A 144,179-nucleotide genomic window follows, 5' to 3' on the forward strand; every position below is an offset into this window, starting at 1 on the left:
CCTGGACACACATTTGTTTATGGATAAGTAACTTTGGCAAGGAGGAAGAGTAGGAGGAGTTTGAGAAACAGTTCATGATAATGATGATAACAATGACCATGTTTTAGGTGTAGATGTGGTCTGCCTACAAGGAAGATCACGGCGGAGAAGCAGTAAAAACAGTCTTACTTAATTCCCTGGCCAGTGTCACTGCCAAGTCTATATTACCAAATAAGATATTGATGCCTTTTCATGTGAATACATAGAGACGTCGTTCCTACATTTGTTCCTGCACGGCCATGACTAAGTTTGTGACTGAAAATCTTGCACATGGCCATGGCTTTATCATTTGATGTTTTGCAAAAATATTTCCATATTGGAGATGACCATGTGCAGTTGCTGCTGCCAACAGCAGCGGTAGCATGTCTGAAACTACCACCAGTACCACCATGCCCATTCTGTGAGATCTCCCTAGGACTGCCCTAGGAAGGGTTTTTGCATGTTTGGGCAGCGTAGTGGCTGAATTTGTTACTATCACCACTGCCACCTCCTTCTTCGTCTGACCATCTTATCAACAAAACAATAATCATCTGCAATTTCATCATCTTCCTTGCCTTTCTCTGGCTGTAAACACCCTGGCTGTAAACACCCTCAGAATTTTCACCTTCAGATTTACCCCTAGCTCCCCTACCAAATAGACTACAAGTAATAGTATCAAACCCCCTGTCACTTCTACCTCCACCACCAAAAGTCATGACTTCTTCCTCTGCTTGCACACAATCCTGACTGTTCTCATCTAGCTCATCAAAAAGAAAAGAAAGACTGCTCTGATTAGGAGAAATAGTTTGCACAGAAGGTGCCAAGGATCACTATCAAGAATCCAGTCAGTGAATAATGTGAAGGAGACACGCTTAACAGACCAGAATGGCCCTACAGTAAATTACATGTTATGGATGAGGAACACGCAGAAGCTTCACTAAAGATCACATCACTCTTGGATGCAATAGCCTACTGTGATTGAGATGAGCCAAGTAGATAATCAAAAAGTTAATTATCCTACTCAGGAATTACAACAATCATGTGGCTACTGGAGGTGCCGCCAAAAACAAGTAGTGTTGTTGTTGCCACCCACATTCTTATTGTTAGTACTTGCACGGGTATTTCTTCCTCTTCCTTTTACCTGTACCCTGTCCTGTGTCCTGCACACAGTCCTAAATTATAGTGATTGATTTGGCAACAATTCTGGAAATGTGTGGACAGTGGCTTGCAAAAGTATGCATACCTCTTGAACTTTTCACATTTTGTCATCTTATAACCACAAACTTAAATATATTTTTTTGAGATTTTAAGTGATAGACCAACACAAAGTAGCACATAATTGTGAAGTGGTGCGAATATGATACATGGTTTTTAAAATTTTAATGAACTATAAATCTGAAAACTCAATTAATTTGTTAAAGGGGCTCTATCAGCAAAATCATGCTGATAGAGCCCCACATATGTGTGAATAGCTTTTAAAAAGGCTATTCAGGCACTGTAAATGTTATATTAAACTACCCCCCCCTCCCGTTTTAAAATAATACCCTAAAAAAGAATGTTATCTACTTACGGATCGTGCACGCTGGGCGGGCATTCAGGGTGCGCTGTCTTCTTCATCCACGCTTCTTCTTCTTGCGATGTCCTCCGGTCCCGTCCTCCCCCGGCGCTCGCGAGCGGACATTGATATAAAAAAATGGCCTGAGCACTTGCGCAGTAGCAGGCGGCTTCTACTATAGCTACTGCGCAGGCGCCCAGGCCATTTTTTTTATATCAGTGTCCACTCGCGAGCGCCGGAGGAGGACGGGACCGGAGGACGTGGGAGGAAGAAGAAGCGGGGATGAAGAAGAAGGTGCACCCTGAATGCCCGCCCACAGTGCACGATGCGTAAGTAGAGCACATTCTTTTTTAGGGTTTTATTTTAAAACGGGGGGGGGGGGGGGGGGGTAGTTTAATATAACTTTTACGGTGCCTGAATAGCCTTTTTAAAGCCTTTTTAAAGGCTATTCACGCATATGTGGGGCTCTATCAGCATGATTTTGCTGATAGAGCCCCTTTAATCGAGTCCAGCTGGGTGTAATTTAGTCTCAGTATAAATACACCTGTTCTGTGAAGACTAGCGATGAGTGAACACCGTTCGATCGAATAGGTAGTCGATCGAATATCAGGCCATTCGAGGTATTTGTTCCCAATCGCATACGCAGTAAAAATTCATATCCCATCCCACCTTCCCTGGCGCGTTTTTTGCACCAATAACTGTGCATGGGAAGTGGGACAGGAACTACGACAACGGAGGCATTGAAAAAAATTGGCTGCTGAAAACATGTGACCTCCCATTTATAAGAACGGCCGCCGCCGTATTCGCCAGATTTGCGGTCAGAGATAGGGAGAGAAACATATCTGCTGAGGGCTAGATAGGCATTAGCTTCAGATAGGCAGGAAAAAACTGAAGAACAACAGCTCTTCTCAGAGCTATATACTGCAGGGACAGGAGTCCAGCTTTCCCCGGACGGTGGAAAACAGGGATACAGAACAGTTATTTGTTGCTATATACGTGCAAACCAGCTTTTGTTAAGGGTGTCACCACACAAAATTGGAATCCACAGCAGTTACTTCTTGCTATACATTCCAATCAGCTTTTATTAGGGGTTTCCCCCCAAAAAATAGCAGGAATCCACAGCAGTTACTTCTTGCTATATACGTGAAAACCAGCTTTTATTAGGGGTGTCCCCCCAAAAAATAGCAGGAATCCACAGCAGTTACTTCTTGCTATATACGTTCCAACCAGCTTTTATTAGGGGTGTATAGACCATAAAAAGGGCATTATACATCAAAAAATGCGTAAGGCTAGCGCAAGGGGACGAGGACGGGGGCGTGGAAATGCAGATGTGGAGCAAGGTTGCGCTCAACCGACAGCGTCTACCGTGCCTACTGCTCTGCGACAGCAAGCATTGCGCTTCCCCACAGTCCCTGGCTTGATGGCCACATTAATTAAGGTGCAGGGTACAATCCTAACCAGGTCCGAGCACCAGGAAGAGGTGTTACAATGGCTGGCAGACAATGCTTCCAGCACATTCTCCACCAGCCAGTCAGCCTCTACCTCAACTCCTCCTACCCAACAGTCTGGTCCTCCTTCCTCACAACATGCCCAATCTTCCCTGCAAACTAATCCCACCTTTCCCACTTCCCAGGAGCTGTTTTCGGGTCCATTTACTGTCCCTCTCTCTGTCCCACCACGTCCTGAATCACCAGAGGTAACAGATGAGTTGCTGTGTCCTGACGCACAAACACTGGAGCATCCGTTATCTCCTGTTGTTGTTGTTGACAAACAATCATGCCTCAGTGACGACGATGACAAGACACAGTTGCCATCAGGACAGCCTGTTGCCATCGTCGGTGTGCAAGAGGAGGAGGAACTGTCAGTGGAATTGGAAGAGGAGGTGGTGGATGACAAAGACACTGACCCGACCTGGACAGGACAGATGTCAAGCAGGGAGAGCAGTGTAGATGTGGAGGGAAGTGCAGCACCAAAGAGAGTGGCTAGAGGCAGAGGCATGTCCAGAGGCAGAGGACAGCTGATTCACCGAAGCCAGGCCACAGCCAGCAGGGCCCAAAATGTTCCCTCTTGTAGCCAGCCTAGAAAAACTCCCACATCGAGGCCACAGTCTTCAGTGGTGTGGAATTTTTTTTAATGTTTGTGCGGCGGACAAATATACTGTGGTTTGCACGCTCTGCAACTCCAAACTGAGTAGGGGCTCTGAAAAGAGCAACCTTACGACCACTGCCATGTGCTGTCATTTGGAAGGCAAGCACTGGGCTCAGTGGCAGAGAGCAAACGCAGGACAATCGTCATCCGGTGTTGCCAGTGCTGGCGCTGCAATCCAGGCCAGCAGCCAAGAAACCTCCACATCTGCCTCCGCCACTTTGGAGACTTCTCCCTCATCCTCCCCTTTTCCTGCCTCAGCTCCTTCTCCTGCCTTAGCTCCTTCTCCTGTACCATCATGTGCCTCTTCACAGCAACCCACCATCTCCAAGACTTTTGAGCGCAGGCAAAAATACAGCGCTACCCACCCCCATGCACAAGCCTTAAACGCGCACATCTCCAAACTCCTGGCCCAGGAGATGTTGCCGTTTCCGGCTTGTGGAAACTCAGGCCTTCTGTGACCTGATGGCAAGTGCGGCACCTCGCTATGCCATCCCTAGCCATCACTACTTCTCCCGCTGTGCCATCCCTGCCTTGCACCAGCATGTGTCACGCAACATCAGGCAGGCCCTAAGTTCTGCGATTTGCACAAAGGTCCACTTGACCACCGACGCGTGGACAAGTGCATGCGGACAGGGACACTACATTTCACTGATGGCACACTGGGTGAATGTAGTTGAGGCTGGGAGCGGGTCACAAACTGGGGCGGTCTACCTCATTTCCCCACCCAACATTCCTTGCAGGGACTCTGAACCACCACCCTCCTCCTCTGCCATCAAATCGACCCCAGCTACCTGCTGGAAACGCTGCAGCACTGGCGTGGGGAGACGTCAGCAGGGATAGTGGGAAATAATACCACTATCACCACCATCAGGTAGTGCTGGAGGACCCCCCATTGACTGTATCTGGCCCTGGAGTGGGATTGGAGTGTGTGAGGAGTGTCCCTGGCCTAGCAGGTGGCACAGCCAGTGTCACTACTACTCCCATCCTCTGGTCTCCTCCACTAGGTTGCGGCATACAGTATATACTATTTGTACTGCAAACATCAACTACAACAAGAGCTTGGACTCTCAAAAACACGAATACAGAAGACAAGCAGGATTTAGCTGTTATTCACTAATATGTTAAAAAGCTATACTGCACATAGTAAACTGTGACTGTGACACCAAAATCTAACTTTTTTGAGATTGCACAGCATACCGTATATAAAAACACAACTTAATATTTCATATACACAACCACCTTCATACAACTTTGCAGCAAACAGAGATTACAAGCAGAAATTGCACAAAAATTCAAATTTGCCCTAAAGTACATGCTCAAGGAAGCCCTTTCTGCAAACATAATGTACTTTGGATTCATTTTAAAGATGAGAATCTTCATGATAGTCTTTACAGATTCGGAGCAAATTGCTGTTAAAAACGCTGTTGGGAATTGAGATCTGCAATGGGATCTCAATGCTGAATAGCGTTTTCAACAGTGAATCGCTCCGGACCTGTGTATCTGTGCATCATCACATGACCGTGGTCAGAATATCATTCACTAGAGGTAAGCAGAATGAACGACAGATGTAGAAAACAGTAAGATTAATACAGAAAGTATATTGGAAAATTGTATAACTTTTCAATGTATAAATAACCTTTGTCTCTCAATATTGAACTGAAAGTGGCCAACCCCCTTGATGTCTCCCTCTAGTTGCCCCCTTTTTAAACTGGAGCTCCAGGAGAGGGACTTTATACTGTGGGGGCAATAAGAGGGGGACATTATACTGTGGGGGCAATAAGAGGGGGACATTATACTGTGGGGGCAATAAGAGAGGGACATTATAATGTGGTGGCATATAATGTTAGGGTGACTCTAGGAGGATTATACTGTGTGTGAGCACAAAGAAATAGATGGGAATTGGTGGAGTCAATATAGAAGAGGGTGGAACAGAATTTGCAGTGTTGGACTACAAGCGCCACACACTCTGCCCATCTTTCTGTCCTTTGAGAGTTGGAAGGTATGTGCTTGTGACCAAAATCACATTTATCAGAACTGATCCTTTTAGGAAGGAAAATACAGTATAATAATAAATATAATGATATGAAAACTTTCATCTGGATATCAATGGAAAACACTTGGTACATCTCTGCAGCTGTAATGTAGCTATGAAACCTGGGACCTGTAGTTCCACAGACAAGTAGCGCATCATCAGGCACAGTACAATCTATGAGTACACAAGCTGTGTACTGCCAGCACCACCAGCAGATGTCGCCATTGCTCCACGTTCCCTATTCGTCCAGCAGGAGGCAGTGCTAACACTCTGTGCTTGCAGGCCATGACGTCAGCCCTGATACACTGAGCTGGACTGACACTCTGCTCCACTCTGCAACTTTCCCGTGCTGGAGCAGGCAGGAATGAAGAGGGGGGAGAGGAGTATGTTGTGAGAGAGGGGGGAGCCCACAGGTTGGACCGCAGGGGGGAGAAGACAAGACTTCTTCAGGAAGATGGAGAAATACAAAATGTACCCCCAGCTGGCACTGTTGCTCCTCATCGCCCCCCTGTGCTTCCCCCTGGAGACTGAGACTCCCACAGGTCAGTCACTGGTTGCTGCTGTTGTTCCTCCCCCTCCTCCTGCTCCTCCACTCCCTCCTTCCTCTCTCACTTGCTCTTCTCCTCCTCCTCTTCACCCCCCTTTTCCCCGGTCACTTTTTAGCTACTTGCACCTCTCCTCTGCACCTTACCCCTTCCCTCTTTCCTTCCCCACCGTCTTTGCTGGAACTTCTCGTTGCTTTCCCTGCAGTCACTTCACTTTAGTTCCTTGTTTACCCCTGTCATTGTCTGCAGCCCTGCAGTTACTTCTGCCATCTGTTGTGCCCCTTCATTGCCCCCTCTGCTGCCTTCTTGTCCCCTGCCCCTCCTTCCTCTCTGTGTATATCTTGTGTTCCCTGAGGGTCTAGTTTCCTCACCTGAGTGCCCCCTAGCTATCACATGCCAGGCTTTGGATGGGCTTCTGTCACTATGGGATTACTTGACAACTAGTTAAGATGGCAATAGATAAGACTTAACTGGCTGCTGCTCTTTGTGCTTGTATTGTCCATGGCTTTCTACAGTAGAAGTTTATTGTAAATTTGTGAATGTCGCCTGCACCAGATAGCCAGTTCTGGCCAGTGTATTTATGTATATATATATAATATATATATATATATATACTGTTGTCTGTAACCTATGTGCCATAGACTGAAATAACTCCTATCATCTCTGCTTATATGGCTTCATCTGATCAATCTTATGACATGGAATGATAAATATCCATGTCATCCGCACACCTCGGAAAGACTGTACAAAGACTTTTCTGTAGATGGAAGCTGCGTTGCCTGCACCATTTCTGCTTGTTCATGTCTTAGCCTTATGCCACTTACCAGCTTAGCCCTCTCAGTGGTTTTAGTCAGTAACTCCTGTGGGTGCCAGTCACTACAAGCTGATATATGTGCGGCATCCCTGCTACATTTTATTACTAATTCTATAGGAATTTCTATAGAAATATATTACCACCACCTATATATTATTTTGCTTATTGTTTACTCCTGTCGTGAACCTAAGTCCACCTTGTTGCCCTCATCCTTTCACCCTATGGATTGTATACATCCAGCACTGTATTGTCTGAGGTGCTCCAGTATATGTCATCCTCCCCACTACATCTAGTTCATCTTTTACCATGGCTGTTGCATCCCAGAACTTCCCATCACCCATTTCCTCTTCATTTTCTTTTTTTTCACGGTTTCTTTTTTTCCCAAACACCTTCCCCTCCTCCACACCTTTATTTCCATAATCCCTTTCCTCCTTGCTATTTACGGTTTAACATACCTCCCTTTGATGTGTTTCTTTTTTTTTGTGAAGTAGATAGAGGAGGGGTATGTGCTGCGCTTGTATACTGGAAATCTGCTTGAGATGACCTGTAAAGTTAGGGCTTAATGATGGAAGGCCGTCAGAATGTTCGTTAATTAGCTGATAACCTCTTAATAATTTATTCAACTTGCTTTTGCTGACACAAGGAAAAATTCCAGTGCTAGCATCTATAGGGATGGATAAAGGAGAATTTTGTAAGATTTCAATATATTCCAAGATGATGAGGATGTCTTAAGAGGCCGTTACCTTTCAAGAAAGGATGGAGTGCAGAGAGCAGTTGTGTAGGATGATCTAAAGTGTGGATGGTTTCCGAGAAAACATCATGTGATACACAGAGGAGGATAAGCTAGAAAAGATATATATAACGGGAAAAGGGATATCAGGTGACAGACAGCATTTGTTTATGCAGGGGTGTTTCTATAGAATATGGCAACCTGTTGCCAAGTGTTAAATTCTGGCACTAGAGGCCTCTGAAGTGCCACTTAGCGGACCAGCAAACATGGGCATACACTTCTGGCACTGGTGGCCCTCTGAAGTACAATTCAGGGGACCAGCAAACATGGGCGTACATGAGTCAGAAATGAGACATGTGACCGTCCTAGTATCTAGTCAGTAAGTTTGCGCCCTCTAATTTTGGATATACCTATTCATAAGAGATGAGGCCTATAAAGAGTTATTATGGGGCAGTCTCCAAATCCAGCCAACCTTTGTGAAGGCAGATCAGTAAGACTTGTGGCTGGTTACTAGGCAATTAGTAAGGTTTACAACCCAGAATCTATAGTGAACTTTTACAGATGTAACATCCATATTGCCACCGAACAAACTACTGGTATATAAGGGAATTGTCGCTATCTATAATACTAGAGATTCTGTACAGACTGAGCGGGAACAATGCACATTTGATAAGATGCGGAGATGAGCTGAAGACCTCTGAATGGCTTGTCCCAGTACTTGTGTAGTCTCTTGTGATTCTGGCCCTTCATGTCTAGACTCATCCTTTTTCTGGCGGTTAACCTTACTTCTTAGAGAGATCAAAGTCTTTTTTTCTCTCTCTAGAGCTGCTTTATGACTGCCCGGTCCCCTCAAATCAGTGTCCTCATTATGATGGACCAGAGGTCACTTATCCGGCCATTGTGACTGTTCTTAGGGGTGTAGGCACCACTACAGCAGCAGTGACAATGCAGGTGGCCGTATTGATCATTGATCCATGAATGCTCCGAGCCTTCCCCACTGTGAATATACAATAACGCTAAAATGTGGCAATTCTCTTTAGCTAAATCATTAATAGAATGGAATTTCTGTTTGCTTATATTGAATTGTGTTTTTACTATGGTCTTGTGCAGCTGCTGTGGTCTATTGTATGAGGACATTTATTGGCCTGTTTGTGATGTTGTAAGGAGAACGCACTAGGTCACCAAGATGACATAAGCCTGCATTGGACAGTTTGCAGTCGTGAATGGTTGCGGCTGGACAGTTTGCGGCAATGAACCCTTTGAATAACTTCCATTAGCTAGCATTGAGCTGTGGTCACCACAATACTGCCTGGATCTGTTCCTTTGCTGACCGCTTTAATGTAATTCATGAGTAAATGTGATTTATGTGTTTATTTACCCTCTATGACATATCTACTTATTATGAACTGTCTTTCTTTTCGGTAGATCCTTGCAGTGTGTCCCAAATTCCTTACATCAAGTCTTATGTGCGGATCAGGCAGGCTTCATTGTCATGAGATTAATGTGGGGGGATTACACAGAATTCCAGCCCCCCTACTCATACTGCACGCTATTGTGGAGCCCCTATTAAAATCTGACTACAACTTGTTCAGACAAGCACAGGGGTCGGAAGAGGGAGACAAAAGACTGCTACAGTCTGTATAGAAGAGCAGAAGTGCAGGTTAATGGTCGAGAAGATTCAGGCAGGTTCACCATAAGGAAGTAATGTGCTTGGGGGCAAGAAGTATAGGAACAGGAAGGTGTTGTTGGTAGGTGATAGGGTTACGTCATCACTGGAGATACTTAATATGAGTAGGTTGGAGAGATGAGGCTGTTAAAAGGACATTACATCTAATGAATATTTGTTCTTCCGCTGTGAAATACAATCTGTTATTCCCCGTAAGCCGAAACTGCTGAAACCAAGGACTGGTTAGCTTGTGTATCTAGAAATGTGCTGCTGGCATTTTCTATGGGAGTTGTTATTGTCTTAGCACTATATGACTTCCTACATACTCATTGGCTTACAGCGATTTCCTTATCCTTGCTGTTAGCAACCACTTCAGAGCAGGACCCTCACGATCTCTACATTATCTCATCCAGAACCTATAAGAAGATTTACAGACATATTAGAGAATGATATTAGAAGCTTCTTTTATAAGCTATATCATTTATTGTACTTAAGGTACAGCGGATAAACTACAGCCAGAGAAGACAGAGGGCAGATTTCCTAGAAATCTTGAGTGCTCTCCACAATTGTATAAGCCAAGCTTTGTTTATTAGCAAGTTTACAATTAGTCTTGTTTCTGCATTATGGGAAAACATCTGTTCTGCTGTCAGTCAGTGCGGCACCTCATTATTCGGTGCCCCCATAATCTCTGCCACAGACGCAGCATCACAAGCAAGTGGAAGGGAACAGGTTAATATTGTCTGCAATGAGTGATCCCGCTGACTCTTCAGCTACATGGACCAGACGCTTCGGGAAACAATAGGGACCCTGCTAATCCCACAGACTGCAGCCTTGTAAAATCCCCCCTATTGTGGGAACTGGGGCAGCATGTGTGTGTGTTCTCTAGGTTTGGTATCTCATTAGAAATTTCTTTCTGATGATGTACTTAAACAAACCTCAAGGGCTATGTATTTTTCACAGCTCCAGATATGAATGATTCCACCTAAGAAACATATTTTTGCTACTGTTTATTGCTTGCGTTCAGGGAATGCTTGGATCATTTATCAGCAGCTCTGAGTTCATTGTATCCATACTTCCTATAGAACTAGATTATACTAGTAGGAACTAGCTTAAAGATAAACTGCAAGTGTTTGTGTTGGAGACTGTGGCCTCAGCTGATAGTTTAAAGAGTCACAACTGTAATAAATCTTGACGAAATATTGTGAACACCATTTGCACCATTACGGTACATGCACATCAGGATTACTTGCGAAAGATCAGAGCGAAAAATTTGCAATATAATCCATTAGCATTAAAGTCAAAGAGAAACAGTATTTCTCGTTATTTTTGATATATAAATTGACTTGTGACAAATATTTTAAAATCTGGCACCGCTTTAAAAAATAAATAAATAAAAAGCTTTGAGATTTGCTTGTCAAAATTCACCCTAAAATCCCCAAATATGAAAACCTGCAACAATGTATATACATACATGCATCTTCTGCATGTTACGCCAGATCATTTGCAAGTGTCCCTATACTTTTGAAACTGTCCTGATCATTTACTGCCTATGAGGACTGGTGGATAACATAGATGTGTCAGTGTTTGTTTGACCCCCAACCTCTAGGACCCTCTCCTGTCAGGACAATGGCACTCCTATGAGTTCTGCATCCCATTTACTGCTTAGATGGGGATAGAGTCTCATCCATCCAACAGTTTACTCATTCACTTCGAAATATTATTTCCAAAAAGTCACTTTAAGGCTGGGTCCACGCATTATGAAAATGCAGCGTTTTGGTGGCGGTGGAGACCCCACAGCAAAAAACGCTGAAATTTATATTACATGCAAAGTGCAGAAAAAAATCAGCAGCTCAAGTGTGCTTGCGTTTTTGTAAGTCACAGCATGTCATGTTATACCTACGGAAACGCTAGTGTTTTCCATATAATAGAGGCAGCAATTCTGCAGAGGAGAACTTTGTGGACTTTCTGTGACAAACGCTGCAGAAAAGACCATGATGCATTCTTACTGCGGCCTTTTCCACAGCGTCTTTGGTCTGTGACTGGCTATGTGGCGCCTTAGCCTATCATTTTATCAGTTGTAAAAATTCACTGACAGAACCAAAGCCTCTCTTTATACCTTTTCAGTAGTCACAGCATTGATTTCAGTTTCTCCGGCAATGCCTTGACTCAATAGTAGTGGCAGGATTATTTGTCGGTAACAGGGCAGCATTACACATATATGGAACTACTAGCTGGTACCCGCGACTTCGTCTGCGGTGATTGTAGCAGTGGGTATATACAGGCGCGGGTAAGGTTTTCGTACTGTGTATAAGGTATGGGATATGAAATGTAATTTTGTATCTTGTTTTTGCTCTAATTTAGAGAATACGTGAGACTTTTGTGTTGCAGTTACTTTGTATCTGAGATGCTATATATACGGTGTTGTGAGAAACTTTACATAGTGACTTTGGGACCGAAGTATTTGAAGTTAACCCTTTCCCGCCGATGGCATTTTTTGATTTTGGTTTTTCGTTTTTGACTCCCCTCCTTCTAAACTCCATAACTTTTTTATTTCTCCGCTCCCAGAGTCATATGAGGTCTTAATTTTTCTGGGACAAATTTTTCTTCATGATGCCACCATTATTTATTCTATATAATGTACTGGGAAGCAGGGAAAAAATTCAGAATGGGGTGGATTTGAAGAAAAAATGCATTTCTGCGACTTTCTTACGGGTTTTGGTTTTACGGCGTTCACTGTGCAACCAAAATGACCTGTCCCCTGTATTCTGTGTTTCGTTACGATTCCGGGGATACCAAATGTATATGGTTTTATTTACATTTTGACCCCTTAAAAAAATCCAAAACTATGCTAAAAAATTTTATTTTGAAAAGTCGCCATATTCCGACAGCCGTAACTTTTTTATACGTGCGTGTACGGGGATGTATAGGGCGTCTTTTTTTGCGGGACCGGGTGTACTTTGTAGTTCTACCATTTTCGGGAAATGTTATTGCTTTGATCACTTTTTATTAAAATTTGTATCAGAATCAAAACAGTGAAAAAATGGCGGTTTGGCACTTTTGACCATTTTTCCCGCTACGGCGTTTACCGAACAGGAAAAATATTTGTATAGCTTTGTAGAGCGGGCGATTTAGGACGCGCGGATACCTAACATGTATGTGTTTCACAGTTTTTAACTACTTTTGTATGTGTTCTAGGGAAAGGGGGGTGATTAGAATTTTTAATCCTTTTTATTTGTTTTTATTTTTTTTTTACTTTTTTAAACTTTTTTTTTTAGCATGTATTAGACCGCCTAGGGGTATTGACATGGGTGGGCGGTGTCGCGGATTGTCAGAGCGGTGGGGGTCGGCAAATATGGCTGCTCCGGAGCATTAAAGAGAGCCTCCTGGAGTATTGTTAACCCCTTCCCGCCGATGGCACTTTTTGACTTCCTGACCAAGCTCGATTTTTCAAAACTGACATGTGTCACTTTATGTGGCAATAACTTTGGAACGCTTTAACTTACCAAAGTGATTTTAAGATTGTTTTTTCGTAACACATTGTACTTCATGTTAGTGGTAAATTTTGGTTGATATGTTTTGTGTTTAATTATAAAAAAATTGGAAATTTGGTGGAAATTTTGAAAAATATGCATTTTATAAAGTTTGAAATGATGTACATTACATACAGATAGTCAGACCGCCAAAATTATATCATAAATCTCATGTCCCAGATCTCTGCTTTATGTCGGCATCAAACTTTAGGCACCCTTTTAATTTTTACGGACATTATAAGATTTACAAGTGAAACAACAATATTCAAAATTTTCAAGAAATTTCCAAAACCCATTTTTTAAAGGGCCTAATCCAGTTATGAAAGCGTTTTGAAAGATCCTTGTATTAAAGACCCCCATAAATCACCCCATTTTCAAAACTGCACCCCTTAAATAAGCCAAAACAACATATACCTAGTAATTTAACCCTATAAGTGCTTAACAGGAATTAATACAAAATGGAGGTGAAATTTTCAAATTTGAATTTATTTTACTAATATTTTCGTTTAGCCCTAGAATTTGCACATTCACAAGGGGTTAAAGGAGAAAACGCATCCCACAATTTGTTAGGCAAGTTCTCCCGACTACCATAGTACCCCACTTGTGGGTGTAAACTAATATATGGACGCACAGCGAGACGCAGGAGGGAAGGCGCGCCAAGGAGCTTTTAGATGGCAGATCTGGCTGTGATCAGTTTCAGGAACCATGTCGCATTTACAAAGCCCTTGAGGTGTCAAAACAGTGGAAACCTCTAGAAAGTCACCCCATTTTGAAAATCGCACCCCTCAAAGTATTTATCAAGTGATGTAGTAGCATTAGTAACCCCGAAGTGAATGTGTAAGCTGTGCGGAGTAAATTGGGTACACCAAATCCCATTCTATTTTCCCACCAGCTCCTATGACGCGGACGGGGAAGAGGGGCATTCTGGGGGGTCAGCGCTGGTGTATGCTCTCTCATAAGCTCTAAATATGGGGTGTCCCCTGAAAACGCTCGCACCGCTTACACATTTTCTAGTCGCAGCCACTTATGTCCTAATGATTTGGCGACTTTTGGGGTTTTTGTCTTCACATTGTACAAGGTAGATTTTTATTTTTATTTTCTGGCAATGTGGCCATATGACGGCTTGGTGTTTGCGGTATTAGATGTACTTTTCAATGCCACCATTTTGGGGCGTGTAACTTATTGACTACATTTTATTAACTCTTTCTGGGTGGGATGTAGAAAGGAAACATCAATTCTGGCATTGCTTTTTAGCATTTTTTTTTTCCCCGTGCAGCGTACAGCATAAGTAACATGTTACCTTTATTCTGCGGGTCGGTACGGTTACAGCGATACCTCATTTATATGATTTTTTAATGCGTTGCTATTTGTGCAGAATAGAATTCAATTCAGGGAAAAAAATCTATTGTTTTTGCATCGCCATCTTCTGAAAGGCATAACGTTTTTATTTTTCGCTAGACAGAGCTGGTTGAGGGCTTATTTTTTGCGGGAAGACCTCTTCTTTTTATTGGTACCATTTTGGTTTTCATCTGACCATTTGATTACTTTTTATTGAACATTTTGTAAGGGAAAGGTGGTGAATAATCATTATTTTGTGCGGTTTTCTACGTTTTTTTTTTTACGACATTCGCCGTTCGGGTTAAATAATGTTTTAATTTTATTGTTCAGGTTATTACGGACGCGGCGATACCAAATATGTAATGTTTTTTTCTATTTTTCTTTATTTTACATAATAAAACATTTTATATGGGGAAAAAGGGATTTTTGGGGCTTTATTTATTTATAATTTATTTTAAACTTTTTTAAACTTTTTTATTTTGACTTTTTTTCACTTTTTTTTTCTGTCCCCATGGGGAATTGAAGCAGTGATCGGCTGATCACTGCTTCAATAGAGATATGCTGCAATACACGTGTTACACGTGTATTGCAGTGTATAGGAAGCTGTCAGCCTGTGTAGACGCACAGGCTGACAGCTTCATTTACGGCAGGATCGGCCAGGCGCGAGGACGGGGTAAGTGAAGGGGCAGACCCGGGGTCACTGATCAGACCCCGGGCTGCCCCCTACGAACACCGGCACCCCCCGAAACCGGCGCGGGGGGTGCCGATCGGCACCATATGACGTTGTAACCCCCGAGGTGCCGGTGGTCATGTTAATCACCGGCATCTCAGGGGTTAACACCCGCGATCGGACCCGGTTCCGACCGCGGGTGTTACAGGGCATTGTCAGCCGTGTATTACGGCTGACACCCGCTGTGCATGGTGCGCACACAGTTTCTGTGTGCACACCATGCATCCGCAGTAATAGTACGGCGGTTTGCGGGAAGCCCTTCCCTGCAGCGCTGTACTATTACGGCGAATGTCGGGAAGGGGTTAAGGTAAGGGGCAAAGTGGTAAAGTATATGTATATGAGATTGTGTGGGGTTAGGGGCGAGGCTGCAGAGGGCAATATGAATTTTGTGGCTTGCTATGGTCCAAAGTGTGTGAGATTGCAGAGATGGTGGTGTGAATTTGGGTTTTGTGGGGTTCCTGGCACAAACGTATGTGCGCTATTGTGACAAAAAGTAGCCTATTGCGCAATCGGGTGTATTAACTGTGTTTGTGGAAACTTTCAGCCAAATCGGTCGAACGGGTTTTGCGTGATTGAGGAACAAACATCCAAACACACACAAACTCACAAACCCACAAACTTTCACATTTATAATATTAATAGGATTTTGCTGCCAACAGCATGTAAGGGCATGGTGTAATACGTGGCCATATTGGTTAATTTTTAGGCTACTCGGTAACTGTTTTGTAGACTTTTGCCTGGAATTTTGATATCTAAAGATAATGTTATTTCTTCAGTTTTTACATATGCAATAGATGACAGCTGGTCCCCCTCACAAATTATATAACACAGGATCTCGGGCAATCTATATCAAACACGAATCACGACAAGGGAAAGCCCCCACTAAGTTAGTGGGGGCTTTCTCTGATCCCCCTCACCCTGCAGTTTTTGCTTTCTTGCAATATAAATATTTATCCATGTATGTACATATTCCTTTTATGCAGTGGCGTAACTACCGTGGTAGCAGCAGTAGCAGCTGCCACAGGGCCCGGGCCATTAGGGGGCCTGGTGACAGCCGCTACCGCTGCGTTTTTTTTTTTAAATAGGCTGTTACAGGCCCTATTCACTTGCCGATCTTGGCTGGGCCGGGATCGGCAAGTGACACCGCGGGCCCCACAGGGGCTATCATTATACTCGGGGGTCTTTGCAGACCCCCGAGTATAATGACTGGTGGATCGGGAGAGGTAATAAACATAAAAAACTGTTACTTACCTCTACACGATCCTGCCAGGCCTCCGTCCTATTGTTGTCTGACGTCTCTGATGTCACATGAACCCGGCATGCTTCCCGGGTCATGTGACGTCCGACGTCATTAACGAAGGACGCGAGCGGTGGTCAGCACAGGAGGACAGCACAGCACAAGTTCGCCACGGGGCCCCGCCATTCCTAGTTACGCCACTGCTTTTATGTATATAATGGCCTAAATGTTTTCTCCTCTCTAAATAGGCCCTAAACTCTTTGTATATTTAAAGTCAAGAACAGGACCGGATTGGGTTCTGCCCTGTTAGATCAGATTGCTTTCCATTATATTTTCTGTCTATAGGTTTCCATTTCTGGTTTTGTCTTATTATAACACTGATGGTAAATCCTGCCTTAGAAGTTCCCTGAAAGATACATGTAACGGTTAATGGCATTGCTGTCCGCTTTAATGGACGGAAATAAGTTTCAAGTTCAAGGTTTCAAAACAAAACCTCACTGTACTCCTGCAGCCTTGTGCACAGTAACTGATTACAGTCTTTCTCAGGCCTTCAGTTTCTGGGGCATGAAATACGTATCTGGTGCTTCCATTGTACGCCATCTTAGCTCTTATTTCATTGCTTGCTTAGTCTTTCGGAGTGCAGAGACTGAATGTAAAGCCTAATCTGGTATCAGATTTATTTGTCAGTTATGCATGTGTGAAACAGACTGGGTTACAATTCTTCTACTTTTTTTTAAACCATAAACTCCATCGAATAAGCTTGAAAGTGGTTGGAACTGGTTCATGCCACCTAGTAGACACAGAACTCCCAGGTCACTGCTCCAATTGTGGTTATCTTTATCAATCAGAAAACTGGTTTAGAGGGATGATATTGTGGCTCATATTTGGTGCAAGGTCCTTTCCAGTGCCAAACATTCGCCTAAACCCATCTTCTGTGCTACTGTCGGCCTACTGGTGTACAATACACCAATTTTAATAAATCTGCCCCAATGTGCTTAAATTTCCATGTTACTAAATAATTCAGTAAAAAGTATCAGCTTTCAATGAGAGACATTTTGGTTCTTCTGGATGCCCCTGATCTTATACTACAAGTAGGTTCTATTCAGATACTGCTGACCTTAAGCTGTTTTTATTGAAATACTGAACTGGGAGAATCATGTTTTGTTTGTGGTGTTGCTTATGGCATTCCACTCTTCATTGGCACCTCCATAGACTGAATTGGGTCCATGTTGCACAAGAACCATCTCAAGCACACCAACAAATCTACATCAGAAAGGCCCCAGTGAAGTCCATACCATATCCCAGCTGAAATGCTGTGGTAGGACCTTAAAGGGATTTTATGGTTTACATGTTGGTTTGTAGTATGGTGACTTTTCCATAGGATAGGTCATTAGTATCCAATCGATGGAGGTCCAACACCTGGACCAGTCAGCTGATAAGGCCTTGCAAGCTACTGCAAAGGATAGAGCTGGAAGCAGCTCTGTACCATCCTGTGCGGTAGAACGTGGCCGGACCAGCTGGTTGGTACAAGGTGTGAGTGATGTACCAATGAGATACTGAACCTTATCATATGAATAAGCCATTAGTATATAAAAAAAACCTCGAGGCTGGACACTATTCAGAGAGCTGTGTATAAACACATGCCCATAAGCCTCAATGTATTGAAGGAACGTGGTAAAGAAGAGTGGGCCAAAATTCCTCCAAAATGAAGTGAGAGACTGATAGTCATAGAGAAAGCCTGTACTCCAGGTTATTGCTGCTAAGGATGTTTCTATAAGCTGTGGATTCCTGGGGTGTATGTAGTTTTTCATCGCTTATCCATTTTGGCTTAGCTTTTGTTATACACATAATGCATTTTTTTTTTTAAACTCATTTTATTGAAGATTATATAACAGGACAAATAATACAATCAGGAAAAATATGTTCACAAAAGAGCACAAAATAAAGTGCAAAAAAAGTATAAACAAAAGAAAAAACAAAACACGTACAAGTAAGGACATGCCACATCACTACCCCATCCCGATCCAAACACACCCTCCATATCGATAGCACAATAAAGAGCAAAATACAATAGTGTCAATAGTCACACAATATACCGGGGTAAGGGGTCATGGACCCTCCCAGCAGATGTCTTTCCTCAGGACGTAAACGCGTCCAGCGCTGATCACAGTGAGCGAGCAGGGTATTGGGTTGCGGGGGAAACGCACCACGCTCCCCATACCTTATTAAATTTCTGGGGACAACCCCTCTCTTTGTATATAATTTGGTTAAATGGAAGAACTGAATTAACCAACTTCCGCCACTGGGATATCGATGGAGATTTTGGGGCCATCCACCGCAGGGCGATGGCCTTCCTGGCGTAAAATAAACATTCCCAGAGGAAAATCCGAATATGGTGCTGCCACAATTCCTCCTCCAGCACGCCAAAAAGGCATACATAATGCATTTTAACTTTCTTGTGTACACAGCGATCAGGAAGACAAGGACAGCAATAAACTGTATAGGAAGACTAGTTCTAGTAAAAGCCTTTCACCTGCTTTCACAACTTGTGACACCGTACAATTACCACTGCTGGCCTGTAGTGTGGAAATACATATTCTCTACCTATGCCAGGATGAGATTCTTTTGGAATACCAGGTGACGATAGCTACCTAATAATATTAATTATTATTTAGTGCCTCTGCTTCTTTATAGAGTGCTGCCCCCTGCTTCTCATTTTTCTAATTGTGTATGGGGCTGGGTAAAGGAAAGAAAAAAAAAATTTAGGCTGGGGGGAGGGTCACTTCAGACAGCTGTATCTGAGCTACTGTATTCTAAAAGCTATCTTACTTCCATGATGGGTGAAAGCAAATGACATTTACAACAGTTGTGTGAACATCCCCTTAAATACCTGTTAGCCAAACTTCTTGTATGGCTAAAAGTTATCTTGCTTGACTGCGCCATGCTGAGCAGTTCATGTGTCCTGAATTGGAAGAGAGTCAGCTGCAGCCTTATAATAAGATAAGGCCATTGTCTCATTACATAACATATTGTATAAAACATGGGGGTTTCTAAAACTTCCCCAATGACAGATGTCGGGGAAGATAAGTATTGGGTAGTTGGACTTCAATGCCCAATCTTTTGTGTAAGCACCTTTCCCTCAGTTCCCTGTTCAGTGTGCATGCACTTCTTGGCCAGTCTGAGGACAAACGTCAGTTGAGATAGCTGAAAGCGTGTTAACGCGACCGCAAACATGCACCGTCAAAAACGCGGCGCAAACGTCCCGTAAACGCGGCGCATTGCGCGCTGCGTTTACTCCGTGTGAATGCACCCTAAAACTGATATGTAATAAAAATGGGGGGTCTTTTCAAAAACGAGTAGCAGCACCTGAATAGGCTTTTTAAAGGCTATTCAGGCATATCACTAGCTCAAATCACTTTTCACCAATGATAGAGCCCCTTTAAAGTGTTTTAATTTACACAACTGATTTTGAGATTAGAAAATGGTTTGAGAGAGAGCACTGGAGACTTCTAAAGTGGCAAGCAATGAGTCGAGACCTGAATCCCATAGAACACCTGTGGAGAGATCTCAAAATGGCAGTATGGAGAAGGCCCCCATCACATCTCAGGGACCTGGAGCAGTTTGCCAAAGAAGAATGGTCTAAAATTCCAGCAGAGCATTGTAAGAAACTCATTGATGGTTACTGGAAGCGGTTGTTCGCAGTTATTTTGTCTAAAGGTTGTGCTACCAAGTATTAGGCTGAGGGTGCCAATACTTTTGGAGTTTTGTGTAAAGTGATCAATGATTTGACTTTGTTTTCATTCTCTTTTGTGTTATTTCATTGCAAGCAAAATAAATGAAGATATTAATACCAAAGAATTTGTGTTTGCAATCATTTTCTGGAAGACAATAAATATTATCTGACAGAATGGCAGGGGTGCCAATACTTTTGGCCAACATTGTAAACTGCTGCTTGCGCACTGGCTGTTCACTAAAGGAAGGAGCGACACTTGACGTTTAAAAAGCAGATTTTGCTGGAATAGTTTTAAGGTGCCATGTCTCATTCGCAGAACCATTAAAGTACCAGTACAATGGAAACTCTCCCAAAGTGACCCCATTTTGGGGAATACACCCCTCAAGGAATTTATCAAGGGGTATATTAGGAATTTTGACCCCACAGTTGTTTCACAGATTTTATTGACATTGGGACATGAAAATTACAAAAATGTCACTATCTCCAAATTTTTCATTTTCAAAAGGGGTTAAAGGAGAAATGCACCGCACAGTTCATTACACAATTTCCTCTTAATACAGCAATACCCTATATGTGATTATAAACTACTGTATGGGTACATGGTGCGGGTTGGAATAGAAAGTGCTATTTTGCTATTGGAGGGCAGATTTTGCTGGAATAGTGTTTTGGTGCCATGTCACTTATGCAGAACACCTAAAGTACTAGTAAAATGCTTCCCAAAAATGAATGTAAAAAATGAAAATTTAAATTTTGAAAGAAATATGCCATTCAGTGCCCAATATGTTGTGCCCACTTTGTGTTAACTGAGACATACACTCCTAAAACTTTTAATTGGGTTACTTGGGGTACAAAAAAAGTTATGTGTATATATAATTATAAACTGCTGTTTGGGCAAAATTCTCCTTATGATAAATACTCCCAGTATTTTATACTACACTCCTTCACAATTGTGAAATTTCAACACTAAATTGACGAAGGAGCAGGTGTCATTAAAGGGGAGTTCACACTAATGTTACTAAAGTTTGTTGCTGTTTTCCATTATAGGATGACAGCAACGGACTTTAGCTGTCACGGGCAACAGTCACAGACTGATATTGTGTCCGTTCCCATTGACACTAATGTAAAAAACATGATAGAAACTGTCATGTTTACTTTTGTAACGGATGATAAACTCTTGACTTTAGTTTAAAAAAAAAACGCAGCATAATTTGCAACAAAAAAACATAATATTGGACCTTAGCCAGGGCCCCACGGGTTGCGGAAAAAACTGCAGTGTTTTACAGTAACTGCAAAGTGGATGGGATTCTTGTGAATCCCATGGCCACTTTGCGGTAAAAACCACAGCGCGGACACGCCATGATTTCCAAAACTGGCGAGCAGTTTTGGAAATTGCATCATGTCAGTTATATCTACAGAAACGCTGGTGGTTTCATGCATTGCCGCCTCGTTTTTTTCCCGCAGCGCTTTGTAGCTGTGGATTGTCCCGTGGGGTCTTAGCCTTAGATGGTTTTTCAGATTAGGCTGTTGTGGGATAGAAACTTTATTAGTTATAGTAGTGTATGTGTCAGTGGCGTAACTAGGAATAGCGGGGCCCTGTGGCGAACTTTTGATATGGCCCCTCCCCCTTTACTGACTGACACTAAAGACCTCGACCGACCGACCTCCGCCGCATACCTGCACGCTCTATTATGCCCCATAGTGTCCCCTACACACACCATTATGCCCCATAATGAACACCCATGAACAATTATTATACTTTGGGGTCTTTTCAGACCCCAGTGTATAATAATTGGAGACCCTGAAAGTAACCGTTTTTTAATGCGTATAGGTTTCTGTTTGGGGGGTCCCAAGCAGACTCCATGAACGGAAACCTGAACGCAGATGTGAACCGGGCCTAAACATCACATTATAAAATACAATTCTAGTATGTATAATGGTAGACATGTATAGAAGCGGAAACTTTTACAAGAAGCATCTGCAGCCCTGCATCTAGCAGTGATCTGTCTACCCGATCTTCTCCTTATGGTAGGGAAGGTATGGGGCCCTTGAGGGTGTGTAGGAGCCTATTAAGGAAAAAAAAAAATGCAGGGGTAGCGGCTGTCACCGGCCTCCTAATGTCCCGGGCCCTGTGGCAGCTGCTACCATTGCTACCCTTGTAGTTACGCCACTGGTGTGTGTGTTTTTGCTTCTCTCTCACTTTGCTCCTTCCTGCTCCCCTCTGTGTAGACTTTTATGGGCAGCTGTAATTAGATCTTCAGTCTTGGGTCACTTCTCTCAAGACAGAAGATCAAGATGGACTCAGTAGAGATTTCGGATGCAGCAAAGGCTGAAAAGAGCCTGATAAATGGGAAAAGGAAGTGTCTATCTCTGATAAGATATATTATAAAGTTTCTTATATTAATTTGTCCTATTTATTTATGCAGTGTTTGTTGAACAGTTAGTTACCTTTTAACAATTTAGTTCAAAGCTGTATTGTAGATGGCGGAGAATAGAGACATTATGTTATACAGTTACTCTTCTGAGTTGTGTGTGAAAGGTTTAGGCAGGCGTGTAAAAATGCTGCAAATAGAAAATAGAAGTGTTAATTGTTTATTTTTGTCAATTAACAAAATGCAAATAAATGAAGAAAGAGAAATCTAAGCCAGATAATTGTTGTGACCAGCCTTGCATGAGTTCTTCTAGGTAAACTTGGACACAGTTTTTGAAGTAACTCAGGAGCAAGGTTGTTCCAAACATCTTGGAGAACTAACCAGAGATGATCTGGGGATGTATACTTGCTTAAATCCTTCTGTCTCTTCAGGATATCTCTTTCCTTTCCGACTTCTAAGCTGCTCTACACCTCCTTATCTTCTCTTAGTCTGTTTTTTAGTCCCTAAATCCCTATCATATCCAGCTGACACACACAACTCTATGGAGAGCAGAAGGGAGGAGGTGGCTGGTAATGGATAGATTACCTCCTGTGGAGTGATAGAGTCCTGTCTGGAAACATGGCCGCCCCTCCATAGATTAGTGACTCAGCCTGATAAATGTAAAAGAGCATAGTTTCTTATATTCACATGTCCTATTCATTTATGAAAAGTTGTTGTATAATTGGAGATACACATTCATGGAAACTCAGACATACTCCTTGATGAGAACAGAGCTCTGCGGGGCTGTATCATCACTCCTAGGACTCACTGTTCTTGTTTGCACTAAACATGATTCTTAACTACATTGGCTGTATGTTTGGGATTGTTGTCCTTCTGCAGAATAAATTTGGAGCCAATTAGACGCCTCCCTGATGGTATTACATGATGGATGAAAGTACTTGCCGGTTTTCACGTAGAGGACACCATTAATCCTGACAAAATCCCCAACTCCATTTGCTTAAATGCAGCCCCGGACCTGCAAGGAGGCTCCACCATACTTCACTGTAGCATTCAGATGCTCAGTATTTTACCACTCTAAAGCCCTTCACCAAGCAATTTGTCTTGTGTTACAGCCAAATATTTCAAATTTTGACTCCTCAGTCCAGACCCCCTGATACTATTTTTCTGTACCCCAGTTCCTATGTTTTTCTACATAGCTGAGTCATTTGGCCTTGTTTCCATGTTTAAGATATGACTTTTTGGCCACAGTTCTTTAGTGAAGAGCACTACTAGATAGCCTTCTGAACGGTAGATTGGTGTACCTGGTTCTAAGCTGATGGCTCTGCTGGATATCTTCTGATTTCAAAGGGAATTAAGCATGATATGTCTTTCATCTGCTGCACTGACTGCTTCTACAGACCTTAACATTGCTCTAGGTGCTTCTTTAAAGGGCTTGAAGAGAACATCGGGAAACCCCAGTTTACTTGAAAGTCTTTGCTTGGACAAGATATGGCTGTTACAGAAAACTTCGCCAAACATACAGCCAATGTCATTAAGAGCTATTTTCAGTGTGACGAAGTACATGCAATCCTGGACATGATGATATGGCCCTCACAGAGCCCTGATCTTAATATCATCGAGTTAGTCTGGTATTACATGTGGAGACAAAAGGATTTGAGAAAGCCTATACCCATAGAAGATCTGTAGTTAGTTTTTCAAAGTTTTTGGAACAACTCCCCACACAAGTTCCTTCAACAACTGTGTGCAAGTATACTTAGGGGAATTGATGCAGTTTTAAAAGGAGTCTGTCAGCAGAAAAATCTGTAGCAAACTATTAACAGCACCTTGTATGGCTGCTTCAGTACTTTCTGAAGATGCCTTTCTTACTTTAGCTTGCAGCTCCATTTCTATCAAATTTAGTGTTTTACTCTTTTTTTTTTTTTTTTTTCAAATTAGCTGAAAATTGCTTTATGGGCGTTAAATTCTCCTGCCAGGGCTTCGCTTTCTGCTCTAGACAACTGACGCTAGGTTCACACTAGCGCCCGGAGTCAGTTCTGAGCTTTCCGTCTTCTTCATTCAGAAGATGGAAAGCTGTCAGACCGGGTCCTGCCGTGTGCGCCGGTGAGCGTTTTATGCTCTCCGCCACGAAACCATTTTTTTTAAACCGGACTCAGAGTACTGCATGTCCGATTTAAAAAAAAAAAACGGTTTCGTGGCAGAGAGCCTAAAACGCTCACCGGCGCTCACGGCCGGACATCTTTCAAACCCATTCAAATGAATGGGTATGAAAGAGTCCTGCAGGTTTCCGTCTCCTGCTCAGTTTTGTGCAGGAAACGGAAACCTGCATGAACAGAGACTGGGCGCAGATGTGAACGAGCCCTGACCCTAACTCTAGACAAAGTGGAAGATGTCACTTAAGCAATGGGGTGGGCAACAGTTGCAGTAGTTATCTGGAGCAGAAAGTGAATCCCCAGCAGAAGAAACTCCCCTAAAGCCCTTTTCAGAAAACTTGCGTAAGAATAAAATCCAGCTTTTTCATGAACATGGAGCTGAGGTGCAGAATAAGAAAGGCATTTTAGGAAAATATAGAAGCAGCTCTACAAGGTAGTATTATTAGTTTTCTACTGATTGAGGTCCTTTCAAGGCAATGGCAGGTAATACCAAATATTGATTTAATTTAGATTTCACTTCTCTTTATTCTCTTTGCATTTTGTTAATTTACATTTCTATTTGCAGCATTTTTACACTCACAATGCAGAAGAATAACAGTATAGCTTAATATCTCTGTTCTCTGCTATTATTGAAAGCATCCTTACTCAACATACCTGCCTGAAATTTTTGCACCGTACTGTGCACATTGTGATTGGTTTGATCTTGGTTCCCTGCCAGTCAGAAGGACAGTTTATACGAGGTACTGTGTCACCACGTGCTTGTCTGGTATTACAGCTCAGCCTCTGCAATGTCAGACAGCAATGGTATGACATTTGAGAGACCAATGTTATTGTTAAATTTCACGGTGTGAATTTTTAGTTGCCTAGAAGGCTTTATTCTGGTTTTATTCATGTTTATGTGAGCATCAAAAAATTTGACTCATGAAAGTTTTAACAACCAAGGCTTTTTAATATATCAAAATCCAAACATCATATTAACACGGGAGCTGCTAAAAAAGTCAATGACAGAAAAGCTGCTGTATTGTTGAGTTTATCATTAGTTTTCTTTAAAACACGAAAAATGTATTAGCACACATCCCCTATTTTGTTCAGATCATTTTGATACTCCTAGATTGTAAGCTCTTGCGATCAGGGCCCTCAGTCCCATTGTGTGAAATGATTCTCTTTGTAATGTATCTTTCTGTATTTGAACCCTACAAATTGTACAGCGCTGCGGAATATGTTGGCGCTATATAAATAAAATGTATTATTATTCTTACACAGTGGGAGGAATTTAACGCTGATGTTTCTTGGGCCAGTCTTAAATAGGGTTCAGCAGATCTTGAGATTTCAAGATCGTTTTTAAAATCCAATTTTTGATCATTTTCCAGCCCATCCCGATCGCGAAATTTGCTCAATCGCTGATTGGGATCCGATCTGTCCCGATTGCTCAACTCTATTAATGATATGTACATGAATAGGAGTGAGGCGATCTTGAGATTTCAGGATCGTTTTTAAAATTAGATTTTTGATCATTTTCCAGCCCATCGTGAAATTTGCTCGATCGCTGATCGGGATCCGATCTTTCCCGATCGCTCAATCCTAGTCTTAAAAGGATGCTTTGGAGTTATTAAGAGGCTAAGGCTTCTTAATAATTCTGGCACATCTCAGGTGGTCCCATAGCTGGTGTGGCTAAAATCTTGCTTATGTTTCAGCTATAACTCGCACCAGTTTTCTGGCGCCTGTTGAATCTGACAGTCTACTTTAATCTTTGCCCACTGTCATAAAAAGTGGGGAGTGTGAGGCGCAAAACAACCAAGTAACATATTTTTGGCTTAAAACATGGCTGTATCTCGGATAGGCACAACTTCTACATCAGTTTTATGCTCTTAAAAAGTTCACAAATTCTTTCCAGTATTTAAAACCATTGCCAGAGGTACAGCCGGGCACCCGGCCTGCCCCTTCCACCATACATTTGCTGCCCGTGGTTCTGGGCAGGTTAAATAGACAGTCTTAAATTTACTCTAATCTATTGTTCATAGGAGAATAGCGGTAACTCACAACAGGTGTTAAATAAAATACATGGCAAACTATTGATGGGGGGTATAATGTGATTTTCTTTCTTGTTTGTGCTCCATTATTTCTCTTGTTTAAAACCATGTGTCACAGACAGTCCTTTTTCTCCATTGGGATCAATAATACTGATGTGAATGTCTGTCTTCTTTACGATCATGAAACAGAATAGTACATTAGGAGATCGCTGCCTACCGTGTGCACATAACAACCTTATCAGTAATGGTGACTGTTTATACAAACATTCATATTGAGGACACCCCTAGGTATAAGCTTTTTGACAGTAATAAATTCCTGTGATATGTGACAGCGGTATTCCCTAGGGTAAATCCATCATTATCGTTTTTGCTGGTAAATTACGGGACTTAAAGAGGTTTTCCAGGCAAAAAAATATTTTGAATAAAGGTCTGTTATTAACCCATTGATAGCACTGAGTGCACCCAAATACCTTTCGCAGAGTTTTGAGTGATGGCTGGCTTTCTCTGGTGTCCTCTGCATTTATTTACATGAGTAGCTTCCTGCTGTCTTAGTCTACAACTACCATGATGCATTGCAGTTCACTCAGATCCCCCTCTCGCTAACTCCCTCCCAACCCCCAACACCCCCCCCCCCATTTCCCTACCTACCCTGCAGACTTCTAGCCCTACCTACCTAACTAGCTAACAAACTCAGTCCCCTAACCCCTTCCCCACCTCAACATACTTACCTGTTTTGTCGACCTGGAGATGACTTTGAGGTGCCGCTGTCCCCTTTTCTGCCTGCACCTGGGAGCCAGAACTGGCGCCTGTGCAATAGAACGCCAGCAGTAGCCACACATGCTCAATAGATCGCTGCTTCCTTTTGCTTCTACAGTGTGTTCTATTGCGCAGGCGCTGCCTCATTTGTGAAGGAAGCGATGGCCAGTTAGTGAGTATGAAAGGGGAGGGGGTGGGAGAGAAGTACTGGTGGCCTCCCATGTCCAGAAACAGCGAAACGGGAAGTCACCAGGAAATCAGAAAATTTGCCTGGGGCGGTCACATGACTGCCCCAAGCATGTAGTTAAATATAAATTTTTTCTTAAAGGGTGTAAATTAAAAGTTAGGTGCGGGAGGGGGTTTAACTTAGGGATAAAGTTTTAATTTATCCCGGACAACCCCTTTAACTAACTTGACCGTTTAAATGCCGTTTTCCACAGTGCTAATGTTTCCCTAAGGTTGTTTGGGCTGTTGTGATGTGATAACTTATGCAGGCCATAGTGACGTTTTTGATGAATCTATTGACCTTTAACAATGGAGGTGCATGTCTGTTTTTAATGGCTGTTTTGCATCCCTTTTGTTCCTTTTTTCTCTTTTTGATGGCCGATTTTGATTCTCCTCCTGGGGGACCTGGTGGTGTGATACCCAACAATTCTTGCCTTGTTATTATTTCCCAGTCTCTTCTGAACAGTTTTTACAGTTGTGCGGCTGCAGGTTAGATGCCTGTCAGCTAGTGGGATATCAAAAATAAGTTTTGGTGAACTTTTTCCTCTAATTTAATGTACCATTAGGTGTTTTCCCTAATTAGTAAGCGAAACACTGATAACTTTCATCTATATTTCATTACCCTGTGTGGCCTTGTGTTTTTACTGTTGCCGCATATCCAGCATTGAGATTCGGAGCATCCGTATTACATTGAATTACTTTATTAATATGTGGCTTTCTGTAGAGAGTGAGTGCTGCTAGTTGTCAGCACAGCAGGGCTTGTCCATAACACGTAAAATGACTGCCCATTTGGATTAAGAGTTGTAATAGTATACCTCTCCCTGCATTCTCCCCTTAAAGAACAGGTGGGGAGGGGTCTCTGTAAACAGTGGCTGCTGAATAGATCCTTCACTTCTTTAGAAGGGGCTGATGCAACATGAGTGACAAAAGAGCAGACAGAAGCTTATGAAGGTAGGAAGTTGGTAAAGGTAGTTATTTTAAAGCAGAGCTAAACTTTCTATATATCGGTATAATTTTTGATTTTCTGGCAGCATTTGTATAAATAATACATGATCTAGAATACTTTAACAAATATTAGCTCCTTTCTGTGAAATCCTGCATTTCTTATTTATTCCCTTTGTTTTTCTATTGAGAGCTGAATTTTGCTTCTCATTAGGGACTGTCTACTGGTTTGGGGAGTGTAAAGCAAGGAAAATATAGACATTATAAAATATAGAATCCTACTTCTGGTATCGTATGAAAGATTAGATTGCAGTTGTACCTGTATTATTTCCAGAGATTTCTCTGGTTGAAAATACGGTCAAGATTAGGATAGTTGTATGAAGTTGCAACCTTGGTGTAATATAAAAGATGAGAATCTCTCCTTTCATATGGCACCAGAAGCAAGTTTCTATGTTTTATAGTGTCCGATATGTAACCAGTTGAATTGACCCTTCTCTACCCTTATTTCCCTTCATTACATATACAAGCCTATACATTCAGGGGTGAACCTGCCCCTTTCGCCGCCCGAAGCAAACGATAGAAAGCCCCCCCCCCCCCCCGGGGAGGAGGGGGTGTGGTGTATCGGAGGGGCGGGGCTTAGCGAAGGGAGTGGGGCTTAGCACCGTTCGCAGGTAGAGAGCAGGCACGGAGAAGACCTGCTCTCTGCCTGAGCGTGAGGGGAGGCTGCTGGAGCAGCGCTGCTCCAGTGGCCTCCCCAATCCACCGCTTGGTGCTAAGCCAGTCCAGGACAGCTTGTCCTGGACTGGCTTAGGTAAGAAAAAATGCGGTCGCTTCAGGTCGCCTCATGGGAGGTGCGGCGCTGTACATTGTACACAGTGAGAAGCAGGGGACAGCTCTCAATAGGGAAGAAAAGGGAAGAAAAAAGTAACTCAGAATTTCACAAAAATTTGTTGCCAGAAAATCGAGTTGTTTGAAAGTTTAGTTTTAATTTAAAGTGCTTAGAGCACAAGGATGATTTTAGTAAAATCACACCAATATAAGCCTAAAGGTCCAATAAAACCACACAGTGCCAGATGCCATCCGTGCGCTCTCCATTTTTGCAATTTACAAAAAGGTTGATCAAACAATGAACAAAATGTGTCCATAAAAACAATAGGTCTGTGTTCTGTCGGTGATAAACAGATGTGTTACGGTGGTAAGGAGATGATAGGGGTGCATATATATATATATATATATATATATATATATATATATACATATATACATTGCTTAACTGAAGTTTCCATTTAGCAGCATACAGTTGCTTCATAATACCATAGACTGAAAGTAGCGCATTTTCATTCCTAGCAAAGAATTTAGAGTTAGAAGAGTATTCCATACTTTGTGAATATTGCTTTAAAAGCAATATGTCATAGCGATTAGCTCTCTGAATCCCATAATTGCTACTTGTGCCATATAAAATGAAACACACATTTATTCTCCAGAATTAAGTAATGTTGTTCCAGTCTGAAATGTCACATAAACCGCTTTGTAGGAGGTCTGGAAAAGCCAGTTGTAATGATATTATTTCAAAGAAATAATTCCGAGCTGTCATGGTGCCAGTCTCCATTTGTGCTGGGGTCTGGTGAGGGAAAGGGGCTGGGAGGAAGTGGGAAAGTGACTGAAGTTGGGCACAGGTTCAAAATAAAATAGGGTTGGGCAGTGTGAACGGCTCAGGATTTTTATTAGCTCAGACTTTTACGTGTTCCTTCTGCAGTGTTGACTGGGACAGTAACACAATGTTCTATCAGCATCTTCATATCACACTTGTCAATCTATAAAATCTGTAAAAACCCAATATATTGGCTTAGTAAGTCTGTATCTACTTATAGTATCTAGGCATTGCTTTTTGCATTTCCTTTTTTTTAATTATTTTTTATTTTGTGGTCTTAAAATGTGGGTTTCGGATAAGCTGGGACATGCTTCTGCTAGCCCAGGTGTTTCAAGGTAGGCAAGCTGTTTTTTCCTCCCACTACTGTGTGGGAGAAAGGAAGTAGGAACTTATGTACGCTCTGGTAATGCTTAGAGCAGTAGTTGTGATTGAAGCGGAGTTAACTAAGTGTTGTAAATAGAAGTAGTGCAGTGCCACCTAGTGGCCATATTATTCTACCCTCGATTATTCTTTTAGAATAACCTATAAAAAAAATAATTTTTGAGGCGCCTTCAGTAGTTGATACCTTTTTTAATGGCTAACTAAAAATGATGACGTATTGCAAGCTTTCGGGACTACTAAAAAGGTCCCTTCATCAGGCTGGTGTCAACTACTGAAGACTCCTCAAAAAAATTTTTTATATTTCATATCCACTGGCTAACACGGTACAAAGATATTTTTCCTTAGAATAACCTGTCTGTGTGAAGCCATAATAGGACTCCTGTTGCAGTGCATGAGTCCTCTACTGTACCTGCCTGTGTATGCCACTACATGAAGTGTATCAAATTCTGCAAAAATCAGTTGACTGCCATATGTAGAGAGCTTTGCTTTTGTACCTGATGCAACCTCCATGCACTACCTTACAGGGTAAGTATTCACTTTATTTATTTTTGTATATGCATTATACTGTGGGAGCAACAGGATATAGACATTATAATGCGTGTGTGTTTGTGGGGGGTAGTATAATGGGGGTGCGTATTTAGAGGGATATTTAATTGACATTGTAATGTGACAACATATTCAACGAGACATTATTAGAAGCGCTATTAAGGTGGACATTCTAGAGTGAGGGCCATATTAAAGGGAACGTTTATACAGTTTGGTCCATATTAAAGGGGACATTAAATGTGGGGTCTCATTATAATAAGTGGGTCACAGTAAGAGGGGCATTCAGCTGTGGTTTAAACTATACATGTGGTTTGCCAGAAGCATGACCTTGGTGCTGTGCGGCAAGGCTTGGTTTGCTCTGAGCCATTGGTATGGTATGTTCACATCTCCATTCAAAGTCTCTGGCGCCGAGTCCAGAAGAATTCTCTGCAAGAACAGATTTTTCATCTGGCAATGTTTTAAAAAAATAAGACTGTCAATGCACTCCCTTATATTCAGTAGGGTCTCCATTGAAGTACATTATTTGCAACAGACCATAAAAACATAGATTGACACAAACGTGAACCTATTATCTAGCGTTTCTTAGGTTGTGTTATATATTGCATTGTGGTTGCATATAATTCACACTGTGATGCACAGACTACCGGTAATTCATTAGTTACGCTAGGTTCACACTAGCGCCCGGAGTCCGTTCTGAGCTTTCCGTCTTCTGTATGCAGAAGACGGAAAGCTGTCAGACCAGGTCCGGCTGTTTGCGCCGGTGAGCGTTTTATGCTCTCAGCCGCAAAACCGTTTTTTTTAAACTGGACACAGTTTCGCGGTGGAAAGCATATAACGCTCACCGGTGCACACGGCCGGACATCTTTCAAACCCTTTCAAATGAATGGGTTTGAAAGAGTCCTGCAGGTTTCTGTCTCCTGCTCAGTTTTGTGCAGGAAACGGAAACCTGCATGAACGGAGACGGGCGCAGATGTGAACGAGCCCTTACTAATTCTGGCTAATTCTGAGTGTCTAATTAGTGACCAATCCACAATTCAGCACACAGGGTGTGAATTAGGTCCTCAGTGTTTATTTAATTGCTGTCAATCTAATTAACAAGCCTGTGTGTGACTCCCAGGCCAGACAGGCCAATGCATTTCTCTGCCTGAGGCCTATATAATTTATTGGGAGCAAAAAGAGAAATATGACATCTAAAGCATGGGTGTCATAATAAATGCTTCATAACCTGCCACGTACAGGAGTGTGGTTGGGGGACATCTAGCAGGGGGATCGCACCAGATTATGTATCTGTGAAATGGAATATGATTTAATCTGTGTGTTTGGTATTCCTGGACTTGCAAAAACATTTGGAGTCATTTGTCGGACATATCATACCTACAGTGCCTTGTGAAAGTATTCGGCCCCCTTGAACTTTTCAACCTTTTGCCACATTTCAGGCTTCAAACATAAAAATATAAAATTTTAATTTTTGGGGAACAATCAACAACAAGTAGGACACAATTGTTAAGTGGAACGAAATTTATTGGATATTTTAAACTTTTTTTTAACAAAGAAAAGCCTGAAAAATCGAGCGTGCAAAATTATTCGTCCCCTTGCGTTAATACTTTGTAGCGCCACATTTTGCTGCGATTACAGCTGCAATTCGCTTGGGGTTGGTCTCTATCAGTTTTGCACATCGAGAGACTGAAAATCTTGCCCATTCTTCCTTGCAAAACAGCTCGAGCTCAGTGAGGTTGGATGGAGAGCGTTTGTGAGCAGCAGTTTTCAGTTCTTCCCACAGATTCTCGATTGGATTCAGGTCTGGACTTTGACTTGACCATTCCAAGACCTGGATACTAGAGATGAGCGAGTAGTATTCGTTCGAATATCGAATCTTATTATAGTCTATGGGAAAAAACGAGAATGTTGTTCCGGTTTCCATGGAAACCAAAGTTCGACACCTTGGATCCTCCAAGTTCCGGAAGTAGCAGGATAAGGAGCACGAGGAGGTTTTTGCATTGAATTCAATGGATTTTTCCCGCGAGGTATTCGACCGATACGAGTATTTGATCGAATAGTCGTATTCGATCGAATACTACTCGCTCATCTCTACTGGATACATTTATTTGTGAACCATTCCATTGTAGATTTTGCTTTATGTTTTGGATCATTGTCTAGTTGGAAGATAAATCTCCGTTCCAGTCTCAGGTCTTTTGCAGACTCCAACAGGCTTTCTTCCAGAATGGTCCTGTATTTGGCTCCATCCATCTTCCCATCAATTTTAACCATCTTCCCTGTCCCTGCTGAAGAAAAGCAGGCCCAAACCATGATGCTGCCACCACCATGTTTGACAGTGGGGATGAAGTGTTCAGGAGGATGAGAGGTGTTGCTTTTACGCCAAACATATCGTTTTGCATTGTGGCCAAAAAGTTTGATTTTGGTTTCATCTGACCGGAGCACCTTCTTTCACATATTTGGTGTCTCCCAGGTGGCTTGTGGCAAACTTTAAATAAAACTTTTTATGGATATCTTTGAGTAATGGCTTTCTTCTTGCCGCTCTTCCATAAAGGCCAGATTTGTGCAGTGTACAACTGATTGTTGTCCTATGGACAGACTCTCCCACCTCAGCTGTAGATCTCTGCAGTTCATCCAGAGTGATCATGGGCCTCTTGGCTGCATCTCTGATCAGTCTTCTCCTTGTTTGAGATGAAAGTTTAGAGGGACTGCCGGGTCTTGGTAGATCTGGTAGGTCTTGGTGGTCTGATACTTCTTCCATTTCAATACGATTGCTTGCACAGTGCTCCTTGGGATGTTTAAAGCTTGGGAAATATTTTGTATCCAAATCCGGCTTTAAACTTCTCCACAACAGTATTGGACCTGCCTGGTGTGTTCCTTGGTCTTCATAATGCTCTCTGCGCTTTAAACAGAACCCTGAGGCTATCACAGAGCAGGTGATTTATACGGAGACTTGGTTACACACAGGTGGATTCTATTTATCATCATCAGTCATTTAGGACAACATTGGATCATTCAGAGATCGGCACTGAACTGAACCGAGTGAGTTTGCTGCACTGAAAGTAAAGGGGCCAAATAATATTGCACGCCCCACTTTTCAGATTTTCTTTGTTAAAAAAGTTTAAAATATCCAATAAATTTCGTTCCACTTCACAATTGTGTCCCACGTGTTGTTGATACTTCCCCCAAGAATTAAAATTTTATATCTTTATATTTGAAGACTGAAATGTTGCAAAAGGTTGAAAAGTTCAAGGGGGCCGAACAGACACTGTATATGTGGCATCCACTCAGAGTTAGAACAGATTCCCAAATTATGTTATATCTCTCTGGATTTGGTGCATGTAATTAGACAGCCAGGAGAGATGCTGTAGTTGCAGCCTCCAGTATGTGAATAGTAGGGTCACATGGGTGCACTGAATGCGGAGGAAGTGTGATTGGAGGTGGGAGGCGGCTTAAACGATCTAGTGGAAACGTCTATGTTGAGCTCTTACAGTGCAGCCTCACTGTAGGTGTGTCCGAGGGAGGTAAGGGATTGGCTGTAGTTGATCTGAGTGGGCGGAGTCAGGCTCTGTAAAAGGAGGTGTGAGTGCAGGGCAATTCACCACTAGTATCAGAGCGGTCCTGCTGGCGGTCAGACGTCTCTACCGCTTACTATCTACCATTATTTCTTAAAAGCAGTTTTGACTTCTTTTTGGCGACTTGACTCAGCCCCTGATGATTCCTATAGGTGAAATGCGTAGTGTTATTTGTTCTGCTATTATTTAGTCGAGAGAGAGCTTCCTTGGCTGACTTGTCCTTGAGACCCTATGTGCAGCTAGTCTTCCCCTCAGACCCTGTTGGTGTGGCACAAGGCCAGTATCCTCAGGGAGGGGGTGGATATATCTGCTGAGTTTGAAGGGTGCTTTGAAGTAGACTCAGTGACAGCCTTGGGAGCTCTGCTTACACTCCATATAGGGAGTCAGTCATTTTTGTTGGCCAGGGAGAGTAACAGTGAGGATATTACATCTAATCCCTGACAATATCTCCCACACATGTATGGTATGTTGGAGGAGAAGCTGGATGTGGATATTTACTAACAAGATGCACAACCGACCGCTGTTTATTTTATTGGAGACAGTCTCCTGAATTTTCATTGTTTTTATCAGAATAATAAAGGTGAAGGTTTATCTCTCTTTTTTTTTTTCCTATTGTTTATTTTGGTCACCCAAAGGAAGATTTGTTCTCTCTGTGAGCTAGTTAGACTAGTTTAGGAGTCATTCAAAAAGGGGTGATACCCTAGATTACCTGGGTCAGATACATGGGGATGCGCCTCATACTGTAGATCTGTCCACTACTTTCTACCGAGCTCCATGGCGAGGCTTGTTAGGCCCAGTTCACCTGCATTCGGGGACTCCCTCACCGGAAACCTGTACGTATTAAAAAAGTGGTTAGCTGAGAAAACACAAGGACCCCATAGACTGTAATGGGGTCTGTGTGGTTTCTGCTCTGTGTCCGCACAAATCTTGTGGAGCAGCACTTGTAGAAACCTCACGGACCCCATTATAGTCTATGGGGTCCATGTGTTTTCTCAGCTAATACCTGAATGGAATACCGAATGTAGATGTGAACTGCGCCTTAGAGGTTTTTTTTATAATTTTGTTCGCTTTTTATTTGTATATTGATTGCTTGTATTTTTGTTAAATCTTTTTTGTTTAGCGCTGTATGTTTTGTATAAATTAAATCTAAAATTTAATAAGATTATTATTGGCCCTAAATGTCCCCTATTTCCAAAGAGAGTAAATACTGGTTTGCTTTGCTACGTTTTTGCGTGCCAGTTCATGCTTGAGGTTCACTATGTGTGCCAGAGGGAGCAGGTGTGAGATGTCTTGGTATATTGGTGTCTTATCTACCATAAGTGATGGGTGGTGGCACCTATTTGTATGGAGCTTTTTTATGTTTCCCCAAAAAAGGAATAAAAAGTAATCAAAAACTCATATGTATCCAAAATACAATTCGCCACACAAGAATCCTCCATCAACCAAAAAATAAGAATGTTATGGGAGTCAGAAAATGGTGTCCCCTTGCAATATTATATTTAGCAAATAGGGATTCATTTTATAAAAGTAATTAAAAAAAAAAAAAAGTGACAAGAACTATATTACTTTGGTCACACTGTGCTTATAATGAGTTGCTATCCTAAAATGTAAACCTTTTTCATACTACAGGTAGATGCATGTTTTATTGTGTGGATTCTGCACTAGTAATCTGTGACAAATTAACCATGTCTGAGTCTAGCATTAATGGAGTTATCCCATCCTATAAAATAACCTCTGCAATTATACTGATCTCCTAAGGGCGCGTTCACACCTCCGCTTTGCAGGTTTCTGTCTTCTGCCTGAGAAACTGGACAGGAGACGGAAACTGGCAGTCAGTTTTGAAACCCATTCACTTGAATGCGTTTGCAAAGTGTCCACCTGTGAGCGTCTTCTGCCCCTCGGCGGCGAAACGTTTTTTTTAAACGGACACAAAGTCGGACATGCAGGACTTTGTGTCCAGTTTTAAAAAAAGCTGGTTCCGCCGCGGAGACCAGAAGACGCTCACACGCGGACACTGACTGCCGGGTTTCTCGGACAGTTTCTTGGACAGAAGACGGTGTTAAATATAGTCTCACACCACTTGACTGATGAGACAAGAGGTGCACTTCGGTGATGCCAAGAAGCAGTTGGAGTCCAATCCAATTTGTAGTTGAAACAGCAAAAAAGGTTTAATTCAAACAAATAGGTTACAGTCCAAAAGTTAAACAAAGTTAAAATAACATAGAATATGCATGACAGATGTCAAGTGTTAAAATGAAGAGAGTGAGAGCATGTATGAAGGTGGAGTTAGTGCTCTACCCTCATGTTACCAAAGCCTGCTTATAAAGGCTGAGGACGCTTTACCCTCTTCCAAGCTTTTTCCCCATAAGGAAAAGCATCAGGCACGATCCTTCCATGTACTCTGGATCATTGATTGTTTTACCATAGCCCTAAGTTTGGCTACAATGACGTGTTGTTGTTGGTAACAAGACTTTTTTTTTTACCTCCACCCAACATTCCACTAGCCCCTTCATCTGTCAAGGATGACATGCTGGACACAAATTCTACTCCATGACCTTCTCCATTAATACACTCTTTAAGTTCAGCAAATTATGAGATTTAACAGACGGAAACCCACAAGGCGGAGACCAGGCGCAGGTGTGAATTCTCTCTAAGCCAGCAATGTGTCCCATAGGTTTCCTGCTGATCATAAAGTTATATCATATCCCAGTGTTATGCCCATGTGGAGATAGTTAAAATAAATAAATAAATAAAAATCATATTTTCCTCACAGAATGCCTTCTGTTCCCGCTCCAACACTTTTTTTATACGGTTTTAAACCACAAAAATAGAAAAAGATATAAAGTAGCTCACCCTTGTAGTCGTTCAAATGATGATTGTTGGTGCACGACCCTATTCTCCTTGACTCATTGGAGTAAATAAATGGAAGTATAATCTTGTCAAACCGAAGGTTCGATATAAGGGTCCGCGACTCACAGCTTGTAAAAACTTTTCTTTTTATTTCATCCTTTTAAAATTTCTATTTGCCACCATAGGCTGGAGTATACATTTAAACACAAAAAAACATAGTGTAGACAAGGTAGACACTGGACATGGTGAGTTAAAAACCGCTAGAAAACTGACGCGTTTCGGGACTATTGAGGCGTCCCTTACTCATAGTGAAACTAGCCTGAACTAGGCTAGTTTCACTATGAGTAAGGGACGCCTCAATAGTCCCGAAACGCGTCAGTTTTCTAGCGGTTTTTAACTCACCATGTCCAGTGTCTACCTTGTCTACACTATGTTTTTTTGTGTTTAAATGTATACTCCAGCCTATGGTGGCAAATAGAAATTTTAAAAGGATGAAATAAAAAGAAAAGTTTTTACAAGCTGTGAGTCGCGGACCCTTATATCGAACCTTCGGTTTGACAAGATTATACTCCGGTTTTAAACCACCTAGAAATATTGTTATCACAAAAGAACTGGGATTGAAGTACTAGCTGAAAAAAATTAAGTGATATTACTAGTTAAAAGCCCAGTCAGGAATGTGATTTTATATGCGGCATGAAGTGCTACATATTAAGTTGAAATTCCCTACTGTGTTTTTAACTGGCGATATCTCAGGTTCTGTTAGAGCTGGTCCTTCAATCTTGGCATCATATGGATGCTGGTAAAGAAAAAAAACCCTGAAGATACTGAAGTGACCATCCCACCCTAGGTTTTAGAGGAGGTAAATAGGGAAAACAATATAGGAGTTGTAGTTTTGCACATTGTCGGGTAGCCCTGCAGCTCTACGAGGAAGCCTAGGGCATCTTTTTTTGCTGGGTCAGGTGTAATTTTTAGTTACACCATTTTGTGGAATGTGTATTGCTTAGATCACTTTTTATTTAAATCGGAGGCGAAACAGTGAAAAAATTTGTTAGCAGTTTGGGGGGCCTTAAAGGTAGTAATGCTTACGATCAGAGTGGACTCTGATCGCAGGCATTAGCTCCGGTCTCCGCTGTACATTACAGCTCAGATCCGTTAGCTATAGTGACCACTCTGCAGCAGAGCAGCCGCTATCTTCTTTACAGACAGGATGGATCATTGGGACACCCTCTCCTCGCGCCCCGGGCTGCAGCATCGTTCCATTCCTGCTGCTGCAGGAAGCCCCGCTGCTGGAAACCGAAGGCAGGAATGGTGTGGTGCATTTGAACTATAAGATGCAACCCCCATTTTCCTCCCAGATTTTTGGAGGAAAAAAGTGCATCTTATAGTTTAAAAATAAATAAATAATAAATATATATATATATATATATATATATATATATATATATATTTTTTATTTTTTTTAATGTAGATTGTGAGCCCCACATAGAGCTCACAATGTACATTTTTCCCTATCATTATGTCTTTTTTGGAATATGGGATGGAAATCCATGCAAACACGTGGAGAACATACAAACTCCTTGCAGATGGTTTTATGCCCTTGGCGGGATTTGAACACCAGGACTCCAGCGCTGCAGTGCTAACCACTGAGCCACCGTGTGGCCCCTTAGTTTGAAAAATATTTCACTTGTGCCACTTTATATCTTTGTTCATTAATATGGCCATAATTAAGCCACAAATTGAATGACTGAAACCTACGGCATCACAGATCTCTGACACTGTTTATTTGGCAACTGCAGTACAGCCATCTGAGTATGAAGGCTGATAAAGGGATCAGAGGCTCAAGCAATTTGCCTTTTTTTTTTCAGTGCACCATGGAGATATATCACATGCATGACACTATATTCTATGTCTCCAAATGATAATATCTTATGGCTGATGCATTGCATTTCTCTGACTGAGCCGTCCCTTTTAGCTGGGTTATATTGTGTTCACCCTTGTCACTTACCAGATCTATTAGCTCGCACTAGACAAACAGCTGAAGAAAGGATGCAGTGTGAGCAGTTTTATCACAAAAGAGACAGAAGTCAGCATGTGTCACTCTGTAGACTTGTTCTTTATCGCTGTTACATGTTACACACATGAATTATTCAGCATATCACTTGGAGAGGTTTACACAGGCATCAGACGTACACTTATTTCACACATCGTGTTGGCAACTATAGAGCAATGTAATTTCATTGTATGGGTGCTGACAGTAAGTTAGAGCGGTAATGACCTCAAAAGGTTAAGTCAGCTGCTGAGTATAATGTGTGTTTAGCAGTGACTGGCGGAAGAAAGCATCTAAAGCTATGGCCCTATGTAATGGGCTACAGCCAAAAAGTGCTGCAGGGAAAAGCAACGCTTTGTGGTTTTCCTGCAGCACTTTTCATAGAAAGTCCACAGAGCTTTCCACTTCACACTTTCTACTTCTATTATACCTATAGGGAAACTGCGTTTCCGCTGCGTGTATCTTTCTACAATGTGTGGATGGGATTCGCTAGAATCCCATACAGTTTGCAGGGACTGTAAAACAACATGTTTTGTTTTTCCCGCCGCAAGCAAACCACGCTACATGGGGCCCTTTGCCTTACTCACGTATTGAGCTTTTATTTTTTTTGCTTTGTTTTTTTTTTTTAAACAATTGCAATTTCATAAACCCAGTAATAGTATATATAAAGGGTAAAGGTACCGTATTTTATGGACTATAAGGCGCATTGCCCATGAGCGCCTTATAGTCCGTCTCGGTTCATATATAAGGCGCACCGGACTATAAGGCGCAGTCCGGTGCGCATTATATGTTATTGAAAGCGGCGGCACGCAGACTTTGCCAGCGGCCGCTTAACCCCCCGCGTGCCAGCCGCTTCTATTGGAAGCGCTCGGCAGGCGAGGAGTTAAGGGGCTCTATCAGCAAAATCATGCTGATAGAGCCCAACCGTAGAAGTTACATTAAACTACCCCCCCGTTTTAACATAAAACCCTGAAACAGAATGTGAAACTTACCGAACGGTGCAGGGTGGGCGGGCATTCAGGCCTCCTCTTCCTCCGATGTTCCGTCCTCCTCCTCCGGCGCTCGCGAACTGATAATGGCCTGGGCGCATGCGCAGTAGCCGTAGTAGAAGCATTATGATATTGCGCATGCGCCCAGGCCATTATCAGTTAGCGAGCGCCGGAGGAAGTGGTCAGGACATCGGAGGAAGAGGAGGCCTGAATGCCCGCCCACCCTGCACCGGTCGGTAAGTTTCACATTCTGTTTCAGGGTTTTATTTTAGGGGGAGGGGTTTAATATAACTTTTAAGGGTGCATTCACAGTACGGAACGCCGGCGTGTATCACAGCCGTACACGCCGGCGTGACAGCAGGGCTGCCGGACACTTCCCATTCATTTCTATGGGAGCCGGCATGCGAGCGCTCCCCATAGAAATGAATGGAAAAAAGCAGTCCATTCATTTCTATGGGGAGCGCTTGCATGCCGGCTCCCATAGAAATGAATGGGAAGTGTCCGGCAGCCCTGCTGTCACGCCGGCGTGTACGGCTGTGATACACGCCGGCGTTCGGTAGTGTGAATGCACCCTTACGGTGCCTTTTATGTATGTATGGAAGCGGCACGCAGACTTTGCCGCCGCTTCCATCCATATATAAGGCGCACCGGACTATAAGGCGCACTTACGATTTCTGAGGAAATCGTAGGTTTTTATGTGCGCCTTATAGTCCGGAAAATACGGTAACCAATAAATGGTGCAGAATGACAGTTAGCCTGGACAGTATATGGAACATTCATTGTAGCCTCACCGAAAATATTGCTGCATTGGTGGGCTATTGTGTTTAGCCTATTGGCATGATACAACATGTTGACAATGGGTGCCAAAATTTAATGTTGTGATATTATATTCATTGCACAAGAAAAGTTACTGTGTAGCCCAACACCTTTAGGTTGACGCCCCACGTTTTGGACTTCAATTATACCTATAGTAAAGCTGCTGGCGTTTCCGTAAGTATAATTGACATGCTGAAGTTTCCAAACACACAACAGTTTTGGAAATCGCAGTATTTTTCTGTTATGTGTGGATGGGATTTGCAGTTTTTGACACAGCGTTTCTGTCATGGTCAAAATACAGCATTTATGCCATGTGTAAATGGTTAAGGGGTTTTTCCATATCCGTCTCTCACCAGTTTGCCCGCTGTCTCTTCTTCTCACTTCCTGTATTCTTACACAAGCTGGCGGGTGGTCTTTGACTATTTGATGAACAGGACATTGTGAGGTATCTCCACAGCCCGATACTCCATGCTGATTAAGCTCATTTGTCCAGGCCTAATCAACAGAGGAAAGCCGAGACAAAATGCTGATGGTTCGTAACGACATTCTGTCGCAGCAATCCCACGGCCGGATACAGCAGCAGTAAATGAAGAGGAATTTGTCTTCATTTTGTGCCGTGTGAGCCTAGCCTAATAATACAGTTCAAATATGCCCAGTAAATGTGTATTACATTACGCAGGTTTGTATAGAACAGTTACCGTGCTCCTACAGAGAATGGACGTGTGTTTTCTTTCTGCTGACAGAACAGATACTGTCCGAGCCTTTATCAGTAAACTGCGATTATCTGACCTGAGTGTCCTGCTAGCAGAGCAAGCATAGCAATGAGAGAGCTCAGCACCCCCAGAGAGCTCAGTTATAGGATGGGGATCAGGAAAATGATGTGTAAATAATGGCAGGAATAATTTCACCGAGCAGAAAAATGAAGCATTGCTAAAGCAATGTGTTTAGGAAAATTCTTGAATTTACATAACCTAGCAGTATTGATAGGATCCTTGAGTTGGGAATACCGCTTTAAATGGAATTACAGTTTGTCTAATCCATTTGTGCTTCACTTTGTACTCCTAGCATTTTTTTTTATACTGCAATTAGGAATAAATTGTTAAACGAATAGTTTCACACCTTTTAATGTAGACAGTCAAAAAGAGCAGTAACAAGTTAGGGAACATTTGTACTACTGTCATAGGATAAGAGCAACAGGCACAAACCCTGTAACAGTCACATTAAAGCTGCAGAAAACCCTCCTAAAAATTGTTACTTTATTATTGCATGTTTCGAATTTATGGCTCAAATAAATATCCGGTGCCTTATGTGTATATTAACTGCCTAGCAATCTAAGGGTACGGTCACACCTGCATTCGGTGACCGTTCAGGGATTCCATCCTCCCCAACGCAGGTGTGAGCTTAGTGTAACACACTTTAGCCTTAAACCAATAACATTTTCTACCTCTCTGCATTCCCGCTTTCATAAATTTACATCTTTTTTCACTGTAGCTGTACAAGATCTTGTATTTTGTGCGTGCATAAGACTTTTTTGATCAGTTTTTATTACTTTTTTGTTTTTGAGAGGTGAGATGGTCAGAACATTGAGGCATCTGAATTTTGAAGGTTTATGGTGGTCATGTAGAAGAAATAAAGTACTAATTATATATTAGGGTTTGTTATGGATGTGATAATACCAGTTGTGTTTATTTATTTATTTTTCATTAACAAGGAAAAAAAAGTTTATTATGTTTGTTTCCAGAATTTGCTGGAAATTCATTGAATCCATTTTTTCTATCTACCTGTGAAATGTTCCCAGTACCATTGGCTGCAGCACAACCCCAAAGCATGATTGATCCACCTTCATACTTAAAGAGAACCTTTCATCAGATTGGGCACAGGCAGTTCTATATACTGCTGGAAAGCCGACAGTGCGCTGAATTCAGTGCACTATCGGCTTTCCCAATCTGTGCCCCGGGTAAAGCGCTATCGGTCCCGGTACCGTAGCGCTTTACAATCAGAAGGGCGTTTCTGACACTTAGCCAGGGATGCCCTTCTGCCCATCAGCGCCTATCGCGCTGTACTGTGGAGCGGGGAGGAACTCCCCCCTCCCTCTCCTGCTAATACTCATCTATGGACGAGCTGTGTGAGCAGAGGGAGGGAGCGTTCTTCCCCGCATTCTGATGAAAGGTCCTCTTTAATGGTTGGAGAGATGTCCTCGTCCTCAAATTCTGTGCCTTTTATTTCCTCCAAGCATACCTTTTATCATTGTGGGTAAAGAGTTCTATTTTAACTTCATCGGTCCACATTTTGTTTCCAAAATGCATCAGGATAGTTTAGATGTTATTTTGCAAACTACTGATGCTGAACTTTGTGGCCATGGCCATATTTGTTCAGATGTTGCTGAACAGTAGAACAATGTACCTGTACTTCATAGTCTGTGAAATCTTCCTGAAGGTCTTTATCAGTCAGTGACAATGACAAGCACTTGTAATGTCCTCTTTTTATGTAGACTCGAAGTGCAATAACGTAAAGACCCAGAGTTAATGACCATGATTAGAGTCCGCTCTGATCACCGGCATTGTTGAGTGTCACCGCCCCCTCCCCCCCAAAAAAAAAATAAAAAATTATAGCACAATTGCCCTGTGGCTGGTCTTCACTGCCATAGTTTCTCTGATCGCCGGTATTCTTGAGTACAAGTCCCCCCACTTGTACTAGAATTCATATAAAACAAAAAAATTACAATGAAACACATACACATTAGGTATCCTTGTGTTCAGAAACGCCCAGTCTACAAACTTCTAAAAGTATTGTTCTTGTATTGTGAACGCTGTAGCAGGAAAAAAAAAAAAATGTAAAAGTGCCGAACTGCTGTTTTTTTTCCCTGTTTCGCCTCTGATAAAACTTTTAATAAAAAAATTATCATATGTGTGATTGTTCATGGAAAAAAATAAGCCCTAGCCCTTTTTTCGGAGAAAAATATAATATAAGACCCTGTTTTGTCTTTGGAGAAACACCGTAGTAATTATAATTTTGACAATGTGAGAGTTGTTGTTCGGTATTGTGGCTGTGTAAAGTAGAAGCACACTCAGATTCACTGAAGTAATACTGGAAATCAAAGTACAGATGTAGCACTGTTTAACTTGACTTTCTGAAAAACAGTGAAATGCGTAAGGGGCATGAAGTGAGCAGATTACCCATTAAACATACTGCAAAATTCTGGTGTGATTTGTGCCAAAAACTGGCATATATGCTTTACACCATATTTTTTCAAGAAAGGCCAGAGTTTATTGGTAATGGGGAATGACTTAATATGCGAAAAAACTTTTGGTGTATTTATTTATTTTTTGTTGACTGCTTACATCAGTTTACTGTGTAAGCGGCCACAGGAAAATTGCCACGGGCATGCGCAGTCGGCTCTGCCCAAGGACCGACGGCAGAGCCGACTGCGCATCCCTAGAAGTTTGAAGCCAGCACTGTGAGAAGAAGCATGGAGAGGCCGTTCCAGGCAAAGATAGATGTGTCGCTGGAGATTTCTCTCGCAGCATTGGGGACTCATTTGCATACAGAAGAAAACCAGGATTTCTACCATCAGCGGCGCAGAGAAAACATCTAAAGGGAGGAGAAAAATAGTTTTCTTAAGGCTATTCCTATGTGTTAGGGAAAAAATATTGCATTTTAATGATTGAATCCCTTTAAGTTCCCAAGCGAATCTCCCGAATGGAAACCAGAACGCAGATGGGAACAGGGCCTAAGACTAGACAGTCTAAATATATAACAGGTTGATCATTCAGCATTAGACATTTTGATTTTGTTGGAGTTAAAGAGGACCTATCATGTACTCCAACTTTGGTGTTGTATACCAATGGAAAGCCGGCAGTGTGATGAATTCTGGGCTCCTCTTGTCTTGTACTGTCAGGTGGGGAACATACTAGTAAAGCTGACGGAGCGCTGAATTCCAACACTATAGAACACTGCCAATATTAGAGGACTCGAAAAGGTTCTCTTTAAGACATTTGCACTGTCTTTCAGACAGTTATAGTAAATCTACCCCACTTTCAGTAATGGATACTTTAATGTGGATTTTTCATATTCTCTATTTACTGCTGTAAAGCTGACAGTGCACTGGTTTCAACACGTCATGTGCCCCTGTGCAGAGATATTGATGCCGTTCGTTTCAGCAGAGATATCAGTGCACTGTCTAAGGGGCTGGCCTCACAGCTCGGGGGTGAGGAAAACCAAACCGACGATACACTTTTATGGACCTATACTGTTGGGGGAGGGTGTACATTACCCATTACCCAGGGATGATGCTGAACTATGAGGTTCCACTTCGTTTACGCAGAAACCAAAAATGCTGTTTTTCCACAACTTGGGTCTTTAGTTTAACACCAGTGCTGCAGTTAATAACAAATATGTATATACAGTCCTATGAAAAAGTTTGGGCACCCCTATTAATCTTAATAATTTTTAGTTCTAAATATTTTGGTGTTTGCAACAGCCATTTCAGTGTGATATATCTAATAACTGATGGACACAGTAATATTTCAGGATTGAAATGAGGTTTATTGTACTAACAGAAAATGTGCAATATGCATTAAACCAAAATTTGACCGGTGCAAAAGTTATGGGCACCTCAACAGAAAAGTGACATTAATATTTAGTAGATCCTCCTTTTGCAAAGATAACAGCCTCTAGTCACTTCCTGTAGCTTTTAATCAGTTCCTGGATCCTGGATGAAGGTATTTTGGACCATTCCTCTTTACAAAACAATTCAAGTTCAGTTAAGTTTGATGGTCGCCGAGCATGGACAGCCCGCCTCAAATCATCCCACAGATGTTCAATGATATTCAGGTCTGGGGACTGGGATGGCCATTCCAGAACATTATAATTGTTCCTCTGCATGAATGCCTGAGTCGATTTGGAGCGGTGTTTTGGATCATTGTCTTGCTAAAATATCCATTCCTGGCGTAACTTCAACTTCGTCACTGATTCTTGAACATTATTCTCAAGAATCTGCTGATACTGAGTGGAATCCATGTGACCCTCAACTTTAACAAGATTCCCGGTGCCGGCATTGGCCACACAGCCCCAAAGCATAATGGAAGCTCCACCAAATTGTACAGTGGGTAGCAAGTGGTTTTCTTGGAATGCTGTTTTTTTTGGACGCCATGCATAACACCTTTTTGTATGACCAAACAACTCAATCTTTGTTTCATCAGTCCACAGGACCTTCTTCCAAAATGAAGCTGGCTTGTCCAAATGTGCTTTTGCATACCTCAGGCAACTCTGTTTGTGGCATGCTTGCAGAAACGGCTTCTTTCTCATCACTCTCCCATACAGCTTCTCCTTGTGCAAAGTGCGCTGTATTGTTGACCGATGCACAGTGACACCATCTGTAGCAAGATGCTGCTGCAGCTCTTTGGAGGTGGTCTGTGGATTGTCCTGGACTGTTCTCGCCATTCTTCTTCTCTGCCTTTCTGATATTTTTCTTGGCCTGCCACTTCTGGGCTTAACAAGAACTGTCCCATTGGTCTTCCATTTCCTTACTATGTTCCTTACAGTGGAAACTGACAGGTTAAATCTCTGAGGCAACTTTTTGTATCCTTCCCCTGAACAACTACAGTGGGGCAAAAAAGTATTTAGTCAGTCACCAATAGTGCAAGTTCCACCACTTAAAAAGATGAGAGGCGTCTGTAATTTACATCATAGGTAGACCTCAACTATGAGAGGCAAAATGAGAAAACAAATTCAGAAAATCACATGGTCTGATTTTGTAAGAATTTTTTTGCAAATTATGGTGGAAAATAAGTATTTGGTCACCTACAAGCAATCAAGATTTCTGGCTCTCACAGACCTGTAACTTCCTCCACTCATTACCTGTAGTAATGGCACCTGTTTAAACTTATCAGTATAAAAAGACACCTGTGCACACCCTCACAGTCAGACTCCAAACTCCACTATGGTGAAGACCAAAGAGCTGTCAAAGGACACCAGAAACAAAATTGTAGCCCTGCACCAGGCTGGGAAGACTGAATCTGCAATAGGCAACCAACTTGGATTGAAGAAATCAACTGTGGGAGCAATAATTAGAAAATGGAAGACATACAAGACCACTGATAATCTCCCTCGATCTGGGGCTCCACGCAAAATCTCACCCCGTGGGGTCAAAATGATCACAAGAACGGTGAGCAAAAATCCCAGAACAACGCGGGGGGAACCTAGTGAATGAACTGCAGAGAGCTGGGACCAATGTAACAAAGCCTAACAGTAACACACTACGCCGCCAGGGACTCAGATACTGCAGTGCCAGACGTGTCCCACTGCTTAAGCCAGTACATGTCCGGGCCCGTCTGAAGTTTGCTAGAGAGCATTTGGATGATCCAGAAGAGTATTGGAAGAATGTCCTATGGTCTGATGAAACCAAACTGGAACTGTTTGGTAGAAACACAACTTTTCGTGTTTGGAGGAAAAAGAATACTGAGTTGCATCCATCAAACACCATACCTACTGTAAAGCATGGGGGTGGAAACATCATGCTTTGGGGCTGTTTCTCTGCAAAGGGGCCAGGACGACTGATCCGGGTACATGAAAGAATGAATGGGGCCATGTATCGTGAGATTTTGAGTGCAAACCTCCTTCCATCAGCAAGGGCATTGAAGATGAAACGTGGCTGGGTCTTTCAACATGACAATGATCCAAAGCACACCGCCAGGGCAACGAAGGAGTGGCTTTGTAAGAAGCATTTCAAGGTCCTGGAGTGGCCTAGCCAGTCTCCAGATCTCAACCCTATAGAAAACCTTTGGAGGGAGTTGAAAGTCCGTGTTGCCAAGCGACAGCCCCAAAACATCACTGCTCTAGAGGAGATCTGCATGGAGGAATGGGCCAACATACCAACAACAGTGTGTGCCAACCTTGTGAAGACTTACAGAAAACGTTTGACCTCTGTCATTGCCAACAAAGGATATATAACAAAGTATTGAGATGAAATTTTGTTACTGACCAAATACTTATTTTCCACCATAATTTGCAAATAAATTCTTACAAAATCAGACAATGTGATTTTCTGGATTTGTTTTCTAATTTTGTCTCTCATAGTTGAGGTCTACCTATGATGTAAATTACAGACGCCTCTCATCTTTTTAAGTGGTGGAACTTGCACTATTGGTGACTGACTAAATACTTTTTTGCCCCACTGTATGTTGAACAATCTTTGTTTTAAGATCATTTGAGAGTTGTTTTGAGTAGCCCATGATGCCACTCTTCAGAGGAGATTCAAATAGGAGAGCAACTTGCAATTGGCCACCTTAAATACCTTTTCTCATGATTGGATACAAATGGCTATGAAGTTCAAAGCTCAGTGAGGTTACAAAACCAATTTTGTGGTTCAGTAAGTCAGTAAAAAGTAGTTAGGAGTATTCAAATCAATAAAATGATAAGGGTACCAAAATTTTTGCACCGGCCAAATTTTGGTTTAATGCATATTGCACATTTTCTGTTATTGGACATATCAAACTGAAATGGCTGTTGCAAACACCAAAATATATAGACCTAAAAATAATTAAGATTAATAGGGGTGCCCAAACTTTTTCTTAGGACTGTAACATTGTCAAGTAAATTTGCTTAGTTTTAAAACCTACAATTGCAGGCGGTGAATTTCCTGCACACAGATTCCTGTCCGGCGATTCCATGAGAAATATGTCAGAAAGTTTCCACCAGTCTGTAATTAATAATGGCACAGAACAATGGGCTTGGTGGAGCCAAAATAGGTTTGTCAAGCTGTGGAAAGTTTTCTACAAAAGGATGATAAATACTATTATTTCAGCCTTGGTGATATTTTCTGTTTATGATGTTAGAACATCTAATGAAGTTTGGCTGTATAATACAGTTTGTATTTACTTATCGAGCTATTTGCAATTTTCTGTTTAGTTGCGACTGACATTTTTGCAGCTCTCATGCTTGTCACCTTTGAGTTAACCTGTCAGTAAAGTGTCTTTGTTATTGCTTGAGCTTGCTGACACAATAAAAGGTTATCATTTTTTGAGACTGCTTAAAAAGTGACAACCAATATGTTGAGCCTTTTGTCATTTTTCTAAAATTGGCCACCGCAGAAAAACACGTCTAAGTAAAGGAACACCGTAACCAACCACAAAGAGATATTTCCTTCAATATTTAATCTGCTATACATATGACATACAAAACAGATAATTGCTCCTAAATGCATATTTAGAACCATCATATGGAGGTACACAGATATGTCTTCATAATGCAGTTTGGCCTGTGGACACTAATTTGCTTTGATTATAAGCCCCTAAAGCAGTGGTTCTCAACCTTTCTAATGCCGTGACCCCACAATACAGTTCCTCATGTTGCGGTGACCCCAAACCAAAAAATAATTTTGGTGGCTACTTCATAACTGTAAGGGCTAGTTCACACGGGGGCGGTATAGCGGATCTATAGCGGATTTAGGCACTGAGAGTGACGCGGGGAGCCGCGTCACTCTCGGGTCAAAACACGCTTGCCACGACTGTCGCAGCTTCCCCCCTGGAGTCGGCTCAAATTAATGGGACGACTCGGGAGGTTGCTACCGCCAGGCGGATGCCACGGGTCACCGAGCTGTGGAATCCACCTGAAGAAAGGGCAGCCCACTTTTTTTTTCCCGTGAGCGTCAGCATGCCGGTCACACAAAAAACAAGCCTGGCGGTCTAAATAGACCTCTATTGTGAGAGGGCGGATTATGACGTGGATTTTGCACCATAATCTGCCCCCTCTGTGCCTGTGTGAACGGGCCTTAATTTTGCTACAACCCATACCTCCCAACTTTTGAAAAGTAGAAAGAGGGATAAAATGTGCGGCGTGCAGAGCGCGCCGCGACAAATTTGGCTCCGCCCACTTTTATGTTGACTCTGCCCATTCTCATTCATTTTTCCCGTGCTCCCACACAGAATAATCCTCCTACAGTCACCTGTAAATTATATGTCCCCCCCTCTATCTCTCCCCCAGTTTCATATAACCTCTTCATCTGCCCCGTTTCATGTCCCCTCCATCTCTGTCCCCAGATTCATGTCCCCCCATCTCTGCCCCCAGATTCATGTCCCTCCATCTCTGTCCCCAGATTCATGTCCCCCCCATCTCTGCCCCCAGATTCATGTCCCCCATCTTGCTCACACACAGCCTGAACCCCACTATTATGCTGACACGCAGCCTGAAACACCCCCATCTTGCTCACACACAGCCTGAACCCCTCTATCATGCTCACACACAGCCTGCATCCCCTCCTATCATACTCACACACAGCTTGCATCCCCTTCCCACCCCTTGCTTACACTTGCTGTCTCCTCCCTCCATCTTACCTTCCAGTCTCCATTCACTGCAGCCTTCCCTTTCTGTGTAACTCGGCACTGTACTGAGTAGCTCCGCCCACACCAGAGTCCGATCACATGGTCATGACGTCATCACAGGTCCTTCACTGCACTAGGATCTACCCTGCTGCAAAGGCAGCGCAGCTTCTCAGCGGCTAAAGCCATCGGAAATATGTATTTTCTGATGGCTTTAGGCGACCCCTGTGTTTTGGTCGTTCGACCCCCGCCGGGGTCGCGACCCACAGGTTGAGAAAAGCTGCCCTAAAGGGTTTTCTCAGCATAGACATTGGTGGTAGATCACATGAATATTCTATTCTAATCGCTAAGAATCGCCAGAACAAATTGGTACCAGCACTAGGATAGTGCCATGCACCTTTTATTCCTGTCAGCTCTGCTAGCTCTTACTACTGTACAGTAGTTACAGTATTAAGACTCTGCAGATTACTTATTGGTGATATATCCTAGCAGTATGCCACCTGTGCCTTAGCTGAGACAAAACTAGGCAAATATGACATATCCATCACTCCAGTCATCCAATCCTGAAGGTACAACTGGACTTTTTTACGGCCAGGTCGCCATGTTGCGAAAACACTACATTTTACATTACCTGCAAAGTGGATGGAGTTCTGCTAATCCAATCCCCACCTTGGCGAAAAAAATCTGCAGTGGAAATGCTACGACTTCAAAATTTTTGTAAATTACAGAAAAGAATGTCAATTATACCTAAGGAAATGCTGATGTGTTTCATATAGGTATAATGTGGAACGGAAAGTGCACAGAGAGGAATACTCTGCAGAATTAGGGTCAGTTCACACGTGAAAACCGCCTAGCTTATTTGTGCGAGGTAAAAAACCTCGGGGAGTTTTTTTGACGCTGTTTTTTGCATTCCACGCGGTTTTTGACGAGGTTTTTGACGCGGTTTTCGCTAGCGGTTTTCGCTAGGGTTTTTTTTTCCTATATGTGCTATAGAAACTGCAGGCGAAAACCGCGCGGTTTTCTGTGCAAAAAACCGCGCGGTTTTTTACCGCGCGGTTTTCGCCTCCCATTCACTTCTATGCAATTCTTCAGGCGTTTTCCGCCTGAAGAAAGGTCATGTCGCTTCTTCAGGCGGAAAACGCTAGGAGGAAAAAAAAAGCTAGTGGTTTACATAGACCACCATGTTAAAGGAGAGGTTTTTGAAGCGAATTCCGCTGTCAAAAACCTCCCCTTTGCCCACGTGTGAACTAGCCCTTACTGTGAAAAACAGAGGAAAAAAAATGCAATGCATTTAAAACTGTGGCTCACTATGTGGGGCCTTAGCCTAACAGTTCTAAAAAACATAGACATTACCTATTTTGGTCCGTTTTCTAATCACATTCATTAAAGTCTATGGGTCAATAAAAAGCAAGGACAGAACTGATTACTTTTTTTCATGGTTCCAAAACATTGCAAAGTGTAATATTATTAAAAAAAAAACTTAACCTGCTTTTCACTGAATGCGGAAAATGGATCAATGAAGGATACAATATGTTCTAAAAAGGGAGCCTGTCGGCAGGAAAGATGGTATCAAGCTAATAGCAATGTATTGTAGGGCTGCCTCAACACTTTCCAAAGATTCCTTTCTTATTCTGCATTGCAGCTCCATTTTCATGTATGTGTTTGATTGGTGTACAAAAGTCATTCTATAAATACTAGGACACTAGTCCGCAGAGACTAATCAAAAAGAGGGCCTGTATCTAGTATTTTGTAGTCCTTGTATTAGTATAACGCTATGACATATATTAAAACAGTCTAAAAGTAAGCTTTGAAGACCACTTTGACTATTTCAGTAAATCTGCCCTATTGAGTTTAGTGGGCACCATACACTGCTTTGTTTCCCCGTTATGGCACTTGCTGGCCATGTCCCTCACAAATGACACATTATAGTTTGGGGTCCAGCGGCACTCCCTTTAAGACCCCATTAAGAGGCAGTTTATGGATTTCTCTAAGCATCATTACTTTGTTCTGGATATTCTCCAGTTCTAGTGGAGTCATTCAGTTACTACTAACGGTTTCCGATCCAAAGGCATGTCATAAAGGGCTGGAATCTGTAGACAAAGCACTATAAATGCACCCATCCGTTCCGTTCTATTGTAGATATGACAGTCTGCTTGTGGATTGTTTCATCTATTTAAAGAACAGCACAATTTTATTACATCTGCATGTGTTTTATTAGTCATGAGGATGCTAGCATTTGATATGTGGGAACAGGAATATCTGCTGTTTGACACAAATGTTAAAATCTGAATAAAAAGACGTCTGTTGGTTACTTAAATAGCATTTTATGGTGGGTGCAGGTGCAATGCGAGACAGCTTGATTATAAGTAACATCAATGGTACAACGTACTACTGTGTTCTAAGGATGTTTGGGAACAACTTGAGAATTCTGAGTAGAATATGTGCAAAGTTAACATAATATTGCACTCTCCATAGCTGACATCTTGGTTAGAGTGGAAATTTGGAATATAACATTAAGGATCAGTAAGGATTTTCTTTATTTGCCATAGCCTGACTAGATTTAAAGGGGTTGCCCATCACAAGGATCCTATCTATACTGCTTGTTAATGTGGATGTAAGACTTTTCCTAAATACACTGCTTCAGCAAAACTGCTTTGTTTGTCCACTATCTTACTTTATTCAATTCATTGTTGACACAGCCCTTGACTTATCTGCTCAAAAGTCAAGTGATGTAGCTGCCTGCTCTCAGGGGGGAGGGAGGAGGGGCTAAGTGCACAGAGCGAGCCTGTGTTTCTAGCTATTCCTGTGTCTACACCACCCTAGCTCCCTGCTATCAGATAGGGAAGAGGAGCTGCTTTCATTTCTGAACGTCTTCTGTTCTCCCAGTTATCAGGCTAGCTAATTCAATTGTGTTCATTATGACAGAGACAGGCAGTCTCTGTATGTAACACAGAATGGAGTTGCTCCTGCCTGTACTTCATAGTCCAATATTGTGCATATAGTGTTGTTTGAGGACCTTTGATGACATCACAGGCCCTTCAGCCGCCCCATAGGATCACGCTATGCGGTGGGCGGAGCTACATACTAATTTGGGGTGGAGCTAAACGGCAGGTTGCATGTGAAACCCCGCCCACCAAATGACGCAAGAAACCAGGAAGAAAGAAGATTTTACAGCAGTGAAGACTGGTGAGTATGTGATGTGGGAATACCCCTTTAATACAATATATTGTATTGATATTGTATGACAATTCACTGGAAAAACTGACTTTCCATTGGTTTTTGTTGTCTTCTGTGATAAGATGTTGTGAAGCAGCAGTTTAACCAAGTGCAGACGTTCAGGAAAACTCTCCTACATGTATGTACTGACACCAGCAGTTGTCATACATTTCCTTATTGAGGAGGGACCCTGCAACCACAAGAGACAAATATATAGGCCCTGTTGTTTTCAGCAAGCAGCATAGACTGTCGTACACATTTCAGCTTTGGTGTCCCTTAGAGAAGTCTTCAGCTATCGTCTTTATTGCATGCCGTTACTTTGGTGCTAGTAAAAGCCTGTGTGCGGTTGTGAAGCCATTTTATAATTGATTCAATTAATCTAAAAAAAAAATGGAGCAACAATGCACAATACAAATCCTATAGCTTAGTGTCAGCAACTGTCAATATTCCTGACTTGTCCTCTCATCATCAGTACCGATCAGCTGCTTGAAGGTTAAAGTTTATTTGCTCTAGAATAAATAAGACATACTGATAGGACTGCCATTGACCTCCAGTCCTTCATTCTCCAAATTGGCCTGAACATAATCCCTTTACCGATCAGAATGTTTCAGCATTCTGCTGAGATGACAGTATGTTATTGAAATACCCATTAAAGACATATACCGTATTTTTCGGACTATAAGACGCACCTAGGTTTTAGAGGAGGAAAATAGGGAAAAAAAAATTTGAAGCAAAAACTGGTAAAATATTTAATATATGGGAGTTGTAGTTTTGCAACAGCTGCAAGGCCACATTGACAGGTGACCCTGCAGCTGTACGGGGACGCATAGAGCGTTTTTTTTGCGGGGCCAGCTGTAATTTTTAGTTATACCATTTTGGGGGATATCTATTGCTTAGATCACCTTGTATTGAAAAAAAAAACAGGAGGTGATTTAGAACTTTTATTTATTTCATATTTTTAAAGCTTTTTTTTTTTTTTTACTATTTTATTCCCCCCCCGGGGGCTTGAACCTGCGGTCACTTGATCGCAAGTCCCATAGACGGCAATACAACTGTATTGCCGTCTATGGGACATTCAGTCTATTAGTATTACGGCTGGTCATAGAGACCAGCCGCAATACTAATATAGCCGTGACAGGCCGGGGAGCTTCATTAGGCTCCCGGCTGTCACCCGAACAGGTCGGCTCCTGAGATATCGCCGCGCAGGAGCCGGCCTGCAACTTTACAGGTACGGGGCCGGTGGGGACTGGCCCCGGGGGAGAAGGGGCCACGGATACTGACCCGGCATCCGCTGTACTAGAGAGGCGGATGCCGGGGAGGGATAGACGCTGGGGCCTGAGACATCGCTACAATCCTCTGCCCTGCATGAAGCCAGCGGCGGGGGCACGGAGGAGCCCCTGCCGCTGCTGGCTTCATGCAGGGCATAGAAGCGCAGCGATGTCTCAGGCCCCGGCACCTGTAATGGCGTCTATCACTTGCCGGCTTCCGTCTCTCTATTACAGCGGATGCCAGGCGCCACCTTCAGACTATAAGACGCACCCTTCTTTCCCCCCAAAATTTTGGGGAAAAAAAGTGCGTCTTAGGGTGCATTCAGACTACGTAACGCCGGGCGTGTATGAGAGCCGTACACGCCGGCATTACGGCAGACTGCCGAACACTTCCCATTCACTTCAATGGGAGCGCTCGTAAACGCTGCTGTTACGAGCGCTCCCATTGAAGTGAATGGGAAGTGTTCGGCAGTCTGCCGTAATGCCGGCGTGTACGGCTCTCATACACGCCCGGCGTTACGTAGTGTGAATGCACCCTTATAGTCCGAAAAATACGGTACACAATGTAGTCCTTTTTAATCTGATACCATGTTGCTGCGTGATAATGCAAAAAAAAAAATACATTAAAAGCAAATGACAAAAGTATGAATGGCTACACCTCTCCTGGTTGCTGGAGAGGGCCTGTTTTGTGTTTAAACATTTTCAAAAATCCCATGACACTCAGAGTCCTAATAAAGTGCCGTATCCCATAACAACATCTCCATTATCAAACTCATTGACAACTCAGGTTCCAGTTCTTCCCATCAGATGTCTGTTTACCGGTTTCACGTAAAGCATCTATTGTGGAGCTAATCTTGTCTTCTATACATCTGCCAAGTAAAATAATTAGCCGCTAATGCAATAAATAACATATAAGTGTAGTACCCCTCGAGTACTCCTAAGAGTACAGACTATTTTTTGTGTGTTTTCTAATCCCTTGATATGGTGCAGGGAATATGTGAGTGGATTTGTAAGGCCATTGTGTGCTAAATACTTGACTTTGTGAAAGTGCTTTAAAATGTATTTATGATTCGAGTGCATAAAGTAGCATATGCCTGTAATCTTTTAATCCTTTCCAGTCTTCTACCCTCTAAACTTTAAATGTACTGTATAAAAGATGAAAAATGAAATCAAAAACTGCGGCTCCAGAAGGCAGTAAGATCCACAGGAGACAGCTGTCTTCTTACGATCCCTCTTGGACAGTCTAGGTTTAGCTTTATTATATTTGCTGGAAAAGCCATGTATGCGGATGGTTGACAGCTGACCCTGGAAATGTAGAGACAAAAAAGTTTCCAACTGCAGGAAACTGTAAACTCCCATCCTTCCTTTCTTCTTCACTCATCAACTTGGTATTGTTTTATACAGTGCAAGGAATTGACTTGGAGCCCCGCCTTGTGTTTTGGTTGTGGCCTCAATGTTACTGTGCTGGGTCAGTAACATTCTGCCATTCTGCCTGTAAACTGAAGGACAGAATACCCTTATTTCTACATTTTGTAACTCATCCAATTTCTAATTTTTTATTTTTTTTTAAATGCAATTTAAAGAGGACCTTTCACCACTTTTGGGCACATGCAGTGTTATATACTGCTGGAAAGCTGACAGTGCGCTGAATTCAGCGCACTGTCGGCTTTCCCGATCTGTGCCCGGTGTAAAGAGCTTACGGTGCCGGTACCGTAGTGCTCTATGGTCAGAAGGGCGTTTCTGACCATTAGCCAGAGATGTCCTTCTGCCTCGCGGCGCCTATCGCGCTGTGCTGTGGAGCAGGGAGGAACGCCCCCTCCCGCTCCTGATAATACTCGTCTATGGACGAGCTGTCTGAGCAGAGGGAGGGGGCGTTCCTCCCCGCTCCACAGCACAGCGTGATTGGCGCCGCGAGGCAGAAGGACGTTCCTGGTTAATGGTCAGAAACGCCCTTCTGACCATAGAGCACTACGGTACCGGCACCGTAAGCTCTGTACACCGGGCACAGATCGGGAAAGCCGACAGTGCGCTGAATTCAGCGCACTGTCAGCTTTCCAGCAGTATATAACACTGCATGTGCCCAAAAGTGGTGAAAGGTCCTCTTTAATCTGCAAACCCCATGTTTTAGAGCAGAATGAGTATTTGTGGGGCAGGATTCGGTAAAGCTCTGCTCTTTCTGATCTTACTTAGTGATTGTGTGCTACTATAGTAGTACGGTTAAAAGCTCATTTTATTACTATTCAATTAATATTATATATTGTATCATAAGAGCTCACAATTAAAATTGGCAGTGAGTGAAGGTGCGGTATTGCACGAAATATCACAAATATCTACCCAGGGCCATATTGTTGGATAACCAAAGGGCCCTATTTTGACATTTTCTGATATATATATATATATATATATATATATATATATATATATATATATATATATATATATATGCTTCAGCCCTTACAATTACACCAAAACCACCTCATTTATGTATTCAGTATTTGGCTAAACACTCACTTCCTTTCAGTCCAATCCATATTTCTTGTAATCTCTATGCAGCTGGACCTTCATCTCAAACTCATCTGCCCCAACTAGTATTCTAAACTAGGCCCTAGATGGGGGTGTACCTAGGAAAAAACTGGACGCCATAGCAAGTTTTTGACTTGGGGGTGAGGGGCTTTAGGCGTGTGTAGGCTGCAGGAACAGCTGATCTGTGTGGGGTCCAGTTGTCATACACCCGCAGATCACATACAGTTGAGCTATATTGTGGATAACCCATCAGTATGAAAATTCCATTCAGGACCGTAAAAACCCCATTAACAATCATTAATGATCGGATGTAGCAGATCAAAAATTGAGCTGTGCCGGAGGTGGATATTACAGAGCCTTGTGCTTGGTTGTATTTCCTTGTTTGGTATGGCTGAATCACCAGACCTGCATCATTGGGAGAGGTGGCCACATAGTTCATATATACTTCATGTTTAATATATCTGATCTCTTTTTCCTCTAGCTGGCTGTACATTTGAGGCGCATAGTGCTATCGGCCCATGCGAGGTGACACAGAGCACACAAGATGACTTTGATTGGCAGTTGGTTCATGACCCACGTGGAAACCCTGACTTGCCCCAAGGTAAGGAACTATCATTGTTTCCCCTATTTCCTAATCTCAATTGTCTCTTACTGTGCCCTTTAGTCCATCATACCTTCAAACCGTGTTGTTACCCATATATTTGATTCTTTGTGCATTCATTATTGTCCTGATCATCTCACTATATAATCATATTTACTGTTCTATGTATTTACCCTGTGTAGGTTCTTACCTTTTGGTCAACTCTTCAGAACATGCGGCAGGGAAGCGGGCTCACCTCCTGTTTCAACCACTGAGTGAAAACGATACACACTGCTTGCAGTTCAGTTACCTTCTGCATAGTAGAGATGCAAGAGGTCCTGGCTCATTACGAGTCTATGTGCGAGTCAATGGTGGTCCTTTGGGCACAGCTGTTTGGGAAGTATCAGGACCTCGTGGAAAGCAGTGGCAACAAGCTGAACTTGCTGTTAGCACTTTCTGGCCCAGTGAATACCAGGTAATTAATTCTATATTTGACTGTCTCCAGTGCTTTCGCTCTCCTCATCAATTGGACAACCATCGATCTGTGGATGTGGGATAACGTTCTCATATGGGAAAACCCTTTTAAATCTCTGCTTTTTCTATGATAAGTGAAGGGGTGTTCCTACCTAGTGATTGACAGCTTTCCCTGTATGATTGTGCATACATATACAACTGATAGGACTGCAACTTTGACTTCTCAGCATAGAAAGTGGGTAAATTAAAATAAATAAAATACAGGTTATACTGAATATTTCCTCACAAAACTATATATGAAATTGCTCAGCCCCTCCTGTTCTTTGAATTGGTACCTGCGGATTAGATGGCATTTTCCATGTGACAGATCCACTTTAACGTTCAATACAGAGGTGGGACTTATCCAGACCAGTGTATTGTACCACAAAACAGTTTTTTTTTTTTTTTTTTAGTTTTATTCTGCCTCCCCATATTCTAGCCTATCCTATCTTATCATCTTACTAATATTATAAATATGAAAGTTTGGATGTTTCTTACTCTATCACGCAAAAACGGCTGAACAGATTTGGATGAAATTTGGCACATAGATAGTTTGTAACCTCGGTTAACACACAGGCTACTTTTTGTCCCGGTAAATGATATGGCTTCATGACTGTTATGAATTTATGTTCACATACTATATTAAACTGCTCTTTGCAGCAGCATTATCTCAGTTATTTGGAGGTTGCTGATAAAGCCAGGTCTGTTATCTCTCTATGTAAACACACAGCTACCCCTGAATCCATTGTATACATGCATTTGCATATTATCTGATCTGCACCAGGCAGTGTGCTGACACACTGGATGGGAAAACCCCTTTAATCCTAATTAGCAGTTTGCCAATTTTAAACAAAATTTTTTTAAAAAAGAAAATCTAATTTGTCCAAAATTCTAAAACAACGAGTACTGTGAAGGTAGTCAGAAGTCAATAGAGTTCTCCTCAAGCGTAGCTGAGAGAGATCATCAACGCCAACAACGCCCTCATTATATGGCATCCCAATGAGATGCTGCAACAATCATTGGCACAGCACAAGGAACGGGTTCAACAGCAGGCCAGCTTGACAGCTGCTGAAACGCCAGAGCAAGAGAACCATCGATGGCAGCAATTTGCTGAATATAGGCAGATCATTGACGCCAACAACACGCAGACGAAGTCGCAGGCAGAGGCTAATTAATCAGTAATACTCAAATACATTTTCTTTTACTTGGCTAAATTATTAACATTCAGACATTTATGTGGATATGCCATTAAATTCCATATCTGGAAGGTAAACTTTTAACACTTTCCCTCCCAACCACGTGTCTATACGTCCTCCCAGAGTGGCACTTCTGTACCCGAGGACATATCTAATACATCCTTACTACTAACGCCTATATCTCAGGACTGGTTGGGGCTATAATGATGACTTTGGATTCATTTTAAAGATGAAAATGATAAATGAAAATGATAGCAAGATCTTCATGATAGTCCTCACAGATGCGGACAGATTCACTGTTGAAAAAGCTATTCAGTATTGAGATCCCTCTGCAGATCTCAATTCCCAACATCATTTTTAACAGCCATTCACTCCTAATCTGTAAGAGCTGTCATAAAGATCTTGGTATCATTTATCATTTAAAGATTTTCATATCATAGACCCAACCAGTCCTGAGATACATTGCTCTAAAGTGTCCCCCTCCTGCCTCAGGTAGCATCTTAAGGGCTAGTTCACACGGGGCCAAAGGGGCGGATTTTGACAGCGGAATCCACGTCATAATCCGCCCCTTTACAATGGTGATCTATGGAGACCACTGGCACTCTTTTTTTTCCCCTAACGGCAACTGCCGATAGCGGAAAAAAAGAAGCGAGCTGTCCTTTCTTCAGGCGGATTCTGCGGCTTGCTGAGTAGCAGCTTCCGCCTGGCAGCCGCAACCTTCGGTGTTGGCCCATTCATTTGAGCCGACTCCGGGGTGGGGGAAGCGGCGACCACGCAATTGTGGCAGGCGGGTTTTGACCATATTTTGACTTGGCTCCCCGAGTCAAAATATGGTCAAAATCCGCCCCGTCGCCCCCCGTGTGAACGAACCTAAGAGCTGATGTAGGAGGAGGGGTAGGAGGAGGAGCCCTGCAGACTGCACAAAGATGATGAATCATCATCATCTGTGTATAACCTGTATGTGACCCCGGGGGAAGGGGGGTTTGGCATGGACTTCTGTCCATGTTATCCCTTCTCCTATCAATCAGAGGGCTTACTATACTTTTGCTTGATTGTCACCTAGAGGGTTAATGTAATATCCCTCTGAATCTTATTAGAGGGGTACTCTTATGTAATCCACCACAGAACAAAATCAGAAAGTTTATTGGCACTGTGACCCAGATGTTTACATTGTCCAGGTTGCAGAACCAAACACAACACATACAGAAAATCATCAATAAAGTTTACATTTCACTCAATCCCTGTCCTGTCCATTCTTACTCTTTCTAGAATGAAATACGCCTCTAGCAATATCTGTTACACCCTAAAATAATAGCAATAACGATAATCACTAGAAATTAATGTATACATTTCTACAATTTTTATATGTGGATAGAAAATAATATTTTTATGTAAACTCCTATTTAATTTGCATGCACTAATTGGTTGGCGCATTTCTATGATTTTGGCGTTTCTTTAACACCCAAACCTGTAAATATGTATATGTGTGGTATGTATGAACTCCTCACATATTGCAAATTTTTATTTACAGAAATTGATTGCTTGATTGCTTGGATTACTGCAAAGTTGCATGAAGGTGGTTGTAAATATGAAATATTAAGTTGTGTTTTTATATACGGTATGCTGTGCAATCTCAAAAAAGTTAGATTTTGGTGTTACAGTTTGCTAGGTTCAGTATAAATTTTTAACATATTAGTGAATAACAGCAACATCCTGCTTGTCTTCTGTATTAGTGTTTTTGGGAGTCCAAGCTCTTGTTGTAGTTGATGTTTGTGGTACATATAGTATATATACTGTCAGGGTTTGAGGTTGCTAGGTGGGGTGGCATAGACACACAAGTCCAGATTTTTAGTCCAAAAAGGTAGACTTTTATTTTTACTCCACAAGAAACAGTGCACCAACAAAAAAAGAAAAAAAAAAAACAAAATAAATACCTGCCCAACTAGGCTCCAACTACACACATAAAAGCTGTCTGCTGAGAACAAGTCATTCCTGGACTTTCTCTCATCTTGTCCACCTGAGTAGTCTGGGTGAGATGTACACCCCCTCCATTATTTTGCCGGCCATCGGCTTACAATATACATTGTGTACACTTTGAGCTATTATTTTAAATGTATTTTATGTGTGAATGTGAGATTGAATAGGAGTTTTAGGTGCAAATATGTGTTTGAGGGCATTCACACGGAGTAACGCCGGGCGTGTATCACAGCCGTACACACCGGCGTTACGGCAGACTGCCGAACACTTCCCATTCACTTCAATGGGAGCGCTCGTAAACGCCGCTGTTACGAGCACTCCCATTGAAGTGAATGGGAAGTGTTCGGCAGTCTGCCGTAACGCCGGCGTGTACGGCTGTAATACACGCCCGGCGTTACTTCGTGTGAATGCCCCCTTTTAGTGCATTTTTTCAAAAAATTATTTGTGTTTTACACAAAATTACATGAAGGTGGATGTGGCTGTTGATGACCCATTGAGACACTCAGGTTCTCTTCATGTTGTCTACTTTCAAGAAACATAAACAGTTTAGGGGTTCAAATGCTTTCCACGGTTTGTAATCCCTACATTTTATAGGATCATACTTTTTTTTTTAACATTTCCAGCTTCAAAGCAGATTTTTGTATCTTTCAGTCATGAGCATTTTCTGAAGACATGTACATGCGGGTGTAGGCCTTAGTGATATCAATGAACTCTGCACATGTTAAACTCAGTTTGGTGCATATAATTTTTTGTTTCTACTTTTAGCAATTTTTTTTTTTTTTTTTTTAAAACATTCACTTTAAATCAAAATTTCATGAAGGTGCCTGTTCGCATACAGTACCAAGTGGCATTCTGACAATGGTGCAGGTGTTTACTTTAAGAAAATATATAGGTATGGGGGGGGAGATGCTTTTTTCAATGTTGCAATTTAGATTTTATTTGTACATCTCAAAACTGTGAAAATTGCTGTGGCTACCGGAGGTGCAAAATTTCCGGAGACCCCTGACAATGAAAGGGTTAATTATATAAAATTACATTAAGCAAACATTAACTCACAAATAAATGTGTCATACTATTATGATTTCGTTTACAATCCTGAGGCCCCATGCAGACGACACTTGTGCACTTCCATATTTAGAACAATGGATGTCAGTGAGTACGGTATATACACGTCAGTTTTTTAACGTCAGTGATAATAACTATTATTAATATTTTCTGTCCCAATACAATGGACCCAATACATGGTTAGCAAAAATACGTGACTAGAGATGAGCGAACACTGTTCGGATCAGCCGATCCGAACAGCACGCTCCCATAGAAATGAATGGAAGCACCTGTGACGCCGGCTGGTCGCCGGCAAAGTCAGCGTCACAGGTGCTTCCATTCATTTCTATGGGAGCATGCTGTTCGGATTGGCTGATCCGAACAGTGTTTGCCCGTCTCTAAACGTGACACTTTGATGGAAAACGGACATTAAAATCAGTTTCTTTTAGTTTTTAGCCAAGTCTGTGAGCCACATCACAATGTGACTCATCAACAACTTCGGAATTGGAGAAGTTGTGGTCAATTGGTGGTATTTGTGTAATTGTTGCATGACAGTTATGCTAAGGCTGTGAAGCCTTAGCATACCTGTCCCTGGGCTGTGAAGTTTGCTGTATGACAATGAATATTGAGCTGTTCTAAGATTCTTTATGACCTGTAAACTGAGTGGGATTGGTATTTAAAAAATGTAGAATGTGAAGTGAAAAGTATAAATTGTCTCCCTGTCGTCAATGACCCTGAAAATAACTGTCTTGATTATATGTGACTTTTCCATTATCATATTTATATTCCTTTGTATGATTGTAAAGTGTAACCTTCAAGCTATGGTAGAATTTTAGGTTACATGATTTTTACACAGAATATGTCTAGAATATTTTAAAAGGTCTGAATAAGATTGCATTTATGACGTGCCATGTATGATAGATGATAGAATTTTGATGGGCTTTTTGTAAGCCAGGAACCTTCGAAGCTATGTGTGTGTTCAGGTTGAAATTCTCTGTACAATCAAAGGAGATCCCCATGGTTTTAATAGAATTGTACTGCGTACAATACAGTAGGATTCCTTTCTTGTCAGATATAGAAACATTTCTGCAAAAGAAGGAAAAAACACACTTGTGCCTTTTGTTTTTGCAATTGATAGTGGTCTCAGACATGTTGCCATTAACATATTAGATGTTCGGTCTGCCCTGCTCCTCTCTCCTTCCATTTGCTAGTGGCTGGGTCATGCAGTGGGTCTCACAGTGGGTCTCTGTGGGGTCGGTCCTGGGCTGACCAGGTCTTTCTGTGGAGTCTGAGGCTCTTTTTTTTAAATTCAGCCTGCTTATATTCCAGCTGCATTTACCATATGTTTGGAATCCTCTGCATCTACTGTATGTTTGAAGTCCTTCTGATGGCCTGTGACGTCACTTCCGGTATATGGAGGGCAGAACTGGAAGTGACTTTGGAAGGGCCCGGTTATTGCCTTAGAGCATGATAGGTTAGCGCTTCATATCCGGGGCGGGAGCTCATCAAAGGGGACTGGTGACTTCATAGAATGGCTGGAGCTTTACACACAACCACAGATCAGACAGCTAGCCCGAAGTTCTTTTGCAGCAGAACTCTAGTGACATATTAGACAGGTCTCCTCTTCCTTACATGGATTAAGTCAATCTATTGTGCTCCCAAGCACCCTCAGAGAAAGACTGAGGCCTCTACAATGCTCAGAGAGATCTGTTTCGGTAGCCTCAGATGAAGTGGAACTTAATTCACACTCTGACTCCTCTCTCCTTCCAACCAGAAGGTACGGTCTTCCTGATTAAAGCAGTCAGGGCGACTATGGGGTTAGAAGAAAGGACCATGTGGTATTCCCTGCATAGGTAGAAAGCTTGATAATCAGTTGGAGAAGGCCCCGGATAAGAAAAAGTTGTTATCTGATGCCTAATGTTACCTGTTTCCTTTCCTGCTAAAAGAAACCAGACATTTTCATTGCTGCAAATTCCCCCTATAGTAATAAGACCACCCAGAATAAAAGTAACAAAGGCCTTATTTTTTCTCAACTAGAGAAGTGCGAAAGAGAGTCCCAGCGGTGACTCTCAGTCGGGGGGGGGGGGGGGGGGGGTTATCCCAGTTTCTGCAGGCCCGGGAGGAAGATGTTGCAGCCTGTCCTTGGGCTTCAATCTTGAATTTGCCACTCGCCAAAAGAGACAGTTTCCTCTCAACCCCTTGTCCATGTCGCCCTATCAAAAATCGTTCTTTGCAGGAGGTAGTAGATCCAGTTGCCCTCAGGAAGCAGGAAATTCAAGTTTATCAACCTCAAGCCCCTGAACAGGTTCCTGGCCTGCCCAAAATTTAGGATGTAGACAATATCCTCTACCATCAGTCTCCTCTTTTTCTGAACTGTCTGATGGTCTCCCTAGAGATTGGAGGATGCTTACTAACACATCCTCATGCATACATCCTCCCAGAGATATCTTAGTTGTGCAGTTTGGATGAACAATTCTCTTCTTCATCTCCAGTTTTGGATCTTCCCCTTTGAGGTCTCGTAGACCCCTAGAATCTTTACCAAGGTGGTGGCAGAGATGGTGGCACATCTCTGAAAGCAGGGTCGTCTTTTAGTTCCATATCTGAACGATTTCTTGATTCCTTGGAGCATTGCTGCCTTCTCTGATCAAAACCTTGGAGAGGCTGGGGTGGAACATCAATTGAGAGAAGTCCTCCCTCATACCTTCCAGGGTCTAAACTTTTGTAGGTATCCAGTGACTCCTTGGGATCTGAATCTGGTCCTTTATGTCTTTAGTCAGGATGCCTCTGAGCCCCCTGAGGTTTTACATTTAAGATGATGTTTCCCCTAGCCTTAACTTCAGTTAGAAGAATCATCTAGATATAGACCTTCTCCACTCATCCTCCTTCCACCATAATTTCTGAAAATAGAGTCTCCATTAGACCTCTCCCCTCCTTGCTTCCCAGGATTGTGTTTGAATTTCACAGGGAGCAGGTTGTTAACATATAGAGATGAGTGAACAGTAAAATGTTCGAGATTCGTTTCGAGTAGCCCCTCAATATTCGACTACTCGAATCGAATATCGAATCCTATTATACTCTATGGGGGGAAAATGCTTGTTTCAGGGGTAGGCAACGTTCGATCAAATTACACTTACCAAGTCCACGAGTGAGGGTCGGGCTGGATCCTCCGAGAAGTCTTCTCCATGCAGCGTCCCCGCGGCGTCTTCCGACTCTGAATTCACTCTGCCAGGCATCGGGCCTGGGCAGAGCCGACTGCAAGCCGACTACAAGCGGGCATGCGCAGTCGGCTCTGCCCAGGCCCGATGCCTGGCAGAGTGAATTCAGAGCCGGAAGACGCAGCGGGGAAGCTGCACGGAGAAGACTTCTAAAGGTAGGAGAAGAACCAGCATTGATTGGCTGACTGTATAGCATTCGGCCAATCAATGCTGGTTCTGCATCAAACTTTTCCATTCGAATAGCAAGTGGTACTCGATTGAGTACGAGTATTTCGAATATCGTAATATTCGATCGAATACCTACTCGATCGAGTACTACTTGCTCATCTCTATTAACATACCTTCCCTTTCCTTTTCTTTTTCCTGCCCTTGACAGCTCTCCCCAAATTTTTCCCAGACCTTATTGGATTTTTGCGTCACCCTTTGAAGGTATTCATTAAGTCATCATGTTCTTTACCTTACTTTCCCACTACTTTGGGTTTCCAGCATGCCAATCACTGAGGTGTGGTGGGGGTGTGAGTCTTGTTATATATTCAGATTTCTTGTCCTGGATGGGTGGTGCTACTTGCAGCATAGCTGTCATAGGCTTCAAAAAAAAAAAAAAAAAAAGAAAAAAATTCAAATTGTAAGTGTAATTCTGGCTATTCATGTGCTGATTGTGCCGTTTTAGCACTGACCGGGGAATATGCCCATGGTTGTATGGTTGTATGCAGGCAGCCCTTGATTTATATATTTGTATTTATTTAAAGAGGACCTTTTACCTCCTGGGGCACATGCGGTGTAATAAACCACTAGAAAACCGACAGTGCGCTGAATTCAGCGCACTATCAGCTTTTCCATTCTGTGTCCCCGGTGAAGAGCTATCGGTGCCCCTTACCGTAGCGCTTCACTGTCAGAAGGGCGTTTCTGACAGTCAATGAGGAACGTCCCTCCTCACAGTAGCGTCTATTGCGCTGTACTATGAGAGGGGGCGTTCCTCACCGCCCAGCCATGATACTGAGCATCATGGCTGGCCAGAAAAACCCTACATGTAGGTTTTTGCTTTCTGCTTGAAAAATTGGACATCTTTGTGAACGGACGCTTAAGGACAGACACGGACTGTAAAAAAACGCACATGAAGTCCCATTAAATTAATGCAAAATGTAACGGACACAGCTACTGTGCGATGCTAATGTACGCTCAAGATTTTGCGCAGACATTAGAATCGGACATTAGCTGTCGGACACCGACGCTAGTGAGGACAACCCCTTAGTAGAGGAAGTTAACACCCACAAACAGGGCTAGAATGGTACATGTATACATCAACATTGATGTATATAGTATGCACACATATTTACCCATGCATACAATGTGACACATGCAAACACCTGGCATCTCCACCAATCAGTTGTTCTCTTTAGCGGAATCACAGAGAATCGAACAGGAAGCAGACAGCTCCATTTTCTTTGTAGTGGCTAAACTTAGATCCTTCACGGTCACTTTTCTCAAGTGGATGGGAGCGGATCTGTATTAATTTCTTCTGTCTACCACATAAAGAACTGCTCCATTCTCTGCACATAAGCTGTTGAGAAAAGCACTAATCTGGTATGGTATTAATTACCAATCTATATCATTAGTCATCAATACTTTTAGTCTGGAAATTCCCTTACTCTTTGTCTAAGCAGTCACTTATGAAGGACCACGTGGACGTGCTAGGGAAAGAGAGAGGGCACAGGTAAGATATACTGTATTAACTCCATAACCCCCTCCCGGTGTACTGCCCTTCTCCAGTCCATTAGTCTTTTATTGCACTTCAGTCCTACACTGTTAAATGAAGGCAAGCTACAATACCAGGCATACAATTTGTGCAAGAGTTGTTTGTGGGTTATAAAAGCATATCCATGTTTTTGTCCCAAATCACAAATAACCCTGTTAGTATACATTATTCATGAAATAAAGTCCATAATAATAGTTTAACCCTGGTTTTACTGGCATTCTGTATTGCGAGCAAGTAGAACATAATAATTAGAAAAAGTGCTAACACGCAGGACTACAGAATACAAGGTTTGTGCATGGTGTTACTGAGCGGAAATAATGAGAAGAATTGGGTTGATTCATTATGAAGAACATACTGTAATTGTAATGTTGATACAGCGACAGCCACATATTGTACATTGCTTTCAGGCACTTTTCTCTATAGTGTGAATAATACTGGTAGCGACTTTTTTTTTTTTTTTTATTGTGAAACCCTAAGTACACAAATACTAACTGCTTATTTTTTTATGACATTAATTTTTTGGTCTCACTGCTCTATACTGTTGAAATGGGTCACTTTTTTTTCTTCTATATATTGTAGGTGCTTTTTGAGGCTGAGGTGTCAGGAACTCCCCTAGGATACATCGCACTGGATGATATTCTTCTACTTAGTTACCCCTGCAGTGAGTAATTCAATACAGTATGACACATTGGTCTTGTATGAAATGAAGAGTTAGATATGAAAGAAATCTCATTAACCGCTTCCTCTCTCACAGCTCAGGCTCCCCACTTCTCCCGGCTTGGGGAGGTGGAAGTTAATGCTGGGCAGAATGCCACATTTCAGTGCCCTGCCGCTGGCAGGGCAAATGAAGGCGAGACCTTCTTACTGCAGGTGAGAAGCTTCATGCGAGTCGTCTCTTATGAATACTGAATAGAATGGGGCATATAGATGGCAGGTGCTTGAATGGGATGGCATGAAGCCAATTAGGGAGTGCGGTGCCTGAATCAGAGATGGCCATAGTTATTGTATCTGTGACACAATTCCTCAGCATGACTACTTCATTGTGCTTATTCAGCTGCATGTACTACTTTTCTGTGCAATGCAGATGAACAGCAAGTACTAAGGATAGGACAGTATAAGGTTTCTATGGTTACATCTTGAAGAAATGATAGTGTTAACGATAGTTTAACTTTAGCATAATTAGTGATGGGAAATGAGTGGCTTCAGTGTCAAAGGCATGGGATGGTATATAGTCATTCATAGACCGGGTAATCACGCTCATTCACCAGCAGGAAATTGTTACAGGGTACTGCGTAAGTCACTTGTCGCAGCAGAATACGATCCTGTCAGCATCATTGTGCTGAGATCACATTGGTTCTAATCATCTGAATTTATTGCTACATTACAGAGGCAAAATGGAGGCATCACATCTTCAGGGATAATTCAGCATGTCAGTCACTGGCGACTCTTGGCCTCTTTCCAGCTTATTGAAGCTGGGAGAGATGATCAGGACCTGTATCGCTGTGTGAGTCGCTCCATTTATGGCGCAGGAGTGTCCAACTTTGCTGAGCTTGTGGTGAAAGGTGAGTGCAGCTAGTATATTGTTTCCCTGCCACAGATGGCACTTTGATGCCTCTCATGTTTATCATTTGTAATGCTAGTGACACAGAAATTTCCATCTTGACAAATTATAAAACTAAAATATGCACATGTTCAAATATGCTTTTAGAATCCTAAGTCACTTTATTCCTCATACTAACTTATTGCTTGCTGACTATCACACAGAACCACCAACCCCTATTGCTCCACCTCAACTATTAAGGGCTGGGCCCACCTATTTGGTTGTGCAACTTAACACTCGCTCCATAACTGGCGATGGGCCCATCGTGCGTAGGGAAATTGAGTACCGCGTGAGTGGTGGAACCTGGCGGGAAAGGCATGCTGTCACTTCACACACATATAAACTGTGGCACTTGGACCCCGATTCACAGTATCATGTGTCTGTGTTACTTACTCGCCCTGGTGAGGGAGGCACTGGGAGACCTGGACCAGCACTGATCAGCAGGACAAAGTGTGCAGGTAGGAGGTCTTATGGATACTATATAATGTATGTCTATGGTAAGATGTGAGTAACAGGTAAATGGTGAGATGTACTTATTAACACCAAGCTTAGTACTAGTAATATAACAAAGTGCTGCCAGCTGTTTGCATAGCTTTGGGATTCAATAGCACTATGTGAAATCTGAATCGGATATTTATTGACTAATAAAGAAGTGTGTGTTTAGCCAACTCAATAATTTTCTTATTTTTGTTCTTCCTGCAGAGCCCATGCGAGCACCTAAAGGCCTTTCATGTACAGCAGAGCAACCGCGCCAGCTGACTCTGCACTGGGAAGCCGCTGGCTTTAATATCACACGGTGTCACACCTACTCGGTGACACTGTGTTACCATCATGAATCCAATACTTTACAAGACTGCGTAGCGGTGGACGGGGGAGCCAGCCAGTATATCCTTCGCTCTCTCCCTCCATACAGTGCCGTCCACTGTCGCCTTGTTATATCCAATCCAGAGGGCCGAAAGGAGGGCAAGGAGGTTACTTGTTATACACAGGAAGATGGTTTGTACATGCCGCTAGTTTAACCTGCTAAAAAAATCAACTGTCTGTAAATGATCGTATACAAAACATTAAGCTGTGTGTTATAATCCCTCACAACAAGTCAAAAATTCTTGAAATCAATAGCAATATTGATATCAGTATATTAAATCTAGACAATATGTATGGTCTTTCCATTATATTAAATTTTGATTTGCATTGAAATTATGTTTAAAAATATGCAGAATTTCAGCAATTATGGTATTCCTGTATAATACATATTTGAATATTATTAGTATTATTATAAATATTATTATTAGAATTTATAATGGTAATAAAAATTAAATGTAAAAATAAAAATATTACACCTAGGCGAGTAGTTCATTCAAGGTCTGAGTTTGTCCTTACAATTGAATGATCACTGGTAAATGGATTTCTTTTAATTGTTCAGTGCCTGGAGGAATTGCTTCAGAGTCCTTGGTGTTCTCTACGCTGGATGATGCTATTCTTCTCTCCTGGGATGAACCAGCTGAACCCAATGGTATCCTTACTCAATATGAGGTAGGAATACAATGTCTATAGTGTATATCCGACCCATGCCTCTGTATGTCTGTTTTACTTATAAGGAAAATGTTCGTTGTTGTACCGTGTTAGCCAGTGGGTTGGAAATATAAAAAAACACGAAAACTTGGTGATCTTCAGTAGTTGATACCTTTTTAATGGCTAACTCATAATGATGACAAATGGCTAACGTTTCGAAGCGCAAAGGCTCCTTTGTCAAAGCAAATTTAAAAACATTTTTGAAGAATGCATATATATATATATATATATATATATATATATATATATATATATATACAGAGCAGGCACAAAGGGTGTTAGATTTCAGGAGGAGAGGGGGGGGGTTTGTTAGTAGTTGGTGAGACAATGTAAGCAATTGGTGGAGACATTTGGTAGAGACAATGTGGTAATTGGTGAAGACAATGTAAACACTTACAGGTCCTTATCAGATCACACGCTACTGTAAAAAGACATGAACCCCTGTGATGCATTAATCCCACACTCTAGTGTCTGAAACAGTGTCATGAATATAAATTCATGGAGGAGAGGGGGGGGTTTGTTAGTTTGGTGAGACAATGTAAGCAATTGGTGGAGACATTTGGTAGAGACAATGTGGTAATTGGTGGAGACAATGTAAACACTTACAGGTCCTTATCAGATCACACGCTACTGTAAAAAGACATGAACCCCTGTGATGCATTAATCCCACACTCTAGTGTCTGAAACAGTGTCATGAATTTATATTCATGACACTGTTTCAGACACTAGAGTGTGGGATTAATGCATCACAGGGGTTCATGTCTTTTTACAGTAGCGTGTGATCTGATAAGGACCTGTAAGTGTTTACATTGTCTCCACCAATTACCACATTGTCTCTACCAAATGTCTCCACCAATTGCTTACATTGTCTCACCAACTACTAACAAACCCCCCCTCTCCTCCTGAAATCTAACACCCTTTGTACCTGCTCTGTATATATATATATATATATATATATATATATATATATATATATATATATATATATATATATGCATCCTTCAAAAATGTTTTTAAATTTGCTTTGACAAAGGAGCCTTTGCGCTTTGAAACGTTAGCCATTTGTCATCATTATGAGTTAGCCATTAAAAAGGTATCAACTACTGAAGATTATCAAGTTTTCGTGTTTTGTTTTACTTATGTGATATATGTGAAATCTTGATTCTGGCTTTAGCTTCTTCCAGCATCTTGCTACAGACTAGGTTAGAGGTCCAGAGTCATTTGTTTGGCGGCGCACCCAGTCCATAGTGCATAGTGGTCTCTATTAATGTCACTTACGCTCTGTGTGCTCCTGTATGGTGTCTCATACATACACTATATTTCTTCTTACAAGCAGTAGGCCCCGTCAGGCTGTTGTTCCCTTGATGCAGACCTATATGATATAAATCTATGATAAGGAATGTATTAGGCCTCAAGTAGATTGTGTAGCAGTGATTGTAAAATATCTACACCAGTGGGACATTGACAATGACATTGTTATGTACCATTAAAGTCACGTGTCTCACAATCTGTCAGTTTAGCACTGTGACTATCCTTTAAGGCTAAAAAGATCATTCTCATCTAAGGATGCTATAAAGCAGAATTTGTCATTTGCACACATTATTGTATATACTGCAGGAAAATATAAAACTTACCAGTGTCTGATGTCTGTTGTGACACAAACTCCACTGTACTCCTGCTTTATGTGTATGTAGGTGTGTAGCGCGGAGTCAGTCATGTGAATGCCATCAACATGGTATACATTAGTAATAAAGCTTATTTAGTGCAAGGAATGTACTGATAAGCCTTATTTTACCCCACATAACCCCTTTTACTCTGCTTCATCAGAACGTGCGTCTGTTTATTAGAAGGTCAAATTATTGGAAGATTCTATTCACACTTTCCCCCACAATATAGGACGCTTGGAAATACTCCCAATGCATACCTATGATACATGTCATTGTAAAGGAAGGTCAGGAGGGGTGTTAAGGAGGCTGCCTTTGCAGGCCACTTTTCAGTGTTCAGAGTCTTATAGATAATACATTCTCTGCTAAGAATTCTGAGAAAAGAATAGATTCTGGTTTTCTGCCAGACAATGTCACTAGGTTTCTTGAAAGCCAGACATTGATCTATAGGGAGCTACCTTCCAAAAAGGTGACACTAGAGCAATTTTTACTTTTTCCATTAAAGAGAACTTAATTCCATATTCTTTGGCTGTACTCTTCTACTATAGAAGAAAATGTTTACTGTATAGTATAGTTTTTATGGGATATTTCTATATGTATTGGCGTAGTTGGATGGATACTTTCTTGACATGTATCACAAAAACACTTTTATAGCATACATTGGGACACTGTGACCTTATGGATAAGCTTCTCTGCTCACAGTAAAGTGCAAATACAATGTGAACTCTAAGCCTAGGGGAGAAATTGTAAACCTGTGTTCTAGTCTCACCGAGATCACATTCTTGCCATCTCTCTATAAAAATATTAAATCATGAGATCAATGTACTCAGCGTTACCTCTTTATCTTTTCAGCTGAGTTATCAAATCATTGAATCTTCAGATCCTGGGGTGAGTGTTCCAGGACCACGTTCAACCATATGTAAGCCACCAAATGAAACTTCCCACCTTCTTACCAACTTGCAGCCTGGAACGACTTACCTAATGAGCGTACGCGCACGTAATAGCAAAGGCTATGGACAGAGTGCGCTTACTGAGCTCACCACTAATATTTCAGGTACCTATTTTTCAGTTCGAGAGAAACTTATATTTTATAGTGTTTACTGTTTTAGGAGAGTTTCATAATCCTTAAACCTAATTTTATATTCTCTAGCACCTGCATTTGACTACAGAGACCTACCTGCTCCAATTGCTGAGACGGATCATACTATAACTGTTCTCTTAAGGCCTGCACAAGGAAGGGGGTCCCCTGTGAGGTTTGTTTCCTGTTGTAGTATAATTTTTAAATGTGTATATATTTAATTTTGTACTGTGTATGTGTGTGTATCCATCTATCTATTGATCTATCTCTGTATATATCTCTTGCAACTATGGTAATAAGTAGAAAACATTGGTACAACTACAGGACTATGTTTTAAGGCGATATGTAATTCCATGCTTAGGTTATGGTAAACTTTTCCCATATTCCTGTTGTATTTACAGGAATATTTCATAAATCATTCACCAAATATTGAGAAATCATTTCAGCTTCTGTACCATTAGAAATCCCACCTCATTGGGGATGATTCCCCATAGCAGCCATTTAGAATGGTGTTTTCAGGTGCCCTGATACATGAGAACTGGAATCTGTCTGCTCATTAAAATTTTCCTTTGCTATAGTTTTTATACATCTCCAGTTGAAGACACAGTAAAGTGACTCCTGTAAAAGGATTTATAGGATTATTTTGAGGCAATGATAAGTTAATGTATGGAACAGATGCATCTACTTTGCTATAACAATGTCCTTTCATTACTCCTTATCAGCTTTTACCAGGTTCTGGTTGAAGGAGAAAGCTCCAGCCGTGCCAGACGTGAATTAGCAGTTCCTGGCTGCTTCCCTGGGGCAGGTGGCTATGAGGAAGCAGAGATGGAAGGAGCTACCAGCTATGTCGGAGCAGAACTTCCTCCAAGTGACTTGCCTCGAGATACCCCCTTTATTGTTGGGGATAATCGCAGTTATGGAGGTTACTGGAATCCACCATTGGATCCGCGAAAGGGCTATCTTATCTACCTGCAAGCAGCCAGTCACCATCGTGGGGTAAGAATGCCAGAAAACTGTGAGATGGATGCAATCATATTTATATACTAACATGTATTAAATATGTCCTTGTACCGTGTTAGCCAGTGGATATGAAATGAAAGAATTTTTTGAGAGAAGTCCTCAGTAGTTGATACCTTTTTTAATGGCTAACTTAAAAAGTTTTTTGATGACATATCGAGCTTTCAGGACTACTACAAGATCCCAGGTAACTTCACCTGCAGCACACCTAATGTAGTATATTTGATATTGTGTACTAAGTGTCCTGAGGGCCTGTATGTAGGTGAGACAGGACAGTCACTTAGGATGAGGATGAACTCACACAGACATACGATTAGAGAACAGAGACTGGACCTCCCTGTGCCAAAACACTTCTGCAATGAAAGTTATAACATGACCCAGGATATGAAGATCCTGGTACTGAGAGGGAATTTCAAGAGCAGAAAAGATCGCCTCATATGGGAGATTAAACTCATGACGACCTTTAACACGCTTCAGAGGGGTTTAAACCAGGCCCAGGGTTTTTTGACGTTTTGCAACCACTAGACACCACGTCACTGATCAAAGAAGCCATAAACCCAGAGAACTTTCCTGTGAACTGATATATATGTTTTCATTGTTTATTTACATGGTGTTCTGTTCTCCATCTATTTTGCATATAACACTCCATTTCTCTGTGTATATATATGCCTACCTTCAGAAATTGTGTTATACCATCCTGATGAAGGGACCTTTATAGTAGTCCCGAAAGCTTGATATGTCATCAAAAAACTTTTTAAGTTAGCCATTAAAAAAGGCTGAGGACTTCTCTCAAAAAATTCTTTCATACCATGTATTAGGAATTTAATGGATATTGTATGGTAAGGGTCTCAAACTCAGCTGGGTAAATGGGCTGCACATACAAAAATTTGGATGGGTCGCATTCCTTACGTTGGCCCCATACAGTATGGCTCCCACCTGTTGTCCCCCATACAGTATCAGTACCATCACTGCGCTCATACAGAGGTGATTATTAGTATAGTTCTTACCTCTGTACTTCCCTGCAATGCTTTTTCTGTGCTCTCGGAACACTGCGCCATATGCGTGAGGGGCCAGGGAACAGAGAGGCAAGAACTGTTCACAGCTTGTATGCCACAGGCCTAATGTGGCCTGCAGCCTACAATTTGGGAAGTCTTCCAGTCGCACAACTGGGTGGATCTGCCCTTCTCACCTGTTCTGTGATCTGGCTGTATTAACAACCAGATGGGCAGAACCAAGAGGAAACAGCTTCATCCAATTGCTGCTTGTGGGCTGCAGATGACGGCTTGAGGGGCCTGTTCTAGGGATAAGGACACACAGTATTTCTGCCAAAGGTGAGGAGCTGCCTGTTAATGAAAGCTATCTTTTATGTCTTAGGAAACGCGACTAAATTGTGTTCGGATTGCCAGAAAAGGTAAAAGCTGAATTAAGTCTGTGTCCTCTTGCATATAATAAACATTGATTTTTCATTCTTTAGTCATTCATTGATTCTTTTGTCTTTTTTCCTATGTGCGTATATTACTTTCTTCTACATTAATAAGCTCTTGTGTCTCATTGCACGTTATGTTACAGAAAGTGTAACCCCACTACTTCCTTCTTGTGTATCATTTCCATCCCTTCCCCTTTAGTCTGTTTCCGCTATTCTTAAAGGGGTTTTCCCATGAACATAGCCATATTTAAAATAATGGACAATTCAAATTTAATCGGAGGAGACAATTTTTTTATTTTTATAAGTGGTTGTACCCATTGGCAACTGATCAAGACAAGACTGTCGTTACTAAGATGGTTAGAGAAAAGCTTTAAAATTCAGCAAAATTTAAAAATTTTTATATTTCCAAAAAATGTTTAACATTTATATGTCTACATATTTAACTATGGACATATTTGTGGAAAACCCCATTACGCTTAAGCCCCACATAGCGAACCAGAGCTAAAAAACACAGTGGAAACGTATTGTGTTTTCCCACAGCGCTTTTTCATTGCATTTTTGCTTTGTTTTTCCTCTGTTGGTTTTCTTACCCATCTATAAGGAAACACTTGTGTGGATGAGATTAACCAAAATCTCTTTCACTTTGCTGCTACTGTAAAATGCTGTGTTTTTTTTATCTGCTATGTTTCCGCAGCAGCCAATGCTGCATTTCCGCAGTTTGGGTCCTTAGCCTTAATCCCTTTTAATTTCCCTAAACTGAGCCATGCCAATTTCTTCTTTTTGCAGCACCTTGTAAGGACAGCCACCGGTTCTCTATGGCTCCTCAGCATTCAGAAGAGATGGGACTTGTACTAGGAATCTGTGCTGGAGGTCTGGTTGTGTTTATCATTCTGCTTGGTGCTGTGATTCTCATAGTCCGCAAGGGGTAAGTGCCAAAGAAGAATTCATACTCCAAGATTGCAAGTTTATAATAAGTTTTAGATGACAAATTTATAGTTTTTTTGTGAAAAAAAAAAACTTTGACAGTAGGGATAGCTCACAGTTTCCTTCTTTTCTCATTCGCTGGCAGAAGAACACAGTTTTCATATGCTTACTATCCGTAAGTATGAACTATATGTGAAAATTTGACATTTTGACAATGTGACGTTTCATTTCAGCAAGGAATTCTTCAGTTTTGGTGTTTAAACTTCACCCTACGTCTTACCGTCTTAGGCACAGGGTCACGCGGCGTACACGTGCCACATCACGCGGCACGTTACACCGTGTGAACGAGCCCACAGTGATAACAAAGATATTGGTCCTAGGATTTGTTGCTTGTTTTCTTGCTGGGCTGCTAAAACTTGTAAACTCTCTGTTGTTTTGTCAAACCGTGCTCTACCATATTGTAGATTGTTATTACCAACAATAGTCCAGTTCTGTTGCGTACTGATGCTCACAATCTGAGTTATAGTATATACTATTGGGCAGATCTTAGTTGTTAATTATGTTGTTTCTTTGTTTCAGCAAACCAGTAAGTCTAACCAAGTCTGCTTTGCCAGTGCGACATGAGAATTCTTGCACAGGTGCCACTAGAGAACATACAAAGATCTTGGATCAACCCAAGTTACTACAGGATGAGGCAGCTTTAACATTTTTGCACAATTATGGTTCCCGAGGTATGACCAGCCATATGATGATTAAAACCCCCAAAAAAACTACTGAAAATTTGAAACCACATTTATACCATGATAGTCATCTTTTTAGATGATCTGATTATACTTTTTTTGAAGTTAGGTCTATTATTATTATGGCCTTTATATTCTGAAAGGGAATTGAGGGTCTGAAAACACAAAGTCTGCCATCATACTTAATTATAAGGCCTGGTTCACATCTGCGTTTGATGTTAAGTTTAGGGAGTCCGCATGGGGACACCTCAAAGGGAATACCGAACGCATTGACAAGTGGTCAGTGAGGAAAGCACACAGACCCCCTAGACTATAATGGGAGCCATGTGCTTTCCGCCTGGTGTCAACATGAGTCATGCGGAGAGGAAAGTAGTTCATGAAGTACTGTTCTGTGCGGACACCATGCGGAAAACACACGGACCCCATTATAGTATATGGGATCAGTGTGCTTTCATAAGCTCACCGCTTTCGGTATTCCATTTGGGGGAAGGGGGGGGTCCCCAAGCGGACTGCCCAAACGGAATACTGAACGCAATTGTGAACCAGGCCTAAATACATGGAAAGACTTAGTGGTGGTTAGTACTAATGTATCGTACCACTGATACTTATAGACCTTCATTTTTCTTTAGGGGAACCACGTGTTGGGTCTGTGACGGAATCAAGCAGCCTTCTGGGAGGATCTCCTCGAAGAAATAATGGTAGGAAAGGCTCTCCATATCATACAGGACAACTACACCCTGCAGTGCGTGTGGCAGATCTCCTCCAACACATCAACCAGATGAAGGTGGCAGAGGGTTATGGATTCAAACAGGAATATGAGGTGACAGCTTTTCTTTTTTTTTTTTTTTTTATGTATAGATCTATTCTAAGCTGCTTTAACTCTTCATCATTCTATTTAATGGAAGTATAAAGAATGAAGAGTGCTATGTTGATTTTTTATCCATTTTTTTTATTTGCTTATATTTTGTTGTGCTTGGCACAGAATGGTGACATTATCCAGTAATGATTATCTTTGTATTTTCACAGTATGGGAGGATCTGCTTTTGTTGTATTATACTCAGTAGAATATATATATTTTTTGCATGTAATATGTGGCCCATGCTGATGCTGAATTGCCTTAAAATGTGTATATAACGATTTTGTTTCCTTTTGTTTCAAAATTGCATTTACAAAGATGTAATCTATATAAGTATATGCAAGAAAAAACAGTCTTAGACTTCAAACTGTTTTCTTTCTGCATCAGAGTTTTTTCGATTGGGATGTCTCTAAGAAGAAGGACAAAACCAAAGGAAGGCAAGAGCCAACACCAAACTGTAAGTGACTGTTTAGAACTTCAGCTTTGTAATACACAGTATATACAATGGACTTACAATTCCTGAATAGATAATTGTTTGTTTCATATCATAAAGTTTTACTTTCAGATGAGCGTCACCGTGTTAGACTCCATCCTCTACAGGCAGAGTGCAGTTCAGAAGAAATCAATGCCAACTACATTGATGTGAGTATAAGACATCCATGACAGAATATTATGGTGGAAGGCAGTAACACATATTAAGTGTAAGATATTGACCAGACTTGGACCTGTTGGTATAGAGCTTAAACTATGTATGTAATATATACTAATTTGTATTTAATAAATGCCGTAACATTAGGAGACTGTAGATTATAATGTTTATGCATGGCCAAGCCTCTAAGCAATATATTGATTTACTTTCTTTAATGTATCTGACGTTTCTTTATCTGTATCTGGACATTTGTAAAGTACCTTTATTTAGATGTGATGAGATGCATTTTTACATATGACTAAGCATTTCTGCAAGTGAAAGTTGTTTTTTTTTTGTTTTTTTTTTTAATAAAAATTGCTTTAAGCAGCACAGTAGTTATATGATAGGTATATGTAAAATCAACAATACATATATTTTTCTCGCCTTACGCAATACTTTTTTAAGACTGTGCTGGGAGTGTGGCGTGGATCAAAGCAGTCAGAAAACTGGCATGATTTATAGCCTCTTCATCTGTAAAGCTATCATTGCATATCAGCTACATAAGGCCAAACTTAAGTATCATTCTCATATTCCTGTAGCAATCTTCCGTTGTTCTGTAATAAAGTAGTGATTACTGTTTGTTGGACTATTTGCACATTGGAAAGTGTACAGTATATTCTTGAAGAACCTCTTTAATGTTGGTGGATCCTGCTGCTGTGGGGATGTTCTGGGGAACTTGTGACTGTCTCCTGATGGCATCCCTCCTGCCACTGAAATAAACATATATGTGCATGTTTTTGGGGAATTCATGAGATAATGCTTGCGTATAGTGGACATATAGTTACTAGGTTTCTCATATAAAACTATTTCTCTTTTAGGCTGAAGCCCCACGTTGCGGAAACGCAGCTTTTTTGTTGCCAATTTTGTTGTGGATTTTTTGAGTCAAAGCCAAGAAATGGCTACAAAAAGAAAGGGGAATATCCAGGGAATCCTTATAGTTCTCCCCTCTGCTCGATCCACTCCTGGATCTGTCTAAAAAAAAATGTAAAAAAATCTACAACAAAAGAAGCTTCATTTTCGCAATGTGGGGCCTTAGCCTTAAAGAGTTAAAGTTTTTATTGTTTGTGGACCATGTTTGACTTATAAGACACAACATGGACTTTAGACAGTGTTCACGTGTCAGTCTTTGCTATGTGTGTAAAGAAAAGTTATTGTACAACAAATGTATCTTATAACATATTAAATGTGAATGGGTTGTGTTTGCATTTCGCAAGGATTGTTGCGAAACTCTTAAGATACTGGAGGCACTTAGGGGCACTGATGGAGTGAAAAGGCTAAGATGTAGTTGAGTGATGGTATCTAAGCTCAAAAGAACGAAGGTGCAGGGTAAATCATAATGTAAAGAAGTGATTTCAATTAGAGACCAATTATATTTGTCATATTGTATGTTCATCCACGTCTAGACCTCATAGCCAGCCAGTACTCTGATTTGCACTTATGAGAGACAACAACCCCAGTACAGCTGTCTGCGAATGGGTCCCTCTTCCCTTTGGAGGAGTTTTCTGGTTTGCTTATTATTCCAGCATTATGCTATAGGGAGCTACCTTCCAAAAGGTGGTGCTAATGCAAATTTCTGTTTTCCACCAAGTGGGTCTTATTTGCCAGTTTCTTCCCCAGAATTCTTAGCAGGGCATGTATGGTTAAAGACCCTGTTATACCTTGCGGTGAAGTCTGCTTAATGAGACATAGTACCCCATATGACCCAATGTAAAGGAATAAGTTATTAGTGTTAGTAAAGCATCTCCTTTGTATCCAATTTGTCCCTGAATTTGGAAGCATTGACAACCTTGTAGCATTCTTACCTTTCTGTTGACTAAATGTCAAGATATTGGGTTGAATTGGTTGATTTTGTGTCTTTTTTCAGCCCACTTACCTATTTACATAAGTGTTTTAACGGAACATGATGGTTAAGTTGCCCATCGAGTATTTTCTAAACTTAATATGCTGTTGCTAATGTTTAGTTTCTAGTTATGTTCTGTATATGAATGCAGACTGTAACAATACTGGCAATTAAACATAATATAATAATATAGGGAATTACAGTATATGCTAGCAAAATTGATGTTGCTTAGGGCTTCAAATATGTGAACAATCCAAAGGACTTAACCTTGTCCAATATTTTTTTTATGCTTGTATGCTGAACATTTTGGGCCAAAGGGCACCGTGGATCTTTATGACATTTTCACTGTAAAATGAGCATTGTTTGCCAGCGTACAACAGTTGCAGCTGCTTAGTTGACACTGTCTGCCAGCCGATTTAATTGAGAGTTTATTTTACATGCTTTGTGACACTTTGTAACTCCGTACCTTGAGCGCAGATGTAATGTAATTTAAATATTTTTTAATGTACCCGCATCTGAGCCAAAATGGCTCCATGCATAACAATCTCACAAAAGCCAGCAGTGGAATGTGTTGTGTATCAAGTGGAATGAATGTTATTTGTATATAATTGGAACCATTCTTTTCAGATTTGACTTTAGCTAATGAGTTGGCTTAGTAGTTAAATGCACCGTTATAAAACTGTAAAGCCCAGCCTCTTGTCAAAGATTTTGATTCCAACCCAATTGCTTTGTAGAGTTAATGATATATATATATGACCTGGGTTTCAAATGTTACATTTTAAGTTGTATTGCTATTCTATAGGGACCAAAATATCCTGTGTGCAGTACGGTCAAATCTGCAGGTTTTAGAGCAAATACAGTGGGGATAAAAAAGCAGAAATATAGTTTCTTTCAATTTTTCTCTCTTGATCCAAGCCTATCTTTGGCTAAAAAAAAACAAAAAAAACAAAGCAATGTGTCAAAAATGGCTTAAAAGCTATGCAAGTGAATTCAACCGTATACAGAAAAAATAGAAAACCCGTTATATATTGGGTAATAATATGTATAAAATTATAATTACTGCAAATTATTCGATGCTTATGAGAACATTTCTTATGATGCTTATGATAACTCTTTCTGTTGTTTTCTGCCAATTTAAGAGCCAGGAATAAATGTATTTATCATATTATCAGTGGTCCCTTAAGTTTCAATGGCCTCAGAATATAATATTGGCATAGTGATATCACTGTTAAACCCCAGTGTTAGTGAAGTGCATGCACTGACTGGCTGTCTATTTCGCCTCTCTATGGTATAGTACACTACTAGTTATTTGTGCCAGCCGCTCCTTGGTAGGTGAGAGCAGATCCACGGTATTTTTTTGGTACACTGTCTATACTTTTCAGAACCCTGAAAAAGTTCCTGTCACCCTCATAGAAAGTGTTTTCCAACTTCCAGCAGCTGTTTCTGACTTTTATGTGTAAGGATTCAGACATATAGAGGGGATTTATTTAGACCGATGTTTTGTATGCCTTGATGCCTTTTGTCCTCCGAGATGCTATGTATGTTTGTATACGGAGCAGCTGTAGTGGCAATGTCACATTGAGAGGGCCATTGTAGCCGGTCACCACACTGTGCTGTATACCTCTAGGAGAGTTTTACAGATAGTAAATATCAATGCATTTTTATTTCCTAGCCTTCCCACATATAATTCCATGATCATTCTGGTAGTCATTATAAAGACCTCCTATTCCAACATGCCACATGTATGTAATACAGTGCAGGATTGGAAACCATAATGAGTACAGTGGGAAAAGGGACCACAAAACTTGCCTGTCCCCATACAAACATTAGGGCCCTGGTATTCTCTATCGGGAAAATACTTTGGGAAAGTATTTTAAATTCAAAATACTTATGATTGAAGTATTTTAAATACAAATACTAAATACTTTCATCCCGAAATATTTTAACTAGAAGTACTAAATACTACTTCAAAAGTATTTTAAAAATACTAAAATACTTGAAAAATTTAAACAAAAAATTTAATAAAAACAAAAAATGGAACAATTGAACATAGGCTAAATGGAAGTGGCCCGGTATGTTTTTTTGTACTGACCTGATCCTGTAGTGTTTGCAAAAGCATTCTTGATGTCGGTTGTGGCAAGCAAGTTCAAGGTATGGTTCTGGCACCTTAAGTGCTGAGGCAGGATAATGGCGTCACCTAAGTCACCTTCATCCAGGGCATCGTTGGTGCTGTCATTGTCCGTGTGATATAAAGCTGCAGCAACTTCTTTGTAAGAATGTTCCCCGACGAGCTTTTGCAGGAAATGGCGATTGATTTTCGTTCCAAATCATTGGAGATCCAATGAGCAGTGACGCTGAAGTAGCTTTTCCGGTTACTTGACCATAAATCGGCTAATTTTTGAAAAAAGTTCCGTCCAAAATTGCAGGGAGATGTGGGTCTTCGAGATCTGAATCACTGTCGGTTGCATCCCCTTCACTGGTATTACGATTTTCCTCCATTTTTGAAGTCATTTTACGGAATGGATTATGCGATCGGGATAATTAATAACTAAAAATAAATCACGCTTCACTATAAGGCGGACTTGTATTGCTGGAACGCGCTGGAATTTTCCCTCCTGTCGTCGCACCTTGCACGAGATACGAGAAACAAAAGTGATGACGTGACTCTTCCTTTTTTTTTTTCTTTTTTTTTTTCTTTTTTTTTTAAGTGCGGTGAGGCGGATTATTTAAATTACAACATTTGTTTTGAATGTAGACAGTAATTAAAATATGTAAAATACTTCCTAAAAGTATTTTAATTACAAATACAAAATACTGAATAAAAAAAGTATTTTAATTACAAAATACAAATACCTGACAAGTATTTTAAATACTATTTTAATTACCTGTACTTTAAATACTCCCGAACACTGCCCCTACTCCCTTTCAGCCACTTTTGTCCCGCTGATCACAACAGAATCCTAGTCAAGTAATGTTTCCCCTCTTCCTCCTTCCGCCATAGAGAGCTTGCAGGTGTGTTGGGGTAATATGGGCATTGCATGGTAGTATCAGTAGTCTACTAGAGCAACCACATTGTAGATGCAAAAAACAATAGAAGTACCGTACTTTACTACTTTTTACCACCCTTCAAAATAAAATGAGTAAAAATTAATAAATGCAGCATCAGATGGTGCCTTTTATATAGGGAAAATGAGAATGGGGTGCAAGACTGGATCATAAGGAAAGGGGAAGAATTTGTTTTAGGATTGAAGGGTAATTGTTACTTTTGCTTTAAGGTCCCATTTTATTTTTATTGAGACAGCCTCGGATCTGACAAAGGTCCACACTGTTGTTTGTTTGGTAAAGGCCTGTTGGTAATACAAGTCTCATGCCTTATACTATTATGCTGATACACAGAAATATGTAAAGGGGCTTTTTAACTAAAAAAAATGTAGGTACAGTCTAGATCTTGATATGGGATCTTAAATAAATATTGTGAAGAAGAAATGTCAGAAAGTGGGTCATGTGTTATGTATAATAGAACCTACAGTTGGTAATAAGCCTCCAAATATTGTGTAGTCTCTAAACAATAATATATACATACCTACAAGTAACCTTGTTAAAGTAACTATGAAACTTTTCTTGAAAAAACACAAGACTTCATATTATAGCATTCTTGCAATACTAAGTAATACTTATTAGGAATGGCAGGAGTGAAAAAATGTAACATTTAATGTGGTCAAAAGTAGGGTTTTTCAAGTATAAAGCATGTAAAGGTATCTGAAAAAATTCCTTACATTGTTTATGCTGCATATTTCCAGGCAAATGATTTATCTTTCTTGAATGTCAGAGAGTTTCATTGTATACATTTGCCATTTACTTAGACATGCCTTCCTGGTTTATTACTATATTGTAAAGTATAGTCATTGTTGTTTTCCCACTATATACATCTATGGCATTATGATTGGATCATTAATGCCCGATCGGTCAGGGTCTGACCTCTATGTTGCTCCCATGAACAGAAGTACTGGATAAATAAGATAAATACGCAAGCAGGCAGACATTCAACCGGTTATACAACACACTCCATGGATATTTAGGGGGAATTTCAGCCCCTTTTCTGGAGAATTTTTTTTACACATGCTGTTTTTTTTATTTTTAGATTCCCTTTAATTTCAGTGGTGACTTTAACTTCAAGACATGGCAAGGTTGTCTCTTTTTTTTCAGGTAGCTGAAAAAAAAAGCAGTTCAAGGGTCCATTCACACGGAGAAAAATGGTGAGGAATTTGATGTGGAATTTTCCACGTGGAAAAAAAAAGTCTCCCATTGATTTCAATGGGTTCTGCTAGCTTTTTTTTTTCCACTAGCGGAAAATTCCACACCAAATTCCTCACCATTTTCCTCCGTGTGAATGTACCCCAAGTGTTTTTGGAGGTAGAAAAAATAGGGCCAAAAGAAGTAGTGTACTGTAAAGTCACCCTTATGGTATTTCCAACCTATTTGACATAGATGTTATAGTGGGAATACTCTTTGAAATTCTGAGTAGTACTATGCTGCCTGTCTTTTTGTTTCTGCTAATACATCTTTATCCTTTCTTTTCTCTGCTGCCTTTTCTCTATCTTCTGCATTTATTTCTTCACCCTATCAAATCTCTTACATTACTGGTCTCATACTGATATGTTCCATCCACTTGTTCTTTTGTTCTCCCGGTCAATCTTTCCAATTCTCGATCCCTTTATCATTGAAATATTTGTTTTCTCTCTTCTCCCCTTCCAATCTTCCCTATCTTTTCCCCCTTCATTTATCCCTTTGTTTCTTGTTTCCTCTTTCCACTTTTCCCTTCTTGACATCTGTGCCCCTTTTCTTTGTCTTTCTGTCTTTGGGATCACCGGTAGATCCGGATAAACAGAGAAGTGAGTATCAAGCTTGTGATCCTATTCTCCATCTCCCATAACCAGGTGCTTTATTGCCCTGGGATATACAGTAGAGGATACAAACTCTTCTATTTGCCAGTTAAGATCTTCTCTTTCCTGAAATGTATACATTTATATTATGATTTAATTATGAGCAGCTTCCCCCAGATCTTGGAACTTCTCAGCCTACTTTCCTCTTTGGTCACCCTCTTTCTCTTACCTTGCCTTGTTCCTTTCCTATGGCCCACTGTATATTATGTTCCTCATGCATTCTTATCCTTACCCTTTCTTCCATACTAATTATCCCCTTTTCCTTCTAATCTTCTACATCATATTTAGTCACCCTTCCATGAAAATACATGTATCTGCTGAAGGCTGGTAATCTGGCTAAGATTACAAACTCATGAACCTTCAAGAAAGTCCAGATTCTCCTACTTTCACCATAGCTTTAATTTAGTTTTAGAAACTCATTTTTTTCAACCTTTCCTTCAACCACAAGGAGCCTTTTCTGTGAGGATCTCTCTCAGGAATGGTGCCCTACCTGCTTCTCATATCATCCATAATTTCCTCGCTCCTAGCATTCTTTTCTTCAGTCTTGTTTCTGGAATGTGTTCATGTCCTTTTGGAAGGTTGTTGGTTTGAGGGTTAATTGATGCACATCATTTGTCTGTCTTCCCTAATCCTGTGTCCCTTCTCGTCTTTGTGGATTACAGTGCTTGTCAAAATGCATGATGGGAATGTTAGACACAGGATAGAATTACCAATATGTTTATGTACTTTTTTCTTTTTGTAGGGATATCACAGATCGAACCACTTCATCGCTACACAAGGTGAGTCGGTCACAATTACACCCTTTGTAGGAGTTTATAGAGTTTCATCTGTGAAAGTTGGCCCGTATGTGGGGCGTATTTTCTGGCTGAACACTATCTTTCCAAAGTCCAACAAAAACACACCACAGAAAGAATTGATAGTGAAATTCACCCAGCAAAGCACGAATAGCAAAATATGAAGGAGTTTAATGTAGTTAAAATATAACTTTTAATAATATCTATTAAATGCATGTTACATGAATATCAAAGTCAAATAACAAAAACTTCAATAAGATATATGTGCAGAACTTGCAAGATATATATAAAAAATTGGTAGTCTAGCTGTATTAAAATAGTGAATCAATTGTGAGTTTCGTACAGAGATGTAGGACTACCAGGATAACAAGTCCGCTGGAGAAGCATCTTGCATATCCGTATGAAACTTGCGATTGGTTCACTATTTGCATATGGTAAGACTACTAGTTTTTATATATATTTTTGCAAGTTCTACAGATTTATTGTACTGATGTTTTGTTCCATATTTTTGTCATTGTTGGGTGCTATTGTTTTCACTTTAAAAGCATGTCAAATGTATATCATGGTATTTCACAAAGTTCTTTTTTAGCTACATTTATCCTCAGGATTTTCAACACTATCCTGGGAGACAGATTACTAGCGTTATAGTTATGTATGGTGCTGGGGTGCTAACCATATTTCTCAGGAAGGCAGTAACTCCTAGCATCACAGATAACTATAATCTTAGGAGTCCATCTCCCAGGATACTGTTCAGACTGGTTCATACGCTCTGCACAGATGAAAATTGGTCTTGAGAATGACCCCTATGGCTAGGTGTATACAAATAATTTTTTTTTTTTTATGTTTATTTAATTTGACAACACCTGCCAGCTTTTTTTTTTTTTTTTTATATATATATATATATAGGTTGAATATTGAAGACATTAGCTTGTCATTTTTAGAGCAACATAATTAAATGTATCCAAATGCTGGATCAAATTTATTAGAATCTATTAAAGAACTCCATTAGTGTTGGCTGACTTAGAGTCCTATATAAATCTTGTCTTACCACAAATTCTTAGCAGGGTATACATGTTCTAACAAGTCCCTGTACACCTTACAGAGGTGTCTCCCTAATGAGACCTAGTACCCCATCTGACCTATAACCAATTGAAAAATTTATAACCAAAAACAACAAAGAAAAAGCAAAAGAATAGACATGACCCATTTAGTGTATATGCAATGCAAAAGTGATTGCCTTTGGCCATTCGATGTAGAGGGCAATAGCTTACTATAGAATAGACACTATGATAGATATGGCATGAAACCCTAAGCTCTCTCTGACATACGTGAAGATGGCATTTTGGGGTGGTGGTGAGGTAACCCATTAAGGTTGCCATCCAGAATCAGTTAAGCTAATTCATTATTGTTTTTTATGGTGTAGTCCCCAATCTCTATATGCCTAGTGATTCTATAAATGTAATCTATCTAGTGCGTTATTTTTATTTAGCTGCTGTCTCTGGATAGAAGGCAGTAAGGACTTTGTGCTAATAAGTGGAGCAGATGTGGACACATATTCTCTTTTTATTATAACTAACAAAGCAATTTCTGATTATGATAATGAAATAAATTTGAGAATATGTAGGCTGAATTGTTTCTCTGAATTAGATCATCTGATTAAATTGGATCTTGCATTTGGGATGGTTATAGTATGCAATGCTGGTTACGCAGACCTTGTCAATATTTTGTATTCAGTTATATGTGTGCTCTAACTATTAAAGAATAGTCTGGATGAACGACTTTTGGCATCCCTCTGATCAAATGACTAAAGTATCTCTACGTCCCTTCCATTGTTTACCAACCACAGCTTTGTATTGGACATGCCTGGTATTGCAGCTTGGTTACCTTCACTTGTTGGACTGAGCTGCTTAGGTCTGTAATGCCAGGCACAACTACAGCCAGATTTATGGAGCTTTGCCTGGTAAATATTGAAAAGCACCAATACTTAGACCTCCACCAATCTGATATTGACAGCCTATTGTAAGGGTAGACCATCTTGTTTTTTTAGACCTGGAGCACACCAGTAAGATAACTGTGATAAATACTGGCATCAGTCATAGTTGCTGGTCTGCCGCTTGTAATATGCGAATACATTAGAATATGACAGCGGAGGGTGTGTAAGATTCAACTTTACTTACATTTCAGGTTTTACAAATGTAAGCTGTAAATAAAACCTTTAGTAACTCCTATAACTGGTACATAGGTCCAAAGCAGGACATGATCTATGACTTCTGGAGGATGGTTTGGCAAGAACACTGCTCAAGTATAGTGATGATTACCAAACTAGTGGAAGTTGGAAGGGTAAGTTCATTTATCTTCTTACTACGTATGATGGAATGATAGCTTCAGATGATGAGGATAGCTTAACCAAGGTTAAAGTGGATAATCTTTCCTGACATGTATATTGTCTATTAGTAGAATTTTAAAAAATTGTAGATGTGATGGGAACATCTTTTTTCAATTTCTTTCTTGCGCTTCACCAACCATTTTCCAATCCATTTTGGGAGCGCACATGGTGTGCCATCAGACAGCTCCCATTGGTACAACATGATGACTCTTACTTATGATAAAAATGTGTTATATATTGATATCATTGTTGAGTATTCAAGCAATACATTGGTGAAAGTCTGTTGTCATGATCAGTTTCCAATTCATATAACCATGCTAGAACTTTCTATACTCCAGAATCTAATCATGATTCCTTTATTGTGATGGGGGTAAGCTGCTCATGCATACTCTGTCCCTGCCTGAAAACCTGACCACAATTAGGAAATTATAGCTGAGTTTTCAGACAAGTGCCAGACCATAGAAAGTTCTTGCATTCATATCTAAGGACATCTGATCAAGACAAAAGACAGTCACCAATTCATAGATTGCTAAAATCTTTAAAACTCTGCAAATTTTTAATTACTTCTATTTTTAATTACTATTTCTTTGTAATGTGTTTTTGTCTGTACGTGAACCCTACAAATTGTACAGTGCCGCAGAATATATTGGCACTATATAAATAAAATGTATTATTAATAATAATAATAATAATAATTGCAAAAAGTTATCTTATAATTGACTACAAATTTTAAATGTGGTTATGCTCATGGGAAAACCTCTTTAAGCTAAGCACCTGCATTTTGGACAAGCTGCATTTTTTTATTTTATTTTTGCAGATTTTGCTGCATTTTTGGGGAGAAAAGCCAGGAGTGGAGTTATCATAAGATAGAAGTATAAGTACTTCCTATATTTTGCTCATTCCTTTTCAAGCCACCCAAAAAAAAAAAAAAACCCACAGTAAAGTCAGCAACAAAAAAAGCAGCTTTTCCACAGAATGGGGCCCTTTATTTGCCCATAAGGGTCCCATACATGCATTATTTCAGCCTATTGAATCTCTTCTAGTTTATGCTGTGTTATGATGTTGGCTAGAAGAGAAAGGGTTAACCCTTGCAGAAAGGCATGTTGATCTGTATTTAATCTTTCTCTAGCTGAAGGAGTCTTGCAGAACATTGATTAAGCCCATTTCTTGAATGCATAATGTGTCTTCTCTGCAGATATGGAGAAGAGTCACATAAAGGTAGATTATGAATGGGGCGATCCTATAGGAAAATATAGAAGAGCAATACATCAGATGTGTGATATTTTATAGGCATTTTATCCCTTTAAACCTGGGCTATGCAGTAGCTGTGTGTGAACTTGGGTACGGGAGCAGTTAATGCTGTGAAGGGGATTGTTCTTGGCTAATATGATTAGTATTGTCGCTGTGTTGCTCTGACGGGTAATTAAGAACAATGTTCCTTACATCGGATCATTTTTTAAATTGTGTTTTCTCGTAAATCTCCATTAACTGTAATGATTTTGTTTGGTCTCCGCTGGTCTAATTTTCCCTTCTCATTAGCGCTCTTCCTTCAGCACCCTACCAAACCGTGCTGACGCGAACGCCTTGTAATTAGTTTACTCTCTTTATCATTGTGCGTCTTGTATGGCATCCATCACACAGTCGTGGGATTAACACACTTCACATAGTGCAGTCCCCTTCTGTTCAGCTGGATGGACTCCATGTGCCTTCTAAGCATCTTTCTCATCCTTTTTATCACCTTCCTGAAGAAAAATCTGCTCAATTCTAGGTACATTATTTTTGTTGTTATCACCCTGAGAAAAGGCTATAAATACATGTTGCCCTGCAGGGAAAGAACAGACATTTTGTCTAATATTACCATCTATCTTTGTCGGAGTTTCACATTTCTCTCCTTAAATCCCTCAGGATATATATACATCAAAAATATATTTGTAAGATATTTTGCCTTGTATATAAGGGTAAGCGTTGTTTATTGTTGTTCCATTATTTCCTAAGATACTAAGCTATCATTTAGTATTTACTTGAGTACTGACTTTAAAATTTCACATATTGTGACACTTATCTGTGGTTCAAATGGGTTGTACAGGATTAGAAAAAACAGTGCCCCACTTATCTATAGGTTGTGTGTGGTATTGCAGCTCAGCACCACACTTTAACAGGTGTGGTGCTGTTCCTGGGGGAAAAATGCTAAAATAACACAAGTAACATATCAATATATTCATATTCTACTGTAGGGACATTTACTGGCAAAGTGAACATACCTTTTTTTGTGTTGGACTAAAGCTCCACGTTGCGGAAATGCAGCTTTTTTTGTTGCAGATTTTGTTGCGTTTTCTGGAGCCAAAACCATCAGTGGATTGAGCAGAAGGGAGAAGTATAAGAACTGCCTGTATATTTCCCATTCCTTTTATAGCCATTTTTGTTTTCAGCTCAAAAAACTGCAGCAAAATCTGCAACAAAGAAAGCTGCTTTTTTGCAATGTGGGGCCTCCTTAGCCTTAGGCTGAGACTTCACGTTGAGGAAACGCAGCTTTTTTTATTGCAGATTTTGTTGTGGTTTTTGAGCCAAAGCCAGGAGTGGATTGAGCAGAAGGTAGAAGTATAAGAACTTCCTATATATTTCCCAATCCTTTTGTTGCCATTCTTGGCTTTGGCTCAAAAAAACACAACAAAATCTGCAATAAAAAAACTGCGTTTCCGCAACGTGGTGCCTCAGCCTAAAAGTGTATTCTTGCTGCTGAGAAAGTCATCCACCACTCTGTACACAGATCATCTGTTTGTTATACCCTGGATATGGCTGGAGCACCCATTTCTGCTTGTTTGTCTGCTGGTACACCTGCGTTGGCCTGTTGTCTAAGGTTGAGTTCATACAGAGTTTTTGGAGAGGATTTTAGAGAGGAAAAAAATCCACTTCAGAAATTAGGAAATTATTTTTTGAAGCGGTTTTTTACATGAGACGTTTTTTGAGGCGTTTTTTTTTTTTTTTTTAAATGCTGGCGGTTTTTGCAAAAACGCTAGCGGATTACATAGGACTCTATTGTGAGGTGGATTTTGACACGGATTCCACATCAAAATCCTGACCAAAAAACTCTGTGTGAAGCCAGCAGTGCATCGGTATTCAGTCGCGGCTACCCGTTTTTTTGATCCGTAACCTGAGGTGGCCTCTGCCTCAGGTTCCAGACCAAAAAACCCCGTGTGAACTTACCCTTAGAGTGATCCCATGCAGGGACATGTTAAACCAGTATGCTGGCTTCCTTAAATCCCAGGATAGAAGGGGGTCTCACATTTCTGACCCATACCCAATCATAATGTACATAATATAATATTAATCACAATATACCATCGCATACCATCAGAAAGCACTTTAGTAGTCCAGTTTTATTTCTTTTTGCATTTTGAGGCTTGTAATCTCTCACTTGCACCATTTAATATCATCCTCTATACAGGTCAAATGCAGCAAGTACTGGCCTGATACTACAGAAACATATGGGGATATTCGCATTACGTTACTTAATACAGAAACCCTGTCGGAATATACAGTTAGAACACTTGCTTTGGAGCGGGTGAGTGAGTAGATTGCATATATACACCAAGTAGTTTGAAAGCTTCCATTTTTTTTTTTTAATAGTAAAATAAACCTTTTTTTTTTCCTTAGCGGGGTTACAGTGCCAGACATGAAGTAAAGCAATTTCACTTCCTTTCGTGGCCTGAGCATGGAGTACCGTTCCATGCTACAGGCCTGCTTGCTTTTATTCGTAGAGTCAAGTCTTCTACACCGCCTGATGCTGGGCCTGTTGTAGTGCATTGTAGGTCAGTAATCCTATATGTCCCTTTTACCTTTTTGTTTTTTTTTATGTTTTTGCATCCAGTTAACTCATGTTGTGTTCTTCAATAGCTCTGGAGCTGGCAGGACAGGATGCTACATTGTCTTGGATGTGATGCTGGACATGGCGGAGTGTGAAGGAGTTGTTGATATATACAATTGTGTTAAAACATTGTGCTCTCGACGCATCAACATGGTGCAGACTCAGGTCAGAAAGCTGGGATGTGGCTTCATAGTGAATTTCTGTGAAGAAGGTTAGATAGACATTACCTGCCAGGTTGTGATGCATTGAATTGTTTGGTGTATCTTAATGTTTCTAGGAGCAATATGTTTTCATCCATGATGCCATCCTGGAGGCCTGCCTTTGTGGTGACACAGCTATACCCGCGTGTGACTTCAGGCAAACCTACAAAGAAATGCTACAGATAGACACACAGAGCAACTCGACACACCTAAGAGATGAGTTCCAGGTACCACGGTTTGTACACTACAATGAGTATGGATCAGTTATTGCTTTATTTTGCTTGCTAACTACTGTGTTTTCTCTACAGACGCTAAATTCAGTCACAGCACAACTCGGGGTAGAGGAGTGTAGTGTTGCTTTATTACCACACAACCGAGATAAAAACCGAAGTATGGATGTGCTACCTCCCGACCGTTCTCTGCCTTTGTTACTCTCTGCACATGGCGAGGATACCAGCAATTACATTAATGCTGCGCTGACTGATGTGAGCTACAACCTCAATCTTAATTCTAGTATAGGCTTTGAATAGTACTATTTGTTGTCTCGTGCTATATGTATTTACATTAGGCTATATACTGACATTCAGTGAGATTGCTGTCCCATTCTTGTGACCGGTATTTGCCAAAATAAACCAAATTCAGATGAATGGAACTAATTTCAGCAACAAATATGTCACTTGGGATATAACTTGGAAAAGATTAATATACATATTTTTAGTACAGCAACAGTTACATCTTTTGAAGGATAAACTTTCCAGAAAAATTCTAAAAATATGATCTATGCATTAATTTGGGGGATCTTGTCTTGAGGGACATATTGGGAAAGCAGCCTAATGAAATATACAATCTGTTGGTTTCTCTAAAGTGTGTGGGTAGTTTAAAGTGTTGCTTCCTCTTTATGTTTTTATTTTTTGCTATCATGTAGAGAGGTGATTGGTGAAGAATTTTGTAATATGACTTCTAATATAACTGTAATATCATTTTTTTTAATAGAAAACAGGCTGGAAAGTTCCCACTAGCATTACTCTGAGCATTGCCAGGAAGATTCTGTCCTGTACACATGTACTCAATGCATATGTTGAGTTGTATCATTTGGCAAAGGGGTATGGTCTCTTCACATGGCAGTATCTCTGGTTTTATATAACCTAGAAAAATGGTTCTGGTATCACATGAAAGCTGACTGGAGATATCGCTAGTTAAAAACACAGTCGGGAATGGGATTTTTTTTTATATGCAGCATGAACTACTGCATATAAAGCTCAAATTCCCAACTGTGTCTTTTAACTAGTGATATACTTACAGCTAATACTGCATTGTTGGCAGAATATGAAGGCAGATCATTTCATAACAATGGAGATACAGACATTTGCAGTAACCCTACTCTGCATATTCACCATACAAATAGATACAGACTTTCCCTATTAACAGCATAGCTAGAGTTCTGCAAGGGAGAATTTTAGAGACTATTTTTTTATTTTATTAAAATGAAGTTAGGCTAACTAAGTATATTGCAAAAATGTTCAGCCAACAACTGCCCCCCCCCCCCAACATATTTTGCACTTAATATAATCAGCCTCTGTAAACATGGATGTAGATTTTATTGGGACAGACCATACAGCTGCTATGGAGCCCACGAGAAGGGAAGTTCTAGATCAGATTAAGCGTTTTTCCTATTGTCTATGTGCAGGGTCTCCTCTCCCCACAAATATAGCTATGCTAGAAAATATTGCAGACTAGGCCAAAGGTTTGTTTGTTTCTCATTTCCTTAACTGGACATCTCAACAAAACATCTGGATGTCTTGAAATGGCGCAATGTGTTTTCATGAATTATCACCAGCAGAGGACATATTATTATTATTATTGGGGCCCTTCTCTGTTTTACAGGGAAACTTTCAGTTTTTACTTGAAATAACAATCCATTTGACAATGATCTATTTTTATAGCAGCATGTCCTACAATTGTATTTTGCTGTTTTTCAGAGTTACAAAAGAGGTTCACATGTCATTGTCACAGTACACCCACTGCAGAACACAATTACTGACTTTTGGAGACTGGTATATGACTATGGCTGCAGCAGCATTGTTATGTTGAATCAGCTGAACCAGTCAAATTCTGCCTGGGTAAGAAAAATCTGTTTTACCAATTGACTAGTAAATATATTGCATATTACCTATATCTTAATGTTGCTGATTACCAGACCAATGCACTGAATTACATTTAGAAGCTGAAAATAGCAAAAGAGAGGCTGGTTGTAGTTTTGAAGTTATTTTGGCTTAAGGCTGTTTAGGCATAGGGATGCTAGTATGTAGTATGTATTTTATTAACGCTATTACTGTCCTTGGTGACTAGGGGTTGTATGGTATACACTGTCTATGATGCCTGTAAATGAGACTTCTCTTGCAAGGTATACATTCACTGTAGTGCAGGCCTTAAAGGAGTTTTCCCATGAGCATAGCCATATGTAAATTTGTAGACATTTAGAAGTAACGCTAGGTTCACAATAACAATTCCCATTCAGAGACCGGGTGCAGATGTGAACCTAGCCTGAAACACATTTTACATTTGGCTAACCAGCTGTGGAACGGTCTGTACAGTCACAAATAAATAGCAGAGAAAAGCCCAAGTGACTGTAACATGAGATATAGGAACACTGGATTGTAAATACAGAACAAATACATGCAAACAAGCAGCTAAAACACAAGAGAAATGGCAACCTATGAGCTGCTTGCGGTCTGTGAATAATAACCCATCACTGGGATTGGATATTATTGTGGGATGCAAGGGGTCACTGACAAGTCGTCTTTAAAATGTCTTCTTTTAGTGTGACACAGATTAATCAATTTTCCACTTTTTTTTTGTTTCAAGATAGATTTGTTTTTTCTTTTTTTATTGTTGGAACATTTAACAAATCGCTTAGATTTAGTCAATGTCTTGGTTATCCCATGGAGCATCAAAGCAAATGCAGTGTGGCAAATACATGTTTTCTATAGTCACACTTAAAATCTATACTGGTGCGGGAGATACTGGGGCCCAGTGCAGGCAACCTGTTGCTAACTAAAATACCATAGCATTCATTAGGATCACGTCTTTTATAAAACTTTATTTTTACCTTCTTCACTTATGAATTCCTCTGTTCTATTTCCTAAAAACTAGCCCTGCTTACAGTACTGGCCAGACAATGGTATATCTAGATATGGACCAATGGAAGTGCAGTTTGTGTCTGGTTCTGTAGATGAAGATGTAGTAACTCGTCTGTTCAGAGTACAAAACATCACACGGGTGAGTTATCCAGCACATTTAAGAATTTTGGTAAATGATTGCTTTTTTCGGGGTTTTTTTTGTGATATGCTACGTATATTGATATTTTGTCACAATATTGGCTATCCAGTATTAGTATTTCAGAAAGAGCTCCACTCCCCCTTCTCATATCTGATGGTCATTTAGCCTTTATTCACTTGAATAGAACTGAGCTGAAGCATGACAAAACGGAAGAGGAAGTGGAGCTCTGTCTGGAACAACGTATCCAGTATCTAATAGTGGATAATCTCTTTAAATAAAATATATGATCGTTTTTCTTGAACCTCTATACACAGAGCAATATTTTCTCATTGTATAAAGCTTTATATTTTTTTATGTAACATCGTGTAGATTGAAAGTTGTAAATAATGGGCGGATTTATTAAATCCCTTACACAACAAAAGTGGCGTAAAATACACCAGTCTTGATGGATCCTTCTTCCCCCCAAAATGTCTGTTATTAATTACTAATGTATTTATTTTCCTCATGACTGGAAGTATGTGTACACAAAAAGTGTTTTGTTTTTTTTTGTTTTTTTTTTAAGATGACATTTTTGCAGTATGTAGACTCTGTTTATACTTTTGCTGTGGTTTTCATTTATCACAGATTACAGGTTCCATCAGTCATTGTGTGCCTGGTTATTAATATAAGTCTATAACGTGGTACTTGTAGACTTGTTGAGTGAAGGCTTTGACTAGTCGCATTCAATATTGCTTAGTATTGTAAGTTGTGTCAAATGACAGGCCATGAAGAAAATGGCTGGATAATGGCAAATTAATGCATATTCATTAGCAGAAACCTGATTCATGAGGATATCGGTATGCAAAATACACATCATTCTGGTTTTGCTATGATTGATTTGTAGGTTGTGTGTAACTATTTGTGTAAAGACTTACAAAGCGGCATATTAATACCCTGTAAAGGTAGTCTACCACCTCCCTCAAGTATATTCAACCGTCACCATTGTGGTATAGAGCACATTACAGTGATGATATACAATGTGACATACATAACAAAAGTATGGTGTTTATCACAATAATGTGTTCTGTAACATGGCAGTAATAGTTGAAGATGCTTGAGGGTGGAGGTAGAATCCCTTTAAAACAGGCTATTGAACACAATGAACTTTGTAATGTATTTTTTTTGTGAAAGACAGCAGGTGCATATACTGTGTAGACAATGAAATGGATTCTTATTTCTATTGACCAGTGGAGCACTAGGGAGCCAGTCCCACGCTGATCAAATATCGTTGGCCAACGCTTAGGATAAGTCCTCAGTATTAAAGTCTTAAAAAACCCTGTAATGCTCATGCTCGGCCTGAACCTGTCAGGTAACTTCTGCTTCCCTGTCTGAGAGAAAGAAATAAGAAAGGGAGAGAAACTGGGCTCTGATGTATAGGTTTATGTGATTTGGAGCAGGATTTCTGACTACAAAGCAGGGTAAATCCTGACAGGACTCTTAGGAGATGGAGAAAGCTGTCAGTCACTGCGTGTGAGTGGGGTAAGCATGGCTAAATAGCCACACTGCCGATATCCTAAATATTCTTACACACTAGTCTGTTACGGATGATTATGTCCTCCATAAGGTGGCATATTACATACTGCTAGGAAACTGTGTAACTGACTGTCGGGACTTGCGGTGGAGGAGTGGGTTTGCAGCATGGCCGCGCTACTGCCACCGCTGGTTTTCTTCAGCGGCAGTAGCGCGGCAATCTGCAGGCCCCGGCAGCTAAGACAGTCCCCGGCATCTGCTGTAATAGACCGGCGGATGCCGGGGAGTGTCTTAGCTGCCGGGGCCTGCAGTATTGTCACACTTCTGCCGCTGAAGAAAACCAGCGGTGGCAGTAGCGCGGCAATCTGCAGGCCCCGGCAGCTAAGACACTCTCCGGCATCCACCGGTCTATTACAGCAGATGCCGGGGACTGTCTTAGCTGCCGGGGCCTGCAGATTGCCGCGCTACTGCCGCTGAAGAAAACCAGCGGTGACAGTAGCTCGGCCATGCTGCAAACCCACATTCAGACTATAAGACGCACCCTCATTTTCCTCCGAAATTTGGGGGAAAAAAAGTGTGTCTTATAGTCCGAAAAATACGGTAATAATAATAGTAATAATAATGTAACAATAATAATAATAAATACATAAACATGGGGGACTATGAAGGTCATGGTACCAGTAAAACCAAGACAGTTTGTGTAGAATCACTTACAATAATACATTTACTAGGAATAGATAGTGTATATATAGTGCTGAAAATATGAAAATACAAAGGACCATAGCAGAATGTCAAGGCCGGTGAACACCTAGCACAGTAATCTTACAAAGAGGTCCTAGAAATGAAATCGAGTAGAAAAGAACATCTAATACCAGTCCATGCTGTGTAGTGACATCGCTAAATCACCTACCACACCGTCGTATTTATTTATTCTCGACCTGATCCATGGAAGCACTTTACCATAGCAAGAGAGACACGCACTGGGTCTCTGATCTGGTTTCCTTTGGCAGAACATTGCTTATAATCTGTTGATTTGGATTTTACAACATTCACAGGCCCTATATACTTACTTATCCTTGTTCGACATGTATTGGTGCCTTTACAGACATGCCTCTTCCTCCTCCCCTCTGTAGGTGGTGCCGGACCAAGAGGTCGAACCTAAGGGCCCATTCACATGGGCACAGAGGGGGCAGATTATGGCGCGGAATCCACGTCATAATCTGCCCCCTCACAATGGTGGCCTATGTAGAGCGCTAGCGCTTTCTGCCCTTTCCTTGCCCTTTCTTCAGGCGGATTCCGCGGCTTGTTGAGCCGTGGCGTCCGCCTTGCGGCAGCAACCTCCGGAGTCGGCCCATTCATTTCAGCCTGCTCTGGAGAGAGGAGCCGCAACTGTCAGAAGCAGCGAAAGCCGTGGCAGGCGGATATTGGCCGGAGAGTGACGCGGCTCCCCGGTGCCAAAATCCGCTCTTCCATCACCCCTTATGAACGGGGCCTTAGGCAGCATCACCATACCCATCGCTACCTGATTGGGCGTGATGGTGGAGCTGTCCTATGAAGAGGCTGAGTCTTTACCTTATATACCCCTTGCTCTGTGCACACTGTACCATTGCCTATTTTGGTTTACTAGAGTACACTTCATTCCCCTGATGAACCGGCTGTCTATGATGGGGTATCGCATAGGGAAATGTACTTGTTCTAGGTAGATGCACCTTGTTAGGCAAGGATGAGCTGGCCAGTGCTAGTCATAATCTGGGATCTGCTTTGAGCAATATTAGAGTATGCTCTTTTCATTGAAATTGGTTTGACCATAGGGACACATTAAACTAAGCATAGGTGTCTTCACATTTGTAATCACTATGAAAAGGGTAAAAAGTAGTCACTGTGCTGTTTGTTATCATGGTGTGTGCCACACTCAATGTGGAAATGGAAAGAAGGTTAAGGAGAGAGTTGTCTCAAGAGATTAGAAAGAACATTATAGACTATCATTATAGACCATCTCCAAGCAGCTTGATGTTCCTGTAGCTACAGTTGCAGATATTAGTCAGAGGTCTAAGGACTGTAACTAACCTCCCAGGACATCGCCACATTCATGAGAAATTGCATATATTATTGGTATATGATTGGTAACCAAAGAGCCCAGAATAACTTCGAAAGAGATTACTGGTGAACTCCAAGGCCAAGATACATCACTGTCAGATCACACCATCTGTCACTGTCTTTGCCATAGTGGATCTAATGCAAGATGATAAAGGAGTAAACCACTGGTTAAAACAAATATAAAAAAAATAAACTTGAATTTGCCAAAATGCACATTGAGAAGCCACCAAGCTTCTGGGTGAATGCTCTATGAACATATGAGCCAAGACTGGAGATTTTTTTGCAAATATGTTTTGTTCAAAGATGCAAAATGAAACATACAAAGAAAAGAACATTGCATCTACTGTGAAACATGGAGGAGTCTCTGTTGTGTTCTGGGGCTACTTTGCTGCATCTGGCAAAGGGTGTCTTGAATCTGTTCAGGGTACAAGGAAATCTCAAGACTACCCAGACCTTCTGAAATGAAATGTGCTGCCCAGTGTCAGAAAGCTTTGTCTCAGTTGCAAGTCATGGGTCTTCCAACAGAATGATGAACATCCCAGAACATCGAAGAATGGCTGAGAGTGAAGTACTGGATTATTCTGAAGTGGACGTCTATGAGCCCTGATCTAAATCCTAATGATGATCTGTGGTAGGAGCTGCAATATTCAGTCTGGAGAAGACATCCTTCAGACATGAGACAGCTGTAGCAGTTTACTCAGCAAGAGTGGACCAATATACATGTGGACAGTTGCAGAAGAATCATTGAGAGTTACAGAAACTGCTAGGTTGCAGTCATTGCCTCATAAGGTTGTACAACATAATAATGAAGAAGACCGTCATTTTTGTCCAGGCAGTTTCATTAGCTTGTTTTTTTATTATTTTGTTCAACCACATTTCTAAAGCAATCTCTGATTTTCATTACTTGATTTTTAGTAAATTCACATTTATTAATACTTTTACATAGTATGTCCATCAAGTTCAAGCAGTGACCATTATGGGGTTTTCTTTCTTTATAACAGAAGGGTACCAACAATTTGGTCCAAGTGTGCGTGCATACTGTCTTACCAGGATAGAGGCTTGTGCTAGTAGGATTCTGCTTTACGCACATTTTAGGACATTGAAGCTTATTCAAAAGCTCACCCCTTTATTCAGACCACTTTTTTCTGTGTTCAATTTTAAGTTTATTAACTATCCCTTTTGAGAAGACCACCCTCTAGAAGACCACTCTTTAATGCAATTTTGGAGGGTACTCTCAAAGAGAACACTTTGTATTTGTTCATTTGCACGCTTGTGATTGACACTTTCAGCCAGTGTTTGTGTAGCACTTAAGTGAAATTTGCATGCAGTCAGTGTTGTTGTTACTTCAGATTTTCTCAGCATTTATCTGTCTTCTTGACTGCTTGACATGTAAGTTCGATTAGCGCATTGATTTTCTTTGGGCTGCGCCTGATTATTTTTTTTGATACGGCGCTTGTGGAAGTCCGTTGTGGTAGAAGCTTAAATAATCACTTGTGGTGTAGTCTTATAGGATCATATTCAATGCGCTATCATTTTGCTTGCAATTGGAATAAAATATATCTATAATCTGTATAGGGCACATGAAAATAGATTTACTGTGGGTTTTAAGGCATTACCAAATCTGTGCATAGCAAAGTCTAATCAGATATATTGTATAGAGGATATGCCCTTCTGAAGGGTTTAAGTGAGAAATTTCTATTAAAATATGTATCTTCTGATTATGAATTGTTAGACAGTAGTATCAGCCAGGCACAGCAACATACAGCAACACCAACATGACAAAATTAAAATTTTGATACCCAAAACTGAAAAGACCACTGGTTTGGAAGTAAAAAAAAAAAAAAAGGGGGGGGGGGCTTTTTTACCCCCCCCTATGTTTCCAAAAATAGCATGTCACTTGTTAAGTGACAAGTAAATTGAACTAAGTTGCGATAAAATAAAAGATTTTAAGCGCCTCCCTTCCAGTCAGGATTTTTTTTTTTATTTTTTTTCTATACGTGGATTGTGAGCCCCCTATAGGGATTGCAATGTACATTTTTTTTCCTATCAGTATGTCTTTGTAGAATGGGAGGAAATCCACAAAAGCACGGTGAGAACATACAAACTCCACGCAGATGTTGATCCTGACGGGATTCGAACCCAGGACTCCAGCGCTGCAGGGCTGCAATGCTAACCACTGAGCCACTGTGTTGCCCCCAGTCAGGATATGTTTAGGATCAAATTTTTCACAAACTGCCAGGTGGTAGACGGTGAGATAAATAGGGATATATGCATGAAGTGCCTATTAATGATAGAAATGCTCAGTGTTACCCCCCTACAGTTCTAAACAAGCCCTGCTTAAACAAAATGCGTCACAGTTCACCCAGACCAGGACATGTTCAGGGACACTGTCACTTTAAACAGTTCTAATTCAAGAGAATTTTATAAGAATCTTGGCTTTAAAAGAACACCAAGATTGTGTCTGTAGCCCACATAAATATAGAGAAATCACTGGTTAAAGCAGAGTGCATATACTCACACCTTCACTTTAACCAATGTGCAGTTGAACACGAGCAGCTGACGGTGGAGGTAGAGGAGAGAATAATTTTACTTTTCTCCTATACCTATCCCTCCTAATAACCCAGGGGAGTGGGGTATATGGATTTTTTTTTGTTCATGATATCACCTCCCACATTATCAATCAAAACCATATTTGTCATTTAACCCCTTATATTTGGTCCATAACTTACCCCTTCACCCTCTAAAAAGTAAAAATAGACCCCCCCCTCCATTAATGAAATTAAAATCTAAAAAACACACAATTGGTATTACCACTTATGTAACAACCCCTAGAATAAAATGAGTGTTATTTATACAACATGATAAATGCCATAAACCTTAAAATGTGGATGCCAGAATTCATATTCTGATCATCTCACCTCTCAAACAGTAATAAGTAGAGATGAGCGAACACTAAAATGTTCGAGGTTCGAAATTCGATTCGAACAGCCGCTCAATGTTCGTGTGTTCGAACGGGTTTCGAACCCCATTATAGTCTATGGCAGGGGTAGGCAACCTTTTCTGTTCGGCGTGCCGATTTAAATTAAAAAATCAAAGATGAGGTCCTCGGAGTGCCGGTCAATAATTGTAAAGCTGACGACGCCTACACTAAAGTCATATAGCACAAACCGCAACACAGGGGTGCTGTCATACTGCGCTCCCAGCCACATGCGCTTACCACTATTTGCCTGGATACACATGTTCTTTTCCTTTAGAAGCAATGTAAGTACATGCATAACCCACAATTAGTGGTAATGTATGTGACTGGGAGCAGAGTGAGGTCATACCTGTAAAGAGCTGACACACAATGTACCTGTATGCTCCATCCAGTCCTTGGCCGTTAGTAACTTCAGTTTTCTGTAAGGGAGCGTTCACACTACCGTCGGTGTCCGACAGCTAGTGTCCGCTGCTAATGTCCGTTCAGAATCTTGTGCGGATATTAGTATCGGACACTAGCTGTGTCTGTGACATTTTGCATTGATTTAAATGGACATTGGGTGCATTCGTTTACTGTCCATGGGTGTCCTTAACTGTCTGTTCCCAAAGATGTCCGACTTTTCAAGCGGACAGCAAAACCCGATATGTAGGTTTTTCTGTCCGCTTGAAAAGTCGGACATCTTTGGGAACGGACACTTAAGGACACCCACGAACAGTAAACGAACGCACCCAATGTCCATTTAAATCAATGCAAAATGTCACAGACACAGCTAGTGTCCGATGCTAATGTCCGCACAAGATTTTGAACAGACATTAGCAGCGGACACTAGCTGTCGGACACCGACGGTAGTGTGAACGCTCCCTAAGTGAAACGCAGATTAATTTGTCACTTTTAGTTCCTGGTGGTGCAATAACAGCAAAACCCCAGCCAGGAATTAATGGGTGTCACACTTACAACAAAATGAATGCACTGGTGCCCAGGAACTGGATTTGGCTATAATTGCATCTAGTTACAGTGTCACCACCCAATAGAATCACACTAAGGCTGAGGCCCCACATTACAAAAATGCAGCTATTTTATTGCAGATTTGGCTGCGTTTTTCTTTCCGTCAAAGTCAAGAATGGCTAGAAAAGGAACGGGAAATATATAGGAAGCTTCTTATACGTCTCCCTCCTGCTCAATCTGCTCCTGGTTTCGGCTCAAAAAAAACCCAGCAAAATCTGCAACAAAAAAAAGCTGTTTCTGCAATGTGGGGCTTTAGCCTAAGGCCCTCACGTTGTTGGAACACAGCTTTTTTTGTTACATATTTTGCTGTGTTTTTCTGAGCCTAAACCAGGAGTGGATTGAGCAGAAGGGAGACGTATAAGAAGCCTCCTATATATTTCCCATTCCTTCTGTAGCCATTTTTAGCTTTGGTTGAAATAAACCGCATCAAAATCTGCAACAAAAATGCTGCATTTCTGCAACATGGGGCCTCAGCCTTACGACTCCTGCATACAAATGGCACGGATGTGGTTTCACTGACCTATATGTTAAAAAATGAATTGACAGGGCTGCAAATACAGACAGATATAGGGAATGTATAGGACAGATATAGGGGATGTATAGGACAGATATAGGACCTGCTCCATAGTTTTCAGTTATTCAATTTGGCCCAGATACACAGCCACAAAAAGAATGGCTGTATATATGGGTCCATTGAAATATATAGGTCTGTACTTTATCTGCAGTTGTAGATAAAGAGTCTGGTCATGTATATTGCAGGTTACAACTCAATGTGCCTCATATTAATAGCAGTTAACCCCATCATGTCCCTCACATTAACCCCCTGTGTGCTTTACATAAGGGACACTGATATGTGAGACATATGGAGGTAATAAGTGAATATCTTCATTATATAGGTCCCTTATTAGTACCCCCATATGTCTCACACATCAGTAACCCTTATGTGAGCCACACAGGGTTAATGTGAGGGGCATGATGGGGTTAACTGTTATTAATGTGAGGCACATGGAGTTACTAAAACAAAAGTAATAACCCCAAATGCCTGACAGTAATGAGAATAGTTAGTATCACACACGTACCTGGTGTTCTTTTTACTTTCACTTTGCTCCCCTCCTCAGGGCTGCAGATGGCAGGAGCTCCTCACATGTAGCAGCAGGTCCAGGGAGCCCTTATCCTGTGCAGTGAGAGGCTGACCTCTGATTGGTGGGCAGTGAGAGAAGGGGGCGTGTCCTACACCGCAGCTCTACCAGAGCACTACAAGGACGCTCTCTCTCTCAATTTTAGTGTGAAGTCTCAGGCTGGCTGCCGTGCCAGCAAAATATGCCTCGCGTGCCAGTCTTGGCACGCGTGCCAAGGGTTGCCGACCCCTGGTCTATGGGGAACATATACTCGTTAAGGTGGAAACCCAAATCCGTGTCTGGAGGGTCACCAAGTCCACTATGACACCACAGGAAATGATGCCAACACCTCTGGAATGACACTGGGACAGCAGGGGAAGCATGTCTGGGGGCATCTAACACACCAAAGACCCTCTATTACCCCAACATCACAGCCTAACAACTACACACTTTACACACTCAATACCACCTCTCTGACAGTAGGAAAACACCTTGAAACATGTGTATTTGGCACTTGCAGTGAGGAGAGCTTGTCACCAGCAGTGAATTTGGCCCTTGTAGCAAGTTGAGGTTGGCACCAACATTTGTTTTGAAAATCAGGGTGGATTGAGCCTCTAACCAGCAGAGTTTGGGCAAATTCATGGTGGAGGGAGCCTCTAAAAACCCCAGTTTGGACCAATTCATGGTGGAGGGAGCCTCTAAAAACCCCAGTTTGGACCAATTCATGATGGAGGGAGCCTCTAAACAGCCCAGTTTGGGCAAATTCATGGTGGAGGGAGCCTCTAACCAGCCCAGTTTGGACCAATTAATGGTGGAGGGAGCCTCTAAACAGCCAAGTTTTGGGAAATTCATGGTGGAGGGAGCCTCTAAAAAACCCAGTTTGGACCAATTCATGGTGGAGGGAGCCTCTAAAAAACCCAGTTTGGACCAATTCATGGTGGAGGGAGCCTCTAAACAGCCCAGTTTGGGCAAATTCATGGTGGAGGGAGCCTCTAAAAACCCCAATTTGGACCAATTCATGGTGGAGGGAGCCTCTAAACAGCCCAGTTTGGGCAAATTCATGGTGGAGGGAGCCTCTAAAAAACCCAGTTTGGACCAATTCATGGTGGAGGGAGCCTCTAAAAACCCCAGTTTGGACCAATTCATGATGGAGGGAGCCTCTAAACAGCCCAGTTTGGGCAAATTCATGGTGGAGGGAGCCTCTAACCAGCCCAGTTTGGACCAATTAATGGTGGAGGGAGCCTCTAAACAGCCAAGTTTTGGGAAATTCATGGTGGAGGGAGCCTCTAAAAAACCCAGTTTGGACCAATTCATGGTGGAGGGAGCCTCTAAAAAACCCAGTTTGGACCAATTCATGGTGGAGGGAGCCTCTAAACAGCCCAGTTTGGGCAAATTCATGGTGGAGGGAGCCTCTAAAAACCCCAATTTGGACCAATTCATGGTGGAGGGAGCCTCTAAACAGCCCAGTTTGGGCAAATTCATGGTGGAGGGAGCCTCTAAAAAACCCAGTTTGGACCAATTCATGGTGGAGGGAGCCTCTAACCAGCCCAGTTTGGACCAATTCATGGTGGAGGGAGCCTCTAACCAGCCCAGTTTGGGCAAATTCATGGTGGAGGGAGCCTCTAAACAGCCCAGTTTGGGCAAATTCATGGTGGAGGGAGCCTCTAAAAACCCCAGTTTGGACCAATTCATGGTGGAGGGAGCCTCTAAAAAACCCAGTTTGGACCAATTCATGGTGGAGGGAGCCTCTAAACAGCCCAGTTTGGGCAAATTCATGGTGGAGGGAGCCTCTAAAAACCCCAATTTGGACCAATTCATGGTGGAGGGAGCCTCTAAACAGCCCAGTTTGGGCAAATTCATGGTGGAGGGAGCCTCTAAAAACCCCAGTTTGGACCAATTCATGGTGGAGGGAGCCTCTAAAAAACCCAGTTTGGACCAATACATGGTGGAGGGAGCCTCTAAACAGCCCAGTTTGGGAAAATTCATGGTGGAGGGAGCCTCTAAAAACCCCAATTTGGACCAATTCATGGTGGAGGGAGCCTCTAAACAGCCCAGTTTGGGCAAATTCATGGTGGAGGGAGCCTCTAAAAACCCCAGTTTGGACCAATTCATGGTGGAGGGAGCCTCTAAAAAACCCAGTTTGGACCAATTCATGGTGGAGGGAGCCTCTAACCAGCCCAGTTTGGACCAATTCATGGTGGAGGGAGCCTCTAACCAACCCAGTTTGGGCAAATTCATGGTGGAGGGAGCCTCTAAACAGCCCAGTTTGGGCAAATTCATGGTGGAGGGAGCCTCTAAAAACCCCAGTTTGGACCAATTCATGGTGGAGGGAGCCTCTAAAAAACCCAGTTTGGACCAATTCATGGTGGAGGGAGCCTCTAAAAAACCCAGTTTGGACCAATTCATGGTGGAGGGAGCCTCTAAACAGCCCAGTTTGGGCAAATTCATGGTGGAGGGAGCCTCTAAAACCCCCAATTTGGACCAATTCATGGTGGAGGGAGCCTCTAAACAGCCCAGTTTGGGCAAATTCATGGTGGAGGGAGCCTCTAAAAAACCCAGTTTGGACCAATTCATGGTGGAGGGAGCCTCTAACCAGCCCAGTTTGGACCAATTCATGGTGGAGGGAGCCTCTAAAAAAACCAGTTTGGACCAATTCATGGTGGAGGTAGCCTCTAACCACCCCAGTTTGGACCAATTCATGGTGGAGGGAGCCTCTAAAAAACCCAGTTTGGACCAATTCATGGTGGAGGGAGCCTCTAACCAGCCCAGTTTGGGCAAATTCATGGTGGAGGGAGCCTCTAAAAAACCCAGTTTGGACCAATTCATGGTGGAGGGAGCCTCTAACCAGCCCAGTTTGGACCAATTCATGGTGGAGGGAGCCTCTAAACAGCCAAGTTTTGGGAAATTCATGGTGGAGGGAGCCTCTAAAAAACCCAGTTTGGACCAATTCATGGTGGAGGGAGCCTCTAAAAAACCCAGTTTGGACCAATTCATGGTGGAGGGAGCCTCTAAACAGCCCAGTTTGGGCCAATTCATGGTGGAGGGAGCCTCTAAAAACCCCAGTTTGGACCAATTCATGGTGGAGGGAGCCTCTACAAAAACCCAGTTTGGACCAATTCATGGTGGAGGGAGCCTCTAACCAGCCCAGTTTGGACCAATTCATGGTGGAGGGAGCCTCTAAAAACCCCAGTTTGGACCAATTTATGGTGGAGGGAGCCTCTAACCAGCAGAGTTGTGGGAAAGCAGGGTGGAGGGAGCCTCTAACCAGCAGAGTTGGGGGAAATCAGGGTGGACGGAGCCTCTAACCAGCAGAGTTGGTGGAAATCAGGGTGGAGGGAGCCTCTAACCAGCAGAGTTGGTGGAAATCAGGGTGGAGGGAGCCTCTAACCAGCCCAGTTTGGGCAAATTCATGGTGGAGGGAGCCTCTAACCAGCAGAGTTGTGGGAAAGCAGGGTGGAGGGAGCCTCTAACCAGCAGAGTTGGGGGAAATCAGGGTGGAGGGAGCCTCTAACCAGCAGAGTTGGTGGAAATCAGGGTGGAGGGAGCCTCTAACCAGCAGAGTTGGTGGAAATCAGGGTGGAGGGAGCCTCTAACCAGCCCAGTTTGGGCAAATTCATGGTGGAGGGAGCCTCTAACCAGCAGAGTTGTGGGAAAGCAGGGTGGAGGGAGCCTCTAACCAGCAGAGTTGTGGGAAAGCAGGGTGGAGGGAGCCTCTAACCAGCAGAGTTGGTGGAAATCAGGGTGGAGGGAGCCTCTAACCAGCAGAGTTGGTGGAAATCAGGGTGGAGGGAGCCTCTAACCAGCAGAGTTGTGGGAAAGCAGGGTGGAGGGAGCCTCTAACCAGCAGAGTTGTTGGAAAGCAGGGTGGAGGGAGCCTCTAACCAGCAGAGTTGTGGGAAAGCAGGGTGGAGGGAGCCTCTAACCAGCAGAGTTGGTGGAAATCAGGGTGGAGGGAGCCTCTAACCAGCAGAGTTGGGGGAAATCAGGGTGGAGGGAGCCTAGTATTAGCAGAATTGTGCAACGCTTATGGTGGATGAGTATGAGGATGCGGAGGAATTGGAGAGGTTGAGTACAGACATGGAGTTTCATGTTGGGGTGCTTTACACAGGTGGGCACAAAAATGAAGGCTCTATCCAGTGGTGGTTCATTTTTATCAAAGTGAGCCGGTCGGTACTCTCAGCTGACAGACGGGTGCGCTTGTCAGTGATGATGCCACCGGCTGCACTGAACACCCTCTCAGATAGGACGCTGGCAGCAGGACAGGGCAGCACCTCCAAGGCATATAGGGCAAGTTCAAGCCACAGGTCCAACTTCGACACCCAATACGTGTAGGGCGCAGAGGGGTCGGAGAGGACAGGGCTGTGGTCGGAAAGGTATTCCCGCAACATGCGCCTATACTTCTCACGCCTGGTGACACTAGGACCCTCCGTGGCGGCACTTTGGCGAGGGGGTGCCATCAAGGTGTCCCAGACCTTAGACAGTGTGCCCCTCGTTTGTGTGGACCGGCGAGAACTTGGTCGCCTACTGGAGGAACTGCCCTCCCTGCCGCCAACGTCACATGCTGGAAACATCTCCATCATATTCTGCACCAATTGCCTGTGGCAAGCATTGATGCGATTGGCCCTCCCCTCTACCGGAATAAAAGACGAGATGTTGTTTTTATACCGGGGGTCAAGGATAGCAAAGATCCAGTACTGGTTGTCCTCCATGATTTTGACAATACGCTTGTCGGTTGTAAAGCACCCCAACATGAACTCAGCCATGTCTGCCACAGTGTTAGTTGGCATGACTCCTCTGGCCCCACCGGAAAGTTCAATCTCCATTTCCTCCTCATCCTCCATGTCTACCCATCCGCGCTGCAACAATGGGACGATTCGAAGTTGCCCGGAAGCCTCCTGTATCACCATCACATCATGGGACAACTCTTCTTCCTCCTCCTCCATTAAACGCGATGAAGCGGACAGATGTGTGGACCTACTCTCCAGCTGTGACGGATCGGATGCAATCCCTGACTCCTCTGTGTGATCTGAGTTATCCCTGATGTCAATCAGGGATTCTCTCAGAACACACAAGAGCGGGATTGTAAGGCTCACCATCGCATCCTCAGAGCTCACCCTCCTTGTGGACTCCTCAAACACCCGTAGGATGTCACAAAGGTCTCTCATCCATGGCCACTCATGGATGTGAAACTGAGGCAGCTGACTTTGTGGCACCCTAGGGTTTTGTAGCTGGTATTCCATCAAAGGTCTCTGCTGCTCAACCACTCTATTCAACATCTGAAACGTTGAGTTCCAGCGTGTGGGGACGTCGCACAAAAGCCGGTGTTGTGGCACATGCAGGCGTTGCTGGAGAGATTTTAAGCTAGCAGCGGCTACTGTCGACTTGCGAAAGTGGGCGCACATGCGCCGCACTTTCACCAGTAGCTCTGGAACATTGGGGTAGCTCTTTAGGAAACGTTGCACCACTAGGTTGAAGACGTGGGCCAGGCATGGAACATGTTGGAGTCCGGCAAGCTCCAGAGCTGCTACCAGGTTCCGGCCGTTATCACAAACGACCATGCCTGGGCCCAGGTGCAGCGGCTCAAACCATATTGCCGTCTCATCGAGGAGGGCATCCCTCACCTCGGAGGCAGTGTGCTGTCTGTCCCCCAAGCTGATCAGCTTCAGCACAGCCTGCTGACGTCTACCAACGCCAGTGCTGCAACGTTTCCAACTCGTAGCTGGGGTCAATCTAACAGCGGAGGAGGAGGCGGTGGCGGAGGAGGAGGCGGTGGTGGTGGAGGAGGAGGAGGAGGAGGGGGGGGGGGGTGTTCTTCTCGTGTCCCTGCCAGGAATGTTAGGCGGGGAGACGAGGTACACCGGGCCAGTTTGGGAAGCAGTCCCAGCCTCAACTACATTCACCCAGTGTGCCGTCAGTGAAATGTAGCGTCCCTGTCCGCATGCACTTGTCCACGCGTCGGTGGTCAAGTGGACCTTTGTGCAAAGCGCGGAACTAAGGGCCCGCCTGATGTTGAGTGACACGTGCTGGTGCAAGGCGGGGACGGCACACCGGGAGAAGTAGTGACGGCTAGGGACGGCATAGCGAGGTGCCGCAGTTGCCATCAGGTCCAGGAAGGAGGGAGTTTCAACAAACCGGAACGCCAACATCTCCTGGGCCAGCAGTTTAGCGATGTTGGCGTTCAAGGCTTGCACGTGTGGGTGGTTAGCAGTGTATTTCTGCCGCCGCTCCAATGTCTGAGAGATGGTGGGTTGTTGTAAAGAAGCGCCTGATGGTGCCTTTGATGGTGCAGGAGAAGGAGATAAGACAGGAACAGGGGAGGATGAGGAAGAAGTCAACAAAGTGGCGGAGGCAGATGAAGTGGTGTCCTGGCTCGTCCTCTGGAGTGCATCGCCAGCACAGTCAGCAGTGGCAGTGGCAGTGGCGTGAACGGCAGGCGGCTTTTGTCCTGCCGTTGCTGCCTGCCACTGATTCCAGTGCTTGGATTCCAAATGACGGCGCATTGAAGTGGTGGACAGGTTGCTTTTCTCAGAGCCCCTAATCAATTTCAAGAGGCAAATTGTGCAGACAACACTATATCTGTCCTCGGCGCATTCCTTGAAAAAACTCCACACCTTCGAGAAACGTGCCCTCGAGGTGGGAGTTTTTCGGGGCTGGGTACGAACTGGAACATCTTGGGAGATTCCGGGTGTGGCCTGGCTTCGCCTAAGCTGCTGCCTCTGCCTCTAGCTACCCTTTTTGGTGCTGCACCTGCCTCAACATCCACACTACTTTCCCTGCTTGACATCCCCCCTGTCCAGGTCGGGTCAGTGTCCTCATCATCCACCACTTCCTCTTCCAACTCCTGTCTCATCTCCTCCTCCCGCACAATGCGCCGGTCAACTGGATGCCCTGACGGCAACTGCGTCACATCATCGTCGATGAGGGTGGGTTGCTGGTCATCCACCACCAAATCGAACGGAGATGGAGGAGACTCTAGTGTTTGAGCATCTGGACACAGATGCTCCTCTGTTAGGTTCGTGGAATCGTGACGTGGAGGGGCAGGTTGAGGGACAATGAAAGGAGCGGAGAACAGCTCTGGGGAGCAGGGACAGTTGGGGTTATTGTTCTGTGAAGCTTGGGAATTTTGGGAGGAAGGAGGACAAGACTGTTGGGTAATAGGAGGAGAGGAGGCAGAGTCTGACTGGCTGCTGGACAATGTGCTGTAAGCGTTCTCTGACAGCCATTGCAAGACCTGTTCCTGGTTCTCGGGCCTACTAAGGTTTGTACCCTGCAGTTTAGTTAATGTGGCAAGCAACCCTGGCACTGTGGAGTGGCGCAATGCTTGCTGCCCCACAGGAGTAGGCACGGGACGCCCTGTGGCTTCACTGCTACCTTGCTCCCCAGAACCATTCCCCCGACCTCGCCCACGGCCTCGTCCACGTCCCTTTCCGGGAGCCTTGCGCATTTTGAATTCCCAGTTAGAAATTGGCACTATATACCAGTAGCAAAAATTGTGGGTGCACGTTACCCCAATATATTCTTTGAATTCCCAGTGAGACAATGGCACTATATACCAGTAGCAAAAATTGTGGGTGCACGTAACCCCAATATATTCTTTGAATTACCAGTCAGAAACTGGCACTATATGGCAGTAGCAAGAAATGAGGGTATTTGTAACCCCAATATATTCTTTGAATTCCCAGTGAGACAATGGCACTATATACCAGTAGCAAAAATTGTGGGTGCACGTAACCCCAATATATTCTTTGAATTACCAGTCAGAAACTGGCACTATATGGCAGTAGCAAGAAATGAGGGTATTTGTAACCCCAATATATTCTTTGAATTCCCAGTCAGACAATGGCACTATATACCAGTAGCAAAAATTGTGGGTGCACGTAACCCCAATATATTCTTTGAATTACCAGTCAGAAACTGGCACTATATGGCAGTAGCAAGAAATGAGGGTATTTGTAACCCCAATATATTCTTTGAATTCCCAGTCCGACAATGGCACTATATACCAGTAGCAAAAATTGTGGGTGCACGTAACCCCAATATATTCTTTGAATTACCAGTCAGAAACTGGCACTATATGGCAGTAGCAAGAAATGAGGGTATTTGTAACCCCAATATATTCTTTGAATTCCCAGTCAGACAATGGCACTATATACCAGTAGCAAAAATTGTGGGTGCACGTAACCCCAATATATTCTTTGAATTACCAGTCAGAAACTGGCACTATATGGCAGTAGCAAGAAATGAGGGTATTTGTAACCCCAATATATTCTTTGAATTCCCAGTCAGACAATGGCACTATATACCAGTAGCAAAAATTGTGGGTGCACGTAACCCCAATATATTCTTTGAATTACCAGTCAGAAACTGGCACTATATGGCAGTAGCAAGAAATGAGGGTATTTGTAACCCCAATATATTCTTTGAATTCCCAGTCAGACAATGGCACTATATACCAGTAGCAAAAATTGTGGGTGCACGTAACCCCAATATATTCTTTGAATTACCATTCAGAAACTGGCACTATATGGCAGTAGCAAGAAATGAGGGTATTTGTAACCCCAATATATTCTTTGAATTCCCAGTCCGACAATGGCACTATATACCAGTAGCAAAAATTGTGGGTGCACGTAACCCCAATATATTCTTTGAATTACCAGTCAGAAACTGGCACTATATGGCAGTAGCAAGAAATGAGGGTATTTGTAACCCCAATATATTCTTTGAATTCCCAGTCAGACAATGGCACTATATACCAGTAGCAAAAATTGTGGGTGCACGTAACCCCAATATATACTTTGAATTCCCAGTCAGACAATGGCACTATATGGCAGTAGCAAAAATAGTGGGTGTATATAGCCCCAATTCTATTGCTAGGGGACTTGCAGTGTATTTCTGGGGTGAAGGTGGGGGGGGCACACCGTTGGAACGGGTATCGGGGGTATATATAGGGTATACGGGAATACACTGTCAGTGTATTCCATTCAGGATCCTGGGAAAGCTGGGTTGCGGCGATTGAGCCCGTCAGTGCCACGTTACACTGACAAGCTTCTCCCTGGAATTTAGCTCTTATAAGAGCTGTTGGTTGTCTTCTCCTTCCTATCCTAGCCTGTCCCTGCCTACCCAGAATCTAAGCCCTAGCTAACTGGACGGAAATCTCCATCCCCGGTGAATTGCAAGCTCAGAATGACGCGAAGCTGGGCGTCGCTGTTCTTTTAAATTAGAGGTCACATGTTTTCGGCAGCCAATGGGTTTTGCCTACTTTTTTCAACGTCACCGGTGTCGTAGTTCCTGTCCCACCTACCCTGCGCTGTTATCGGAGCAAAAAAGGCGCCAGGGAAGGTGGGAGGGGAATCGAGTAATGGCGCACTTTACCACGCGGTGTTCGATTCGATTCGATCATGCCGAACAGTCTAATATCCGATCGAACATGAGTTCGATAGAACACTGTTCGCTCATCTCTAGTAATAAGAAATGATCAAAAAGTCTCATGTACCAACAAAACACAAGGTCTTTTACAGCTTCATTGAAGTTTAATGTAAAAAGGTATCAACGTGGGAATGTAGAGAGGGATAAAATGTTACTGGTTTAAGGCTAAAATGTTAGATCGCTAAAGGATTAAAACCCACATAAGGCATCAGAGTTATGTGCCAGTAATATTTATTTGAGTCATAAATCTGCTATAAAAAAGCGACAATTTCAGAAGGGTCTTTGCAATTTTAATGTGACTGTTTGGAGTCAAGCCTATAAAATCATGGACACGTACAGACATGGTCAACAGATTCTGTGTACAACAATACCGCCAACATACCAACACTCACACAGAACGCCATGTAATAAAACTTAATGCTTTACGTACATCACAAATAGTTAAAAAATATATACAGTGTTGGCGAAAAGTATTGGCAACCCTGCAATTCTGTCAGTTAATACTCATTTTCTTCCAGAAAATGATTGCAATCACAAATTCTTTGGTATTATTATCTTCTTTTAATTTGTCTTCAGTGGAAAACCACAAAAAGAATTGTCAAAAAGCCAAATTGGATATCATTCCACAGCAAACATAAAAAAGGGGGTGGACAAAAGTATTGGCACTGTTTGAAAAATCATGTGATGCTTGTCTAATTTGTGTAATTAACAGCACCTGTTACTTATCTGAGGCACCTAACAGGTGGTGGCAAGAACTAAATCACACTTGCAGCCAGTTGAAATGGATTAAAGTTGATTCAACCTCTGTCCTGTGTCCTTGTGTGTACCACATTGAGCATGAAGAAAAGAAAGAAGACCAAAGAACTGTCTGAGGACTTGAGAAGCAAAATTGTGATGAAGCTTGAGCAATCTCAAGGCTACAAGTCCATCTCTAAAGACCTGAATGTTCCTGTGTCTACCGTGCGCAGTGTCATCAAGAAGTTTAAAGCCCATGGCACTGTGGCTAACCTCCCTAGATGTGGACAGAAAAGAAAAATTGACAAGAGATTACAAAGCAAGATTGTGCGGATGGTGGATAAAGAACCTCGACTAATATCCAAACAAGTTCAAGCTGCCCTGCAGTCCGAGGGTACAACAGCGTCAACCCGTACTATCCGTCAGCGTCTGAATGAAAAGGGACTGTATGGTAGTATACCCAGGAAGACCCCACTTCTTACCCAGAGACATAAAAAAGCCAGGCTGGAGTTTGCTAAAACTTACCTGAGAAAGCCAAAAACGTTTTGAAAGAATGTTCTCTGGTCAGATGAGACAAAAGTAGAGCTTTTTGGGAAAAGGCATCAACATAGAGTTTACAGGGAAAAAAAGAGGCCTTCAAAGAAAAGAACAAGGTCCCTACAGTCAAACATGGCGGAGGTTCCCTGATGTTTTGGTGTTGCTTTGCTGCCTCTGGCACTGGACTGCTTGACCGTGTACATGGCATTATGAAGTCTGAAGACTACCAACAAATTTTGTAGCATAATGTAGGGCCCAGTGTGAGAAAGCTGGGTCTCCCTCAGAGGTCATGGGTCTTCCAGCAGGACAATAGAGACAGAAGGATTCAGCAGGCCTACACCCATAGAAGATCTGTGATGAGTTCTCCAAGGTGTTTGAAACAACTTATGTGCTGCGTTCCTTCAAAAACTATGTGCCTAGAAAATTGATGCTGGTTTCAAGTTGAAGGCTGGTCACGCCAAATATTGTGAATTTATTATAGGACAAAATAAAATATTACCACTTCTATTTTTAAAAGCATTCTTACTTTGCATTATTTTTTTCACACCTGCTCAAAACTTTTGCACAGTTCTGTACACCATGTGTCACTGTATTTATTTTTATTGCATTTTTTTTAATTATATTTAAATAATTCATGAATAACTGGTTTACTTATTGATTTATTTATTCATACGTGGGAAAATTGTCTTTTGAAGCAGCTATTTATTATTGCCTCTGGCATGGTGGTATAAGCATATATTGATGTCAGACCTTGGGACCATTATTAGACTGATAGCACAGGGGTGAATGCACTGTCAGGATCCTCTTCTCTCTGTCATACATCTTGGATACAACTGTCACCATTGACCATGGAATAGAAGTGGCTAAACTTTTGCATATGAAGTTATCACTGATCCCAACAGTTGTGGCAGAAGCCTGAGTTGTGTATAGTAGCCAAGTTCCCATCATGATCTTTTAGGTATCCTGGGCAGTACCCAAGAGACAATGATGACAGATATTTCCATCGCAGTGTAGAAGCTAGCACCTGGCCATGACGGAGATATGTTATTTGTCATGAACAGGTTAAAGAGTTGGGTATTGCAGGAATTCACACGCGCTATAATATCAGTAAAGAATGAAGCTAGAATAAGGCATTGCAGTAGCAGTTCTCTCTCCTGTTGGTGGTTTATACGTTGCACCACTTTTATTCCTCAGAAACATTCTCATAATAAAGCAACACAAATTATAATAAAGATTACAAAGATTATAAAGTTTATGTTTACTGACTATGTATGTAGTATAAACGCATAAAACCCAACATTTCACTTGAAGACGTTGGCATAGAGAGATTAGTGGTTATCCATATACAGCTTATTGTGTTTTCTTCCTCTCAAGAAAGAATACTATTCTCTGTTATGTAAAACATCCACTCCTGCCAGCAATGTCAAGTAGATTGGGATCAGTAGCAAATTGTATTCATTACATTCATCATTCAGATTCCCATTCTTAAGTGTTACTGTGCTGTGACTCAAGAACATGTGTATTATTCTTGTAGGATGAACATCTCCTGGTTAAACACTTCCAGTATCTCCGATGGTCTCCATACAGAGATACTCCAGACACCAAAAGATCCTTCTTACAACTCCTATCCATGGTGGAACAGTGGCAGGAGCAGAACAGAGAACACAGGACCCTTATACACTGTCTGTAAGCATCCATACATCGCAGCCTTTCCTCTCTACATAAATCTGTTCATTTTTGTAATATTTGTTCTGCACACGCTTTTTACAGGAATGGAGGAGGTCGGAGTGGAACATTTTGCGCCTGTGCAATGCTGTGTGAGATGATTCGATGTCATCATGTGGTTGATGTTTTCTATGCTGTTAAAAGTTTGCGGAATATTAAGCCAAATATGGTGGAAACACTGGTAAGGCAGCAGGACCTTGTTTAGCAATGACAAAGACATTTATTTTATCTCTTTCATCCAGCCATATTACCAATCATGACATCATATTCTTTCTCTTAACAGGACCAATACCGGTTTTGCTACGAGGTCGCCCTGGATTACCTAGAACTGCATGATGCCAGATAGCATCCAACAAAACAGTATTTGGGTAACACCCCACTGCCTATGCCCTATGAAACATGAGACATGTGCCAATCACACATGTGCCAATTTCTACTTTGTGGCCAAAATGTAAAGTGACTTGAGTCAGCGCTCCTAACCCAGTACAAAGGGCTTCTCTCTGCTGTCTCAGTGTGAAGTGGAAGTGATACCAATCAATGCCTGTACATATTTATAGCTGTACATATCAGCCTGATTATGGAAAGCATAGCTATAAAATTCCACCCCATAACATATCTTACTTGTGATGTATAATCATATGAAATTTCCATATGCAAATCCATGCAAGTATCAGAGCCATTTCTTAGTGTCAGTGGAATTTAAGGACACCTGAGCTGTATATAAGAGATCTTCAGCTTTCAGCTCTCTGTGTGTGATTTTATACTAGGTGGGAGGGTGACAGCAATGGGGTAACCTGCATCAGCTAAAAGGCTAATGTGTCTCTCTGTATATGTAATGGACGTCCCTATGTGATCCTCTATGCCACAATATACACTGAGTATCATCGTCATCACCACTATTTGTATATAATGATAAAGGATGTACAAACCCCACAAGTAATGAAGGGGTTTTTAATGCTTTGTTGTACTCCAATAAACTGCTTGTTTTTTATTAGTTCTGTATTCTGATAACTGGATGAGGGCTGGGAGACGATAAAAGGTCTCTAGTGCTTGAACATTAGGATGAATAAATGTGCGAAGGTTTACTTTGTGACATAAAGCACGTCTCATTTATGTTTTTACATTGCAAAGAGTTGAGAGGTATGAGTGCGGTTTCCTTTTATTAAAAGATAATAGGCGCCTCTCCCCTGTGACATGATTTATTTGGAGAAGATAAAGGGTTGATGTCTGTATATTAGGTAGAGATGACAAGTGTGTTCTTCACCTGTACCTTGGGGACAGTTCCTGTATATCTGTATACTGTGTGTGCATATCTATCTATCTATCTATCTATCTATCTATCTCTATCTATCCATCTTTTTGTCTGTGTATGTAAATAGATAAATATATAGATATGATCTGGAAATAACCTACAATGTAGTGACTATATTGTGCATCATGTGCCAGGGTCACAAGGAAGGGGACAACTGTTCTCTAGGTCTGCAGTAGTTTATATTTTGTGCCTCGCAGGGATGATTAAAAATAATTGGACAGACAGATACTTGGTCATTTGTCCTTGTGTCAGGGGACAGGGCAGACTTCATCTGCAGTGCTCCGAATTTTCCACTATTTTACTGATGATTCGGCCGCCCCTGGACAGGGCCAGAGGTCGGTATCTTGTCAAAGGAAGAAGCAAAGACTTATAATAACAATCCTGGAAGTGATTACCTTCCTCAGTAGCAATAAAATGAAACACTTTCAACTGCCCTTTCTATTAGATATACATGATGAAGATCCAGATGTCATATTGTTTCCTGCAAAGAAACAGATGGAAGAGATGCTCGCAGCCACAAACTACATGTCTACTTTAATGTTGTTATCTGGGACTAAATAGGATAACCGTAACTAAAAACAGTGACTTTTAAAGATACAGTAGTGTATAAGTATTGTTTACAACAAACGGCTTAAAAATTCTTGCAAGAAAACACTTCGGATTTATTACATGTGAATTGTCTTATGTGTCAGATTGAAGTTGCTGCTTTTGTCCACTATAGAATACCAATGCAGTTTTGTCTGTTCGATCTTGGGTTGGACAATTAATCAAATGAAATCGATTAATTTGTCATTTGAAAGAAGTGCAGTTCTGATTTTCATCAGAATCGTGAAATCGATGTCTCGCTGTCTCCTCCAGCAGCAACCTATGATCAACAGTTTCTTCATTGTAGTCAATAGTTGGGCGGTAGGACAAGACAACCTGCATCAAATATATCTGACTCCTTCCTGTGCCAGCTACTTCAACTTTTTTTAGTTTCTTTAAGCAAAACACAAGAAAATCGAGATTACAATTGAGAATCACCCTTAAGCGTGAAAAAAAAAAATCAATTTATTTTTATTTTTAAATCATCCAGCCATTTCGATTGTGAATGTATTATAGTATTCGCTAATAACCATAAATTGGAGCTAAGGATATGTTCACCTACAGCACGACAGATTTGTTTTCAGAAATTTTGATTAAAAACAGGTTCCATTAATCTGATTGGGGTTGATCTTAAATGGGACAGTTTCAGAAATTTGCTGCATGTGTCTATATTGTATTGGAGTTGTGGGGAAGTTAGCTTGGTAGAAGCAGTGATGCGGACCCAAACCGTCAAGACTAGAGATGAGCGAATACTATTCGAAACTGCCATTTCGAATAGCACGCTCCCATTAGAATGAATGGACGCAGCCAGCGCGCAGGGGGTTAAGCGGCCAGACACCGGCACAGGCTGTGTGCCGGCTGCATCCATTCATTCCTATGGGAGCATGCTATTCGAAACGGCAGTTTCAAATAGTACTCGCTCATCTCTAGTCAAGACAGGGACATAAAATATGCAGCAAATTGGGTTTTTTGGAAGAAAAAAAAACCAGTAAAATAAATAATCCTTGACTTCAGGCACAAAATGAGCAAAACAAAGCCTTAACTTCAGACAAAAGCAAAATAAAAACCTGCTCGTCTGAGCAACTAACTAAACAGAACTGGTAACCTAACTATACATATGGCTTACTTCCAGCCACATGAACAAAATAGGCACAACATTGTCTCATTGGGTTCAGGGTTACAGGACAGAACCATACACCTCCTTTCCCTCCATGGAACTTCACTGGAATGCAGGAGCTGCATCCTTATCTGGCCCAGTAATGAGCCCCGGATCTACACTTGGGCTGAGGCCTATTCCAGATCGGCCCTGGACCACACATATGTCAGAAACTTGGGGCTGATATCTGGACTCCAGCACTATACAATTATTTCTTTACATTGTAAAATAAATTTGCAGTAAAACTTAATTGCACTGTTATTTCTTGTAGAATGAAAGTGTGAAAGCATAAATCCTTCTTGAGAAACAATAGGCCATATAAATACATTTGTTAGATGCAACAAATTGCAAAGTACACGCTGGCATATATTCTGAATACTTTTAAAATACCTCTGTTTGACCCTAGAATTCAGGATATAAACAGTATTCAAATGAACAACAAATTTCCTTACAAATACAACTTAAGATGAACAACGCATTACTAACTACGTATTCTACTACCACCACCATGTTACAAAGCACATTACAGTACATTACAGTGTTACGTATGTCACTGTTTTGTAGATTTGGAGAAAAACAACTTTGAAGTCTAATGCGAATAAAGCTGTTGATGCCCTGGAGCGAGCCTTCAGCTCCATAGAGGACTGCTTTTGCCACTCAGACCCCTAGTATCTCCGCCCTGTGTCACCCTGTGCATTGAGAGTTGATCCTCGCACTATTATAACATCACGCATACTACTTAAACAGCAAGAGCAGTGCTACCACTGCCTCATTTGCATAATACTTAAAAGTTGCTTTTCTCCAAATCTACAAAACTAAAATTCATAACAAAAGTATGTTATCTCCATAATGTGCTCTGTAGTATGTCGTTTTACAATAAATGACTCACAAACATAGACAGATAGGGGAAAGGCTGGCTAGAGAGGAGTACACAGACACCTGGGGAAGGGCTCCCTGATTTCCAGCGCGATTCCTTCAGTACACAAGACATACATACTGACAACTGATGCCACTATTCTGTATTTTTACAGTATCTTTATGAAGACTTCAATAAATTTCCAGCTTTTTATAAGAAACCTAAGAGTCCTGATTTCATATTTTGGTATAATTCATTAAGGACAATGGGACATATTTATGAAGACTGGATGCTTTTAGTCTTCTTGATCCATGAAGCAGCAGAGGGTGTGCCTCATATATGATGCACCTGCAATGGAAATCTATAAAGTCTATTTTGAGAGTGGGGGTACATTCCCTGCAACCCCTGCTAATAATTAGAATGTAGGTTCCATTCCGGGGCCATTTAATTGGAGCCGTGTGCATGCATATTTCCTCAATGTAAAGTCTCCCCAAATAATTCTCCAATGAGACTTTGTTCCACCGGGTCTCTATGTGTTGATAAAATGTTTGTCTTAGAGAATGTATCAACTCTTGTAATGTCTGTTGATGTAAAGTTTCTGTGGTTACATTAGATTCGCTTAGGGCAAGTTCACACGCTGGAAACCTTTTCCACCACATGACCTTTCCGGGTGGCTAGCCGCACTAGGATGCCAATGCAGTGCACTGGCATCCCATCGCGGGATGATTAGGCCCAGATGAAAGGGCATAATCAGGAGGGAGTGTCGAGCCGTGGCTGACTCAGCCAGGGATCCTGCGGGTAGATAGGGCATGTTGCTTCTTTTTCCTGCTAGCTGGAAAAAAAATCGCTAGCAGGGAAAAAAAGATAGTGATTCCGATTGAAATGAATGGAAGACTTTTTTGCAAGCGGATTTTGAGGCGGAATCTGCGTGAAATTCCGCCTGTAAAAAATCCTGTGTGACCACACCCTTAGATTTGTAATTTCTACGTCACTTCCATGCCCTGTAATCCATTTTGATGGAGGGAAAAAAATTTCATGTTGTACACGACCCAATGCACGTTTCGCCAAGAAAAGCTTCGTCAGTGGGTGACGAAGCCTTTTTTTCTTGACGAAACGCGAATTAAAGTCAAGTATTGCTTTAATCCGAAATGTAAACGTGTTACCCAGGTGTATCAAAGAATGTAATAGAGAAATGACACAATTAGAATTCGGCTTTTCCTTTGAAGACCGTCTCCAGCTAAAACTGATAACTGTGTCAGCAATGTGTAAATGACATTGCGAGAGGAAAAGCTAACGTTTATAAAGCAAATAAAGAATTAATGAAAAAATAATTGCACGTCGTATAGCATGTAATGCCCCAGGGAACGTGCTTAGGACATCCAGGTGACTGCTGAAGTGAGAAGGATGAGGAAAGATTTTTTTCAGAGTGAAAAAACATCAATACTAATCACATTGGATCTTTCATATGGAAGATGAATAATAGATGAATAATCGTTTCTTGTGCACAGGAATATCTTCACCACCTTTAGGAACGCAGAAAGATTGGGGATAGTATTATAGGGCACTTATCTGTGACAAAACCAAGCTAGTCAGAAGACACAATATCCTAACTTGTAAAAATGGAACCATTTCTATTGTCATAAGGTAAGAAAATGTATAAAAGGAATTTGCTCATGAACCTGAGAACAAAAATCCTACAGATTTATCATTTTGTAATGTTGTAAATGTGATTTTTTTAAGCTCGTTCTTGCTCCTAGTATGTCTCTGCAAATCTCTGACCTGTGGCGGCCATACATTGAGTAGTCACATGACAATAACAACCCTCTGCAGACTACATTTCCCATGACTCTACTGTCTTTAGCGTTTCTGAGCTCTGCCTCTACCCAGCATAGTCCAGTGTGCTGATACCTATTACCTGGATATAGACATAATATATGGGTTGTGCTGTCTGTGTTGCTATAGAAGAAGGAACGTTACATGGCAAGAGTGTGAAATACGGCAGCTTCTTTACAGTATTGGGGCACAATCCTCAGTGCCGTAGAGCGCGCAGTTGGGCAGTCCTTTCCTCTCCAGTGACTGCCTATCATTCCCTCCTGTTTAACAACCAATTTCACTTTGTTTATGGAGATCCCCTTTAATAAGGAAGAGCGTCCATTTTGTGGTAAAATGAATTCAAATATAGCAAAGCCAGTTAAGAAGATATCAAATTCCCATAGGGTAACCCTATATGTACACTATAGGGTATAGCCATAGTTTTTAACCCCTTTCCGCCAGTGACATTTTTCAATTTTTGTTTTTGACTCCCCACCTCTCAAACCCTGTAACTTCCTGTTATTTTTCTATTCACAGAGCCATATGAGGGCTTAATGTTTGTGGGACAAATTGTTTTTCATAAAAGTACCATTTAATATTCTGTACAATGTACTGGGAAACTGTTAAAAAAAAATTCTGAAAAGTGGGAATTTGAGATAAAGATCATTTCTGCTACTTTCTTGTGGGCTTTGTTTTTACGTTGTTCACTCTGTAGCCAAAATGACATGTCAACTGTATTCTATGTTTTGGTACGAGTCTGGAGATACATTTTAACCCCTTGTCACTGGGTCTCTATAATACAGCCTGGGACCTGGGTGCTATGACGGCCATTCAGCTCCTGAGCGGCCACTATTTTTAAATACCCGACATACACCGTACTATTACAGCGGATGTTGGAAAAGGGTTAACAGCCATCTCACACTTGCATTCAATTCCCTGTCTTCGAATGGGGGCTAGTCACATGACTGATATTATACGGTTTTCATGGACATTTTCACCTGCCGTGTAAACGTAGCCTAGAACAAAACAGCCTGACCCCTTTGTCATTGATAACTTATATGGCTTGAAGAATAATAGTTTAAGGCAACTATACTAGAATCACTTCAAGATAGTGCTTTATTTACACTCATAATTTGACATCATTTAAGATCCAAGGATTTTTAAAAAAAAACAACGGCAGTGAAACTATAGAAATGATCAATCTACTCAGTGCCTAACTTCTGCATGCTAAAAATCCATAGAACTACAAGATCAGATAAGGAATAAATACAGGGTGGGGCAAAAGGTATGAACCGGTTTTAAAGGGATATAAAACAAAAACAACTCAACGTACAGAAATTATGTTTATATTGCTTAATTCAGTTCAGAATCTAGTTTTTTTACATTAAGTTTCAAAGATGATATCAGGAAGATGGCGGCCGTCAGCAGCGATACACTCTTGAAGGTGAATTCTGAAGTTTTCAACAGCTCTTCTGCACATTTGGATGGGTATTGCTGTAACTTCCTCCCTGATTCTGTCCTTAAGTTCTTCCAGGGTATGTGGACGATTTTTAAAAACCTTTTCCTTTAGGTACCCCAAAGGAAAAAGTCACAAATGCTTAAATCTGGTGAGCGCGCAGGCCACTCCACGTCACCCCTCACAGAGACGAGGCGCTGGGGGAACATTTGCCTCCATCTCACCATTGAAATCCTAGCAGTGTGGGATGTAGCCCCGTCCTGTTGGGAGACACTTCAATAGCATTTCTTACCAGGATGACATTTTGAGGTGTTCTTACTGTTCTGGGTCTACCAATTGCCAAAGGAGTTGCTGTTGAACCAGTTTTTTCCAATGTCCTAGCCCAACGTCTAATTGCATTACCCCCAGGGACGTTACACCCAACAGGGATATTGAAATGTAGTCAGAAGGCCCTCTGCGTGGTGATAACAGAACGGCCATTTTGAAAAAACGTCCTCACAGCAAACCCACGATGCTCTCCCGTCCAAGGCATGGATGCTACTGACAACTAGACCCTCCCACAACGAGGCCCCACCCCTCTTCCCACCACCACCACAGGCTGAGCGCTAGCTGGTCAAAACCGGTTCATACCTTTTACCCCACCCTGTACTTGTGGTTGTATGGTTGACCACTGAAGTAGCTGGGTATAAGACAGATTCAGACACAAATATGAGGATTACAGACCATTTGCTTATTAAATTCTCCTCTAGTAGGTTGAACCTAGAGAATGTAACCCTCAATTGCCACTAGGCCATTCCTACCAGGAAAAGAAGCAAACATTTTTTTGCCTCTTTAAAACTCTATCCAAGTGGAAAAATCCAGAAAATGTAAAGATTTTCCCAACTCTTATGATATCATACAAGAAGAGGATTAAAAAAAAACATTGTAAGACTAAATCCCCATGTGGACTTTTTGGCTGCTGCGAAGACGCATTAGAAAAAAAATGTGTTTTTCAGTATCCTCAAAATGATTGGGATTTTGGTCACACATGGTGGACAAGCTGCTGTTTCTGGAAAGTGGGGTCTTTGCTTTATTCTACAAAGGTTGCAACTGGTAGTAGTCCTAGGTGAAGAAAGAACTTTCTAATTAAAAATGATGTCTTCAGTCAACCATATGAATGGCCTTTAGTTATGCTGTTTATTTTATTGTAAAAATGTAGTCAGATTCCATCAAAAACACAAACTGCCATGGGTATACTGACACACATTTGGCAATAATGATTTTGCAACCTGATCATCATGGTGTTGTGTGGCAGGAATATAGACCCACTAGGTCAAATCCATTCCTTTCCTGCCCCACTCCCAAAGAATATTTATGACTTTTATGGTTCTAAATTTTTGGTGGGTCAATATGCAATGTGACACGCATAAATGTCATTTCTATACAAGCACCAGAAGAAATCTCTGTCATTTGTTTATAAAAATCAATATGGCGGCTATTAAACACATGTAATAATAATAATTTTTTTTTTTAAATGAAGCCTTGTGTTTTAGACACTGTATACTTGTAAGTATATCACCTAAGTGACTAGACTTATAGAAGATCTACAGATTTGTCAGTTTTTCGTGTAGTACCAAGCGATAAAATTCTCATACAACCTTTTTTTCTCAAACATACAAAAAATAAAAATGTAGAATTTATTAGAATATGATACTAAAATTCTAAAAATAGTAAGCACAATACAAATAATAAGACCACCTGGAGTAACATACAGCCTCTCCTCCCTGGCTTATATACAATATATAATATAACACATATGAAATGCACATACCTGAGCCCTCAGTCCCATTGTGTGAAATGACGTTCTTTGTTATGCATGTCTGTATCTGAACCCTATAAATTGTACAGCGCTGCGGAATATGTTGGCGCTATATAAATAAAATGTATTATTATTATTATTACCTGCATAAAATAATACGGTTTGCATAACACAAGCATAGTCACAGAGTACATATCAAGAAAATTTACCATAACTCGCATAAGCAAAAAAAAAAAGGGTAGCAACTAGGAGAGGGGTAAGGAAAGGATGCGCCCCAACGCACATTTCACCTCACGTTTCATTGAGGGGGGAGGGGGGGAGGCTTGAGGAGAAACGCGTGTCAGGCACATTTCATATTGATCCTTATATTTGTGTTATATTACATATATAACCAGTGAGGAACAGATGTATGTTATTCCTTGTGGTCCTGTTTTTTGTATTGTGCTTTTTTTGTAATTTTAATAACATATTCTAATAAATTCTACATTTTTGGTGTTTGTTTTTTTTTGTATGTTTAGTTTTTATCACCATAGCATATATTTGTGTATGGATATTGGTATTGGCCCAATTTTCGTAGTTTATTTTATGTTATTAACCTTTTTTTTCTTGAAAAATTGTCACTGCATGGGCTATATGGAGAGTTTTTGTACTAATGGATTTTTACCATACAGCTGCATTGTCTGCAATCTTGTGGACTGTAGTTGTCAACCAATTAGAATCAGTCATTAGTGTTACAAATGTTCTCGATTTTCTGTAGCCCAAGCCAAATAGACAACTAAGTGTTACCAGACCCCATTTCAATAGAATGGACTCTGTCAAACACACACATTTGACAAAGGGGTGGTATTATTCAGTTGTTAATTTATTAATAAAATTCTAGAAGGAATAATAAAAGAATGGCACAAAGAAGAGTTTTATCATTTATTAAACCATATCAAGAAAGGTGTCAGATTTTTTTTTTTAAATTGTGTATTAAATCTCTGACAACCATGATACGTTTTCTGGCAAAGTTTGCTTCTGAAACAACTATGTCCCCTCCATGCAGTAAACTCATAGCAACAGAAAATAATTAAGACCCTAGAAGTACCCTGAGAAGAGTCAGAAGATTCATCTTCTCACACAGACCATTACCCTATGGATGGTAATTTGTGGTACGCCACTTCTGAGTGTCACACAGGGTACACAGTTCCTGATATAGTTGGGACTGAAAGGCAGATCCACGGTCTGCGAGAATCTTCTCAGGACAGAAAATACTTCCAGAATATCTCAACAGTAGTCTTAGCTGTTAGGTCACAACCAGGTACAGCCATTGTTAGCTAAAATGTCACTTTTAATCCATAGAAATAATAAAAATATACAAACAGAAATAAGAGAGAAAAAAGAAGAAAAAAAACCAAAAAACCTAAAAAAACGCTTAACTGACACGTTTCGAGAGTGACTGTTCCTCATAGCTTGTCGGCATCACTCTGGCTTTCTTTCTTATATAGAGTTGCCTCCCTCTGATAGCACCTGTAGATAATTCGCTCATTTTTTGGTCTTTACTAGAGAAGAGCGAATAGTGAAATATTCGAGATTCAATATTCGTTTCGAGTAGAGCCTCAATATTCGACTACTTGATCGAATATCGAATCCCATTATAGTCTATGCTCGTTTCAGGGGAAACCACTATTCGACTAAAGGAGAGTCACCAAGTCCACAAGTAGCAGGAGGAGAGTGTTTAGGAGGAGTACTGTGCAGTTAAAGCACACGAACCCCGTAGAATATAACGGGTCCGTGTGCTTGCAGCACACGGCCCACACGAATGATTAGTGCTCTCAGTGAGCGGCAAGCACACGGAACCCATTATAGCCTATGTGGGTCTGTGCGCTTTAAAGGGGCTCTATCAGAAAAATCATGCTGATAGAGCCCCACATATGCGTTAATAGCCTTTAAAAAGGTTATTCAGGCATCGACAATGTTATATTAAACTACCCCTCAGTTTTAAAATAATACCCTAAAAAAGAATGTGATCTACTTACGCATCGTGCACGATGGGCGGGCATTCAGGGTGCGCCGTCTTCTTCATCCACGCCTCTTCTTCCTCCGATGTCCTCCGGTCCCGTCCTCCTCCAGCGCTCGCGAACTGACATTGATAAAAAAAATGGCCTGGGCGTATGCGCAGTAGCATGCGGCTTCTACTACGGCGAGGAGGCGTGGATGAAGAAGACGGCAGAACCCTGAATGCCCGCCCATCGTGCACAATGCGTAAGTAGATCACATTCTTTTTTACGGTTTTATTTTAATACTGGGGGGTAGTTTAATATAATATTTACGGTGCCTGAATAGCCTTTTTAAAGGCTATTCACGCATATGTGGGGCTCTATCAGCATGATTTTGCTGATAGAGCCCATTTAACTGCACAGCGCTTGCAGTTGCGCTGATATTCCGTTCGGGGGGATCCTCCTGCGGACTTCTTCTGGACGGGAGGCAAGCGCTAATGTGAACCGGCCCTTACTCATCCTGCAGAACCAGCATTGTGTAATGATACTCCTTATTCTAGGGATACCTTGAGCCACCGGCCCGCAAGCAGACTAGCACAACAATATACAGTCAATAATGCTCTTTATCTTGTGCAGGCACAGAGTTTAGACACAGGCTCACATGATATGCAAGAACAGAGTTCAGACAATGCTCAAATGGTATATAGGAACAGAGTGCAGTCAACTTATCCAAGTCCATGCAGGTGTTGTAGCGATGTCATGGATTCCAGGGGCCAAGAGAGGGAGAGTTCAACTGCCAGAGTCCAAAAGCCAGGAGAGAGAGAGTTCCACTGCCAGAGTCCAGGAGCCAGGAGGGAGAGGGGTTCCGCAGTCAAGGTCCCAAAGCCGGAAGAGGTAGATTCAGCAGCCAAAGTCCAGAAACCAGTGCTGATACTGAGGCACTAAGCAGCAGCAGCAGGTGAGGCTTTTTAAGCAAAGTCCAAGCAGGAACTGGGTGTGCCGAAAGAAGCTGTCTTCTCCATCTTGGAACAGGGCAGATAAAAACAAAATGGGCAAAGCAATAAACCTGGATCCTGACACATTGATTGGCCGAATGCTATACACTCTATAGCATTCGGCAAATCAACGCTGGTTCTGCAGCAGGCTCGTTCTTGCTAGTCGGGAGAGCTGGCAGCTTGCAGTTATGCAGGAGCTGACTTTTTCTCATAGGAATGCAATGACCAGCGTTGATTGGCCGAATGCTATACAGTGTGCAGCATTCGGCCAGTCAATGCTGGTTCTGCCGGAGGCTCGTCTGTGTCGAGGCGGAGTCTAAGATCAGACCACAATGGAGACTGCAGATATAGACAAACACCTTGGGGGCCTAAAAATCAAATTCTTGAGGCAGGGTTACCATCCAAGAACAATTGATAACCAAATCACCAGGGCCACCAGAATACCAAGATCGGATTTATTACAATACAATACCAAACAGGAAAACAATCGGGTGCCCCTGGTCGTCACATTTAACCCACACCTGGAGACGCTGAGAGGAATCACACACAAATACATCCACTACTGTAAAAAGACAACCGTCTAAAATCCATATTTCCAGATCCCCCTCTCCTGTGCTATAGACAGCCACCAAACCTCAGGAATATGGTGATTAGAGCTCACTGTCACCTCCAACTAACACAGGAACATTTCCATGTGGATAGAAAAGGTGCAAAACCTGCCTTCACATACTGACCACTGACAAGATAGAGATACCAAACTCTAACAGGGAATATAAAATCCCAGGTACGTTCACCTGTAACACACCTAATGTAGTGTATTTAATAATGTGCACCAAATGTTTCACTGAAAATCTGTATGTTGGAGAGACCGGTCAGAAGCTCAGAATGAGGATAAACTCACATCGTCATACAATTAGAGAACAGAGAATGGACCTTCCTGTGTCAAAACATTTCTGCAATGAAGATCATAATATCACCAATGACATGAAAATTGTAGCTCTAAGAGGGAATTTTAAATCCAGGAACAACAGACGGATTTATGAGTACAAGCTGATGACCTTATTTAACACTCTGGAGAAAGGGATGAACCTCTCACATGGATTCATGGCATCCTACAGAAATCACTGAACTGAGACAGCCCTAAAGACACTCTGTGAACTGATAAGAACCTGGGAACTGTGGAATTGTTTACGTGTACCAATAAGCCTCTTCCTCCCTCCTCCTAAAATTCTATTCCTAGTGTCCTGTTGTATATAAATATGAAGCCTTCAGAAATTGTTTTTAGATATATCTGAAGAAGAAGCTGAGAGCTTTGAAACGTTATTTTTTGTCATAGGAATGCATTGACCAGCGTTGATTGGCCAGTGTACAGCATTCGGCCAATCAACGCTGGTTCTGGCGGAGGCTCGTCTGTGAGGAGGCCGAGTCTAAGATTAGACCACAGCAGTCTCCGACTGGAGACTGCTGTGGTCCGATCTTAGACTCCGCCTCCTCACAGACGAGCCTCCGCCAGAACCAGCGTTGATTGGCCAAATGCTGTACACTGGCCAATCAACGCTGGTCAATGCATTCCTATGACAAAAAGTCAGCTCCCTTGTAACAGCAAGGTGCCAGCTCTCCTGACTAGCAAGGACGAGCCTGCTGCAGAACCAACGTTGATTTGCCGAATGCTATATACTGTATAGCATTCGGCCAATCAATGCTGGTTCTGAATCGGATATTTACTGCGAATAGCTAGTAGTATTCGATCAAGTGCGAATATTTCGAATACTGCAGTATGCAATCGAATACCTACTGGATCGAATACTACTCGGTCATCTCTAGTCTTTACGTGTATCTCCCTCTTTTAAGTACACACCTTGTTATTTAATTAGTTACTTCAATATCAATCTAGTAATAAATAAATTGTCTGTGTTTTTATGCCATTGTGTTATTTTATCATTCATTATTGTAAACATTAATGCGTCTGTGCCTTTGACAATATATGGCTTAAACCAACCACTAACTATGAGTGGAGAAAAGGTTTTGTGTTATCATTCATATTCTCTGAAAAAAGGCCAAAAAAAACCCAAATCTGCCGGGGTATGTAAACTTTTTAGCACAACTTTGTATATATACTGTATATATCCCTTGGCTTTAAATGTCTGTCCCTGTATTTAGGCCTCGTGCATACACCCATAATGCATCCACATTTTCTGTGCAATATTTTCCATATGTTGCATGCCTGGCAAATATGCAAATTTGTAAGCATGGATTTACAGAGATGCTGTATGACATCCCCGTGAAACTGGATGTTTACCAGAGACATGGAACACAAACAAAGGTCATTGTCATATAAGTGTTGATTTTCATATTAATTTGTTTCTAGCAGCACAATTAAGGATATCTCTGCTGCTGTCTATTAGCAGGACAGATGGAATTTTTAATTAATCAAATTAAACCTTAATTAACGTGAGTCCCCTGACCCTATAAAGGGACATTTAAGACATCTTGCCATGTGTTTATTAGATTGAATACAATTATTAGATCGAGTAGGACTATAGGGAAGAAAATTAACATTAGAAATCAATGCTTTTCTTATGTTCTACAGGAGTGGTGAGTTAACAAAGAGAAACCCAATAAAGAGGTCCTTGGGTCTGGCAGAACTGAAAATCGCTCACCAGAAAGCCATCTCCTCTAAGAATCAGAGCTTCAAACTGATAAAGATGTGGTGCAAGTTCCAAGAAGCTGCTTAGAAAATCTGATTTAATGGGTTCAGCCCAAGAGATGGATATTGCTAGTGGGCTGAAGCATGTGAATTATTGATACTCTTAACCAATGTAACACAATGAGGGCAATTCGATTAGATCTGATAGCCAACGAGCTTGTATGGAGTTCACCCGAGCAAATGTTCCAATCAACTCAAAGTGTTCTGACACCTCTCTTCTTCCCTTGTCAGAATACAGGGTGTTCGCCTGTGACAGGAGATACTAATTCCACTGTGGTCTTCCCTCCTTTATATTCTATCCTACTCTATCCCAGGAGTAGGCAGACTATTTTGTACACCGTGACGATTTAAATGAAAAACATTAAAGATGAGGTCCTCGGAGTGCTGGGCAATAATTGTAAGGCTGATGACCCCCACACTAAAGTCATAAAGCGCAAACAGCAACATAGGGGTGGTGCCATACTGTGCTCCCAGCCACATACGTTTACCGCTATTTGATGGATACACCTGTAGCCATGTAAGTATGTGTGTAACCCACTATTAGTAGTAAATGTATGTGACTGGTGGCAGAGTGAGGTAACACCTGTACAGTGGTGGCACACTATGCACCTGGATGCTGCATCCTTGGCTGCCGCTACCTTCACGGTTCTGTAAGTGAAACGCGCATTAATTTCAGCAGCATTTAATTCCTGGCTGCGTGATAATAGCAAAACCACAGCCAGGAATTAATGGGTGTCTATGAACTACTGTATATAATCTTTTGACAATGAGATTTTGAGTCACCTAGATTATTTATTTCTCTAATCTTCTCATATAGACTATGGTTTCTTATGTTATAATCCTCTCTCGAGTACTTATTCACAACTTAAAACCGCAATAAGAATCAAATTGTCTTATCTTGAGTCCAATGAAATTATTGACCTCTCCTAGGACCCGGCACCTTTCATTGTATCCAGAAAGGGCTGGCTGGAGGTCTTTCTTTTAAGCAGTCCTAGCCTGTGCACAATTTCAAACTCGCCCCTGGAAGGTGGAAAGGTCCTTGGGTTCTGGCTCAAAGGACCAAGCTATCAGAGAAATGATCACGTTAGATGCAGCTTCATCATAGTCGAGGTGTTTATTCTTGCAGCAAGGAGACAAGTCAAGACAATGGTAAAGCTTTGTCTGAAAAGCAAATATGAGCAATGGGTTTTATATATAGATTGCCTTGTGTATGGAAACTCCATGGGAAGTCCGAAATAAGTTACTTACTCTTGTCAAAACAGGAACTTTAGTGGATCGGATAAGTATGTGGCTTTAAAACCGTCACTTTCTTGTTACTTTAGTTTCACCCTTGCACTAAGGTTTCTGTTCCTTGGGTCCACTTCAGGACCCAAAAACCGGAAACCCAATGTTGGCGGGACTTTTTTTTAGCTTAGATTAGTAAGATTAATTTATCCTGGACAAACCCCTTTAAGCCTTCACTAGCACTAGCATCAAAAAGTTTAGAAACACTAAAGCTTATATTTGTATAGGCTATGGATACTGTGGTATACGGGGGAACCGGAAGCTCTGTTTTTTCTTTATTGTCACACACAGGGATATGTATACAGTGTTATGGTGCTCAAAATGTCAAACAAAGGAAAATAAAAGTCCTATGCCTCTCCGATGGCTAACTAAACAGTTCAGGGGTCAGCCTATTGCTGGCCTCCTAATAAACAAAATTTGCAGGTAAACATGAATTACCATATCCGTTAGATATCATATGTAGAGATGAGCGAACACTAAAATGTTCGAGGTTCGAAATTCGATTCGAACAGCCGCTCACTGTTCGAGTGTTTGAACGGGTTTCGAACCCCATTATAGTCTATGGGGAACATATACTCGTTAAGGTAGAAACCCAAATCCGTGTCTGGAGGGTCACCAAGTCCACTATGACACCCCAGGAAATGATACCAACACCCTGGAATGACACTGGGACAGCAGGGGAAGCATGTCTGGGGGCATAAAAGTCACTTTATTTCATGGAAATCCCTGTCAGCTTGCGATTTTCGCAAGCTAACTTTTCCCCATAGGAATGCATTGGCCAGCGCTGATTGGCCAGAGTACGGAACTCGACCAATCAGCGCTGGCTCTGCTGGAGGAGGCGGAGTCTAAGATCGCTCCACACCAATCTCCATTCAGGTCCGACCTTAGACTCCGCCTCCTCCGGCAGAGCCAGCGCTGATTGGCCAATGCATTCCTATGGGAATGTAGAGACTTAGCAGTGCTGAGCCAGTTCAACTACACCCATAGGAATGCATTGGCCAGCCTTCGGCCAATCAGCGCTGGCTCTGCCGGAGGAGGCGGAGTCTAAGGTCGGACCTGAATGGAGACTGGTGTGGAGCGATCTTAGACTCCGTCTCCTCCAGCAGAGCCAGCGCTGATTGGTCGAGTTCCGTACTCTGGCCAATCAGCGCTGGCCAATGCATTCCTATGGGAATGCTTAGACTTAGCAGTGCTGAGCCAGTTCTGCTCAACTACACCGTGTGCCGGTCAGCCCATCTGATATAGCAGAGCCGAGTGTGCACACTCGGCTCTGCTATATCAGATGGGCTGACCGGCACACGGTGTAGTTGAGCAGAACTGGCTCAGCACTGCTAAGTCTCTGCATTCCCATAGGAATGCATTGGCCAGCCTTCGGCCAATCAGCGCTGGCTCTGCCGGAGGAGGCGGAGTCTAAGGTCGGACCTGAATGGAGACTGGTGTGGAGCGATCTTAGACTCCGCCTCCTCCAGCAGAGCCAGCGCTGATTGGTCAAGTTCCGTACTCTGGCCAATCAGCTCTGTCCAATGCATTCCTATGGGAAAAAGTTTATGTCACAAAAATCACAATTACACACCCGATAGAGCCCCAAAAAGTTATTTTTAATAACATTCCTACCTAAATAAAGGTTATCCCTAGCTATCCCTGCCTGTACAGCTATCCCTGTCTCTTAGTCACAAATTTCACATTCTCATATGACCCGGATTTGAAATCCACTATTCGTCTAAAATGGAGGTCACCTGATTTCGGCAGCCAATGACTTTTTCCAATTTTTTTCGATGCCTCCGGTGTCGTAGTTCCTGTCTCACCTCCCCTGCGCTGTTATTGGTGCAAAAAAAGCGCCAGGGAAGGTGGGAGGGGAATCAAATTTTTTTGGAGTTTGCCACGTGATGTTCGATTCGAATCGAACAGCCTGATATGCGATCGAACATGTGTTCGATAGAACACTGTTCGCTCATCTCTAATCATATGTAAAAACATATTAACATAATGACATTTGCATATCATTTACAGATCCATTAAAAACTACCCATTTCAATAACTCTCGAATCCCAGCCAACATGAACACAAGAATCTCCTCCCCTCATCAAAGGAGGAACCTCTGAAGGCACCAACCCCAAGACACAGCCACAGCCTCCGATTATTACCCCCGGCCATGATCCACCTACCCAGGGGCACCGTCTTCGGAGGGCAAGTCCATCCTGTATACCCTTACCACAGGACTTGTTCACCAAACTGGTTCCTCAACCTTTAACCGTCTTACCGAGTGGGTGGAGATGACCCCTTAGTTCTTCACCCCTGTAGTGCCCCCATAGACCCCTCCTGTGCATGCTGCCATGACAAAAACCACAACCATTCCTTAAGGGAGGGCGGGCAAGACAAGTTACTCCTTCAGCCTCCTGTAGCTAACAGATTTCCCTGCATCTTATGTTTATTAAACATTAGGATAAACCCCACCTACTGTCCCTTATTTGACCTCCCTGCCCTTTGCACAACCTGTCTGTTCTTGCATCTCATTTTATGTCATGTGTCCGCTACGTGGGGCTTTCTTAGCAGCGTCCTCTGTAGCAGACTTCTCTCTCACACTGGTTGACTGCCCCAGTGTTTCAGTCTCTCTCCCCACTAAACAGCACACCTGTGCCACTTACATTTCCCTGCTGATCTCTACTTGAGCCTGGAGTGGACTGCCCTGCAGGACTGGCCTGAACTCTTACTCCAGTCCGGGACCTAAAAACTAAATGCCTAAGCATACAGCAACAACCATGGAGAAATATGGAGATTCTCCCAGACTATACCTTTCTCAACCTCACAATACATTATATTTCAATTAACATTGAATGGTCTCTTTATTAAAGACAGAATGGAGTTTCTATGTAGGGAAATTAGACAGGAAATTAGAGTGCAGCGTAAAATCAATTCAGCAAGTCTTCCCTGGTTTTGTTTCAGTATGAATAGCCACATTACAACGGGTACTCCGGCCCAAAAGATCCTGCAGATAAGTATGATGGGGTGGGGGTGGGGGGTTGAGTTAGTTAGGAAGGGCTAGTAGTGGGGTGGCTAGTTAGGGAAACAGGAAGGGGGTGAGCTGGCCGATGGCAGTGAGTATCATCTTTCATGTGGCGGTTGTATGGCCACTGTTTTATACCGCTTGTCCTCTTTTGACTTCCAGTATTCTGTAGCTGGTAGTCGGCAGCATCATTGTCTTTGTTGTGTAGTCCAGCCAACACTATGGAAAACTGCTTCAACTGCAATGAAATTTCTACTACATTACTGCATTTTCCTTCTAGTAAACTGTCTTAGTGGTTTAAGCAACAATAGCGTCAAGCTGTTGTGGGTCCTCGTGTCCCAGCAGGCAGTGCCAATCATTTGCTTGTTTCTGCTTTTCGATGTGGTAATTAATTCCTTAGTCAGTCACATGCCAGCCTTATATAAGCCGGGCTCTTCAGTGTACTGAATAAAGGTTTTAACTTCAGACCGCTAGAAAAAATACAATTTGTGCAGGCTCACGCCAAGCTGGATACTTATATCAGAGGCCAACATATTACAGTGAACTCCGCAACTCCTTAGGAGTTTTCTAACAAACACTTGTATGAAAACGAAAAGTGAAGCATTTGGGACACCAGGTGGCAGAGAGGAATAAGAAGAACATATTGAGACAATGACATCTTATGAGAAATAATATAGAAATTTGCATGCACTAACATATTGAAATTAACCTCTTCCTGCAGTGTACTATTATGCTTCACAGAGCATGTAGTTAAAGGGATTTTCCAGGCTATTGGATGATCTATCCATAAGATATGTACTCAATTAAAGCTCGCATGGGTCCCTGTCCGATCAGCTGTTTGAAAAGGCTGCAGCAGTAGGGTGAGTGCTGCATCCTCTTAACTACTAAGTACACTGCCATAGATTTCTACAGCGGCTGTGCTAGGTATCACAGCTCAGCCCATGCACTGCATCATACAGTCATGGCCATAAATATTGGCATCCCTCAAATATTTCCAGAAAATGAAGTATTTCTCCTGGAAAATTATGGCAATTACACGTTTTGTTATACATGTTTATTTCCTTTGTGTATATTGGAACAACACACAAAAAAAAAGACAAAAATGATATAATTGCACCGAAAACTCCAAAAATGGGCTGGACAAAATTACTGGCACCCTAAACTTAATATTTGGTAGCACACCCTTTGAAAAAAAAAAATAACAGAAGTCAATCGCTTCCTATAACTATCAATAAGCTTCTTACACCTCTCAAATGGAATGTTGGACAACTCTTCTTTTGTAAAATGCTCCAGGTCTCTCATATTTGAAGGCTGCCTTCTCCCAACAGCAATTTTAAGATCTCTCCACAGGTGTTCAATGGGATTTAAATGCGAACTCTCCAGCGCTTTGTTTCCATTCATTGTTGGGTGCTTTTGAAGTGTGGTTGGGTCATTGTGCTGCTCGAGGACCCATGACCTAGGTTGCAAACCCATCTTTCTAACACTGGGCCCTGCATTGCGACTCTATCTTGTTCTCATCTGTCCACAAGATGTTTTCCCAGAAGGATTTTGACTTACTCAGGTACATTTTTGCACACTGCAGTCTAGCTTTCTTATGTCTCTGTGTCAGCAGTGGGATCCTCCTGGATCTCCTGCCATAGTGTTGAGTTTCATTCAAATGTTGACAACTAGGCCAAGCACACTCAACCATTCTTCCCAGCTCTTCTCCTAGGCCGGACACTGATGAGGGAGTCCTGCAGCACTACCTGATGGTGGTGGTAGTAGTTTTCCCCGGGGCACTTCCACTTGGCTTGTCGACCTCTCTACTCTGAGCCAGTGTGATGGAAGTTGGAGGACCCTTATTGTAAGGGAGGAATGACTCAAGCATGCGGTTTCACAGTTGAAACAGAATACTTTACTCAGCAACTGAACAACATACAACAAGCACCTTCCAAATGGGGCTTGTAGTTCTCCAGTGTCCAACACACCTAGTCTTGGTCTTAGGAGGGTGTCCAGGGAAGTTAAGGCTCTAGGGTTACACTCCACTCCAACTATAACTCCTCTCCTCTGCCTCTTCCAGCAGCAGATACTGGGAGCTACATTGTAGTGTAGTCCGGACAGGGATCTGGTTAGCTTGTGCCAGGCCAACTCCTCCTGTCATGGGATTCCACTGCTTCTCCAGGCACAAAGTCCAATCTATAGACAGCTGAGTTCCCTAGCTCAGGGCTGTCTCTACTAGAGCCTTTAGCTGAATCTTCCTCCTTGGGGCTGTGTGGAAAGCTGTTGAAGCTCAGTTCACAGTGCTTGCACTGACCCCTCTGAAAACTGTTACTTCCATAACTCACTGAGCTCCAACAGTTCCCCAAGAGACAAAAGTTTCTTCAGACCCTGCCCTCTATCCTGTAATAGGCCAGAGCTGAAACAAGTACAGGGTTTGAAACTACAGTGAAACAAGATGAGGAAATCTGCAAAAGATAATATGGACAAGTACATAGAACATAGGACATACAAACACAATCCAGAGGCATAAGAGATAAACAATAAAATCAGGAGCACTCTGGGATGCTGCATATCCACCATCCGGACTATCTTGCATGGCAACCTTTCATCAATTCCGTCCGTCCGCATCCAGGGAGATTAGCTACAGTGCTATGATTTGTAAACTTCTTGATTTTGTAAGGACCATCAAGATCTCTGGAGATGGACTTGTAACCTTGAGATTTGTCCTTTAGCATTCAATTGGAGGAATTTGATGGACTACATATGCTGAAAAGTTCAGCGCTGCTTAGCACATCTAGTTTGGGCTAAAATTTTTCAACTTGCTAAACGTATCGACAGGCACCACAATTCTGTCTCAAAGTAAATCAACTAAAAGGTAGTAAAAATATAGACTAGACCATCTAAAACTATACAAGATTTAACATCGTGTCAGCCTTTGTGATAAATCTGTCTTATTTTCCTGTTAGTTTACACTAACCATATGTAAATATGGGCCAATGATTACTTTTTGAGGGTAAATATGGGCCAGTGATTACTTTTTGAGGAGGTCATTACAGTGTTAAAAAAATCCATTTTGCTCCAACTCCATTGAAACTGTAAAGTATTTCCATGTTAACAAAAGGAATCAACTTAGACATGAAAACATTGCAGAGCTAGAGAGGAATTTATCCGCTGAGCAAAACATAACCTTTGTTATAGCTATACGAGGATGCATCTTTTCATTCAAGAGAAGTACAGTCTTCTAGTAATTTATATAATCCAAATGTGAATCTGCTGCAGAATAGAGTACAATTATACAGTACGGTAGGATGACATAGAGGAACTTGGAGAGGAATCTGTAGTCTTTCATCTGAGATTGTTCTCCAAGTTTTAGCCCTGTGGAACCTTTTGCAGAATGCTGAAGTAGAACTTTGGCTTTCCACTACGCATTTGTTTGCTGATTAGTCTTATCTACAGAGGGGCTAATGGGCCTAAAACCTTACTCAATGGGGTCTGTATGCTGAATAAAAGAAGTGTTCGCAAGATGGATAATCAAGTTCATTTTGGAGATTAGATCCTTATGACCTAGTTCACTCAAAAGATGAGTTGAGAAGTTAAGTTCACTTAGTTCTGTCAGCAGGAAAATTGGTATCAAACTAAAGACAATATGTTTTAGAGCCGCTGTTACACTTTCCAAAGATGTCTTTCTTATTCTGCATTTTCATGAAAACCAGTGTTTTATGATTATGCAATTTAGCTGAAAAGATTCAGGGTTTGTTTAATGTACCCAGCCTAGATGAATGGCTCATAAATGCTGCCTCCAAGGAAAGTCCTAACTTCAAAAGGCTATGGTCTTTTTTAAAAACTAGGCTGAAATCAATTGGAACAAAGTGGATAATGTTCCGACAATTAGCAAAAAATTTCTAGGATTTATCCTAAATTACAATCATATTTCCTGTAAAAAAAAGTAAAGGTTAATTGCGGTCACAAAATATCTGTCTGTTCCTCGTCAAGTTTCAATTCGGATAGCCATGAGGGTATTGGGTCTCGTGGACTTTTTGGTATCTTTGTCCCCTCTAGAGTGAGGCGATCAAAGTTTGGTGTCAAAGACAAGAAATTTTCCCTGTCTAGAAACACCTGTCTCTCTCTCTAGATGATGGACCTCATTGGATCAGTTTGACCAAAATGCATTCAGGGAACTTGTAATACCCAGGAGAGAAGTGTGTCTTCCAATTTGAGGGAAATGTGAGCTGCGAGACTGGTACTCACTTCTTCAACAAACTCAAGGAAAGCAGTCAGAATTTATTTGAACAATATGACAACTGTTCTTTACATCAAACAGGGAGGAACTTGATCCTAGCCATTTCTCAGGTAAGTGGAGATGGTCTTAACTTAGGCAGAGAAGAATCTCTCGTATTTATCGTCTGTACACATCATTCAATGCAATAGTGGACCAATTGAGTCAAAGTCACTCTGTTCCTGGAGAATGCTCATTGAACCCAGAGATCTTCCATCAGATCACCCTAAAGTAGAGTTGACTGGAGATAGACCTCACGGCAACCAGACTCAATGTCAAGGTTTAGAAGTTCTTCTCTCTGTATCTGGAGGACAATCCCATGGTAATGGATGACCTGTCCATACCCTGGAGGTTCATGCTGGCATATATCTTCTTCCCTCCTGTTTCCATGATACCATCAGTATTGACCAAGCCATGGTAACAGCCATCATCCCAAATGAGCTTGGTTTTCCCAACTTATTCAAATGAGATAAGAGACATACTGGAGACTTTCCCCAATCCAGAAGCTGGTGTCTTAGGGCTCACAGCTCTGCCTGAAGGTTGATCAATCCCTATTAGGATGTAGACTTTCGAAAGCTGATCAAAATATTCGCTCTAAGAAGCAGAGCCTACTAACAAACAAAAATGATGCCACAATAAAGTATATTTTTTGTACTTGGTGCTTAGATCGTTCCTTACCAGCATTTCCATGGGTTTTAGTCTTTTTATCCTAAGGGTATAAACAGCTATATTAACTACTTGTTTGGGGAAAAAGATCCTTTAGTTAAGAAATTCCTAAAGGGCACCAAAAGGTTAAGTCCAATTTATTTACCTAGTGATATCTTTCCACAGTTTTGAGGGAATTATATCATTCTCCCTTTCATCTGCTGGAAGAGGTAGACCTGAAGTTTCTTTTCCTTAAAGCATAACTAAACTTTTGGACAACTGTTGATTTTCTGGCACTATTTGTGTCATATATACATTTTGTAATATACTTTATTAACACATTTTGGATCCTTTCTTTGAAATTTTGCATTTTTCACTCTTTCCCTTTGTGACAATTAGGGATACTTTGGCATAAAAGGTTGCGGTTTCCTGGACTTAACCGAGGTATTGGTGTCATTGGGTGCCAAATAAACAGCATAGCAGGTAATGGTAATCCATAAGAAGGCTTTATTCAGCTTGTAAATGTAACCATGGCTTTTGAAATTCAAAGATGGAAAATAAGAAAAAAGCTACAGAGTCCAAAATACTGTAGGCTATGTCTTAAACAGCTTAAAGGGGTTGTCAAGGATAAGTTTTTTTTAGCCAGTCCATCATTCCCTCAGGCATATACAGAACATCTAGAATTTTCCCACAATTCATAGAAGACCTTTATAACGCCCAGAAATGGTTCCTCGCGGTGCTCAAATCACAGACTGACACATTAGGACATGTCCACAGTGAAACCTTTGCTATGCAACATGCATTACACATGCTGGGAAGAGGTAGGGCAATGTTCAGATTAAATGAGCATTGCTACAATTTTTACATACAGCGCTACTCAGTTCTTTTACCCACTGAAACGGAATCTTTTTTCAGACTCATTTTATGATTAGAACAGTAAAGTAATATGGACAGCTCCTTCAAGGAGAATCTGCCAACTCTCTTCGGACGATAAAAGAACAATTCTGGACCATCTTTATTAAGCATTAACCATGGATTGTGCTATTTCTCTTTTATTTCTCTTGGAAATGTTTGAATAAATTGACAACTGGGTGTCACCATTCCTCTTGCGTAAAGAGTGTGTCCCTGAAACATCCGACAATGTCCAATCAGTGCTGACAGTATCAGACGGTGTAGGAACAGTCCCCCGTTATGGAGCAAATTTTCTGAAAGGTTGGACACCACCTTTAAATATCCTATCAGTGCAACATATCAGTTTTGTCACTACTTATATTCTACATTTTTGCTAATTTCCTAGTTAATATGCATATCTCACAGAAGCAGAGTACATTACTCCTCTGCCCATTCACTAATGGATAAATACCACCACCTCATCCCACAATATCAGCTTTTCCATCTCTGCCTATAGAGAATTGCCTTTACTATATTGTTCCCTTTTACCTCTGAACATAGATATATATATTTCATATTTTTCACCTTTCTTTTTTAATCTTAACGTTCTTATATTTCACAGTCCCTTGTTCTGGGAAGACAAATGTTAAGGAAGAAGCTGAAGAATTCTATTTACAGATATTCCTGGGACAGTATTCTCACCCTGCGGGTCTCCCAGCTCTTGAGTGGGGAGCAGATGGTGACCCACATACTGGTGTCTTATTGTATTAAATGTTTTGTGCAGGAAGGAGCCTACAGCAGTGAAACAGTTAATTCTCGGCACTGTCCATTTTGCTTGTCCTTCTCTTCTGTGTGTACTATGTCATTATTCTCTACTGGACTATTTTTGAACAACCTTCTCACTTCTCTTTTTGTCTTTTATTGCATCTTCTATCTCCAAGTCGTCTCCATCATCTGCCACATCCCCACATGAGTCTCCTGGTTAGTGTTCGTTGTTCAGGAAGTCTAGGGAATTTCTTTGTCTCTATCCTTTGTTTTTTTCTTAGTAGCCTTTCTTTGATTTTCTTTTACTCCATTACTTTCTATCTTCAATCTGCTGATTTGTAGCCTGAATTCTTAATCCTCAGATTTTTCTGTATGCGCTTCATCTTTATAGCTTCTTTTCTTCCAACGCGTTTCTTTCCTTTTACATAGTTCTCCCTCCTCTCACCCCTCCTTTTCTAAATGTCTATCCCATTTCTTCAGCTTCTGGTCAGCAGTGACTAGAATAGAAAATCTGTCTCCTAGTTTTATCTCCTTATAATTCTGGGTCATAATAGGGGATGAAGGTTATATTTCATGTTTAATAATCATATTCATGCTATTTGTTGTGTACAGTTGGAGAGGCTGGGGTCTGTACCAGTCTCTGGACTGTCTCCAGGTTTTATATTGTAGTCTTACT

General features: G+C 41.7%; 1 protein-coding gene across 8 annotated transcripts; it reads left to right on the top strand.

Moving 5' to 3' along the window:
* The first annotated feature begins 6,063 nt into the window (after positions 1-6,063).
* PTPRU (protein tyrosine phosphatase receptor type U) lies at positions 6,064-118,997 on the top strand. Of its 8 annotated transcripts, none has more exons than XM_075264467.1 (32): positions 6,065-6,295; positions 58,203-58,322; positions 58,505-58,776; positions 68,582-68,663; positions 68,757-68,872; positions 69,390-69,564; positions 69,767-70,060; positions 70,305-70,598; positions 71,026-71,135; positions 73,691-73,892; positions 73,989-74,091; positions 74,639-74,912; positions 76,308-76,344; positions 77,146-77,284; positions 77,429-77,458; positions 77,863-78,014; positions 78,653-78,843; positions 79,267-79,336; positions 79,433-79,521; positions 86,282-86,299; positions 87,093-87,129; positions 89,387-89,484; positions 92,976-93,092; positions 93,185-93,339; positions 93,425-93,560; positions 93,673-93,822; positions 93,904-94,080; positions 95,575-95,715; positions 96,749-96,874; positions 117,813-117,964; positions 118,049-118,184; positions 118,287-118,997. In XM_075264467.1, exons 1-32 carry the CDS (start codon positions 6,208-6,210, stop codon positions 118,347-118,349), a joined length of 4,344 nt encoding a protein of 1,447 aa, XP_075120568.1. In that variant the 5' UTR covers positions 6,065-6,207; the 3' UTR covers positions 118,350-118,997. The 8 variants fall into 8 exon arrangements, with proteins under 8 accessions (XP_075120565.1, XP_075120568.1, XP_075120569.1 ...); XM_075264468.1 differs by having other exon boundaries at positions 79,445-79,521; XM_075264464.1 differs by having other exon boundaries at positions 6,064-6,295; positions 79,445-79,521; positions 93,673-94,080.
* The last annotated feature ends 25,182 nt before the right edge of the window (positions 118,998-144,179 follow it).

This window comes from Leptodactylus fuscus, chromosome 2 (assembly GCF_031893055.1).
Source record: "Leptodactylus fuscus isolate aLepFus1 chromosome 2, aLepFus1.hap2, whole genome shotgun sequence".
NCBI classification, from domain to species: Eukaryota; Metazoa; Chordata; class Amphibia; order Anura; family Leptodactylidae; genus Leptodactylus; species Leptodactylus fuscus.

Bases quoted from the DNA above. Each gene is read 5' to 3' on its own strand.
- PTPRU (XM_075264464.1), top strand. From the start codon at position 6,208: ATGGAGAAATACAAAATGTACCCCCAGCTGGCACTGTTGCTCCTCATC. The intron at 74,913-76,307 runs GTAAGAATGCCA...TTTATGTCTTAG, and splicing joins CAGCCAGTCACCATCGTGGG to GAAACGCGACTAAATTGTGT. The intron at 89,485-92,975 runs GTAAGTTCATTT...TCCTCTATACAG, and splicing joins AACTAGTGGAAGTTGGAAGG to GTCAAATGCAGCAAGTACTG.